Source organism: Schistocerca americana, chromosome 3, assembly GCF_021461395.2.
Source record: "Schistocerca americana isolate TAMUIC-IGC-003095 chromosome 3, iqSchAmer2.1, whole genome shotgun sequence".
Classification (NCBI taxonomy): Eukaryota; Metazoa; Arthropoda; class Insecta; order Orthoptera; family Acrididae; genus Schistocerca; species Schistocerca americana.
The window spans coordinates 433,214,839-433,359,017 of NC_060121.1; the positions used below are offsets into that span (position 1 = coordinate 433,214,839).

General features: G+C 42.5%; 1 protein-coding gene across 1 annotated transcript; it reads left to right on the forward strand.

The window, feature by feature from the left end:
* Window positions 1-19,569: 19,569 nt before the first annotated feature.
* Window positions 19,570-111,597, forward strand: LOC124606141 (phosphoglucomutase-like). Its single transcript, XM_047138106.1, has 7 exons — window positions 19,570-19,697; window positions 23,503-24,241; window positions 33,926-34,051; window positions 36,912-37,235; window positions 72,690-72,922; window positions 103,026-103,203; window positions 111,373-111,597. Exons 1-7 carry the CDS (start codon window positions 19,570-19,572, stop codon window positions 111,595-111,597), a joined length of 1,953 nt encoding a protein of 650 aa, XP_046994062.1.
* Window positions 111,598-144,179: the final 32,582 nt, after the last annotated feature.

Genomic DNA, 144,179 nt, shown 5'->3' on the forward strand with positions numbered 1-144,179 from the left:
AAAAGTCAGTTGTGGAGCAATATTTCTGAGTGCAGAAGTTACAGCCAGGTGCAGGCCAGTGGACAGTAAGTTACTTGACCTATGGCAGCGCCATCTCGCAGGCCAACCATAGCGCCATCTGGTTTCCCCCTTCAAGTTAGACAAGTTTCGTTCTTTATAGTTTTTTCGTTTGACGCTTATTTCGTGAGATATTTGGCCCAGTCACGATCAATGAACCACCCTGTATATGTTATCAACAGGCTGTAAGCATGCTGGAAAGTAATCCCATTTGACCCAAATGTCCAGTCTTTGAGGTCTTTGTCCATGGTTGGCAATTTAAGAGATGGCAGGCCTAATTCTTACAGCTCATGCATGTATGTGAATTATCTGAATCTACGCTCAACTTCATTTTGGCCTTAAGCTCTTCTTTACCTTATGTGCTTTGCTAGTAGCACGTGAGATGAGTTTCCAAAACTGTTGAGAATTATATTATGTTCATTATGAGTTAAGCTTGACTGTCCAGTTTGGCAGTTTCGTCAAATGGTTCAAATGGCTCTGATATACATTCCATGATTTTGCAGTGTGTATCGATTGCTTGTAGAAACTTGTCAATGTACTTTAACACTGACTTTCCCAACTCTTGGTGCACACACACGCACACACACACACACACACACACACACGCAAACACAACTTATGCCACAGCACCTAACAAGCTTTGCACCTCTATATATCTTGTACTTGGCGTGGATGGCATCCTGACACTTCTCAGGCTTTCTGCAAACTGATATTGAATTGACACATCTGTGTCTCGTGTGTGTGTGTGTGGAAAGAGAATGATTTGGCTTTTTGGAAGAGCTGTAGGGGCATTACTTCTTTCTGATTTATTGAGTATCCAGGTTACTGGAGACTTAGGCAATTGTATCATGGTTGTGTAGAAATCTAAATGAATGTGAATCGGGAATGGATTATCAGATTCTCCAGGAGAGATAATAAAGTTGCTATCAAAACTGTAAAAATGTTCTGGTTTGGACGCAAGATGTAGATTACAAATATGCACACAATACTTGCCATTTTCAGTTTCTCATTACTTTGCAAACATCGGCATGTTCATAGTTACTGAGTTCAAAGAATTGGTTGTTGGTAGCTCTTGGTGAATTTTGTGGATGAAGTGCCACAAACAGAGTTGCTTACCACATTGGGTGAACTTCATGAATGCCTGTAAGAGGCAATATTTCAAGCCACATCACTTTTCAGAGTTAAAAGTGTATTCAAGTGGTGTTTTAAACTTCGATGGTCTGTAATCATCAGTTCCAGTTAAAGATCAGAAGTGCTGAGCAAAGTCTGATAAGACTGAGTTACAGAAATAATGGTGTAGAATACTCATCAACAACGAAATTAAAATTCTTGATGATGGGATAAACTGATAGCTGTTAAGAATAGAATCTACCGTAGCGCCACCTTGAACTGTCGAGAAAATATGTCACATGGTGGAAGGTAAACTGTGCATTGAGAAAGGAATGACCTTGATAGTATATATCATGTTTTGAAGTCGGATAGTACCAATATGAGTTTTACCATGATATATCCCGAGGTAACATACCAGAAAAAGATACTCCTTCATGGCAGATGGGAAGTAGATGTCTTGAAGTAACTGGCCCAGGTTTTGTTCCATGATTTGGCCAGGATATGAGGCAACTTGAACTAGATTTTGTGATTTCAGCACGTGTCGTCTCATTCACACTGTAAATTGACCTGTTGGTTCCTGGTAAATTACCAGCAACTTTGGGAACACCCATCCATTTACTTATATAACAGGTTGTATAGTATAAGAATGAGCTATTGCATAGTGTAACACTTTACACTTGATATTGGTCAATTCACTTTGTAACTGGATTTGTTCTTGAGCACAAAATCACAAGTTAGTGGGAATTATAACTTTTGGTTGATATTTTTACGCTGTAGTTTATTGTGTATTTAAAATTAGTTGCGACTTTTGATAGTTTCGCATAGGGTGAGTAGGGGAAAGTGTAGTTGCCAGCGCGTCAGTGGCTGGCAATAAAGCCACGCCTGCCTTCCGTTGAGAACGTTAGCGGCTGCCATGCAAACATTCTGTGGCAGTAAAGAAACAACAATAATGAACAGAACAGTTAAATCAATGATCTTTTATACCTACTCACACTTATGGCGTAAATGGAGCGACCCCAAGGGAAGAATCGTCACTGTCCTCTTCTTCGGAACTGGTACTGACGCCGACTGCATTACCAGCTCTTTAATCTGTTCTTCCAGCAGTTCTTCATCGAATCCACGTCTCCTCAGCTACCTTCTTCGTGTGGCTGACAACTCGAAACCAATCATGAGGGGTAACACTTGCAATGGCTTCTTTTGTCAACGTTTCAACCTCGCTGAGCGTAAATTTCTTACTGTTTTTTGCCACACTACCTTTCACCAGCGCCCATATGTTCTCAATAGGATTTAAATGTGCGTGATACGGAGGAAGCCTGATTACTTTATGCCCTTTATTGGTCGCCAGTTCGTCGACCTGATAGCTTGGAGTTTTTGGCTTGTAAAGTGCTACAAGTTCCATTAACTCTGCCTTTTTCATGCCAGGTTCAACTTTATCCGATGAAACATGTCCTTGCACACAGAGCAAAATATCCGCTTTCCTCCACTGCATTGTCGGAGCTTTATCTATCACAACGGAGTGGTATGGCGCATTGTCCATTACTACTGCAGTATTTGGAGGAATATTCTGCAGCAGAACATCAGAAAACCACTCCATGAAAACTTCGGCATTCATTTCCTCGTGATAGTCGCCTTGCTTCCTGAAATGGAGCAGCAATAAACAGTTTGGACTGAAACCACGAGCAAAGCATGGAGGACGATTATCCTGTCACCCTTTCCTATCGGTGCTTTCGTCGTTCCTTGTGCTGTGCAATCCATCCACCCCTTTGTCAACCTGTGACACTCATTAACCCACGTCTCGTCCATCCACACAATGTCTTCGAATGAAACATTCCTCACTGCACGCAGACATCTACCTCTCCACGCCACTATGTCGCTTCTCTCCACGATAAATGTCTGAGACGAAAACTTTTCGTGTCGGAAACCAAGCTCGTGTAAACAGTTTCGAAGTGACGACCTACTCCCATTGAACAGCCCTGCTTCTTTGAGGCTGGAAAGAAGTTTATTTAAGATAGGATATTCTTTGTTCTGAGCGCCCATCTTTGTTAACAGTCTGTCATAACATCGTTTCTTGCCTGGAGTTTCTAATAAAGAATGATCTGGTGTTGCATCTTCACTCACGTCTTCCTTTCTTTCCTTTTCCTTGCCAATTCTCAGCGCCGTTGATCGATGAATGTTAAGTGCAGCAGCTGTTCTGTCCACCACTCTTGCAACATCTAAATTTGGACCACCGTTATTACACTCGAATTCAAAATAACTGTGCACAGAGCACACAAATTCACGACCTTGGTCACGGATCGGAATTCTCTTTCCACAGCTCTCTATCTTCGCAGCCGGTGAACGTATCCTTGGATGACCTCTCTTACTGCGAATCTCGCGTTCAGTCATGTTGTACTGTTATTAACAACGCAACGCCAACACAAAAACACTCGTTCACGACACCTGAGCACTGCAGAACACTTCAAGCACAAAAAATAACACTTTACAAAGAGAGCTAACGAACACAGAAGCAACTGAAGCGCAACACCACGTGGTACTCTTTACCCTCGGCATGGCAACAGGGGCACTTTACCAATCAAACTCCTGACAGCTAGGTAGGGACAGCCGGCTCGCCATTGGTGTTACCTGGGCAACGGCATCATGTCCCCCCTGGCGAGCCAAACATCAAAAGTCGCAACTAATTTTAAACACACTACAATGAACAACACTTGTGATTGGAATAACAGCCTTATACATCCCCATCCATGATATCTATTGATACTTTGGTTGATATATTGTTATTGATACTTTGATAGGTTCAAAATGGTTCAACTCTGAGCACTATGGGGCTTAACTTCGGAGGTCATCAGTCCTCTAGAACTTAGAACTACTTAAACCTAACTAACCTAAGGACATCACACACATCCATGCCCGAGGCAGGATTCGAACCAACGACTGTGGTGCTTTGATAGGTCTATTGATATATAGCTAGACCCTCAATTTACCAGATCATAGGCATTTGCATGCATGTCCAAGTGTAGTATTGGGCTGAGTGCTTTAGCTGACCCTCTCACTTCCGCCTCAGAAAACTGGGCCAGTATAGCACTTAAGGTCGATTTAGGAAACCACTTGGCAATTGACGTGCTGCTCATTATCACGCCATTCGCCTAAAGATAATGAAGACTTGTCTTTTCAGTGCCAGAGAGCACACATTGGGGGCACCGCAGCGCACCGCACTGCATTTAATGGCGGGATACCACGCATCATTGACTACTTTGGGGAGCTCCGTTTCCACAGCAGGAGGGCACGCCCTTAGAAATCCGACACTTTGCGGTACCCTCCTGCTGTATTCTCGATCCTTGTGAACAAGACTCGCTCTTCAAAGGCGTCTGCAATCACTGAGTATTGTAACTGGGGTATGGTGTCACTGACCTGTTGTCCTTCAGTAAAAGGACAGGAGAGGGAACTGACGCTAGACACAGGGTCATCTCTATTACTAATAATGCTACTACTACTACTACAACTACAGGGTGACGACGTCCATCCTGTCGATGATGAAGTCGGCGAGGTGTGCAGGGGTATGTGCAAAGGTACACATACCTTCCGTTGGCGGCGATGGTTCTGACGAGGCTGAGAGGGAGAAGAGGCAGCACTACGACATCAGTCCAGTGGGAACAGCCTGGCCGTGGCGACAGTTCCTGATGCTGCTGCTGTAGACCTGACCCAGTAGCCTGACGGATGGTAGTTCCTTGCTTGACACAAAGACGTGGTACAGGGGTGGCTAGGGCAGCGGCCCGGTGTTGGGGGGGGGGGGGGAGGTGGCGGGGGGGGGGGGGGGGAGCGGACGGCGGCAGCTACCCGCGCGGCGACTAGCGGCGCCCTTGCTGGCGCCCTTCTCAAAGTTATTTCGCTGCTCCCTGTTACCCGAGTCACTCCGTATTGTGTTAATTGTCCCCCTGACGCACCTGCTGTAGAATAAAAAAAAAAGTTAAGTACAGCGTTCTAGAGACATTACTTGCTGCTGCTGCTGATGCAAAGAAAGAAGGAACACTGATTATTTGTAAATGGAGTGAGTAATTACCTTTCACGCTCTGGGTGCATGGCGTGAACATTTCATTGACACTGCCAGGTATCTCTACCACCCCTTCAGGAAGCTCATCCTCTATAGGGCGAGGTCACGCTGCCTTTGCAGCTCTTCATCTATGGCCCATTCAGGAAGAAGAAAAACCTTCTATACTACGGACACAAACAAACAAACAAAGAAAGTTAGAATTATTTTTTTTCACTTACAGGACAGCTCTGCTGTATTGTAGTATTGTTGTTATACCAAGACGAAACAATTTCTTTCTTTTTTTTTATGATTGCGTGGAGTCTGTTTCTTCGAAAGAAGAGACACAAGCGAATCATGCAGCTGTGAAACACTGTGTGTAAATGGAAGGGGAATCACTGCCATTAGTTGCAATGGGACATTAAGCAAAATCAGTGGCTGGGCGATAGATCTTTCATCACTGTGGATGCGCAAAAGCCATCTGACCTCTGGGAATCTCTGAGTAGCGAATGGGAGTATAATGGACAGTGACTATGGGTAGGTGACGCTCGTTGGGAATGTGGATTAGCTGTGAGGCGTACTGACATAGTCTGTGCAGTTGCGATAATGCTGTGTCCCGGATAGTACGGTCATTACCACATTTGCTTAGCAAGCAAGAAATCCTCAGTTCGAATCCCAGCCCGCTACACATTTTCGCTCGTTGCCACTGATTCTGCCTAATTATACTGTTGCAGCTGATAGCAGTAATCCCTCTTCCATTTACATAATTTTTTTGAATTACTTATCTACTACTACATAGATATGTCTTTTTTTCTATTCTGTTGGAGCTGTGTATTCGCCGGTGGAGGCTGTTCCACAGCGTGTGGCTGCTGTATTTTTTCAGCCTCCAGCATTGCCTCCAGCTCGAGCTTAATTTTCACCATGTGAGCTATAACAAGTACAAGTATGAAATAAGAAATAAACCAACAATACAAAAAAATTACACTATTACTTCTACAAGATTATTTTTTAATAGTCACGTGGCAGCTCTAGTTTCACGCTTTCCACAGGAGACTGGGCCTCGACAGGGAGAGTTTTCTGTGGCCAAGCCTCCTGCTACTCCTCGAATTTCGCTGTAAAACAAGAAAAAGAAACTGAATTACCGACGAGAATTTTTTAAGATACTAATTTTTCCCCAATTTCAACAACATAACTACATATTTACAAAACCAAGTTAATTACTTACGTGGCAGTTCATATTCTTCTACTTGTACAAGTCTATGTCATTTGTGGCTAACGTTGTGGTTCAGGCGAACCCGGCCTACAGTGTATAAAGCAATGGACAATATTGTTATTGAGACCAAGAACTTTGTAAGTGCATAAGTTATCCTGCATGGTCCACCACTCCACCACATTGGAGTGCTTGATGGCAACGTTGATGCTGGGCAAGACACTTCATCTTAAACAACAAACGGATTCACACACAACTGAAAGAACGACCACACTGGCAAACTGACGCTGGCAGAATGAGACTGGGAGTAGAGGGGAGAGGGTTTATATAGACACACTAATTTGACAGGAACCAATGAGGAGGGGCGGTTGATGGGAAGTCGTGAACAGCATTTTCAGGAGCCAATAGGAGTGTAGCAATCCATCCCCACCTACCGATGAATGCTGTTATGAGCAAACAGGACAAGTTGGTGCTGTCTGCCTCGTGGATTTGGCAGGAGAACCCCGCTTTTGGTCGGCTCTTCACTCTGTGGCGAGTTGTGGCCACTGACAGATGCACCGTCCCTTTGCGGGTTCCGAGTTACGACTGTGTCTCATGTAGCAAACTACTGTGATAGTCGAATAAACAATATTTATTGCGTGATGTAGGATCGTCTTCAGAGTTTCGATGTAGTGTATTTGCGCTCATTTAGTTTAGTTTCAATTTATAAACAATATTCCCGCCCAATTTTTATTTGGAGTGTATTTTGTCGTAATATATTTCCATTCCACATGCGCGTGGGAAGACAGTGCAGAGTTTCGTGTGCGAGTATATTTGAAACAAATTTTTTAAAACAATATTTGCAAATGTATTCAGGCGTTAAACGCTTTACGTAATTTGTTTATGCACGCAATTATTCCAGGGTAAGGGAAAACGACTGAGAGGTTTCAAAACTGTACCATAATCTTTTTTTAGAATCGGTGTTCAAGCGTGGCAGTACACACTACAGAATTGAAGCAAACATTTGAATGTGTATTTACAGACATATTCAATACGATTTACTACCTCCTGAAGCAGCTCGTGCTCAAAGACAAGGTTATTTCTTACCAAAGCGCGCGAAGTGTGTCAGGGATGGTTTCACAAGTGTGCCACGATCCCTTTTTCAGAGTCTGTGTTCAAGTGTAGTGGTACATATCACAGAATTGAAGCAAAATACTGTGCAACGATCTTTTGAAAGTGTATTTAGAGACATATTCAGTTGGATTTAGTAATTCCTGAAGCAGCTTGTGCTCAAAGATAAGGGTATTTCCCACAAAAGCGCACGAAGTGTCTCAGGGACACTTTCGTAAGTGTGCCGCGATCTTTTTAGAGTCTATATTCAATTGTGGCGATGGTGGTATTCCTCAGAATAAAACGTGTAATTACATCACAAATTGAAACTTCCTGGCAGATTAAAACTGTGTGCCCGACCGAGACTCGAACTCGGGACCTTTGCCTTTCGCGGGCAAGTGCTCTACCAACTGAGCTACCGAAGCACGACTCACGCCCGGTACTCACAGCCTTACTTCTGCCAGTACCTCGTCTCCTACCTTCCAAACTTTACAGAAGCTCTCCTGCGAACCTTGCAGAACTAGCAGTCCTGAAAGAAAGGATATGGCGGAGACATGGCTTAGCCACAGCCTGGGGGATGTTTCCAGAATGAGATTTTCACTCTGCAGCGGAGTGTGCGCTGATATGAAACTTCCTGGCAGATTAAAACTGTGTGCCCGACCGAGACTCGAACTCGGGACCTTTGTCTTTCGTGGGCAAGGCAAAGGTCCCGAGTTCGAGTCTCGGTCGGGCACACAGTTTTAATCTGCCAGGAAGTTTCATATCAGCGCACACTCCGCTGCAGAGTGAAAATCTCATTCTGGAAACATCACAAATTGTTTACATATTTTAGCGTCATCTGCAAAGCTCTCTCTCTCTCTCTCCCTTTGTGCAGTGGTACACTTAGTTCCTGTGACATCTTCACGTTATATATGTGACAGCATTCCGTGCATTGCTTGAACACTAGATGTAAAAACTCCCGAAGCAGTTCGTGTTCAACGACGAGGGGTGTGCATGCGCTGGGGATGGGAACGAGCCTGCGGGTATTTTCAGTGCGACAGGAAGTATGTCACGACACCTGCAGCTACCGCATGGCGGTATCGTGAATCCATTGCATTGCCTCTCTTCCAGTGGGGCATGGAGACTCTGGGGTGAACGCCTTGCCACTTGTGCTTTGGAATACTGACTGGACTGTTATCGAATGACCTACAGTTACTTCACACACATTTATCAGCATGAGTTGCGATGTGTAACTTAGCCCCATCCTGCTGCATCTTCGTTATTTTATGAAGCGTATTCATCTTTACCAAATACCATTGCTTTCCAAACATAGTTCGGATGGCTATCGACATAATCCTCACCTGCATGATTACAGCTGATATATCCCTTAGCTCCTCATTCTCCAGAACGGACATCTCATCCATTGAACACAGTAAAAAATTACATCTGTCCTCCCAGTCCAGCAGCTAGACACAGACTAAGACCTTTACCCCGCCATTTTTTCCACAGACCTACATCTTGGATTACTTCACAGGACAGAGGAGGGGGAGGGCCAACAGCGCCTCTGGTGGTGGCGTTGTGAACTAGGTCAGTTGGACTCCTGACTTCATGGTGAACACACCGGATGGTGCTACTGTCTATGACAACTCAAATTGTTTAAATAAACAATGCACACACAATAAAGACTTACATCCATCCTATCCAGCAACACAGTACAGATTTAGTACTTTTCCCGCAATTTCCAGATGGGGGATGGGAGAGGAGGTTGGGGAGGGGAGGAGGAGGTGGGAGGGGAAGGGGTGGGGTTAGGTTAGTCGAGGTACCCAAATTGACCAACTTCCTCGCCAAAATTTGAACTTCCTGCGATGACATCACTGCAACACTGCCACATCTATGGCCAAAATCGTGGATCCGCCATCTTGAATAAATTTAGCAACAGCGCAGAGTGGGGCCATGCCCACTTTGCACTACTACTCAGAGCCCCCAAGCCTATTATGATTTCCATTCATCTCTATTATTTCTTTCTTTTTATTTCCACTACCTCCTGTGCATTTTGCTCCCACTGCCTCTATCTGCATCCATATCTGCATCTTTCTCTTTCACTGCTACTGTCGTATTTTAAAAATGTTATTGGAAATATTTTACTGAATTTGTAGTCTTACTTGCCTTATATACTTATGGGTATTCATTTTAAGTACTTTTCAGAATTAACATTAAGACATTTTTTAGCCCATACCTTGTCACTGGAGTACCACTCTGGGCATATTTGTATAGGCATGATGTGCCCATTACAAAGAGGCAGCACGTCATAAAGTTTTATTCGTGAAAAAATGTTGACTAAAAACATAGTTTGGTGATCTCAGAAGCTTTGCAGAGATCCTACAATCCTTGCCCTGTGTTCACTACCTCAGTTAAAGTTACATTTACGCCTCAGATCACCATTTAGGTGCTTATTTTACGTGCATCCATCTTTGAGCCTCTGGATCTCGGTAACGGATAATGGTATCGGAAAAAGTTTCGAGGTCCTCCGAGAACATCATTTTAAGAACATGTGGTAAACATTTCAGCGATTTGCCATGAATATAAACTATAGAAGTGGCCATCCTCACAAATGGTATTTTTGGTGCTCAAAAATCATGGTTTTTCATGTGTATCTTGATAAATGATACAGATTTTCGAAAACGGAAAAATGAAGTTTCTACGGGAATGTCTGACGAATATACAGTTAAAATTTGAGCTCTTTGCAATGACTGTTTATTTAGATAAATGCGGCCCACAGCGCAAACACGGCTAAAAACAGGTTTTTGTAGTTTCCTGCGTAAGTATAGTAACTTTGAACATCTGGATCTCAGTAACGGATAATGATATCGGGGAAAGTTTCGAAGTTCCCAGAGAATACCATCTTATGAACGTATGTTAAAAATTTAGACAATCTGCCATAAATAAAAATTGTAGAAGTGGCCATTCTCACACTAGGACTTCTGGTTTTTGGGGTTATCTTAGGAACTACCCACGAGCATAGTCACTCCATGTCTACCCTAGACCACACGTAATGCAAAAGATCCAATCGATTTGCTCAATTTGCGCGGGTTGGAGGAAGTGTGTAAATTTTGATCCTATAGTGTAGGATAGGTATACAAATGGTAGCTTGTACAAGGGCATCTGTAACTGTTGATTTGCTATATCTGTCAGCAATAGCACCAGAGATATGACCCCTCGAAAAATTTCTCGGACGCGGTTTCTGTGTTTTGTCGTGCACGGATCGATAGTTATCATTAATTTTCTAGATTATCTTTGGTTTGTGGAAATCAGTGCAGTTACTTGTACTACTTTCTTAAACTGCTATGCACTGTTCTCCAATGGTATACAGAGAGCAGCTTATAAATGCTAATTTTGTCTCTGTATGTGATGATTGTGTATTCAGAAAACACTCAAATTCTGAGAAGTAATTTTGCAACTTCGTTTGCACAATTCTAAGTAAAAATTCGGTGAAGAAATAAAATACCGCAAGTTTTGTCACTGAAAATGTAATTGAAACAAAACTGTTTAGGAATTTTCTTTGCAACTGCTTGAAAGCATTTTTCCAACTGCTTGACCATAGCCTGAAATGAGACAGTAAGATTATAGCAATTCCATAATAAATAAATTGTTTCTTTTTGTAATCTCTGATCAGAGATCCTACGAATTCTTCCAAGTTTCGGCTGACAGCAACAACAAAATTTGCTAGTGACAATTTCTTGCATACCAGGGACTCTGACAAAATGTCATGCAAATGTGCGCATTTCAGGTACTGTAAACAGATACTTATGGGTGTTCTTTCTTTGACTGTTCCTTTAACAACAGCTAGTAACACTGTATACCGCTCGCTAGAAATTTTCTTTGTTATACTTGTTTTTCAGTGTATTAAAAAACTGTTCCCTCTGAAATGCATAACAGTCACTTGCTAAATTTAAGTGCAGTGATAAACGTACACGGTATGTTGCATGGTTTATTAATGTCTTCGTGTCTTTTCTCAGGTGACTGAAGTTACTTGTTGTGTTGTGAAGGATTTTGTCGGTACTATAACAATCCAAAGAGATCCACTGTTTAAATTTCTCACTCGCATTGATGTCTCAGGGACGATGGAAATCAATTTCTCAGTGGTATGGATATCGTTATAGGGAACTGTAAGACATCTTCTGTAGTTTTGTGGCTCTAGACCGAAAGTATTATTATTCCCTCTATACTAGGCGGTGAAGTTTAGTTTCTGTTGTTTACTTGTTTAGTGGTCGTAACTGTGATTCTCGCTTTGATGTGGAACGAGTGCAACAGAAACAGAAGTAACATCAGATGCGTCATATGGAGCCAATAGAGGGACCAGAAATGTTTCCCATAATATTTATCAGATACGACCAGCAGTATTTTAAGACTGTTCGCTGCCGAACCTCTAATCTTCAGGAGAGGATTTCCACTAGACAATGAAAGCGTTTTATTCAGAATTTCAACTTGGTGTGCTTACTGGCAGCAGTCTTTAAACGCGAATGAAAGCAAGGCGATATCCATAAAAAAAGGAGAAACAAGCTGTTAGTATCTGACCAGGAAGCCACCGAGAGTCGAACTCCCATATGTAAAACAACTTCTAACTTCTGATCACTTCACAAATGAGATAATGTGTTAAAACATTTCACGTTGCCGCGCGGGATTAGCCGAGCGGTCTCAGATGCTGCAGTCATGGACTGTGCGGCTGGTCCCGGCGGATGTTCGAGTCCTCCCTCGGGCATGGGTGTGTGTGTTTGCCCTTAGGATAATTTAGGTTAAGTAGTGTGTAAGTTTAGGGACTGATGATCTTAGCAGTTAAGTCCCATAAGATTTCACACACATTTTGGACATTTGACGTTAACCATGTAAGGGATATAAGGTTTAGAAAAGGACTGAAACTATGTATAAAGTTTGTTGGCAGTCGCTAAGTGTTCTCATTCTTAAATACTGGATGATTATAGTGTGGGTAGTTTGCCATCTGTTTGAAGCAGAATCTAGTTTTTCCTGCATCTCAGTGTTTATGATGTAATGTCTTCCGATCGAAGTGTCGTACAATGATATAATTTCGCTGGAATATTCAGTTATACATGTGCGGATGTTGTCGGGAAAACGTGTTGCGAAAAGAGTTAGTAACAAAGAAGTAATAAATTAAAATGTTTTAAACTTTCATTCTTTCTTTATTTTATAGGGGGTGTCAGCGAGGAAACGTTTCGTAATGGCTTTAAATTATGTGTAAAGTTTGGTGGGAGTCACTAAGTGCTTTCATTTTCAAATACTGGATGAATAAAGCCCAGGTATTTGGGCGCCGTCAGCTACAACTGCGGCAAGACATACAAACAGTTTCTAACCGTAATACTTGCGTTACTATGTTAAGTCTTTAACATAATATTACACTTCTTGAAGAGTAGAATAGGACAGCAATTTAATTTTTTTAATTAGGTGAAAAATTTTATAAAATATTGAAAATCAAAATTTTGTTTGCCCTGAAAATCGTCAATCTGCAACGGGGACTGTGTGCCATGAAACAGGTTAGCCGTTTACTAATATAGATTGTAAGACGAATTATTGTTAACTTTAGGTGAAATCTTAAAAAGCGGTGTAAAGTGGAAGGAACATGTGAAATTAATAGTAGGAAACGCTGATGGAAGACAGATTTGTTGGAGGATTCTGCAAATATGCAGTGCAGATGCACCCCGTACGAGAAGCTACTGCGACCTATTCTAGTGTTCTGTTCCAGCAAATACAGTCCTTATCAAGTAGTCATAGCAGCAAACATCGAAGGAATTCAGAGTTGCGCTGCTGTTATTGCAACAGGTCCGTACAACGTATGAAAGTGTACAGTGGTGGCTACGGTCTACGAATATAAAAGAGAATTTTTGGAAGAAACACCGTTGAGTAAACTTAGAGAAGCGGTATTCACTGTAGAATGTGCCATGGTACGTGAAAATCTAATAGGCACGCCAGTCCTCGCTGACACGATGCCATTGGCCAGATTCCCAGGACGACACAGGAGTGACAAGTTTTTTGCTAACCAGTCGTGGCGAATGTCACTTCTAGGAATATTTATCGCATCTATCAGAAAAATTATGCTTTTTGGCTCTGGTGAATAAATATATGAGTGTCGTTTAAGTTGTGTTTCTTGAAATTTTCGCGGCTCAGTGAGTATTCCATTTCGGGCTTGCAGCCGAATGACTTCGACATCTTGCCACGATATTTCGTCTGATAACCACAGACTGCCTTAAGGCTGAATGGCTGCCAGCCGAAGTATCGTGGCAAGATGTTGACGTCATCCAGCTGCAAGCAAGAAACCTCATATAATATTGTTTTTTTTTTTTATCAATCTGATCGTGTTAATAGCAACAGAGTAGAGAAATAAAACGAGACTATCAAAATAGCGGAATGTAACACACTTTACGATGTTAGGCAGGAGAATTTAGTCTGAGATTACGCAGCTTCCCAGTTATCCTGTTTATACATCGACCCTTTGGAAAGATAAGGAGTCAACTGACACTTGATTCGTTTCGCGTAAATTGATGTCAAAGCTTCACTAGCTCATTATTCACTTGTCTCTCCACTGAGTGTATTGATTTTTAGGCTTCTGTGCCCCTACCGGGAAAAATAGAACCGTTATAAAATCGCTTTGCTTTTCGTTTGCCTGTCTGTCCGACTGCTAAGAACCATTTTTTTCAGGAACAGGCAGATTTATCAAGTTGAAATTTGTGTCAAATACTAAGGTCTACGATCCTTGACGTTGTGAAATATTTATGCCAGGAAGTCAATGCAATAAAAAGATACGACCATGAATGTCACAAATTTTGATACTCTCAAACTCACTCATCAAAATCTGTAGAATACTTCCCATTGACCTAGAATCATGAAATTTGGCAAGAAGCAAGGTTTCACAGTGAAAGTAAAGGAAGAAATCCGAGTATGGTTAATTTGTAACTATACCACACGATAAAAGTATTTCCTTCATCGATTGTTATCCGACTTTCTGTCTGTCCACCGGTTAAGGCCACTTTTGATCAGGAACGGGAAGACGTATCAAATTGGAGTTTATGTTACATATTGATGTCTATGGTTCCTTGGCGGTGTAAAAACTTTAAGCTTCGAAAAAAATGTAACTAAAAGACAAGGATATTTATGACACATATTTTGATACTCGCAAAGTCTCTTATCAAAACATATATGGTACGTTCCGTAGATCTAGAATCCTGAAATTTGGCAAGAAGCAAGGTTAATCAGTACAAGTAAGGTAAAGACATCCGAAAATTGTTAAATTATAACTGTGTTACATAATAATATATTTTTAACATGAGAACATACACTGCATTCATCATCCGTCAAGAGAATAACAGAAAAATATTCCTGCATGCAAACATAAAATGTAAGCTGTAGTCATGTTTCACTAAGCAAATAAAAACATTTTTAAAAGTCTTTTATATCTACATGTATAAACTGAGGTCCCCTGCTCGCTGTCCCGGTTAGTCTCAGGGACTACTGCAGAGATTGTGATAGGGCTTGGAATTACCGGGACCGATATGTTGCCAGTTTCGATATCGATAATAGGCTAAAATCGTCGAGATTCTCGATTCCCGGGACAGATGAACTGTCTATATTAGTAATTAAATTTTTACGATGCCCTCAGGGCTACTTGCACTTGGCCCATTATAGATTCGTGATAGTTAACGCATGTCACAATGAACTGTAAAGAACATTTTAAAAAACAACGTAATGGAAGTGCAACACAACTGTGTTACTTTTCCCCCTACCTCATTCTTTGTAAAACTGCTGCTTCAAACAACCTCAGAAAACTACAAGAAATTTGTGTCTGGTCACGGAATTCAAGCTCTCACACATTTTCACGTGTCACTTATCTCTATACTTGTTTCTTTAGTCAATTTATAAAGTAAATTTCCTTTTTCTTGTTTATTTTTCTCCAAAAATTAACTATTTACATGGTAGGTATCTCCCTCCGTTTAAATCCTAATGTTTGTTAGGACGATAAGATCTGATTAATGAAAACTTATAATTATAGAAATATTCAAGTTTATTTATTATTACTTACAAGAAAAATAATTCAGTAATAAAAGTATTACGGTCCATCTGTCAAACAGAACCGTGTTAGTCCAACGAATCGAACAAAGTGGTATCAATTGTAACTTTGGAGTTCTTTTAACTTGGCTATTTCTCCACAGTCTGCAGCATCAGTACGTTCTACTTGTAACAGAAGTAAAATAGAACCTTGTCACACTAACAAGTCATTTTCTTCGATTTTGTCAGTTGGAACCTTGTCTTTCTAAAGGGTTAATATGTTGTATGGATATCTATGTCCTCGCGTTCAAGAAAATTACACGTATTCCGTTCATTTTTTGTAACCTAGAATATTTATGATCAATATCCTCTTTCCCATTAACTTTTTGCACTTCGACATCCTTTCTCCTTGCAAAGTGCCAAGAATATTCTTAAATTCCACACTGCAGTCATCCACTTAGGTAATGGAGATGTCAGACTTCGTTCAGCAATCACAGTGATCGAATCGTCTCCAGAATGAATTTTCACTCTGCTGTGAAGTATGTGTTGAGTTGAAACTTACTGGGAGATTAAGACTTAGCGCCTGGCAGGGAATATATTTTTTTCGTGGCGGATTTTCTGTCGAGTAAGCTATTTAGGTGCGACTCACGATCCACCCTCACAACTTTACTGCATCCAGTATCTCTCTTCCATATTCAAAACTTCACACAAGTTCTCTTGTTATCGATTCAGCCATGATCTGCTATTTCTTTTGCATTCGGCTGTTTGATCTTTCAGATTGTTAATGTTTTTTATTTTATTTCATTGTAACTGAACACATTTTGTTGCAAGCGTAACATGAATGATTTCTTAATTGGTGCCTACTTTGTCACACAGCTGTCTGAAATTCGCCCATCCGTGACTGTGGTACAGTTCTGTTGCCTGCACCATGTATGCCCGTTAGGGACCATGTGAGCAAGAAAAAGAAATTCGGTCGCGTATGGAATCACACAAAGCCTTCCACGGCGGGATTACTGAAGAATGGGATACAAACAGCCGGCTTTGATTAGTGACGTCAGAAGTTACCACAGAAGATGTATTGCACAGATCTAACAACAAAGACGAATGTACAAAGGAACGCAGGACAGAGAAGGCAGATGATAGACATATATATTTCGAAGATAATGTTAAGTACAGGGTGATTATAATTAAAGTTAAACTTTTAAACCGCTGTAGAAATAACACCACTGGTCAGAATGACCTCAAATTGCAACGGAATATTATCGAAGAAGGGGGAAAACGTATTGCAGAAGAAAAATAAATAGTTACAAAAAGTAGCAATAGATGGCTCTTTAAGCATCGTAATTTAGTAGTGGTCGACTACAAATGACAAATGAAACATGCATCGATACCCAAGGTGCACGGTTGATGTTAAACAAACTGTACTATTCAGTGTGCATGGGCGAACAGGTGTGATACTGTTAGTTACGTAAGTCCATCCACCAAGGCAAGGTCACATCACATCAGATGGGGAAAATCGGTTTTTAACTGTCCCGAGGCCACAAACCGCATAAAAAAATCACATCGGTATTTAATTGTCCTGATGCCAAAAACCGCATAAAAGGCATCAATCACATCGGTTTTTAATTGTGCTGAGGCCAAAAACCGCATAAAAAGCATCAATCACATTGGTTTTTAATTGTCCTGAGGCCAAAAACAGCATAAAAAGCCTCAATCAAAATCAAATGGGATTATTAATTTCCGTGTGACAAAACATATTCAATATGCTGTCCACCGTTTTCTGCAATAAGTAGAAATCGAGAAACAGCATGTTCAACAACTGATAGAAGTGTCTTCGGGGTCATGTTCAGAATGTGTTGCGCAATGCGTGCCTTCAATGCAGCTAAGTTTGCAGTCAGAACACTGAACACAACATCTTTCAGATAGCCCCATAGCCAGAAGTCACACGGATTAAGATCTTCTGATCAGGACGGCCAGGCTGTAGGGAAATGGCTGCTGATAATTCTAGCATTTCCGAAATGGCGCTTCAGCAGCTGCTTAACTGGATTTGCAAGGTGCGGAGGTGCGCCATCTTGCATAAAAATGATCCCATCCACACATTCACGCTGTTGGTGAGCTGGAATGACGTGGTTGCGCAAAAGACACTCGTAGCGCTTGCCAGTGACGGTACAGGTAACAGGACTGGAAGCACCTGTCTCTTCCAAAAAATATGGCCCTATGATAAATGATGCCGTAAACCCGCACCACACAATGACCTTTTCAGGACGAAGTGGTACGGGTTGATTTGCGTGTGGATTTTCCGTTGCCCACATTCGACAATTCTGTGTATTGACGTATCCTGTCAGATGGAAATGGGCTTCCTGTGTCCACAAAATCTTCCACGGCCAATAACTGTCCATTACCATGCGAGCAAGAACTTCTAAATCAAAGGTCTCTCTTGCTGGCAGGTCAACAGGAAGCAACTCGTGCACATTGGTAATTTTGAATGGATGGCAAAGAAGGATGTTTCATAGGATTTTACTCACCGTGCTCACGGGTATGTCTAATGTTCGGGCAATTCTCCACGCACTACACGTTTGCACACCACCAATCGTCTCCTCCTGCATTGTTGTGGCCACTGCTTCCACTGACGTTGTATTATTTCGTTTTCTCCCTCTACCAGGTTGCACACCAAAAGAACCCGTCTTTTCGGATTTGTTGAATCATTTTCTCCAGACCCGCAGCAGTCATCGGACCATCCCTTTTTTTCAAGCCCTTCAGTGTCCGGAAATTCTGCAGAGCGAAGTGTGCACACTCATAATTCTTCTAATACAGCTTTACCAGCAGAGCGCGGTCCTGCATTGAGACAGTCATGCCGAACGTCGCAGACGCGAAAAGAGGAAAAGCCGTGTAACCGCCGTGTTTATACCAACTTCAGTAGGTCGTGCGCATGAGAGGTGTTTTCATTAACGTATTGTGACACATAAAGCCCCATCAGTTGATCAATTTTCACATTCCGATAATATTCTGTTGCAATTTGACGTCATTCTGACCAGTGGCGTTATTTCCATAGCGTTTTCAAAGTTTAACTGTAATCAACGAGGCTTATTCAGCAAACACTAACAAACACCCGATCACAAATTAAATTTTTAGCAGAACTGTCAGAGCCCTTTGAAATCAAAACAAGTTTGAGACAAGGAGACAGTCTCTCTCCTATCTTGTTCAACTGTGTTTTAGAAAAATTTATCAGGGAATGGCGAAAAGAAATGAGTTAGTTTAACTTTCCAAATGCAATCAGGTTAGGCCGCAAACAGTCTGGGCTTACATTTGAATGCCTCGCGTTTGCAAATGATATGGCGTATTTTGCAGAGCATCTTCAAATTGCAACTAAACAGATTGAAGTCCTCAAAAAAACAGCAGTGAAAGCAGTATTGCAAATATCTTTTGAGAAGACACAATATATGAACATAAATACCACTGATCCAGTCTGGACAATGAGGACCAAGTGTGGCGACATCAAAAGAGTTCAGAAGGCCAAGTACGTAGGAGAGATTTTGATTCCAAACAACAATGAAAAGACGGTAATTGAAGAACGGGCAAGAAAAATGGCAATAGCATTCAGATTGTGTCAGAACACATACAGATCTAAATAACTCTCATACCAGGTCAAATTCCAATACTACAGCACAGTCGTCAAACCTGAATGTTTAAATGCATCGGAGACAATAGCCAGGACGGCACTCTCAGACTTGGAAAAGAAATAAAGGAAATTCCTATGAAAGATTCTTGGGTCCAGAAAAATAGCTAATGAATTTACGTTCCGCCTAAGATCAGATCAAGAACTTTATCAACGATTTGAAAACATCACCACCACGATCAAGAAAAGAAGGCTGTCTTTCTATGGAATATTAAAAGAATCGAAGCAGAGAGGGTCGCCAACAAGATTCTTCTCTACCAGGAGAACAGGAAGACACAAGTTCCATGGGTGAAAAAAGTGCACTGGGATCTAGAGAAATCCGTGATCACAGCAGAGGAAATCGTGAACAGGCAGATCTTTAGGAAAAATGTTATGGAGGTGAAGGATTTCTTCGAGGAGGAAATGAGGAAGAACAGAGTATTCTCGGCAGAAGAACGTGTACGAGTGAGCCAACGGATGAAGGAGTACTGGCCAAAGAGGAAGGAAGAGAACTTTAGGAAGTGAGGGAAGTTGTGTAAACGTAGCCCATAGATGGCTGAACGAAAATAAATAAAGAAATAAATATAAACACCCTGTTCATCACTTCTTTGAGTCCTAGTATCCTATTCTTCAATTGATCTACACTCCTGCAAATTGAAATAAGAACACCGTGAATTCATTGTCCCAGGAAGGGGAAACTTTATTGACACATTCCTGGGGTCAGATATATCACATGATCACACTGACAGAACCACAGGCACATAGACACAGGCAACAGAGCATGCACAATGTCGGCACTAGTACAGTGTATATCCACCTTTCGCAGCAATGCAGGCTGCTATTCTCCCATGGAGACGATCGTAGAGATGCTGGATGTAGTCCTGTGGAACGGCTTGCCATGCCATTTCCACCTGGCACCTCAGTTGGACCAGCGTTCGTGCTGGACGTGCAGACCGCGTGAGACGACGCTTCATCCAGTCCCAAACATGCTCAATGGGGGACAGATCCGGAGATCTTGCTGGCCAGGGTAGTTGACTTACACCTTCTAGAGCACGTTGGGTGGCACGGGATACATGCGGACGTGCATTGTCCTGTTGGAACAGCAAGTTCCCTTGCCGGTCTAGGAATGGTAGAACGATGGGTTCGATGACGGTTTGGATGTACCGTGCACTATTCAGTGTCCCCTCGACGATCACCAGTGGTGTACGGCCAGTGTAGGAGATTGCTCCCCACACCATGATGCCGGGTGTTGGCCCTGTGTGCCTCGGTCGTATGCAGTCCTGATTGTGGCGCTCACCTGCACGGCGCCAAACACGCATACGACCATCATTGGCACCAAGGCAGAAGCGACTCTCATCGCTGAAGACGACATGTCTCCATTCGTCCCTCCATTCACGCCTGTCGCGACACCACTGGAGGCGGGCTGCACGATGTTGGGGCGTGAGCGGAAGACTGCCTAACGGTGTGCGGGACCGTAGCCCAGCTTCATGGAGACGGTTGCGAATGGTCCTCGCCGATACCCCAGGAGCAACAGTGTCCCTAATTTGCTGGGAAGTGGCGGTGCGGTCCCCTACGACACTGCGTAGGATCCTACGGTCTTGGCGTGCATCCGTGCGTCGCTGCGGTCCGGTCCCAGGTCGACGGGCACGTGCACCTTCCGCCGACCACTGGCGACAACATCGATGTACTGTGGAGACCTCACGCCCCACGTGTTGAGCAATTCGGCGGTACGTCCACCCGGCCTCCCGCATGCCCACTATACGCCCTCGCTCAAAGTCCGTCATCTGCACATACGGTTCACGTCCACGCTGTCGCGGCATGCTACCAGTGTTAAAGACTGCGATGGAGCTCCGTATGCCACAGCAAACTGGCTGACACTGACGGCGGCGGTGCACAAATGCTGCGCAGCTAGCGCCATTCGACGGCCAACACCGCGGTTCCTGGTGTGTCCGCTGTGCCGTGCGTGTGATCATTGCTTGTACAGCCCTCTCGCAGTGTCCGGAGCAAGTATGGTGGGTCTGACACACCGGTGTCAATGTGTTCTTTTTTCCATTTCCAGGAGTGTATATAGCTCAACTGAGGAATGGGGTACTAGTGCAAAATAGAAAAAAAAAGGGACAGAAGTAAAGTTACTGTGAGATACCTCAGTTGACATACGGTATATGAGTTGTATCCCGAAATTCAGCCGATCTGTATAGGTTAACTGCAGAGCGGGATACAAATTTAACGTATGTCTACATCTACGCCGGACCCAGAACTAAGCCGCCCCACGGATTAACATCGAGGACTGGTGTGCCGGTCAGCCTGCACGTGGTTTATGGACTGTTTCCCACATCCGATTAGGTGATTACGGGGTTGGTACCCACGTTCCGCCTCAGTTACACGATTCGAGGTGTATCCGGCCACCTTGTACTACTAACATTACTAAATCCAAAAATGAGCATGCAGATCGCATGAAGATGTGGGTAAATGTAGAGACTCGTTTTCTCCACATGCGACTGGAATTCAGTGGAAAAGTCTAATAGCAGTAAAATTCAGGTAACGATGATGGAGGTGGATAGCGGTCATGCACTCTTCTCTCCAAAAGCAGACCACAAAATCTTAGTAACAATGAGATCTGGTGACTGTGGTGGTCAGGGGAGGCTGATACTGAAAAATGCGAGCTGTATGAACAGGGCCCTGCGCTCTAGGAACCCAGCGTCACAATTGCGGGACAAACATTGTGCCACGAGACGGAACTCATCAATCAAAATGGTAACGTAATCCTTGACAGCAATGCGACTCTGTGTAGTAGCCATGGGGCCCGTGGAATACCACGAAGCTGCGCGGGATTAGCCGAGCGGTCTGAGGCGCTGCAGACATGTACTGTGCGGCTGGTCCCGGCGGAGGTTCGAGTCCTCCCTCGGGCATGGGTGTGTGTGTTTGTCCTTAGGATAATTTAGGTTAAGTAGTGTGTAAGCTTAGGGACTGATGACCTTAGCAGTTAAGTCCCATAAGATTTCACACATATTTGAACATTTTTGAATATCACGATACGGTTGCTCATATCATCACCGAATCCCCACCATGTTTCACTCTTGGTACATGAACTCGACCAGAAGTTGGAAACAGTGTGCAACAAGACTCATCCGACGAAATGATTTTCTTTCATTCCTCCATAGTCCAAGTTCAGCACCTCGTTTTTCTGTTACGGGCATTTCCATAATTCATGAGTAGTTTTGAAATTAGAGCTAGTCCTGCAGTTCCCTGTTTATAGTGCTCTCTTCGTGTTGTTTTGTTGCTGACAGGGTTCTAGAAAGCGACATTCAGTTCAACAGTGACTTTTGCAACTGTCGTCCTCTTACGTTTTGTTACAACACTCTTCGATGGCCGTCAGTCACGATCACTCAACACTCTTTCATCCGCGTTGTGACTTAGGGATTATGCTTTCCTGCTTTACCTGTATGCGCTATAAAGTTTCGATCCGATGCCTCTTGAAACACCAAACACTTCGGCTGCCTTGGTTACAGAAGAACTCACCATACGAATACCAACAATTGGCCCACATTCGAATTCACTTAGCTCCGACATAATGCATTCACAATTACACAGAACATTGTACTGACCACGACTAACTCTTGCAAGGTATAGAGAACTTTCCACAGGTGCCGTTCGTGGTCAAATACAACAGCGCAACCTGCTGGCTTAGCTAGCATCCGCATTTATGTTCGAGCACGCATTTGTAGCGGTGTTTCTACATTTTGCCCAATCCCAGTATCATCATGAAACTTCCTGGAAGATTAAAACTGTGTGCCGGACCAAGACTCGAACTCGGGACCTTTGCCTTTTGCGGGCAAGTGATCTACCAACTGAGCTACCCAAGCACGACGCACGCCCCGTCCTCACAGCTTTAATTCTGCCAGTATCTCGTCTCCTATCTTCCAAACTTTACAGAAGCTCTCCTGCGATCCTTGCAGAACTAACACACAGTTTTAATCTGCCAGGAAGTTTCATATCAGCGCACACTCCGCTACAGAGTGAAAATCTCATTCTAGTATCATCATGTCTGCGCTATACTTAGGTAAATGGAAATGTCGTGTGGCTAGGGCCTCCCGTCGGGTAGACCGTTCGCCTGGTGCAGGTCTTTCGATTTGACGCCACTTCGGCGACCTGCGCGTCGATGGGTATGAAATGATGATGATTAGGACAACACAACACCCAGTCCCTGAGCGGAGAAAATTTCCGACCCAGCCGGGAATCGAACCCGGGCCCTTAGGATTGACAGTCTGCCACGCTGACCACTCAGCTACCGGGGCGGACCTATACTTAGGTGAAATCGTTTTACAGGACTGTGCGGCATATCGTGTCGGTGGATACGACGCCGTACCTTGACCAGAACCCGGGCACCAGTGGACTCCGAAGACCGACGCTGATATATCGCCAGAAAAACTACGCCGAGAACTATATAGAATGCATCCTGAAGGTCCTCGGCGACACTGTGGTTGGGAGCACAATAGTCGTGGGAGGTGACGGTAGGTACCTCTGCGAAGAGGTGGCCCAGAAGGTGATCAGGCAGTGTGCGGCGAATGGAGTGTACAAGGTGATCGCGGCACACAACGCGCTGATGACGACGCCGGCGATATCTGCGGTGATCCGCAAATACGGCGCGCTGGGCGGCTTCGTACTCACAGCCAGTCACAATCCTGCCGGCCTGCTTGGCGACTTCGGCATCAAGTTCAACGGCTCCAACGGCGGTCCGGCGCCGCTTCCCTTCACGAAAACTGTTCACATCACCTCGCGGCACATCAAGAGCTACAAGACCCTGAGCAACCTGACTGTCGATCTCTCGGACATTGCGACCCACTGGTTCAACGTCGAGGGGCGAGAATTCCTAGTGCAGGTGATCGACTCGGTGGATGACTACGTGCAGCTGGTAAAGGACGTATTTGATTTTCCGCATCTGAGCCGGCTGCTAACGGAAGGTCTTGGAGGAGAGCCTTTCCGCCTGCTCGTGGATTGCATGCACGGATCTAGTGGACCGTACGCGCGCAGAATATTCTGCGATGAAATGGGCGCGCCACCTGAGGTAAGTTGTACCTTCCGTAATTTCTTGTAAATTAGTATAACTGACTTTCCTGACGCGAACAACCACTCAGTGATCAGTTAATAGTCGAAACCAAATTAAGAAATCCTGAATCTTTCTTCCGTATGTCGATCTGCTGCCACGACAGATTGTATGAAATGCGTACTCTTGTAATGATAGTCCACCACAGCTGCTTTTTAATCATCTTTTTATTTACTGCTATCGAGTTTGAGCATGGCTCATTTTCAAGCTGCACCTGGATATAATCAAGCTATTAGCAGTACACATACAGTAGCTATATAATTTGTTTACTTACACTGTAAGATCATAAATACTTTTCGATTACAGTGACGGAAAAATATCACAACACCCAAAAATAATTAATGTAGTGGAACGAACTTTCGGGTATACATTTGTCTAGGTTGTTGTTGTTGTTGTTGTGGTCTTCAGTCCTGAGACTGGTTGGATGCAGCTCTCCGTGCTACTCTATCCTGTGCAAGCTTCTTCATCTCCCAGTACCTACTGCAACCTACATCCTTCTGAATCTGCTTAGTGTATTCATCTCTTGGTCTCCCTCTACGATTTTTTCCCTCCACACTGCCCTCCAATGCTAAATTTGTGATCCCTTGATGCCTCAAAACATGTCCTACCAACCGATCCCTTCTTCTAGTCAAGTTGTGCCACAAACTTCTCTTCTCCCCAATCCTATTCAATACCTCCTCATTAGTTACGTGATCTACCCACCTTATCTTCAGCATTCTTCTGTAGCACCACATTTCGAAAGCTTCTATTCTCTTCTTGTCCACACTAGTTATCGTCCATGTTTCACTTCCATACATGGCTACACTCCATACAAATACTTTCAGAAACGACTTCCTGACACTTAAATCTATACTCGATGTTAACAAATTTCTCTTCTTGAGAAACGCTTTACTTGCCATTGCCAGTCTACTTTTTATATCCTCTCTACTTCGACCATCATCGGTTATTTTACTCCCTAAATAGCAAAACTCCTTTACTACTTTAAGTGTCTCATGTCCTAATCTAATTCCCTCAGCATCACCCGACTTAATTGGACTACATTCCATTATCCTCGTTTTGCTTTTGTTGATGTTCATCTTATATCCTCCTTTCAAGACACTGTCCATTCCGTTCAACTGCTCTTCCAAGTCCTTTGCTGTCTCTGACAGAATTGCAATGTCATCGGTGAACCTCAAAGCTTTTACTTCTTCTCCATGAATTTTAATATCTACTCCGAATTTTTCTTTTGTTTCCTTTACTGCTTGCTCAATATACAGATTGAATAACATCGGGGAGAGGCTACAACCCTGTCTCACTCCTTTCCCAACCACTGCTTCCCTTTCATGCCCCTCGACTCTTATAACTGCCATCTGGTTTCTGTACAAATTGTAAATAGGTCTAGGTGAGATATTTAAATGATTTACATTGCAAGGTCACAGGTTAGTGTAAGCGCGAGATAAACAATTGAAAATCTGAAATGCTGGTACATTAATAACCGGTGTAATTACCAGAAAGTTGACTGAAAGCGTGCAAATGTGCGTGCATTGTGTTGTACAGTTATAGGATGTCAGTTTGTGGGATGGAGTTCCACACCTGTTTCAATAAGTTGGTCAATACAGGGACGGTTAATGCTGGTTGTGGACGACGATGAAGGTGACGTCTGATGATGTCTCAAATGAGCTCTATTGGCAACAGATCTTGTGATCCAGCAGGTCAAGGCAACATGGTGACACTCTGTAGAGCATGTTGAGTTACAGCAAATGTAAGTGAGCGAACGTTATCCTGTTGAAAAATACAATTCTCTTCATGAACGGCAGCATAACATATCGAATAACTAGACTGGCGTACAAATTTGCGGTCAGGGTGTGTGGGATGACCACGAGAGTTCTGCTGTCATACGAAGCTGCACCCCAGATCATAACATCAAGTATATGTCCAGAGCGTCTAGCACGCACACAAGTTGGTCGCAGGCCGTCCATTGGCCTCCTTCTGACCAACACACGGCCATCACTGACACCGAGGCAGAATCAACTTTCACCAGAAAACACGATAGACCTCCACCCTGCGCTCCAATGAGCTCTCGCTCGACACCACTGAAGTCTCAAACAGCGGTGGTTCGAGGTCAATGGAAAGCACGCTGCAGGACGTCTCGCTCGGAGCTGTCCTTGTACTAACCGATTTGTAACAGTTCGTTGAGTCACTGTGATGCCAACTGCTGCTCACATTGCTGCTGCAGATGCAGTACGGTGCGCCAGAACCATACACCGAACACAACAGTCTGACCTCTCGGTAGTGCCACGTGGTCGTCCGGAGCCCAACCTTCTTGCAACCGTACAGTCTCGTGACCATCGCTGTCAGTAAACATGTACAATGGCTACATTCCTGCCACGTATTCCTGCAGTATCGCAAAAGGAACATCTAGCTTCTCTTAGCGCTGTTACACGAACTCGTTCAAACGCATTGAGGTGTTGATAATGGCGGTTTTGTCGCCTTAAAGGTAATCCACTCACCACGCTCAACCTCAAAGGTAATTAACGCTCATGACCATTACAACATGTTTTTAATGCAAACTTGATTTGCTTCCTCATAGAGACGCTACTAGCGCCACTCTTCTGCGACTGGCGCGAAATTTGACTAGACAGCATATTTCAGGTGTAGAAATACGTCTAGCAACTTTCGCTTATGTCGCACATCTTCTTCTTAGTGCTGCGATTTTTTTTATCAGTGTATTTATGTGTAACAGGTATTGTTTGCTATGAGTTTGCTCATGGAGGTAAAAATAAGGGGAGATGGCGCTGCAGACTTACGGTGTACGTTGTTTTCAAGCCGGTGCCATCCTGTTAGATGCCCCAAAACTTTAGCAGACTATTGTTTACAAGTAGACTACGACTGCTTTTTGTTCGTAGTTTCTGTCGTGTACACGCGACGGTTGTTTTAAATAGTAAATATTACAATGCTTACGTTAATAATGTAGTGTCAGGACAGCATTTCAAAACTATTTTTAGTCTTAAATGTGTATTAGATCAACTAATACGACGCATTTGCCATAGTAAATGTAATTTTTTTTCATTATACTGTTCAGATAACTAAGAAGAGAAGTATGTGATCTGAAAAGTATGCCTTCGTAATCCCTTTAAATACTCTTTTACTGTATTTGCTACTGAAGCTCCTCCGAAAGCAATGCTTGTTAGCTTACTGGTACTGATCCTTATTCATTACATTTTCAACTTTCAAATCATACGCACAACATTTTTATATGCATTTACATCCCATTACTTCACGGTAAGATGTCACATACCAGTAACACATAGGTGGAGGGAGAGAACTGCTTAGGGAAGAAGCTGCATTTAGCCAGGTGGACAAAAAGACCAAGGAAATGACTGCACTGTCGAAGTGCTAATCTGACACAATTTAAACTCACTTGTGTTTTTTGACTTTCTTTTCACTAGAACATGGTCTGCAAATAAAAATTTCTGCATATGTATGTGAAACTCATATCAGAGAATCATAGAATTTTCTGAAATCTTCCAAAAATAAATGCGTAGTATATAATCAAATATCAGCTCTTCAGTATGTTATTCAGCACCAGAAATAATGCCTGTTACCTTGACAGAAATATTTTATATCGCAATTTTAAAGGAGCTGAATTAAAAATTAATATTCAATATGTTACGTACCTTTTCTATGTGATATGCAGAAAAAATGAATGGCGCAGCACTTCCCCTAATACGGACTAAGGAAACTGATGTTTGGTCTGTACCCACTTCTCTAAAATGAGGAGGACATAATTTACTTTGTTTTCTCGGTTTCCAATCTTCTCTTCTCACAGAGAGCTTCGCGAGTTGCACTGACAGGAAAGTTGCACAGGTCACACAAGAAAGGAAATCGCAGTAATCCGCAGAATTAAGGACCCATATCACCGACGACGTTTAGCAGTAAGATTTTGAAATACAAATTGTGTTCTAGAATATTGACACACTGATGCAGAAAATATCGTGCTTGTGAAACACAACTAGCTCTTCATTCACACTAAGTAATTAGTGATATCGACAGGGGATCTGAAATTGATGCACATTTATAGATTCACGAAAGGCTTTTGATACCGTTCCTCTCAAGTGACAATTGCGCGCTTATGGAGCATTTTCTCAGTTGTGCGACTGCTTCGTGATTTCCTGTCTGAAAGGTGGCATTTCGTAGTAATTGACGGAAAATCATCATGTGACATCGTGAGTTCCCCAAGGAAGTTTTATGTGCTCTTTGTTGTTCCTAATCTATATAAACTATTTAGGATGCAGTCTGAGCGGTCCTCTGATTGTGTGAGGGTGATGCTTTTGTTTACAGTCTAGTAAAGTCATCAGAAGACCAAACCCAATTGCAAAATGGTTTAGACAAGATGTCTCTATGGTGTGAAAAAAGAAAATTGGTTCCAAGCAATAAAAAGTGTGAGGTCATCTTCATGAGAGCTAAAACGAATCCGTTAAATAACGTTTACACCATAGATCACACAAATCTGCAGGTTTTCAATTTTTAGCACCTCAGGGTTACTATTACGAATAACTTCAACTGTAACAGTCACACAGAAAACGTTTTGGGAGATGCGATGGGCGGCGCTCCAGAGCCAGGTCTTGAAATTAAATCGATGATACATCAGTGAAAGCATCTTCGGATTCGCCATCAGAAACAATAGAATAGTCACAGATGGAAGCCACTGAGTCCTCTGGTAGAGAAAAGCTGAGTCAAGTTTCGACCTAAAAGCTTAGGAGGAAAATTTCTGCAAGTAATAACGATGGGGGGCGAGAAGATGCAGACAAAGAGTCCACAACGCCTTTCGTTAGTAACCAGCGGAAAGCGAGATTGAAGATATAGCAATATCTGACTCAGAAGCGATCTCCTATGCCGAACATCAATTGCGTACGGACAACAGTAAGAGAGGCAAGAAAGTACAGGAACTGCGGATTATGGAGTCAAGTAGAACAAAGCGGGAATATAGGGAAAGAGAGGCGAATCTTAATCTCAGTCCAAAATTACATCAATTACAAAATCAGGAACAACAAATGAGACACTGGAACCGAGAAAAAGTAATATACAGCAACAAAAGACATTTATTTTTCTATTCCGCCTGGATAGGCGGCGCATGGGTCTGCTCCAGTGAACTGCTTCTGTAATATAGGCCGAAAGTGAAGGAAACGAGTAGGAGCAGGAGAGGTGAAGCTCTTCGGTACTGCATATAACTTTAACACTTTTAATAGAGTCAAAAACACAAGCAAATATGAAATGCATACATAACTTTGGCTAGGATGAGCACGTAGATGTGAAGCCATAGTCCATGTCTAATCCTGTGAAGCTAGGATGACTGTTCTGTAAAATCTCAAAACTAACAATTACTCGTTGCTGTCCAAACTTTAACTGAACGCACCTAATACAAAGTCTCAATAGCAAGCTAGCCCACTCGGTAGTAGAAGCGATATTTCCAGGCCGTCTGCTCTTGATGAAATGGGCCGAAATCAAGACGGCACTCTCTGAGCTCCACAGCATTGGCCAGAGGGCGCTGTCGTCGGCGTAGTTCGTCTTCTCTCGTAGTGCCAACTAACGAGAGTGTGCACCTACGTTGTGGCATCGTAACTATCGACGCCACATTTATGACCTATCAAAACTGTAAAATTTTTAATTTAAATATCAACAGAGTTTCACCCGAGTTCAAAGTGACCTGTATCCAACGGTTCTCACACGCGGCTGAAGTCGATATAGCAGTATTGCAGGAAGTAGAAACCAACAATCCAGATGAAATTGCAAGGCACAACGTAATTCCCGACAGTTCTGAAAGTGCAAGAACGGGGATATTAACAAAAGACGGAAATCAATTGCTGGATACCATGAGGCTGTCAAGTGATAGAGGAATATCAGCACAAATACAATAGAGACTGTGGTGATAAAGGTCAAGAGATACCACTTAATACTGTCTCGGACCTCCTTTCGCAGGGCTTTGTGCAGCAGCTCGACTTGGGTTGGACTCAACAAGTCGTTGGAAGTTCCCTGCAGAAATAATGAGCCATGCAGACTCAGTAGTCAACCATAAATGCGAAAGTGTTACCGGTCCAGGATTTTGTGCCTGTACTGAGCTGTCAGTTATGTCCCATAAATATTCGACGAGACTCATGTATGGCGATCTGGGTGGCAAAATCGTTCGTTCGAATTGTGCAGAATGTTCTTCAAACCAATCGCGAACAACTGTGGGACGGTGACATGGCACACTGTCATCCGTAAAAATCCCGACGTTATTTGGGAACATTAAGTCCATGAAGTAGCCGATCATAATCATTTCCAGTCAATGATCGGTTCAGTTGGACCAGAGGATCCAGTCCACTCCATGTAAATACTGTTCATACCGTTATGGTGCCACCACCAGCTTGCAGAATCCCTTGTTGACAAGATGGGTCTTTGGCTTCGGGGAGGGGGGGGCGGCATCACACTCGAACCCTACCATCAGCTCTTACGAAATGAAATCGGGACTCATCTGACCAGACCACGATTTTCCAGTCATATAGGGTCCAACTGACCAACTGATATGGTCATAAGCCCAGGAGAGGGGCTGCAGGCGATGTCGTGCTGTTAGCAAAGGCACTCGCGTCGGTCGTCTGTTGCAGTAACCCATTTACTCCAAATACCGCCGAACTGTCCTAACGGATACTTTCGTCGTACGTCCCACATTGATTTCACGCAGTGTTGCTTGTCTGTTAGCAGTGACGACTTTTCGCAAATGACGCTGCTCTCGATCGTCAAGTGAAGGCCGTCGGCCACTGCGTTGTCTGTGGTGAGAGATAATACATGGAATTTGGTATTCCCAGCACACTGTTGATCTCGGAATATTGAAGTCTCTAACGATTTCCGAAATGGAACGTCCAGGGCGTCTAGCACCAACTATCATGCCGCGTGCAAAGACTGTTAATTCCGGTCGTGCGGCCATAATCACGTCGGAAACCTTTTCACATGAATCACCTGAATACAAATGACAGCTCCGCCAATGCAGTGTCTTCTATAGCTTGTGTACGCGATACTGCCGCTGTCTTTATATATGGAGATCACTTCATCCCATCACTTTTGTCACCACAGTTTACAATCTTTGTAAACGTGCGTATTCTGTCTGGAAGCAGTTGTGAAGAGGTGACGGCCGAGTTTTGCAAACAGGTAATTACATCTGTTTTATCAGCAACATGAAGCAGAGCAATATTTTGTGGTGGTTTTAACTCTGTTGTTAAGAAAAAAGACCAAAAGCCAAACTGCAACAGATGCGTGGAATTTGACTACATGGTTAGAAATTTAAATATGGTTGACACGTGGGAGGCAAAAAAAGCAGAATGACCGGATAGCATGTAACGTCAGTACGTCAGAAATCTTCTTATTTCTTCTTCAGAAATCTGGCTTATAAATTTCTCCGGTCATTGTGCTTATATTACCAGAATCAATTTATAGAGGCAAATGGAGAAGAATACTGGAAATTAAATACTACCTGACTGAGACACGTGGAATTAAGAATTATGGCTCTGGAAACATGGAACGTCTGCGTCACTAACACAAGGAAATACCCCAACAGATTAAATTGCTACACAGAGTACGCGAAAGAATTTGCCCCCCTTCTAACAGCCGTGTACCGCAAGTCTCTAGAGGAACGGAGGGTTCTAAATGATTGGAAAAGAGCACAGGTAGTCCCAGTCTTCAAGACGGGTCGTCGAGCAGATGCGCAAAACTATAGACCTATATCTCTAACGTCGATCTGTTGTAGAATTTTAGAGCATGTTTTTTGCTCGAGTATCATGTCGTTTTTGGAAACCCAGAATCTACTATGTAGGAATCAAAATGGATTCCGGAAACAGCGATCGTGTGAGACCCAACTCGCTTTATTTGTTCATGAGACCCAGAAAATATTAGATACAGGCTCCCAGGTAGATGCTATTTTTCTTGACTTCCGGAAGGCGTTCGATACAGTTCCGCACTGTCGCCTGATAAACAAAGTAAGAGCCTACGGAATATCAGACCAGCTGTGTGGCTGGATTGAAGAGTTTTTAGCAAACAGAACACAGCATGTTGTTATCAATGGAGAGACGTCTACAGACGTTAAAGTAACCTCTGGCGTGCCACAGGGGAGTGTTATGGGACCATTGCTTTTCACAATATATATAAATGACCTAGTAGATAGTGTCGGAAGTTCCATGCGGCTTTTCGCGGATGATGCTGTAGTATACAGAGAAGTTGCAGCATTAGAAAATTGTAGCGAAATGCAGGAAGATCTGCAGCGGATAGGCACTTGGTGCAGGGAGTGGCAACTGTCCCTTAACATAGACAAATGTAATGTATTGCGAATACATAGAAAGAAGGATCCTTTATTGTATGATTATATGATAGCGGAACAAACACTGGTAGCAGTTACTTCTGTAAAATATCTGGGAGTATGCGTGCGGAACGATTTGAAGTGGAATGATCATATAAAATTAATTGTTGGTAAGGCGGGTACCAGGTTGAGATTCATTGGGAGAGTGCTTAGAAAATGTAGTCCATCAACAAAGGAGGGGGCTTACAAAACACTCGTTCGACCTATACTTGAGTATTGCTCATCAGTGTGGGATCCGTACCAGATCGGTTTGACGGAGATTTTATGTCATGTGTCCCCGTCAATTGTTCCAAAGTATAAGAAGCATAACCGCATATAGGACAAAAGTCAAATTAATCGAGAAATTCAAGGTAGGAAACGAGACAATACAACAGCAGGCTCTTATGAAAGGCGGAGTGCTATGCTGCATGCGGCAGTAGACGTAGACGAGAACCTCGAATCTGTTTCCGTGGATCATATCGACATTGTGCTGACAGAAGCAGACAACAGTTCCCCCAGAAAAATTTACAGAACAGGAAATACATGAATCTCTATTGTGAAGCATGAAAGTCACCAGGAATAGACGGCATGCCAACCGGATTTTACCGCACTTGTTGGGATGTATTGAAAGAAGAGTTAACTAACGTATTCAGTGACGCATGGAATGTCCAACAGCTCCCTACAAGCTTCCACGAGGGGCTCATCGTATTGGTACCCACGAATTACCCGCCAACAAACATCGGCTCCCTTAGGCCGATAACCTTGGTTAACGCCGACTGCAAGGTAATAGCTCGAGGAGTAATCGCAAGATTACGGAACGTAATGAAAAACGTGATAGATAACCAAAGGTACGCTGACCATGGACGTAATATAACAGGCATCTTCAATGACTACCGTGACATAATATTCATCAAGGAGCTCTGTAATATCTACCAATTTTTCGAAAGCTTTCAACCGGATCTCCAGAGTTTTCTACTAAAAGCTATAGGAAATTTGGTACCTGCAACAAATCTCCCAACTTGTCAGTCATTTTGCAAGGAACCCATTCCAAAGTCATGATCAGTGGACAACTAACTGGATCATTCGATACAAAACGATCAGTCCTCAGAGTAGCCTGCTTTTGATGGCCCTAAACGCGGTTGCGGTCGAACCTCTCCTAAGTAAACTTAACAACTCGGTCCAACGGTTGATCTTAGCACCATAGAAAATAGCATGCCGATTTGCAGATGATCTGAGAATGTTTGCGTCGGCACAATACCCGATACCACATGCATAACATTTACTGAACATATATTGTGCAGCGACAGGACCCATGGTCAACTGTATCATCCAAGATAATGAACTCTGCGAAAGGTTTACTGCTGGAGGAACATGTTGTAAGATCTACAAAGGATGCAGACTACCAACTGGCGCTCAATGTCGCCAGCGTACATCTAAATTCCCAGTGAAGTCTCGATATAATTCGAAAGTAAAACTAGTGAACGAGTACATCTTATCAAAAGTGTATTACATAGCGTCCATTTTGCCAGTACCAGCGCCAATACCCAAATTCTTTCTATTAGCAATTTCGTATACCGTGGAAACATTTAGAGATAATGTAATCCATACTAACATTACTCTTTGAAGAAGATGGGATCGGATAAATATATAATGCAAAGCATTACTAGTACACAGAGACCTCAGAAGATCAAAATTCGGCCCTACCAGTCACGCAAGCATACTTTTTCAAGCTGTTCAAGGACAGAGCTAAGTAGTACCTGTTAGTATTGGCAAAAATATTCAAAGCTTGGCTTCCTCAGGACAGCTACGTAACCCAGGAAGACAAAATGAGCAATGCAATGAAATGGTACCACGATACTAAGAAACGTTCAGGTCCTAACAGAATGGACGCTAAATAACCTCATGTCACTTGTCTTAGCTGTGGAAGAACATTCATAACAAACAGCTTACGTCTGGCTTTAGGACAGAATGGAATAAAGTCGTCATTGAAATAATTTCAGTGCGCACAAAGCCATACTCTATTCATCCTGCGGATTCACGGAACTGTGAAAAGTGTAATGAAGCAGATACACTTATACACCGGGTCACATGCCACCACGCACACGGAATCTGGGAATGGAGTCAGGATAAATTTGCATCACTACTGCGTGCTTCACTGCGTTATGTCAGGAATCAAGAATCACATAAGATACAGAAGGTTGCGTGTGACACCAGACCAAAAGCGATAACTCGGTCTGAAAAACAATATGGTAATCTGGCTGTTGGGTCGATTCGTACACTACGTGATAACACCAGAAATGCCGATTTGAATGAAATTTAAGTTTAAACTGACAACATTAGTCCATAACTGCGGAACAAACTAAATTATCGAAACAGTTTTGCAAACTACACAAGAGCATGGTATCCCCGCATCTGAGATATTAAGACCAGTGTATAGATCGCCGAATCGGAGATTTCGCGCATAAGTTTACCGTCACAATGGGCTCTATTCATTTTGTCCGCTTTTTACCGTAGATCACGTACGGGATTGTGAGGCCCTGGAATATTCCACTATGTTCTACAACAAATTCCGCATTTTCCAGTCGAAGTTGCCCAAGAAATAATATGTTGCATTACTTATTGAACGGCCGTCGTAGTTGCCTTACTGTGCTAAACCTGTAACGGAATAGTATATCTCTTAATGAGCAGATTATGACAGCATTTCAAATTTTTAAGTTGTTTTCATGATGATAATATAATATTTGAAAATAAAATTGCCTTTGGTCCTCGAAGCCGTTAGACATCCAACCTGTAACTGGGACCGGGTTACCGTACCCTCTGCCAGTCGCTTAGCAATATCGACGTTGTGACTCTTCAAGCTTTCCCGGCGGACGTGTTGTAAGTAGTCTTCACGGATTTGCCGCCGGATCAAGTTGTGCAAATTCCACAATATTTCATCGGAACAACTGTCCAACATCTTCAGGTGGTTCAACCTTGCTGATGGCTTCGTACGACTGACAGTATCCGCACGTCGACGCCCCGCGAGAGCTGCTCTGCGTTTTTCGGCAGAGGGAGTTTAAATATGGCAAATCACTGCGCATGCGCGATTTTCGTTGCTGCGCAATCTTCGCGTGCGTGTTCTATAAACGGGGCGTCGACGTGTGGATACCGATCCTCTATGACCTCATTTCTTTCCCCCATCTGCTCCTGTTCCTCGAACATATCCGCATACTCTACACCTCCCGCCGCCTTGATCCCCCTCAACCTCTGGTTGCTCCTCTCCTCTCCTGTCCCCGCCCCCTGCCACGCCTTCACTGTTGTGTTCCCTCTACCCTCCACCTCTACACCCTTCATCTCCTTTCCCAAGGTGGCTTCCATCAACTCCCCTTCCCGGATGATGCCCTCTCTCCCTCCATCTATCCCTCCTATCAACTCTGATCCCCAGCCCCCTCCTTTCCTCCGTCCTTTCCCTGGGCTCCCTCTTCCCCCCCTTCCAACCTGTTTATTCCCCACCAAAGCACTCCCTACCTCCCTTCTCTCTCCCCCCCCCCCAAGTCCTTTTGTATTCCCCTCCTCTGCCTTCCCCACTCCCTGTCGCATCTGCCCAGCACCCCCCACCCCTCTTATGGGTCCTCATCCTCCATCAGCTCCTTTCCTGCCTCCCCCCCCCCCCCTGCGCTTTTCCTCTCCTTCCCCCCTTTTTTATTTTCCCATCATCTGTCCAGTTTCCCCCCACCTGCTCTCGACTGTGGTATGTCACATTTGCCAACTTTTTAGTGCAGTGTTCCAGTGACTGTTCAGTGTTGTTCGTCTTTCTTGTGTTCTGAATTTCATGTCTTTTGCGAACAGAAACCAGACTGTCGCCGTGTTTTTTAATTGTCTGTCTGTTGTTTTAGCTGTCTGCTTCGTACGTATTTTATTAGCATCATCATCCGTCTGTTCTATGTTTTAAGTTTCACGATTTTTTTTTCGCCGTGTTACTCTTTAAGTCTCCGATTTTATCGCTTGTTTTTTTATTATTTATTCTCTTCATCTCTTTAACAAAGTCTGTAGGCTGAAGAGCGGCATACTAAGCTGCTGCCAGCCCGCCCCCTTCGGGGGGAGTCGAAATTCAATAAAGGAAAAAAAAAAGCGGATACCTTGAGTCGTATCTAGCCACCAGCAGGGTTGAACCACCTGAAGATGTCGAGGAAATATTGTGGAATTTGCACAACGTGATCCGGCGGCAAACCCGTGAAGACTATATACGACATCGACGTTATTCAGCGCTAGTGCTCGAGGCTGTCGTTTGTTGCGGGGCCGCTGCAGACGGTGATGAACGCGAAGCCGGTGGAGGACTTCGGAAACCACCCGGCGGACCCGAACATGACGCGCGCCAGCCAGCTGCTGCAGCGCGCGCGGGCCGGCGCCTGCGACCTGGGCGCCGCGCTGGACGGCGACGGCGACCGCTGCCTGCTCGTGGGCCGCGGCGGGCTCTTCGTGCCGCCCGCCGACTCGCTGGCCGTGCTGGCCGCGCACCTCTGCTGCATCCCCTACTTCTACAGCCGCACCACGCCGGGCTTCGCCAGGAGCATGCCCACCGCCGCCGCCGTCGACCGCGTCGCCAAGGAGCTCGGCCTCGAGTGCTACGAGGTGCGTCTCTCATCTGAAATGTCATTTTAACGCTAGTACCGCAGGAAGCGGTCAAATGTTTTGAAATTTCGCCTGTCCATAACGTCTATATTTTAACACGTTTTTATCAGATCGCTCTCTTCTCTGTTTTCTCGGTGCAAATTTTGCAATTGATTTTCACACTAATGGCCATTGAAATTGCAACACCAAGAAGAAATGCAGATGATAAACGGGTATTCACTGGACAAATATATTATACTAGCACTGACATGCGATTGCATTTTCACGCAATTTGGGTGCATATATCCTGAAAAATCAGTACCCAGAACAACCTCCTCTGGCCGTAATAACGGCCTTGATACGCCTGGGCATTTAGTCAAACAGAGCTTGGACGGCGTGTGCAGATACAGCTGCCCATGCAGCTTCAACACGATACCGCAGTTCATCAAGAGTAGTGACTGGCGTATTGTGACGAGACAGTTGCTCGGCCGCCATTGACCAGACGTTTTCAATTGGTGAAAGATCTGGAGAATGTGCTGGCCAGGGCAGCAGTCGAACATTTTGTGTATCCAGGAAGGTCCGTACAGGACCTGCAACATGCCGTCGTGCGTTATCCTGCTGAAATGTAGGGTTTCGCTGGGATAGAATGAAGGCTAGAGCCACGGGTCGTAACACATCTGAAATGTAACATCCACTGCTCAAAGTGCCGTCAATGTGAACAAGAGGTGACCGAGACGTGTAACCAATGGCACCCATACCATCACGCCGGGTGATACGCCAGTATGGCGGTGACGAATACACACTTCCAATGTGCGTTCACCGCGATGTCGCCAAACACGGATGCGACCATCATGATGCTGTGAACAGAACCTGGATTCATCCGAAAAAATGACGTTTTGCCATTCGTGCACCCAGGTTAGTCGTCGAGTACACCATCGCAGGAGCTCCTGTCTGTGATGCAGCGTCAAGGGTAACCGCAGCCATGGTCTCCGAGCTGATAGTCGATGCTGCTGCAAACGTCTTCGAACTGTTCGTGCAGATGGTTGTTGTCTTGCAAACGTCCCCATCTGTTGACTCAGGGATCGAGACGTGGCTGCACGATCCGTTACAGCCATGCGGATAAGATGCCTGTCATCTCAACTGATAGTGATACGAGGCCGTTGGGATCCAGCACGGCGTTTCGTATTACGCTCCTGAACCCACCGATTCCATACTCTGCTAACAGTCATTGGATCTCGGCCAACGCGAGCAGCAATGTCGCGACACGATAAACCGCAATCGCGATAGGCTACAATCCGACCTTTATCAAAGTCGGAAACATGGTGGTACGCATTTCTCCTCCTTACAGGAGGCATCACAACAACGTTTCACCAGGCAACACTGGTCAACTGCTGTTTGTGTATGAGAAATCGTTTGGAAACTTTTCTCATGTAAGCACGTTGTAGGTGTCACCACTGGCGCCAACCTTGTGTGAATCCTCTGAAAAGCTAATCATTTGCATATCACAGCATCTTCTTCCTGTCGGTTACATTTCGCGTCTGTAGCGCGTCATCTTCGTGGTGCAGCAATTTTAATGACCAGTAGTGTAACTAACTTCCTGATGAGCTAGAGAACATAGCTCAGAATGGGATGACAATGCAGTATTACATGAATGCTTGGTGTCTGTATCTTAGGTCATATCCGAAAGAACGGACACCACGCATTCATATCACTGAGTCACCTCGATGGGCTCTGAAACCACAACCTTCAGTGCAAATGCACGATCACGTTCGACCTCTTGTGGGAATCTCAAACTATCGAGCAAAAGGTACGTGGCTGGGGACTGCGGATATATGGCGCTAGGGGGAATGTGGGTCAGCCGAGGAGGTAGCGAGATGGTGCATGTAACTGCGATAAGCACTATGTCCGGCTGGCGCTGTGGTTAGGGCAACTACCTAGTAAGCAGGAGCCCCAGGCTCGAATCCCGAGCCGACCGGTGTGGCCGAGCGGTTCTAGGCGCTTGTCTGGAACCGACCGACCGCTACGGTCGCAGGTTCGAATCCTGCCTCGGGCATGGATGTGTGTGATGTCCTTAGGTTAGTTAGGTTTAAGTAGTTCTAAGTTCTAGGGGACTGATGACCTCAGATGTTAAGTCCCATAGTGCTCAGACCCATTTGAAGCAATTTTCGAATTCCGATCCGGCACACAATTTCACTCACTCCAACTGACTGTGCCGAAAGTCCCAACGCAGCTGACGTGCTGAATACCTTCGGTTTCCTTTTCTTTCTCCTCCCCTCCACCTTCAATTTGCATAAAATGCGGTAAACTCAGTTTCTTGTGCCGTGTGTGTACCAATGCCGTTACCTCCTTTTCCTGTTCCAATCACGAATGTTTCGTGGCAATAACGTTTGCTGGTATGCCTCTGCATAATTCTGTCTAATATTTGGATTCATCACCTTTTTGAGAGATGACACAGGAGGAAGGAATAGGATTCACCTGCCCCTCTCGCCCACTGCGTGCGAACTATTATGCTGTAAAAATGTAGAAAATTTAACATACTTAAATTTTGTACTGGGATAAGTTATTGATAGAGGTCACGGTTTTCGAGTTACTCAAGATAGATGCATTAAAGGTCACCTTTGTATGTTTTCTTCCATAATTCGAAAACTATGGCCTCTAGCAGAGAAGCATCCTGGTACAAAGTTTAGCTACATTAAACACCCGGTTCATTTTTTTTTTTTTTTTTTTTTTTTGTAGGTCTGATGATACACACATAGCAAGCGAGAGAATATGAAAATCTTGTGCATAGTGTTTGAAAGTGTTGCAGGTTGCATAAAACCCAGCCGTAGCAGCATGTGAATCACACTGTATTGGTTGTCTCAGGTGAAGAGAAGCTGAAATAAACCAGAAACTTACCATATGCATCTGTTCTAATCTCGTCAAAATGTTTGAAATCGATTGAAAAATTTCACACACAGAAAACTAAAAAGCAGAACGTAGTTATTTCAATAAAAAATTTTAATAAAACACTTTCTCTAACGGGATGAAAGGTATAAAATAATTTCTCCTAGTCGCTTACTGATCCCCAACCTCATATCAATAATCATGAAAATGTATGCCTGTGAATTTTTAATTGCTATGACAATACTAGTAAAATTTAAAAAAAAATGCATTTCAATAGATAATAGTAAGGAGTGTAGACAGTAGCGATCGTTGAGAACAAATCACACATGAGTTCCTCTCATTTACAGTGAAATTAAACTGTTAGTGACTTACGTGGGCCACTCATGCATCAGTTAGTTATCTATTGACTGCGACCCACGTTTCTTGTGTTAAATTTTCATGTTTTGTGATAGTAACTAAAACTTCACAAGTGCAAATTTTCAGGTCTATCTGTGTGGGGTTAGGAATCAGTATGAGGCATTTTATACTCTTTAGTCCGTTTTAGAAACGTCTAACATTAAAAAGGTTATCTTTTAAATAATGATTTTTTCGTAAACCTTGGAAGTTTTATGCCTTTGATTTCTTTCCAAACAAGATTGCGCTGCAGAAAGTATCTAGATGTTGCTATGATCACAGCGTTTTGGTCACTTCTTATATACCTAGAACTGTCCACACCAGTAGCTCAGAGGTGAGCGTCTCTGGCTGCTAAGCGCTAAGTGGAGCACTCTGGTTCGATTTCCGGTACTGCCAGCGATTTTTTCTTGCTAGGACTGGCACATGTGCACTCACCCTCATGATGACAATTGAAGCACTACTCGACCGATTAGTGGCGGCTCCAAGGTCAAGAAAGCCGACACTGTAGGGACAGCGGTGTGCTGACTCCATGATCCTCCATACTGCATCCATTGGCAGAGGAGGCAGGGAGGACGGTCGGTACCGATTGGCCCATCAGGGATAGGACACGGAGCTTAGGCATTGATTGGACATAATTAGAGTCACAGCAGCAGTCATTTTGACCAATTACGAGGGCTGTTTGGAAAGCAAGTTCTGATTGGTTGTAAAATGCAAACCACAGTGCAAATAAAAAATGTTTTATTTGACACAGTTACAACTTCCAGCTGCTTCTGTACATAGTCACCGCTCCGACTTAAACGTTTGTTGTAGCGCAGTAGCAACTTCCCAATACCCTCGTCATAGAAGGCAGTCGCGTGCTCTTTCTACCACTTCTCTACGTTGGTCTGCAGTTCGTCTTCTGTGGCAGAATGGTGTCTTGATAGCTGTCGGTTCATGTGTGCAGAGATGAGCATCAGAGACAGCCAAGTTCGGGCTGCATAGTGGGTAATCAAACACATTCCATCAGAAACGCTGCAGGGGCGTCCGCATTGCCCCTGCAATGTGCGGCTGAAAATTATCGTGCATCTTTATGTGCTCACTGCGTTCTCAGAGCTGAAAAGAGCGACGTAAGAAGATCGACAGGCATACTATAGACACTGCCCAACCACCTCCGTGCCGCACTTCATCGGTATTTCACTGTTTCCATTTAGTGACTTATCTGACCTTACCTTGCCAATAGCCCTCTATAGCCACCTATGTTGCCTGAGAGCACAAAAATGCTACGTTGCGTAGCCACTCAGTACAGTGGATGCTAAAGCTTGTAATGTTTATTGCTTCGCGATATACTTAAAGTGTCAAGTTTTGTGTCAAGTCGTGATACAAACAGGGTGCTTCAGTTGAGCTGTTCATCTCAAATATTTCCGGAATCAGTTAACATATTATAATTATGTTTCACTCAAATAAATTATTAAAAAGTCCTCAGTAAACGACGTATACCCTCTCTTCATATCTACATTAATTACAGAAACAGAAGAAAGTGGGATAATGTGACAAGACTGGAAAAAGTGGTCACTGCATATTTTTGGTCTGAACGGTGCTAGTGTCTGCATAGAATTGGTCAGACTAATTCTAATTTACACTATCAGTGTTGTCAGTGAGTCTGAAAAAGAAGGCTTCTTCCGTTAACTGTTCTGATTTTCAGTCTTCTGATGCTAAGTAAGCCATTAATTTTGTATCTAACGTATAGTTGTAATATTTTCTTTAACAATATCAATCTTTAAACAACTCCTTTTGACTTACAAGTGTAGTTAGTTGTTGTTTCTTTCGGGTGATAGTTGCACTTGCGAACCACTAACGCCGACATGGATTTTGAAAGGGAGAAGTGAGCAACCTATTAGTCGAGAAAAGTGGCCAACGTATTTACCACAATAAGACTTATTAACTTCCACCTATCACGCATAATACTACACACTAGATTGACTTCTAAGCCATTTCATAGACGAAGCTATCATCCGTCATTCTATCCCTTTGTGACGATTTTGAATTGATAGATTTAATTTATTTAAAGAAGTCTCTGTACTGTTATGTTCGGCCTAAGATTTATTTTATTTAAAACCGTCTCTGTACTGTTATGTACGGTCTAATACAAAAATCCGTTTGAAAACGTTCTGCTCAAGCCGTTAGGCATTGTTTCAAATACTGGAGCATCTAGATGCCTAGAAAATATATCTGTGAATCAGAACGGCAAACATGGGATCCTGTCGCGATGCCTCTGGCCATATCACCCTCTATAAGTAGGGAACCCCCCTCCCCCCCCCCCCCCCCCCCCCCCATGAACCATAGACCTTGCCGTTGGTGGGGAGGCTTGCGTGCCTCGGCAACACAGATAGCCGTACCGTAGGTGCAACCTCAACGGAGGGGTATTTGTTGAGAGGCCAGACAAACGTGTGGTTCCTGAAGAGCGGCAGCAACCTTTCCAGTAGTTGCAGGGGCAACAGTCTGGATGATTGACTGATCTGGCCTTGTAACACTAACCAAAACGGCCTTGCTGTGCTGGTACTGCGAACAGCTGAAAGCAAGGGGAAACTACGGCCGTAATTTTTCCCGAGGGCATGCAGCTTTACTGTATGGATAAATGATGACGGCGTCCTCTTGGGTAAAATATTCCGGGGGTAAAATAGTCCCCCATTCGGATCTCCGGGCGGGGACTACTCAGGAGGACGTCGTTATCAGGAGAAAGAAAACTGGCGTTCTACGGATCGGAGCGTGGAATGTCAGATCCCTTAATCGGGCAGGTAGGTTAGAAAATTTAAAAAGGGAAATGGATAGGTTAAAGTTGGATATAGTGGGAATTAGTGATGTTCGGTGGCAGGAAGAACAAGACTTTTGGTCAGGTGAATACAGGGTTATAAATACAAAATCAAATAGGGGTAATGCAGGAGTAGGTTTAATAAGGAATAAAACAATAGGATTGCGGGTAAGCTACTACAAACAGCACAGCGAACGCATTGTTGTGGCCAAGATAGACACGAAGCCCACGCCTACCACAGTAGTACAAGTCTATATGCCAACTAGCTCTGCAGATGACGAAGAAATTGAAGAAATGTATGATGAAATAAAAGAAATTATTCAGATAGTAAAGGGAGACGAAAATTTAATAGTCATGGGTGACTGTAATTCAGTAGTAGGAAAAGGGAGAGAAGGAAACGTAGTAGGTGAATATGGATTGGGGATAAGAAATGAAAGAGGAAGCCACCTGGTGGAATCTTGCACAGAGCACAACTTAATCATAGCCAACACTTGGTTCAAGAATCATAAAAGAAGGTTGTATACATGGAAGAAGCCTGGAGATACTGACAGGTTTCAGATAGATTATATAATGGTAGGACAGAGATTTAGGAACCAGGTTTTAAATTGTAAGACATTTCCAGGGGCAGATGCAGACTCTGACCACAATCTATTGGTAATGAACCGTAGATTAAAACTGAAGAAACCGCAAAAAGGTGGGAATTTACGGAGATGGGACCTGGATAAACTGTCTAGAGCAGAGGTTGTACAGAGTTTCAGGGAGAGCATATTGGAACTATTGACAAGAATGGGAGAAAGAAATACAGTAGAAGAAGAATGGGTAGCTTTGAGGGATGAAGTAGTGAAGGCAGCGGAGGATCAAGTAGGTAAAAAGACGAAGGCTAGTAGAACTCCTTGGGTAAAAGAAGAAATATTGAATTTAATTGATGAAAGGAGAAAATATAAAAATGCAGTAAATTAAGCAGGCAAAAAGGAATACAAATGTCTCAAAAATGAGATCGACAGGAAGTGCAAAATGGCTAAGCAGGCATGGCTAGAGGACAAATGTAAGGATGTAGAGGCTTATCTCACTAGGGGTAAGATAGATACTGCCTACAGGAAAATTAAAGAGACCTTTGGAGAAAAGAGAACCACTTGCATAAATTTCAAGAGCTCAGATGGAAACCCAGTTCTGAGCAAAGAAGGGAAAGCAGAAAGGTGGAAGGAGTATATAGAGGGTCTCTACAAGGGAGATGTACTTGAGGGCAATAGAAATGGAAGAGGATGTAGATGAAGATGAAATGGGAGATATGATACTGCGTGAAGAGTTTGATAGAACACTGAAAGACCTAAGTCGAAACAAGGCCCCGGGAGTAGACAACATTCCATTAGAACTACTGACGGCCTTGGGAGAGCCAGTCCAGACAAAACTCTACCATCTGATGAGCAAAATGTATGAGACAGGCGAAATACCCTCAGACTACAAGAAGAATATAATAATTCCAATCCCAAAGAAAGCAGGCGTTGACAGATGTAAAAATTACCGAACTATCAGTTTAATAAGTCACGGCTGCAAAATACTAACGCGAATTCTTTACAGACGAGTGGAAAAACTGGTAGAAGCTGACCTTGGGGAAGATCAGTTTGGATTCCGTAGAAATATGGGAACACGTGAGGCAATACTGACCCTGCGACTTATTTTAGACGCTAGATTAAGAAAAGGCAAACCTACGTTTCTAGCATTTGTAGACTTAGAGACAGCTTTTGACAATGTTGACTGGAATACTCTCTTTCAAATTCTGAAGGCGGCAGGGGTAAAATACATGGAGCGAAAGGCTATTTACAATTTGTACAGAAACCAGATGGCAGTTATGAGAGTCGAGGAACATGAAAGGGAAGAAGTGGTTGGGAAGGGTGTGAGACAGGGTTGTAGACTCTCCCCAATGTTGTTCAATCTGTATATTGAGCAAGCAGTAAAGGAAACAAAAGAAAAATTCGGAGTAGGTATTAAAATCCATGGAGAAGAAATAAAAACTTTAAGGTTCACCGATGACATTGTAATTCTCTCAGAGACAGCAAAGGACTTGGAAGAGCAGCTGAACGGCATGGACATTCTCTTGAAAGGAGGATATAAGATGAACATCAACAAAAGCAAAACGAGGATAATGGAATGTAGTCAAATTACGTCCGGTGATGCTGCGGGAATTAGATTAGGAAATGAGACATTTAAAGTAGTAAAGGAGTTTTGCTATTTGGGGAGCAAAATAACTGATGATGGTCGAAGTAAAGAGGATATAAAATGTAGACTGGCAATGGCAAGGAAAGCGTTTCTGAAGAAGAGAAATTTGTTAACATCGAGTATAGATTTAAGTGTCAGGAAGTCGTTTCTGAAAGTATTTGTATGGAGTGTAGCCATGTATGGAAGTGAAACATGGACGATAACTAGTTTGGACAAGAAGAGAATAGAAGCTTTCGAAATGTGGTGCTACAGAAGACTGTTGAAGATTAGATGGGTAGATCACATAACTAATGAGGAGGTACTGAATAGGGTTGGGTAGAAGAGGAGTTTGTGGCACAACTTGACTAGAAGAAGGGATCGGTTGGTAGCACATGTTTTGTGGCGTCAAGGGATCATCAGTTTAGTATTGGAGGGCAGCGTGGAGGGTAAAAATCGTAGAGGGAGACCAAGAGATGAATACACTAAGCAAATTCAGAGGGATGTAGGCTGCAGTAGGTACTGGGAGATGAAGAAGCTTGCACAGGATAGAGTAGCGTGGAGAGCTGCATCAAACCAGTCTCAGGACTGAAGACCACAACAACAACAAGTGGGGAAAAGAAGTCACTATGTAAGCCTTCAGGATAGTGCATACAGGTTATGTATCATATTTTTATTTTCCACTAGAAAATATTTGGTGTGATATTTTATAATACATAGATACAAAACGTGTTAGTGGAAAGCCTCTACCAATTTCCATGGTTTCATGAAATTTTCCCTTATGGAGTACACTTCATCCAACCCCCCCCCCCCCCCTAGCTGTCTCAACTTCGGTTTTTCAAATGGAATTCTAGTAATTTCTGTTGTTTGTGTCGTGGTTCTAAAACAAACAAAACCCGACTAGTAGTTTCGAAATTATTACAATATTCAGCACTTAGGTGACACTTAAGTTAGAATGAACAGCCAAAATCGCAATAAATTTGTTTATTAGCCGGTTTCGGCTTATGTAAAAGCCATCTTCAGAATTTTTGGCCCCCTGTGACTGGAGCTGGCAGCTCCTCGGTTGTGTCGTGGTACCACGATCGTACACTGAGTCAGTGTATGATCGTTGTATCACGAGACGACCGAGGACTCGCCACCACCGGCCATAGGGAGCCAAAAATTTTGAAGATGGCTTTTACATATGCCAGACCCGGTTAACAAACGAATGTTGTTACGATTTTGGCTGTTCGTAGTAGCTTAAATATAGCATCAGGTCGCTGTTTCTCCATTGACTTTGTTGTCTAAATTTATTAGGTGTCATCTGTTTTGAACATGCAGCCACTTACTGTCTTATTGGGAAGTTCATGCTGTTATATGGGACTGTTACGTCAGGTGCTTGGAGTGTGCCAGCCTGACAAATCTGAGAGTATCTGCTTACGAAAGCAGAATGGTGGAGAAATGTTTAATTTACAATTGATATTTAGCGCACTTGACTGCGTGTAGTTGGATCGACAAACCAAGGCATTTTCTTGATTACTACTACAGTTTAGAATATTTGTTTTTATCACGCTTCCACTTCCCACTTCCCGTTGACCCTTAACTCGCGTTTATAATCTCAATATTCAATTCAGAGCTATTCATAACTACCACCAGGGTTTCAAAACACACTGCACAAAAACTGCATTAGGTAAGAAAGATACACATCCATATACCATCTCACTAAGCTTATCGATCCATAATACGCGCTGTGATATAATAATACTAAGGGGAAGGTGTTACCACAAGTAGACGAATAAACCGCTCCATATTGTCACATCGAATTGTGCTGAAGTGGCAAAACTGATGAGATACCTCCTAATATCGTATCGGACATCCTTTTTCCCGGCGTAGCGCAGCAACTCGACATGACATCGTCCCAACAATGCGTTGGTGGTCACTGCAGACATATTATGCCATGCTATCTCTATAGCCGTCCACAACTGCTTAGGTATTGCCAATGCAGCAGTTTGTGCACGAACTGACTGTTCGAGTATTCCCCATAACCTTTCAGGGGGATTCATGTCGGGCGTCCTAGGTGGCCAAATCATTCGCTCAAATTGTCCAGAATGTTCTTCAAACCAATAGCGGACGATTGTGGCCCAGTGGCATGGCGCATTGTCATCTATAAAAATTCCATCATTGTTGGGATGTGAAAATCCATGAATGGCTGCAAAAGGGTTCCAAGTTGTGGAGCATAACCATTTCCAGTCAACGATCGTTTCAGCTCGACCAGTGGACCCAGTTCACTCCATATAAGCACTTCCCTCACTATTATGGAGCCGCCACCAGCTTGCACAGTGTCTTGTTGACAACTATGGTCTATGACTTATTGGCGCCAGCGCCGCACTCAAACCCTATCAGCTCTTACGAACTGAAATCGGGACTCATCTCACCAGGCCACGATTTTCCAGTCGTCTAGGGCCAACCAATATGGTCGCGAGGTCACGTGAGGCACTGCAGGCGATGTCGCGCTGTTTGTAAACACTATCGCGTCAGTCGTCTGCTGCCATAGCCCATAAACGCCAAAGTTCGCCGCACTTTCCAATCGGATACGTTCGTCGTACGTTCCACACTGATTTCTGCGGTTTTTTCACGTAGTGTTGCATGTCTGTTAGCACTGACAACTCTACGCAAACGCCGCTGTTCTCGGTCGTTTAGTGAAAGCCGTCGGCCATTGCGTTGTCTGTGGTGAGAGGTAATGTATCAGTTTTGGTATTCTCAGCACTCTCTCGACACTGTGGGTCTCGGAATATTGAATTCCCCAAAGGTTTCCGAAGCAAAATGTCCCATGCGTATAGCTCCAACTAGCATTCCGCGTTCAAAGTCTGTTTATTCCCATCGTGCAGCCATAATAACGTCGACACGTTTTCACAAGAATCACCTGAGTTCAAATGACAGCTCCGCCGATGCATTGTCGTTTATACCTTGTGTACGCGAAACTACCATCATCTCTATATGTGCATTTCGCTATTCCATGACTATAATCCCCTTTGTGTATGACAGTGCCCCCCCTTACGGATGATTGCAGAAAACGTAAGGGGGGGCACTGTCACAAGTGGTAAAATACCAAGGTCACAGGTGTCAGAGGAGTGCCTTTTTTAGGATGGGGAAGGGGGAAAGAAAACGAGTTTTAAGAGAGATTGGCAGACACACTCAGTTTGAGAAAACAGATGAACAGGAGTCAGATTTTAGCATACAGATTCCATTTAAACAATGTTTAACAGATAGTAATCAGAAACTGCCAGTTCATCTTCGGCAAAGCAGTTATAATCCCATTAGTATGCAGTATCAGTTACCTTTATTACACCAGAACATTCCAGGACTCAGAAATAAAATTGATGAACTACTCATTTGTATTAATGAAATGAATTCATCTAACCAAATTGACATAATCTGCCTCTCTGAACATCAAGTGACCACTGGCATAGATATGTTAGACATTTCAGGATTTAAGCAAGCTTCTTACTTCTGCAGAGTAGATATGGATGGAGGAGGAGTTGCCACATTTATTAAAAACTGCCATAAATTCAAAAACATTGACATTAATAAATTCTGTTTAGACCAGCATCTAGAAGCATGTGGAACAGAAGTAGAGTTGCATAACAGATCCTATATAATAGTAACTATTTACCTAGCACCTGCAGGAAATTATAATCTATTCATATACCATCTAGAAGCTCTTTTGGGTTATTTAACAGGAAGAAACAAAGAAATTTTGATTGCTGGTGACTTTAATACAGATTTTCTAATGCAATCTTCTAGTAAACATTTACTGCAGTTAGTAATGTTGTCTTTCAATCTAACTCACACTGTAAACTTTCCAACTAGGATTACTAAATCCTCAAGGACAGCCATTGATAACATTTTTATAGACAAATCAAAGGAACAAAATCATATCATAAAACCTGTAATAAATGGACTATCGGATCATGACATGCAGCTACTTGTTTTAGATGTAAATTCTGAGCAGATTATCAAGACTGCTAAGTCTGAGTACAGGAGAGTAGTCAGTTAACCAAAAATTGAGTGTTTTAGAAAACTGCTCAACAATATGAACTGGAAAGATGTTTATAGTGCCCATGACATGAATGAAAAATATAATACGTTCATGAACAATGTCAGTACCATGTTTGAAAACTGTTTTCCTCTAAAAGTTACTCAAATTAAACAGAAGTCTATAATAAAACCATGGATTACACAAGGAATAGAGATTTTCTGTAAGACAAAAAGGAAAATTTATCTGTCGACCAAGAATAGCTCCAATACTGATGATTTAGCTAAATACAAGGAATACTGTAAAATATTAAAAAAAGTAATTCAGGCATCTAAACAAATGCTCTACGAGAAGAAGATAGCAATGTCAGGGAACAAAATAAAAACAGTATGGGATATAGTGAAAGAGGAGACTGGTAGAACCAGAAAGGAACAGGAGCAAATAGCATTAAGGGTAGATGACACATTAGTAACCGATGGGCATAGTGTGGCAAATCTATTTAACAAGTACTTTATATCCGTTACTGATAGAATGGGATTGTCAGGATCAGTAAATAATGCCCTTGAATATCTGAAACTAGCCTTTACAAATAGCTTCAGCTACATGAATATGTCACTCACTTCACCAAAAGAAATAACTTCCATAATAAAATCTTTGAAAACAAAGCATTCTAATGGTTATGATGAAATATCAACAAAGTTAATTAAGGCATGTTCTTGTGAGTTTAGTACAATTTTAAGTTACTTGTGTAACCAGTCAATTATAACTGGGACATTTCCTGACTGGCTAAAATATGCAGATGTTAAGCCTGTATTTAAGAAAGGGGATAAAGAGATACCATCAAACTACAGACCGATTTCACTTTTGCCAGCATTCTCAAAAATTTTAGAAAAAGTAATGTACAGGCAGCTTCTCAACCATCTGACCACAAATAACATATTATCAAGAACACAGTTTGGATTTCTGAAGGGTTCTGATATCGAGAAGGCTATTTACACCTACAGTGAAAATGTACTTAATTCATTAAAAAGCAAATTACAAGCAGCAGGTATTTTTTGTGATTTGTCAAGGGCATTTGATTGTGTGAACCACAACATCCTTTTAAATAAATTAGAATTCTATGGTGTCACGGTCAGTGCTGCAAAATGGTTCAAGTCATACCTAGCTTACAGGAAAGAAAGGGTATCAGTACAAGGGACTAGTGAATTAAGTCATCAGTCATCATCAGAATGGGAAGAAATTACATGTGGTGTCCCACAAGGATCCATCTTAGGGCCATTGCTTTTTCTAGTGTACATTAATGATCTCTCATCAGTTACACTCCAGAAGCAGAGTTCGTTTTGTTTGCAGATGACACAAGTATTGCAATAAATAGTATGTCGAGTGTAGTTCTAGAAAGATCTGCCAATGATATTTTCATGGATATTAATAAATGGTTTGAAGCTAACTCATTGACATTAAACTTTGTAAAGACTCACTACATGCAATTCAGAACCTGTAAGAGGTTTCCACCTAGCATATGCATAAAGTATGAAGAAGAGCAGACAGAAGAGGTTGACAGTCTTAAATTCCTGGGATTACAACTTGATAATAAATTCAGTTGGACGGAGCACACCACAGAACTGCAGAAACGCCTTAACAAATCTGTATTTGCAATTCGAGTGTTAGCAGACATAGGCGACATAAAAATGAAAAAGCTTGCATACTTTGCCTACTTTCATTGCATAATGTCATATGATATAATATTTTGGGGTAACTCTTCAAGTCAAACAAAAGTTTTCAGAGTCAAAAAGCGTGTAATACGTATTATTTGTGGAGTAAATTCACGGACGTCATGTAGAAACCTCTTCAAAGAACTTGGTATACTAACCACTGCCTCTCAGTATATTTACTCCTTAATGAAATTTGTCCTAAATAATATATCTCTTTTTCCAAAAAACAGCTCAGTTCATACATACAATACCAGGAACAAAAATGATCTGCTTAAAAGCACTTACTTTAGTTCAAAAAGGGGTCCACTACTCAGGAACACTCATCTTCAATAATTTGCCAGCAGACATAAAAAATTTAGTTAAAAATAAAGATCAATTTAAAAGGAGCCTGAAAGACTTACTAGTGGCCAACTCCTTCTACTCCATTGACGAATTTTTTAATAGAAACATATGATGTATTGTATATATTCATACTATTAGTATTGTTATTTCAGCTAAAAAAAAAGGGTTGACATGTGCCACATCCACGAGGATCTCCTCAGCATGGATCTATGGAACGAAAAACTAATCTAATTTCAGTATTCAATACAGGGTTATTCAGAAGTACCTCAGGGGTTTGAAAAGACACTGCACGAAAACTGCAAGTGAACAGAAACATGACATACATCAGTGGATACAGCTTGTCTCCAAATTTCAATTCATAATACGCGTCGTGGATTAGTTGCACCAAGGGGCAGGTGTGTCAGAACATGTGCCGAATCAACCGCTCCATATTCTGTTATCAAATTAATTTATGCCCACAGATAGGCAACCGAGAAAATAGATTTCCAAAGTAGTCTGCTACTGCTCCTTCCCAGACATTCGTATTAGCCACTTCTACATCTACATAGATACCCTGCAATCCATCTTACGACGCACGGTGGAGTGTACCCCGTACCACTGCTAGTCATTTCCTTTCCTTTTCCACTCACAAAAAGAACGAGAGAAAGACGCCGGTCTGTATACCTCCGTATGAGCCCTAATTTGTCGTATCTTATCTTCGTAGTTCTTACACGCAGTGTATGTTGGAGGCAACAGAATAGTTCTGCAGTCAGCTTCAAATGCCAACTGTGCTCCTCGGAAAGAATGTTGCCTTCCCTCCACGTGTTGCCATTTAAGTTCTTGAAGCATCTCCGTAGCTCTTCCGATCTGTTCGAACCTACCAGTAACGAATCTAGCGGCCACCCCTCTGAATTGCTTTAATCCGACCTGGTACGGATTCCAAACACTGAGCAGTACTCAAAAATAGGTGTCCTTCATGCGGTCTCCTTTATAGATAAAGCATACATTTTTGGAATTCTCCCAATGTACTGATGTCCACCATTCGCCTTTCCCAACACAATCCTCAAAATCTCGTTCGGTTTCATATAGCTTTGCAACGTTAAGCCCAGATATTTAAACGACGTGACTATGTAAAACAAGACACTACCAAATTTATATCCGAACGTTATAGGTTTGTTTCTCCTACTCATCCGCATTAATTTACATTTTTCTACATTTAGCTACCATTCATCACATCAAGTAGAAATTTTGGCCACTCACATATCTGTGAACCTATACCATATGCTCGTACCTTTTTTAACAGCCTGCAATGGGGCACCGTGCCAAACACTATCCGGAAATCTAGAAATACGGAATCTACCTGTTGTCCTTCATCCGCAGTTCGCAGTACATCATGTGAGAAAAGGGCGATCTGAGTTTCCTAAGTGATGCTTTCTAAAACCATGCTGATTCGTGGACATAAGCTTCTCAGTCTCAAGAAAATTTATTATATTCGAACTGAGAACATGTTCAAGAATTCCGTAGGTAAGCAATGTTAGCGATATTGGGCTGTAATTTTGCGGTCAGTGCTTTTTCCCATCTAATACGTACACTTTCTTCCGGTCGCTTGGGGCTTTGCGCTGGGCGAGAGATTCGCGATAAAGCTATGCAATGGGCTAATGCCGCAGAGCAATCTTGGAAAAACCGAATTGGGGTTCCATCAGGACCTGCTGACTTATTTGTTTTCATCTCCTTCAGTTGTTTCTCTATGACAGGGACTTCAATGAATTGTGTGCACATACTGATGTTTTTCAGGTCGGAAACGGTGCCCATATTCAGCACCTGTAATGTGAGTTGAAATTTGGAGAAATGGTCTATTCATTGATAAGCGTCTATTTTCTGTAAGTCTTGCAGTTTTTGCATAGTAGCCTTCTGAAACCCTGGAACTACGGTACTTGTGAATAACCTATGTAACTTTGTGTCCCTCGAGGTTATCTCTACCTGCTCACAGGCCACGCTTCCGTTCTCGACTCTCGGCTGCTATACTCTGTTCATCGTTAAGTTTAATAAGGAGCTAAGCATTGTGCTAAGTATTACTCCGCGTTTGTTTTTATCTCGTTGGAGTCTCCTTCCTATGTGTTTAGCACAGGTGCGTACGCTTGTCAGTGGACGTTTGAGCTTGAAAATAAAGAAGATGATTAATGTTTGACGTCCTGTTGGCGTTGAAGTCACTAGAGACGGAGCACAAGCTCAGGTTACGGAAGAACTTGGAAGGATATCGATCGCATCCATTGAAAGGAACCATCCCGGGATTTGCCTTAAGTGTTTCGTGAAAGAACTAAATGAAGATGGCTAGATGCTGATATGGGCCGTCGTCCTTCCGAATGCGTGTGCAGTGTGCGTATCACTGCGCCATCGGGCTAAACGTTACTGCTGCAGCGTCACACACCGTCGTATTGGCTGATGTGTAAAAAACAATTTTAAAAAAAAACCCAAATAGTCATTTGCGCATTTAGCTTTACTGACGTGAAGAAGTCAACACAAAATGTTCATTGGTTGAAGAGTTATAGTGGAATATGTCCACGTGTGACATCTGAACATTCCACTCCTGCTTTATTCAACGTTCCTAATCGTTAGTATTCTGATTGCCGGTTTTACTTTCACATGTATTTCTCATAATTCTGTCTCACAGAATGACACTGCAAATTTCTCATACTTGTTAGGCATTGTTCAGTTCTTCAGCGGTACGCCTTAGAACTGTTAGTTGCTTGAATTGTGTTTTATTACTGCCCATTCAGACTACTTTCTGTAGCTGTTTTAGTGCGATTTTTGAGGTTATTGTTTCTGATTTAGAAAGGGGAAAGCTCAAAGAAAACTTACAAATTGAAAAAGGCTTGCTTTCGTGGATAAAGACACAGTAATTTTCAGGGGAATACTAATAATCGTAACCACGCAAAGAGTTCTTCGATTAAAATGGCGAAAAATCTGTTTCGGTCCTGTGGAATCAACAGCAAATGGTGCAAATATTATTTGCAATATACACTTAATATTTGAGGAAATAAAAATATGTGTGGATGGATTCGCACAAAAAGCTAATGACATTCCATTCCAAAATTTGGAAAACATATCCAAAGATAGGTTTTTTTGGAATAAGAATAGTTCAGAGTAGTGGGGCTAGGAGAGAACGAGTCCATTTTGTTAGTGCAGGTTGCCTACATCAGGGGCCGGTATGCACTCAGGGGCAAGCCTATTGTTCTCCTTTGATTGACAGGTACTTAACCTATTGTTCTGTTAAGTGCTTTTCCATGTCACCTCCATTTCCTTTTGATTGACAGGCACATAACCTACTGTCCCTCCTGCCCTCTCTCCCTCCCCCAACCTCCTCCCCCATCGCTGCTACAGGTACACTTTCAGGTCTAAGTTATTGGAATAGGCCCCCTTCTCACTCTTACCAAGTTGATTGACTACTTAATTAAATTGATCAATTAGTTAAATTCTCTGCTAGGAAAGTGCCACACCCCTCTGCCACACTCCCCAGTGGGAAGTTCAAATTCCATCAGGACAATGCAACCTAAGAAAATGGTGGGAAGATAATTTAGGTCACATTGACTACTAAATTAAATTGATAAATTAATTAACCTCTCTGGTGGGAAAGTGCCACGCCCTCCTGCCACACCCCCCTGGTGGGAAGTTCAAATTCCATCAGGACAATGCAACCTCTACCAACCTAAGAAAATAGTGGGAAAATAGGGCACCTCCTCTAACCTTAGTCATCCGACCACCACCTCTTCCTAGGAATTGGCGGGAAAAAGACTCAGTTGATCGATCGTTTGGAGGGTATTCGATTGTAGTGTATGCAATATTGTTTAAACAATTTAAAAATTGTGAGGAATATTGCTTATTTAAGCAATTTAAGGGATTCAAAGCATTGTATGGAAGATATGGAAATTGGTGGAGAGGAAGTATCTCATAACAGGGAATTCAAGGGTATATTGTGTATTTATAAAAAAAATTAGTTTGTGAGGGTTGGATTTCTCTTGCTCATCATTCCCTGCTTTCTGGAAACTCGATCGTCTTGTAAGAAATAATAACATGGAGCAAATATGATGCATAACATTATGTTCAGCACTGTACTCTGGGTGTCTTAACCTAATGTTTGGGCCTTTGTTGGCACTTAATCTATTGTTCTGTTAAGTGGTTTTCCATGTCACCCCCATTTCCTTAAAATATTCTACCGCCATTGATACCAAATTAAGCAATTAGTTATGCCCTCCCACCATTTTCTTGTACACTTTTCGAATTTCACATGCTTTTGAACGCCATTTCTGGTGCATTCATCTTTGCCACGCACCCCCTTAAACTTCTGTACTGCGTTTTACATAAAAATTATGAAAATTAACCTAGTGTTCTGCACTTAACTTGCTGTTCTGCTCCATGTCACCCACCCATGCACTCCCTCCCATAAACTACCTTACCGCTAACACCACATTGATATAAAAAAATTTTGCAAATAAATTAAATCGGTGTTCTTCACATGTATGGAGTAGTTTTCTTAATTCACAGCATCCCATTGGTCTGTGAAATCTATGGAATATGGCTTAAACAAAAGATTGCTAATAGAAAACACATCCCGCCACTTGATGTCCAATGCCACAGCTGCCTACGCTGCAGCCACCACTGCCGCAAGCCATCACCGGATCCAAGCCAGCCCAAGCCATCGCTCTCACACTGTTGCAGGTGAAAGTTGGGTTTATTTTCGTGTATACAGTTAGAATCCTTCGAGTGTTATACTGACATCAGAAAACTCCAAGGCGCGCTCATGCTGGCCCCATATGCAATGATGCATAGCTGTGGTACAGTCCAGCGCTGGGAGGGATGTTACAATGCTTCCCAGAATAGCACAGGGTGCATTGTTCCTCGCACAATCTGAGAGATGTGCCTAACTGTGCTTAACTGCCCATTGTGACTGATGCAATTCCGTGAAGTGCGCGCGTGTAGCTACAAACCCTCGCAAGCACATCTAACAAGGTTCTCAATCTTATACTGATGTCACATGACTATGTAAAAATAAGAATCGAGTCCACCTCGGGGAAATTGTATAGTGTCCCAGAAATAGTTTAAAGCTCGCTTTCTTGATGTCTCAGTTTATATGGACGGAAATTATTGCCCTAACAGAAACTGTTTATGAAAATAGCGCAGAATGACGTTGAATGCAGTCTTCCTCGCGAACCTAATGTGGTACCCTGTCCATCATGTGTTACCCTTCCTGCTTTCAACACACAAACGCCCCCTCCGCTATGTAGAGGCTCCTATGTCCCAGTACAAAGGATCTGAATGAATCGAGCATTATGATTGGCTCTTATCGAAATTTACCTGCCGAACTACTGATGCTGCCAGTATCAAAGCACCATCCAACTTTTATTTCTTTCTGCAGAGGAGACTGTCAGCGGTTATTTTTCACAGATCGCCATACTGCACTGGCAATTAAATCTTACAGACTACCATACCTATCGTCGAATATGGAAAGACTCCTACCCAATTACACTGCTCTCCCACTGAGGACAGGAGCTTGAATATTAGTGCACAAAACCGATCTCCAACCCAGCAATATATCCCCGTGTACCATGTCGATGTAGTAAAGATACAATTCATATCCTGTGCCAAACAAAATCATCCCTTTTACATCATTCATTCATATATCACGAAGACGGGCAGTACCATATATATATTCCTCTCAGCACTAGATATTTTCCTGCAGCCGATGATCACAAGTCATCCACCCCCAACACGTGACCAGAGCACCCACAGTAGACCGAAGTCACTCTCAGAACTGTTCTACAAATTCAGGATCCATTCCCCTTGGCACAAACACGTTACTGTTTCTGCTCCAAACCTGCTTTCTTGCTTGCTCACTTTTCTACAGACATCTTCAGACTTTGGGATTACAAGGACACTTGTATTTTTTTTGCATGGTTCGCCATAATACTATACCATTTTTGCTGTACTTCTCTTATCAAGCACTAGGCAGCATCCAACCGATCGCTAGCACAACATAATTCCCAAGATATAGACTGGAAATTAGTTCTCAACAAACCCGAAACTTTAGTTAGGTGGGGTGTGCTGTAAACCACAGACAAACTAGAAACTTATCATGTCCACAAAGAAATTTACTCGGCAACTCGAAACAAATAGAGGAAATTGATATTTCCACTCTTGAATACCGATGTCGGTGATGTAGTAGATTCCAAATCACCCACATAATTTACAAGGTCAACTAAAGTGTTTCTCATATCTAGAGAACTGGCAAACACGTCTTCCACAAGCTAGGTGCACACGTCACAATTGGTATTGTGTCAACTAAATAAAGGCACGAAATGTGCAGAAGCAGTCAACTGAGCAAATTACATGGGCGGTAATAACGATCCAGCACAATTGCACCTCCATGTTCAATTTTCTCAGATTTCCATGCAATCACGAAAGCTAACCAACACGTACTAAGTATTTGTTCGCTATTTGGTCGTCTAGAGGGCAACATGGTTAATTCATCTAAATTCCTACACTCCAACAGGCATCTCCAATCTGACGGCTCCTACCATTAATGGGAAACGTGAATCACCCCCACACACGTCACGTACAGATAGAATCAGTCATTCTAAGAAATCAGTCACTGTATATTTTATCCCTGTATTTACAACTAAATGTTACGATCGTGGTCTCAGTTGAATGACATTCAACAATGAGCAAAGTATCGGAAATACACTCTGTTGATGGCTGTGGCTCTGGAAATAGAAATATCAGTACCATTCTTATGACTCGACATACTCTTCCCATACTTTCACAAGTACTCCACGTCAGATGCATACCTTCCTTACGATTGGACATGGCCACTTCCTTTTCACATGTCAGAACACAAACGCATAAATTATAAGCCTGATGCTCAAATGCGGACACATCACACACCCCCTACTACTAAGTATAATACTTCGTCAATAACTGGTCACTGGCGATACGAAATAATACTGAGAGAAAATCAACCATGGGTGGACATGTCTCATAAGTTTTTCTTGCGAGTGCTACCACTGTGTCCTAGAAAGAGAGATGTAATGGGCCAGATGTTAAAAGAACTCGACCCCAACAACTACTGCAAGTTACTGTCACAAGCGGTCATGGCTCTACAGGTGCACACAAGTATCCATGTTAAAAGCTATACAGGCTTTATAAATCGAGGTATGACATTACCTCTGAATGAGCTGGTTTTTCTTACTGGACAAATAATGAGATGGTGATCGCTGGAGTGTATATTATCAGACCAGCATTCCAGTTACACGTAGCCCATGATGCAACCTCGTTATAAAATCGCTGAATTTTGAAAGTGATTCAGCCAAGGGACGCAGTATGTAAGCAGTATTTGCGACTCCCTCACACCGCCCCAGATAGATATTTCTATAGTACTTGTAACGTATTCTGACTCGATACGATATCAAAGGTTCTGCGATATATCCACTGAGTTATAGGCGATGACTGATTGACAAGGAACACAAACAGCAGTAGTAAATGAGGTGCTGATTGAGTTCATAAGAAAATGTGCACAAGTTTTTCAGATCTCTAGTGTTACACTATGTGCTAGAAATGATGTCCAGTATTTGGAATCAAGTCTTTCCATTCAACCCCATACCTGCATCAGATCACACGCTATCATATTTCTGGCACTCTCATATCTCGAATCGAGACACCTTTCTCGAATATGTTTGCTACAGTAAAATTCCAACATGGTTTTTGTCACATATTTCAACTGCGCCCATTTCTACAGATTAGCGCATGTGATCGTTCGAATTTAAGTCGGAACTGAGCAGAAGTCGGAGAAAGACATATCCACCAGCTTCTGCAACCCATGTAGAATCAGAACGACCTGAGTTAGTGCAACAGGGCCGTGTTTTAACCATTCAGTGGAAATGCGCACAATGTGGTATGTCTCCGAACTAGATACAGATACTACAGACCGAACCTGATTCGCATCCATTCAAATCTATCAGCCGAACATGCTATCATCGTTATTCTACACCATCCAAGAGAGAAAAATTACGAACTATAAAAGCTCCACTAATGTCACCCGATATAGAACTCACCTAGGCACCATTGCTCACGAGATGATGCATAGATGGGATGTGGATCTGGTGCAGAGAGAGAGTTGTCACAATGCTTCCCAGAATAGCATTCCTCCTAGCATTCCTAACGGGACAGCCAGTCACTCATTGAATTTACCTGTCAAACTGCTACTGCTGTCTATGCGGGACAATCCTATTAAATATACAGCTTTTGATCCATTGCAAAGATCAGTTTAAGGTTCCATCGTCCGTAATGTAGGATGATGACCGTATCCCACAGACTATACTGTAACTCGCAAGAGGCACACCCTGTGACCCTGAGGCATTGTTTGAAACATTGTTTTCTAACATGCTTTGTAAACTGCCACACATTTGTTTTTCTGCCGCGACTTTGAGGTATGTCTCAGGTCCTAAGCTGATATTAAGACGCTCTGATCCACGGCCTCTCACACAAAACTAGACATCGCTCAGTGTAAATCATTTTTTTACTGCAACTACCATAACACGCGACGCACGGTGGATGATTTTAAATAAAAGACAGTTACAACATAAGGAAAGTAGAAGAGCGCTGCGTTCTGGAGAGTTTCCAAACTGATGTCCGAAAATAATTGATGAACTCTGCATTTTAACTCATCTGTCACAGTGACGGAATAGCTGATCGATCTGTGTTCCCTTTCGACTGATTCCTCATATTGCATTCATGTACGCGATCACTGTTTCGCTGCTAGCAACCCCCAGAAGGTGTCACCACACCACAAAACTCATTCCCCAACTCAAACAAGCGTTGTCAGTCAATCATTATGTGGTAACCAACAGCGTACCAGTGCACGGATGGGGTGGAAAAGACGCCGCCAATGTACTGTAATAATAAGCAACACAGTTGATAGCGCGAACAATTTTAGCAATTTTACAGTAACTTCAACACTGGTCAATGATGTGACAGCATGTTTCCCCAGTTTCAGTGTCATAGCTAAACCGCCCCTTTTCTACTTTGCGAGTATCATTGCGAATGTAGATGAATGACTGCTCAGTACATCTATTCAGTGTTAATTCTCGAACACATAAATCGTCAAAGTATACCAGACAGTGCTCTGCATATTTCTAATACCTTGGGCATAGTGCTTAATTTACGATCTATCTCTCTGTGTATGAGAGTCACAGAGCATTCTCGCTGTCTTAGGGTGAAATTAGAGTGAAAGACCCTCCTCACACTGTCATTGACCAACCTACCATGCAGCACCGTTACCGAATTAATCTGCAACCGATGAGAAGAAGACTGCTACGCTCCACGTCTCGTGAATGAATGGAGCTTTCTGAGTCCTAACCCATCCAAGTGCACGAGATTTGTCGAGATGCGCCCATGTCGAGGAGCTTAGCACTCCTTATCGATGTATAGTAACAGATTTCAAAGTGTCGTGATGTAATAGCAGACGGTTAAGAAGAACAAGAAACGAATGATTTTTATGCGCAATGGGACTCCAGACGGATGGAGTTCGACGCATTTTTACGCAAATCAACCAAGCTATCAACTCTAAAGTATTGTTCTAGAGTCTAGGATCGGTACTTGGAAGGTACTGGTAAGAGAGAACATAAACACAAGCACTCCTAAGGCTACAACGTTCTGCACTTAAAATGGGTTATAATGTTAGATCGCCTGCGTTACCAACCTATCAGTCATATGGAATGCAGTGCTGTTAATATTCCAATGTGAGTAATATATTTCAAGTACATGACATACATCCTTCTTCCAGGTTTGTCTACGATAAACTATGTTATCGAACTGTAAAACGAAAAAACTACTTCCGTAAAACATTTGCTCTGTATAATACGAGCACAATATAGCTTTCCAGAGACGTATAGTGTCCAACGTTCTCATCCGATCACTGTTCAGAAATTATACGATGCCTGCATCAGGTCTATATAAAAATGATCGTTAGTAGTGGGGGATACCTCCTACAAGGAAACAGATAATCACATAGCAGCAGCATCCGACATGTAAAAATTACAAGTCATTCTGTCACTAACTCTATAACAGCACATCTGTCAGGCAAATGTGTACACAGGGATTGCAGCGCCTCACAAGCACCTATCGCTAACTTAGTTATGACGCCGAAGTCTCGATTTTACACCCAAGATGCGACAGAGGGGATGGATTACATCGCATAAATCAAAGTTCGTTTGGAGGAATGTGTCAAGTTTCATCACACTCGAGATGGAAGTCTTCTGATGACCGATAGGTTTACGGTTAACAGTCGCAAGTAGACAGTGCTTTAAACCACATACAGAACACACGGCTGTATACAGGTAGAATGCAGGCTATACCACGCGACTGTTGCATCCGGGCAGAACAGTGAAAAAATTGACCTGCAGCAACTTCTCCTTCTCTATAATCCATCACTCAACCATTAAATCGTACCTCATTACAGCTCCATCTCAATCGATCGCCCCGTACACTCTCTGTTATCCTTTAACGGAGATGCAAGTAAGTTTAGAGGTGAATGGGCCTCTGTCATCCTGAAAAGCATCAAATACGGTAGTCAACTCGCGTCTATCACTGGTACCTCAATAGACATATAATATAATGCTGCCTCGACGGAAAAAAATTGACTGCCTCCCTGATTCCCTTCGTTTCGATGTCGACGATTTCTCGGATTCCTCTTGTTGCTGCATACTTGTTCCTATGTACAAATTGTTCGGCACGAACCAGAAGATACTCAAGTACTTCCGCAGTTCCCCCTCATTTCGGTGTATATTCGGTCAATTTATACCTATTCCCTCGTCATTTTTCGCAATTCTATCGATTTTATGTCAGATCTATCCATGCGATCATGACATAACCTCTCGTTCCGTGTTCTAAAATTGACTGTAATTGTAGCACAGCTGCCAACACCTAGCCCAAATGCACTCATCGGGAAGCCTAATATTGCACTGTACTCGACTGTATCCAGTCACCTCTACATTTGGAGAGCGATTGCTCTTTTTTCTGTATGTCTGTGTATCTATTCTGATAAAACTTCGTTCAAGTAATACTGCAGAGATATTATATTTGCTCGCTGTTTAATGCCTTCAATCAAAGATTCTGAACGGCAAAAGCGAGAAGAGTCTGTTATTTGTTACAGAATTACAGGGCCTCTACAACCCACACCTATGGATTTTTTGGGAAGTCTTAAGAATCATCGTTTTACGGAGGTTTTGGTACAGTTCTTAGCCGATTATTGTGAGAATGACAATTTGGCAACAATAATGCAAACTAAGGAAGTCTTTATGTCTGTTGGAGGTCAGTGATACTGTTATCAGATAAGTGAAAATCATGTCGTAAAGACTGAAGAGATTGATTATGAATATCAGCTTGAAGAATCAGATATGCGGATTATGTTTCACGTTAGCGAAGTGCCACCATTTCAAAAAGTTTAGTGAAACCCTGTGATACTGATGTATTAATAATTTTGCTGGCCAATAGGCATAAAGTTTTTGTATCTGAAATCTGGTTGGCAGGTTCAGCAACTAAGACTGTATCAACTGCACAGAATTAGCATCGAAGTTGGGATACTCATTATGTCTAAGTCTCCCAGTATTCCACGCACTTACAGGCTGCGATTTCACGGCTGCTTTCTACAATAAGGGGAAAAGTTAGAGAGTTTCAAATTTTCGCAAATTCTAAATCTACAAAAAAACTTTTGCATCGTTAATAAATGACGCTGACGTTTTCATTGACGAAAAATCTGAAGTGGTTCAATATCTACTGCTCTTATGTGTGGCATAAAGCAGTGCAAAAGTATTTATGAGGTGAAATTTTGTGTTTTCCAAACGAACTATTCAGCCGAAAAGATAATGAAAAGTTTATTGAAAAAACTAAAAGCTTCAACGCAAATATGATTCCACCATTCTGGAAAAAAATTATGCGGCTTAATGCTACCGACCCTTATTGTGTAAAACTTCAGCCTGAATCTTGTGGGTGGTACATGAATGGCTGTTCAAAGCCACCCCTTGGGGACCCAACACCTTTACAAGTTGACGAAATCTTACGGGTTACAGACAGAGATAATAATAATGACATTGCCTTAGAATTTCGCTTCGGTATTTCAACTTTCGGTGCATCGGATTCTGAACTGTTAGTATTTGAAGACTTTGTGTTTTAAGTTGTACAATAAATTGCATTGTTTGTGTTGCAACAAATGCGTTAATCGTTTTTTAAAATGTTGATTTATTTTCCTCGCTTATTAACCCTATTTTATAAGTAAAGGAATGTGTAATTTGAGAGGTAAGTGAATATCCCTTACTATTACTACACTTCTATGTCTGCATCTATACTCTGCAAACGACGGTGAGGTGTATGGCAGAGGGTACGTGCCATTGTACCAGTTATTATGGTTTCTTCCAGTTCTGTTCACGTGGCAACGGGAAGAATGTATTTTGAATGCCTCTTTGCGTGCAGTAATATTTCTGGTCTTATTCTCATGATCTCTATGTAAGCAATACGTAGGTGATTATAGTGTATTCCTAGAGTCATCATTCAAAGCCGGTTCTTCAAACCTTGTTAATAGACTTCCTCGTTATAGTTTATATCTATCTTCAAGAGTCTTCCAGTTCAGTTCCTTCAGTATCTCTTGCGACACTCTTCCACGGATTGGACGAACCAGTGACCATTCGTGCTGCCTTCTCTGTATTTGCGCAATTATACAGTGGAAATTATTACATGCTTAAAAACGCGAAATACAGGTTGTAGACTTGCCCTTTGAGAGTGCTTCTACACTCCATATAATCGCATACAATACACGATCATGTCGCATTGCTTTTATGCCAGTCGCTTGGCAGCGCTGCAGCAGAAAACTTTGCGAGTTTCGCGACTTATTATCTTGGAGTCTGGTTGCATGGAGAAATGAGCATGCTTAGTCTCAATTACACGACGACTGTCTCACAAGCAGCCGTTGTTCTGTGTCTTTCTATATCCCACAGGTTTGTACAGAGTGGGGCAAATAAAAGTGGCCCGCACGAGAGGATACGATTGGACGTGAATGTATGCATATACCACACATCGTGACGCACACACCATGTGTACGGCCGTCCCGTGATCCACATCGGTTCTTAGCGTAGTGCGGTCAAAAAATGGTTAAAATGGCTCTGAGCACTATGGGACTTAACATCTGAGGTCATCAGTCCCCTAGAACTTAGAACTACGTACACCTAACTAACCTAAGGACATCACACGCATCCATGCCCGAGGCAGGATTCGAACCTGCGATTGTAGTGGTCGCGCGGTTCCAGACTGAAGCGCCTAGAACCGCTCGGCCACTCTGGCCGGCGTAGTGCGGTCAGTTTCAGTGTGAGTGGAGTAGTGCAGAGGGGACGATGGTACTCACAGTGGAGCAGCGGCTGTTCGTTATGCAGAGTTACGTGGAAACTGTGTGGTCAGTTGTTTGCTGAGAAACTTAATGGTGTCAAAGTGTCAGGAAAGGATGCCATGCAACGCTTAGCCCGAAAATGGTGTCGGACAGGATTTGATTTGAACAAATAATAATAAAAAAAAAAAACATTCCGAAACGTGCCCGCACACCAGAAAATGTGCCTGTAGTTCACGTGAAAATGCTTCAGAGTCTTACCAAATCAATCCGACGCCTGTCGCAAGAGACCAGCATATCATGTCGATAATGCGGACGAATATTTCAAAAGGACCCGCACATGCATTCCTACCGAGAGTCTGTTATTCATGCGTTAAAATAGCAGACACTCCTCAGCGCGTCCAATTTTATGAGTGGCTGCTCACTGAGATAACAATGAATAACTTGACCCCGGATCTGTTCTTTATGTATGATGAGCCTGGTTTCTTCTGGGTAGTTAAATCAGCTTACAGAATCACAGGTTCTGGGCAGCGGAGAATCCGTATAACTTCCACGAAACACCATTACATGATCAGAAGGTTGGGGTTTGATGCACAGTGCCTGCAAGTCGCATTATTTGTCCCATCTTCTTTCATCAGGTGCTGACTTAGGTGTGTTACGTTGTCAACATTTTGAAAACATTTGTATCAGCATTAACGGAGGAGGAAAAGACTTACAGTTACTTCCAACAGGATGGAACAAGTGCCCATACAGCCGGCCGAACCTTGGAACATTTACACAATCTTCACGCCCGACAGAGTCGTTAGCAGAGGTCAATCTGTTCGTCACGTCACTCGATTTGTCAGCGTGCGATTACTTTGTGTGGGGAGCCCTCGAGTCTCAGGTGTACCGCAGCAACCCCCATAGTCTTCAAGAACTGCAGCAGAACATTTCGGATGAGACGAGACTGCAGCAATCCTAGCAGTCCAACTTCGACCCGCCTTCAGCAACTTACTGACAAGTGCCCAAAAGTGCCAAGAGGTGAATCGTGCTCACTTTCAGCATCTACTGTAGTCAGGTTAGTAGGTTAGTGCTGGATCTCCATTCCTTTGTTCTGTTTTTTTGTTTCTTGGAACCCTGTCCTCCGGGCCACTTTTATTTGCCCCACCCTATACATTCAGTGTTTCTTCGTTGCGTCACGGTCTCGTACTAAGTTATTGAATCTTAAAGCCGCGACAACCTTAAGATTGGCCCACTTCTGCTAAGGCAATCCTATACCATCGTCTCTGCAATAAAATTATGTACACTTTATGTATGATTGCATAAGGAAACCCGATGAGGGTACTTTATTCCTACACGCTTATCTATCTACACCAGGCAAACTTACATTATTGCCTGGAAAAAGATAGGCAACCTTACTTTGACGTTTTACTGTCATCTTTTACACTTAATTGCTGCTATTTTTTTAGAAACTGCATGAGGGTTATCAACTAAAAAAAATTAACTAAACAATTTTTAATTAGAAATAGCTGTGCAGGGATTTGGGGCGGCAACCCTAGCACATTTTGTTTATTCATACAGTATAATGTATGAAGTATAAATTTTATTGGGAAACTCGATGTGGGAATGTCGATCTAAGTCGGGATCTTAGACTAGTAGATTTAGATTGCCTGTGTTGGCAGCCTGATATCGACTTACTTCCAACGGCTAACTTAAAAGTCCTTGCTCAGGACGTTGTGAGCTAACTATATGTATAGTCTCTGACTCTTGACAACTTATGTGCAGTCAGCTCAAAAATCTCGTATTGTCCAGAGGACAATGTCCAACGACTGTCTGTCTCCACAAGAATTTGTCACCACGGTATATATGGTACCCTTACACCATACACTTTCTAAGCCTAACTTCTTCTTCGTCAAAGAGAATGTTTGAGTACCTCACCTATGCAGAAGACCTGTAAGACATCATGAAGGCTTTTGGTTTTGCAGCCATGTGAATTCGCGGAAATGGCAGGACGTTTCCATGACTGTCACTCTAATTACCTTCTGACGAAGAGAGAAGACAGAGGATGATGAGGGTGACAGTCGTCGAAACGTCTCTCTGCTCAGACGAATCCATTCGGCTATTTTTTTTATTGCTATTTCATCCCTCTTGCCCCATATGGGCGTGGAGTGGGCTGTCAGAGGCACCATCAACCGCCAATCAGACATAGGCAACAGTAAGTTGAAAGGTGAAATAATTAGAAAAATTTAGACATTTGTAAAAAGATTAATTTAATAAAGGTTTTTTTATGTAAAAGAAGCCCCCCATGAACCATGGACCTTGCCGTTGGTGGGGAGGCTTGCGTGCCTCTGCGATATAGATGGCCGTACGGTAGGTGCAACTACAACGGAGGGGTATCTGTTGAGAGGCCAGATAAACATGTGGTTCCTGAAAAGGGGCATCAGCCTTTTCAGTTGGTGCAGGGGCAAAGCCGGCCGCGGTGGTCTAGCGGTTCTAGGCGCTCAGTCCGGAACCGCGGGACTGCTACGGTCGCAGGTTCGAATCCTGCCTCGGGCATGGATGTGTGTGCTGTCCTTAGGTTAGTTAGGTTTAATTAGTTCTAAGTTCTAGGCGACTGATGACCTCAGAAGTTAAGTCGCATAGTGCTCAGAGCCATTTGAACCATTTTTGCAGGGGCAACAGTCTGGATGATTGACTGAGCTGGCCTTGTAACACTAACCAAAACGGCCTTGCTATGCTGGTACTCCGAACGGCTGAAAGCAAGGGTAAACTACAGCCGTAATTTTTCCCGAGGGCATGCAACTTTACTGTATGGTTAAATGATGATGGCGTCCTCTTGGGTAAAATATCCAAGGGGTAAAATAGTCCCCCATTCGGATCTCCGGGCGGGGACTACTCAAGAGGACGTCGTTATCAGGAGAAAGAAAACTGGCGTTCTACGGATCGAAGCGTGGAACGTCAGATCTCTTAATCGGGCAGGTAGGTTAGAAAATTTAAAAAGGGAAATGGATAGGTTAAAGTTAGATATAGTGGGAATTAGTGAAGTTCGGTGGCAGGAGGAACAAGACTTTTGACCAGGTAAATACAGGGTTATAAATACAAAATCAAATGAGGGTAATGCAGGAGTAGGTTTAATAATGAATAAAAAAATAGGAGTGCGGGTAAGCTACTACAAACAGCATAGTGAATGCATTATTGCGGCCAAGATAGACACGAAGCCCACGCCTACCACAGTAGTACAAGTTTATGTGCCAACTAGCTCTGTAAATGACGAAGAAATTCATGAAATGTATGATGAGATAAAAGAAATTATTCTGGTAGCGAACAGAGACGAAAATTTAATAGTCATGGGCGACTGGAATTCGAGAGTAGGAAAAGGGAGGGAATTAAACATAGTAGGTGAATATGGATTGGGGGTAAGAAATGAAAGAGGAAGCCGTATGGTAGAATTTTGCACAGAGCATAACTTAATCATAGCTAACACTTGGTTCAAGAATCATAAAAGAATGTTGTACACATGGAAGAATCCTGGAAATACTAGAAGGTATCAGATAGATTATATAATGGTAAGACAGAGATTTAGGAACCAGGTATTAAATTGTAAGACATTTCCAGGGGCAGATGAGGACTCTGACCACAATCTATTGGTTATGAACTGCAGATTAAAACTGAAGAAACTGCAAAAAGGCGGTAATTTAAGGAGATCGGACCTGGATTAATTCAAGAACCAAAGGTTGTAGAGAGTTTCAGGGAGAGAATAAGGGAACAATTGTCACGAATGGGGGAAAGAAATACAGTAGAAGAAGAATGGGTAGCTCTGAGGGATGAAGTAGTGAAGGCAGCAGAGGATCAAGTAGGTAAAAAGACGAGGGCTAGTAGAAATCCTTGGATAACAAAAGGAATACTGAATTTAATTGATGAAAGGAGAAAATATAAAAATGCAGTAAATGAAGGAGGCAAAAAGGAATACAAACGTCTCAAAAATGAGATCGACAGGAAGTGCAAAATGGCTAAGCAGGGTTGGCTAGAGGGCAAATGTAAGGATGTAGAGGCTTATCTCATCAGGGGTAAGATAGATACTGCCTACAGGAAAATTAAAGAGACCTTTGGAGAAAAGAGAACCACTTGCATGAATATCAAGAGCTCAGATGGAAACCCAGTTCTAAGCAAAGAACGGAAAGCAGAAAGGTGGAAGGAGTATATAGAGGGTCTATACAGGGGCGATGTTCTTGAGGACAGTATTATGGAAATGGAAGAGGAGGTAGAAGAAGATGAAATGGGAGATACGATACTGCGTGAAGAGTCTGACAGAGCATTGAAAGACCTGGGTCGAAACAAGGCCCCGGGAGTGGACAACTGACAGCCTTAGGAGAGCCAGTCCTGACAAAACTCTACCATCTGGTGAGCAAAATGTATGAGACAGGCGAAATACCCTCAGACGTCAAGAAGAAATTAATAATTCCAATCCCAAAGAAAGCAAGCGTTGACAGATGTAAAAATTACCGAACTATCAGTTTAATAAGTCACGGCTGCAAAATACTAACGCGAATTCTTTACAGACGAATGGAAAAACTGGTAGAAGCTGACATTGGGGAAGATCAGTTTGGATTCCGTAGAAATATGGGAACACGTGAGCCAATACTGACCCTACGACTTATTTTAGAAGCTAGATTCAGAAAAGGCAAACCTACGTTTCTAGCATTTGTAGACTTAGAGAAAGCTTTTGACAATGTTGACTGGAATACTCTCTTTCAAATTCTGAAGGTGGCAGAGGTAAAATACAGGGAGGGAAGGGCTATTTACAATTTGTGCAGAAACCAGATGGCAGGTATAAGAGTCGAGGGGCATGAAAGGGAAGCAGTGGTTGGGAAGGGAGTGAGACAGGGTTGTAGCCTCTCCCCGATGTTATTCAATCTGTATATTGAGCAAGCAGTGAAGGAAACAAAAGAAAAATTCGGAGTATGTATTAAAATCCATGGAGAAGAAATAAAAACCTTAAGGTTCGCCGATGACATTGTAATTCTGTCAGAGGCAGCAAAGGACTTGGAAAAGCAGTCGAAGGGAATGGACAGTGTCTTGAAAGGAGGATATAAGATGAACATCAACAAAAGCAAAACGAGGATAATGGAATGTAGTCAAATCACGTCCGGTTATGCTGCGGGAATTAGATTAGGAAATGAGACATTTAAAGTAGTAAAGGAGTTTTGCTATTTGGGGAGCAAAATAACTGATGATGGTCTAAGTAGAGAGGATATAAAATGTAGACTGGCAATGGCAAGGAAAGTGTTTCTGAAGAAGAGAAATTTGTTAACATCGAGTATAGATTTAAGTGTCAGGAAGACGTTTCTGAAAGTATTTGTATGGAGTGTAGCCATGTATGGAAGTGAAACATGGACGACAAATAATTTGGACAAGAAGAGAATAGAAGCTTTCGAAATGTGGTGCTACAGAAGAATGCTGAAGAGTAAATGGGTAGATGACATAACTAATGAGGAGGTATTGAATAGAATTGGGGAGGAGTTTATGGCACAACTCGACAAGAATAAGGGACCGGTTGGTAGGACATGTTCTGAGGCATCAAGGCATCACAAATTTAGCGTTGGAGGGCAGCGTGTAGGGTAAAAATCGTAGAGGGAGACCAAGAGATGAATACACTAAGCAGATTCAGAAGGATGTAGATTGCAGTAGGTACTGGGAGATGAAGAAGCTTGCACAGGATAGAGTAGCATGGAGAGCTGCCCCAAACCAGTCTCAGGACTGAAGAGCACAACAACAACATGTGGAAGAAACGAGTTCCTTCACTTAAAGAAATTAAAATAGGAAGAAGTAAAATGTAAAAATAAAAGCAAAATACACATGTTTCAAACATGTAGTAGAAATGGTATTCTTAAAAAAAAGGGTAGCACAGCACTTTCAGTAAAGTTGAAAGACCTCCACTGTGAAAAATGTCTGTTTTTGCAGGGAAAAAACGTTAGGTGTTTAGTAGGGTAGTAGAGGGTGGGTATAAGTGCAGAGAGCTGATGAGTAGTATCTATGGAGAGGATGTTGGAGTGGTGTTTGGGAAGACAGGAAGGGAGTAGTAGTTTGGGGTGTGGGTAGGACCATAATATGAAAGAGAAAAGTGGTGGGGAGAGATGGTGATGGACGAGGAAAAGGGATAGGGAAAAATGGGGAGGAAAGGAGAAACAGTGGAGCCATGATGAGGTGGGGTAGGTGTGAAGGAGCTGCAGTTGATGGAATGAATAAATAGCAGGTGGTATTTCATTGTCTAGGAGAGGGAGACAGGTCAGTAGTGTCGCAGGGAAGTGTGATAGGACCACTGTTGTTTTCTGTGTACATAATTGATTTAGCTGACAGGATGGGTAGCAATCTGCAATTGTTGCAGATTGGTGCCGTGGTGTACGGTAAGGTATCGAAGTCGAGTGACTGTAGGAAGATACAAGAAGACTTAGACAAAATTTCCAGTTGGTGTGATGAATGGCAGCTAGCCCTAAATGCGGAAAAACGTAAGTTAACGCGGATGAATAGGAAGATCAAACCTGTAATGTTCGGGTACAGTTTTACTAGTGTCCTGCTTGACACAGTCCAGTCCTTTAAATATCTAGGCGTAGCGTTGCAAAGCGATATGACGTGGAACGAGAATGTGAAAACTGTGGTAAGAAAGGCGAATCGTCTACTTCGGTTTATTGGGAGAATTCACTTGTAAAGGAGACCGCATATAGGACGCTGATAAGACCTATTCTTGAGTGCTGGTCGAGTGCTTGTGATCTGTACCAGGTCGAATTGTAGGAAGACATCTTCAGCTCGAAGTCGGGTTCAATGTTGCTCTCCACGCTAGTCTTGAAAGGGTTCTAACAACACGGAAGTGTTATTGAGATGCTTCGGGAACTCACGTGGGAATCCGTGAAGGGAAGGAAACATTCTTTTCGAAAAACCTATTGAGAAAACTTAGAGAGCCGACATTTGAAGCTCACTGCCGAACTATTCTACTGCCGCCAACATACAAGGAGCGTAAGGACCACGAAGATAATATACGACAAATTAGGGCTCATACAGAGGATACAGACAGTCGTTTTTTTTCTCGCTGTAATTGCGAGTGGAACAGGAAAGGCAATGTCAAGTAGTGGTACAGGGTACCCTCTGCCACACACCGTACGGTGGCTTGCGGAGTATCTATGTAGATGTAGATGTAGATGTAAATGTAGAACTTTTGTTAGAGACAAAATGTTCACTGAGGCTTCTGGCGGCAGTAGTTGTCCTTTTGTATCGGTTATGCCCCTGAGAGGCTGCAGGGGATAGGCACCTGGCTGCGTGCTTATGAAATGCGCGTTGCGTATAATGCAGACATCGGCTCCACGAAAGATGCTGGGCTGAGAGAAATTAAAGTTATTCATTAGATTTTGAAACATCTTTCTTCGCGTGGAGATACTCATTCTTAAAATTTTCTTGTTGAAAATCTCTCTATCAGTTTTCTGGAGTAAGTGGTATGCAGCACACCTGCTTAGTAGACCTGACTCACAGGACCGGCGAACAGTAAAGGAGTCCTTGCGTCTCCGGAAAGTGTCAGTGAATATTTTGTCTCTAACAAACGGTATTCCTCATGGCGTGATCTGTCAGCTCTAGACGTTTGATGGAAAGACTTTGAAATACCCCCTATATTAGTTGAACTCGTGGAGAAAAACAACGAAATAATATCCGTAATAGATGTCCCTCTAACCTTAAGGTTCTACTTGCTCATGGCGGCATCTGTGGCTCGTCCGTGTGACAGAGAGGTGGTGCACAGGTGCCGACGGGCTGGAAGTACTTCGGGAACCTGATGGACGCGGGCCTGGTGTGCCTGTGCGGCGAGGAGAGCTTCGGCACGGGCTCGGACCACATCCGCGAGAAGGACGCGCTCTGGGCCGTGCTGGCGTGGCTGTCCGTGGTGGCCGACCTGCGCCTGCACGTCCACCAGATACTCGCCGACCACTGGAAGCACTTCGGCCGCCACTACTTCCAGAGGTGCGCTCGCCTGCAAGCGTCGAGGAACCCCTACACACTGCTGTGTTGCTGCCGCATTCAGTCCGAAGACGGTTTCGATGTAGCTCTCCAAGCATGTCTTGAAAGGCGTCAACCAATCCGCCTCTCGTTTTATTTTGTGGTTTTGCTTTATCAAGTTTGGGAAAGTGTCGTTTTCTCTGACTGCGTTTGCTCATATGTTACATGTTCACACTGTTCGTGCCACGGAGGTAGATCACGCTGGGAAACTAAATTTAATGTAAGTGATAACTAATTGAAACCCTCAGCTGCCGACAATTGTTGTTGATATACCTCGATGGGAACAGCTGAAAACGTGTGCCCCGACCGGGACTCGAACCCGGGATCTCCTGCTTACATGCCAGACGCTCTATCCATCTGAGCCACCGAGGACACAGATGAATAGCGCGACTGCAGGGACTTATCCCTTGCACGCTTCCCGTGAGACCCACATTCCCAACTGTCCACAATCTACATACGTAATGCACCTAATAGATATTTGCCCATCCACTGATTACTTATGCACACTAACGTGACGATTCCCGTAAGAGTTCAGGCAACCTGTGCCCATTCGCACAGACGAAGGTCAATGGCTGGATAGCCTTTAACTATATATGAAGATAGTAACTGCTCTCGAAAGAACAGATACCATTGATGACCGTGCAGCTTCTCTAGAATAAACGATAATTTGAAGCCCTCAGCTGCCGACAGGTTCGAGTCCCGGCCAGGGCACACATTTTCAGCTGTCCCCATCGAGGTATATCAACAACACCTGTTGGCAGCTGAGAGTTTCAATTAATTATCATTTATTCTAGAGAAGCTGCACGGTCATCAATGGTACCTGTTCTTTCGAGAGCAGTTACTATCTTAATATGTAAATTTAATGTGTTTATTCTCATCTTAATTACAATTGATAGCACAATATGTACCTATAACCACCAGGCACAAACAATGATTATCACTAATTTGAATGAATGTGGGCGTAATTACAAACGCATGAAACTAGGCAAATTCAGGTGAGGGTTCTTGGTTTAGCTTTGCAGTAGCAACCTGGTAAGCCAGTTAATCTCCGATGCCAGCTTCGGTGGCGACTGTCTACTACGACACTGTGTCATCAGACTCGGCTGTGCGTCCCTGGATGTGAACCCAATCGATTGGGCCTTCAGAATCCAAGAGTAGGTATGCCGTCTTCAAAATTTCAGCAGCTCAATGCAGTTTAAAATTGTATAAAACCTTTTCCAACTCGTAGCGAGGTTTGTACAGCAACTAGTAATATACGACGAAGAAACAATCAGTCTTGGTTGCAGGGTTGTAATTATTATTTATTTATCAATGGTGTGTATGGATTGACTCGGTCATATTCAGGTAGGCTGATATTAGATTGTGTTAGGCGAACAGTATACTAAGCATACAAAACATCCCATCAAATAATTGCCCTCGTCAATTATTTGGAAACATTGGGCGGTATCCTTGGCGAGACACGCGCTGTAGTCCAACGAATGTCGGATCAGGCCTATATGGATCTGTCACCACGCCTGATCCTTTATTCGTTGGACTACGGTGCATGTCTCACCAAGGATGGGGGCAGTTATCTGTTCGGACATTTTGTGTGCTCGGTATCTCATGTGCCTGACACCATCTGATACCAGCCAGTCTGAAGATGTCTGAATCAGGCGAAACGCGTCATAGGTAAATAAGTAATAATTACAGCCCTGCAACCAAGACTGTTTGTTTCTTTATGGAAAATTTTACGCTGAAAGAACAAGGTGTTGCTTCTCCCGCCTTCTGATTGCATGAGACACCTGCTCTTACTGGCAAACTCATCTTGTTAATTGGTCAGTGCGCCCTCACCTGTACACGGAGGCGAGGCAGTTTACATTTTTGCACAGGGAAATTACTGGGGAACGGAAGAGTCGAGTCGCGGAGCTTGAGTCGCTATTCAGTGGTCACGTGAGTACGACATTTGTTTCTGTACACTTGTAAACAGTGGTTTTTGAGTGGGAGTTCAGTTCTGAGCTAGGATTCATAAGGATTAAACTTCATTGTTGGGAGCAGTGCGGTATTCTCGCAAGTGATCGTTCCAGTATCATCATCGTCATCATCATAAACCTGAACAGTTTCCAGCCCCAGGGTGGGTCTATTCGGAGCATAAACCTCGCCGTCTAGTCTTGTTTTCCCACCATCTTACTGTATTCACTCTGGTCCAGTCTTCACCTCTTTTTTCAGCACACTCTTCCACACCTCTCAGCTTTCTGTCCTTTGGTCTTCCTTTTGTTCGTTTCCTTCGCATCTCCATTTCGTGTATCTTCTTGGGAATCCTCTTGTTTTCCACTTTCCATAATGCCCATATCATCTTAGCCTTGATGTTTCTATCCTTCTCTGCAAGGATTCCGCTTTCACTATTTTCCTTGCCGTTTCATTCCTCATCCACTCTCTTCTTATTATTACTCCTGTCCTATTTCTGAGGAACTTCATCTCGCATGCCTGTAATCTGCTTACATCTCTTTTCATCATTACCCATGTTACAGATGCAAAGGTCCATATGCAGCATCGTTTTACGTAAATTCAAATGGAACTGAACTCGGTACTTAATTGCTCACGATTCACTTCAAGTACTGTGTGCTCAATTAACTTTCATGGTTCTACTCGTTGTGAGTCACGAGCCACCTTTTACAGTTCATTTATTATTGGGAAGTGGTGACTTTCGTTTACTCGGTGAGTTTGAATCTTTGTGTGCGACCAGTCGGGTGCTCATCTTGCGTTCCCTTAGTCCACAAATCATTGGTGACTAGTTATGATTGGTGCGTTTTTCTCGTTTGCTCGCATGGAACCATAGGATTAGTATTTTAATGTGTGTTCCACGTAAATGTAATTTCAGAAGTACACTACATATTTAAATAATTGCTCATTGTGCAATTCTGTAGTTCGTTAAACTTCGTCGCAACGTGCATACAGGCATGCCTTTCCTCCTCCTGTAATCCATAACCTCATATACTCTGTGACAGAAAATTACTTGAAGTGTTTAGTTAAGAGCAAACCCTGATCGGTCGTTCTGGACTTCACTAATTAAATTTCCGTTGCACATCGTTCTTCTTAGCACAGAGGATATGACTAATAATCAATATTCGTGGAACTTCAGACGATTCGGCACTCAGGGCCAAGTAGATTTTTTGGAACACAACCTACGACCAGCTTACAGACAGAAGTGATGATACTTTCTGCAGGGCATGGCCATCATTTTGCAGGACAGTGCTCAAGCACGTACAGTGCAAGCTGTAACTGATTTGTTTGACTGATGGGGCTGCTAAGTGCTATACCACCTACTGCACTACCCTGACTTAAGCCCTCGTGAGTTCAACTCTATTTCTAAACTGAAGGAAACACTTCAAGCATTCGCTTCAGAACTGCTACAAATTCGTCGGGCAATAGACCGCGTCGCTCGAACTGTCAACACAACTGGCACTGCTAAGAGTATCCTACGACTTCCACATCGCTGGCAACGGGTTATACACAATACTGGTGGCTGCTTTGAACGTCAGTCAGACTTTGAAACACGTATCTATTTTGTTCGAGCTGTATATGAATAGTTGCCACTATTAAAGTTCCATCCCTCGTAGATTTAAGTAGTAGGAAGTCTTTCCTGACTTTCCTGAATATATTTCTCTGGAGTGTAACCATGTACGGAAGTGAAACACGGACGATAAACAGTTTGGAAAGAAAGAGAATAGAACCTTTTGAAGTGTGGTGCTACAGAAGATTGCTGAAGATTAGATGGGTAGATCACATACGTAATGAGAAGGGACTTAACAGAATTGGGGAGACAAGAAATTTGTGGCTTAGCTTGACTAAAAAAAGGGATCGGTTGATAGGACACATTCTGAGACAACAGGGGATCACCACTTTAGTACTGGAGGGAAGCATGGATTGTAAAAATCGTAGAGGGAGACCAAGAGATGAATATGCTAAGCAGATTCGGGAGGATGAATGTTGCAGTAGTTATTTGTTGATGAAGAGTCTTGCACAGAATAGAGTAGCATGGAGAGCTGCATCAAACTAGTCTGCGGACTGAAGACCATAACAACAACCACCTCCCCATTACATATCCGATCTACCATAATCTGATCCTTAGTGCACCACTGTAGCACCACATTTCAAAAGCTACTTTTCTCGTCTTGTCGGAATTGTTTATCGACCACGTTTCACTTCCGTATAAGGTTACAGTCCGGACAAACTACTTCAAAGAAGACTTCCTAACAACTAAATGTATATTTAACGTCAACAAATTTCTGTCTTCCCGAAACGTTTCTCTTTGTATTGCTTGTCTGCATTAATATCTTCACTTCTTAGGCCATCTCCTGTTATTTTGCGCCCTAACAAAACTCGTCTACTTTTAGTGTCTCATTTCGTAATCTGATCCCTTCAACGTCCCCTGATTTAACTCGACTGCATTCATTTAGTCTTATTTTATTTTTGTAGATCATTTATAACTTCTTTTCAAGACACTGTCCATTCCTCAACAGCTCTTCCAAGTCCTTTGCCCTGTCTGATAAAATTACAATGTCCTCATCAAATCGCAAAGTTATTATTTCTTCTCCTGAAGATTAAACCCCTTCCATAATTTCTCCTTGTTTTTCTTAATAGATTTCTCAGTCTAAAGACTGAATACAATTGTGGATAGGCAACATACTTGTCACACTCTTTTCGTAACTACTGCTTTACATTCGTGTCCTTCGACGCGTATGACTGCAGTCTTATTTCTGCACAAGTTGTAGATAACTTTTCAATTAGATTAGATCAGATTCAGTTTTCGTTCCTTAGACCTAAAAAAGTAGACGATTCTCGTGGTTGTGGAACATGTCATAAGGTATAACATAAAAAAAACATAAAGCATTTGAAAACAATACTTACCATCCTCATCATTTGTCAGGAGATTGTCAAAATAGACGAATACGTTGCAGTAAGCTGGAAATGCTAATATTTACAGAATTAATACACTGTCAGAATGAAAAAGAGTTATGCACTTTTAATAAATTTATCATACACAAAATACCTAATCTTGGCTGTTATGACCAAGTGCTGTCGAAACTGAAATCTAACAGACATTTTTGCTTAATCTGGCCTAACAGTCACTGTTAAGATATCCGTCTACAGAGTAGAAGGAGTTGCCTATCAAAAAGTCTTTCAAACTATGTTCATACCACGCTTTATCTGAAACCAAGTTTTTAATGGTTCTGGCAATTTATTGAAAATGTGTGTTCCTGAATATTGGACCGTTTTTGGACCAAGGTAAGTGATTTTAGGTCTTTATGTGGATTGTTCTTATTCCTAATACTGATACTATGTATTGAGCTATTGGTTGGAAATAGAGATATATTACTTGCAACAAATTTCATTAAGGATTACATATACTGCGGAGCAGTGGTTAGAATCTGAAGTTCCTTGAACAGGTTTCTACATGATGTTCTTGAATTTACACCACAAATGATTCTTATTACACACTTTTGCTCTGTTTGATGAGTTACCCCAGAATATGATCCCGTGTGATATAATAGAATGAAAGTAAGTTATGGCACAGACAAGACTTGGCCAAAAGTGTGCAAGTTTTTTATATTTACATCTCCTACATCTTACATCATTCTAAGTGCAAATACAGACTTGTTTAGGCGCCTAAGCAATTCTGTGGTATGCTCTTCCCAACTGTGTTTCACCCGTGCTACCCTAAAACTTTCAAAGAGTATTCCAATTAACGCTATCAAAGGCTTCTCTAAATCTACAAATGCTGTAAACGTAGGTTTCCATTTCCTGAGTGTATCTTCTAACAAGGGGACCGCACCTACTCGTCATCACCAATTTCGTCCAGCATTATGGCATAGACAAGACTTGGCCAGAAACGAAAGTGACGGAAGTTGGAGCTCCAGATGGCCAAGCATTTAAAGAAAGTAGAATTTTTGCGCGGGTCGGGCGAGGCATGGACCATTTATGTTCGCGTAGTTTCCATGCAGGGGTTGGCACTGCGTAAAGAATACAGAACGGTAATCCGAGGGTTGTGGGGTCGAGTCCCTCTGCGGAAACGTTTTTCAATTTTTATCTTACTTATGCTGCAAAAAAACCGAAATAATGTTCAGTATTTTGTATTTATTAATGTTTTCGTGAAAACATGAAAAGAAAAGTCTAAGGAAAAATTTTGAGTTGCAAATAAAACTAAAGGGCGAGATTATAAGCCGTACAGGAGAACTTGGTACATAAAATTAGATATCTGTATTATTTTACAGTTGTTGTTTTTCATTTGCTGAGGTAATATTCGTCCTATGGATAGTAACTTTCTCGACATATTGCACACTTTATAACTGCTGAATTTTTACAATTACATGGTTGTTTTAAAGTTTCTGTAGAAAAACAAATTTGGTGTACGTTCATAAAAGCTTCCCTCTCATTGCGTTGTTCGACAGCAAACCACGCGTCACGCATCATTTCGCCAAATTTTGGCGACGTTAGCTGGAATGCATTTTGATCCAGTCTTCTCGGGGCGTGATTTCTTTTTCTTTCTCGATGAGATAAGAGCGGTTTCTAAACTTTTTTGTTCAAATTATTTACCTGAGGATAAAAACATACATCTCAGGGTTGCACTGGAGGAGCGCTTTTGAAGAAAATCACTTTAATACTGCACGATGGCAGTCCATCTTGGTCTTGAAAAAATCTGGTCCTATAATTGTAGATTTGTTCATCTTCCTCGCGAGTAAATTAGGAGGAAGTCGGGATTCTTCACATCACTCACAAATTATTTGTGTAAGTCTGTTTTCAGTCCTCCAGACTAGATTTTGACAAGTATTGACGACATTCCTATATTTTGATGCATACTCATCCACCGTTATTTCATTCCTCGGTAAAAAAGAACTAGTGCTCTCTTGTAGTCATACGTAGACTGTTGGCATGAATTTTCCAGGAAGGGTTATAGCATATTGAGCCGCATAAGAGTGAATTTCTGTGTTCACATTTCGGATTATTTGCACTGTAAGTTACGTAAAAGTTACAAATAAAAAAAGTTTCTGGAAGGGGAATCAACCCCACAACGCCCGGATAACCGCTCTGTACTCTTTCCGCAGCGCCTACCGCTGCTTGGAAACTACGCTAACATACAGAGTGACAATTATTGAACTATTTGAAAAAAAAGTAAGTTAGTTACAAACTACGGCGTGCACACACTTTATTCGGCATGTAAATGTCATTACAGATATCTCGATTTACGTTACGACATGTTCGATATGCCTGCCATCATTGACAGACGAATAGCGAAATTCTGCATGACCCGCTGAAGTGTCGGAACACCGATGCTGTGGATGACCTCCTGAATGGCTGTTTTCAGCTCAGCAGTGGTTTTTGGTTATTGTTGTACTCCTTGTCTTTAATATAGCCCCACAAAAAGGAGTCGCATGTGTTGAGATCTGGAGAGTATGGCGGCCAATCGAGGCCCATGTCAGTGGCCTCTGGGTAGCCCAGAGCCAGAATGCGGTCCCCAAAGAGCTCTCCTACTTCGATGGGGTCGAGCTCCGTCGTGCATGAACCACATCTTGTCGAAATCAGAATCACTTTGGATAATGGGGATGAAATCATCTACCAAAACCTTCACGTACCGTTCGGTAGTTACCGTACCATCGCGGAATATCGCACCGATTATTCCGTGATTGTACATCGCACACCACACTGTCACCCGTTGAGGGCGAAGAGACTTTTCGATCGCGGAATGCGGATTCTCAGTCCCCCAAGTGCGCCAATTTTGCTTATTGACGAACACATCCAAATGAAAGTGGGCTTCGTCGTTAAACCAAACCGTACTAATTCCCATCATGCACCGCGGCCAACCGTGTAGTTTGAACGTCTTAGCGCAAACAGTTCAGAAGATATGACGATTTTAATTCTTACAGTTCAATAATTGTAACCCTGTTACAGGTCGCACCAGACATACGCAAAAACTTTTTTGTTTTGTTTTTGTTTTCTAAACGCTTGGTCATCTGGTGCTCCCACTTCTGCCATTTTCATTTCTGGCCAAGCCCTGCGTGTAAGTTACCATAAACCTGGACGATATTGGTAATGATGAGTAGACGCGGTGCCATTTAAAGAAAATTATTGCCTCAACTCCTAGTAATAAAATTACATGTTGCACATTGACCAACTATCAGTTTAAGCTACGGTTGTAACACATTGACACGAATTATTTGCAGAAGAATAGAAAAATTGGTTGAAGTCGAGCTGGTGGAAGGTCAGTTTGGCTTACAGAGAAATGTGGGGTCACGCGAGGCAATACTGACTCTACGAATTGCCGCTGGAGATAGATTGAAAACATCCAAACACATTCATAGTATTTGTCAATTTAAAACTTTTGACAATAAGAAATAAAATACAGGGAGCGAAAATTTATCTCCAGTTTTTATAGGAAACAGACTGTAGACCGAAGAGCGAAGTATGTACATCAAAGCTAGGTGATAGTTCAGTGAGAGAGATGGGTTGGCTAAGGAAATTAGGTTAGGAAACGAAACAATAAAAATAGTAGATTAACTGACTGTGGGGGAATCAAAGAGAATATAAAATGCAGATTGACAACAACAAGAAAAATGTTTCTGGAAAAGAAGATTATTTTAATATATAATATGAATTTAAATGTTTGAACGTCTTGTCTGAAATGTCCGGAGTGTAGCATTGTATATATGTGAAACGTGAACAATGAACATTATCGACAGGAAGATAACTTTTGAAACATGGTGCTTCAGAAAGATATTATAGGTTATTTGGGTAAAGCAGATACCTAACGAAAAGGTACTTATTTGAATCAGGGAGAAAAAATGGGACAACTTGACTAAAAGAAAGTATTGGCTGAAAGAACGCATCCAGGGACATCAAGGAATAGTTAATTTGGTAATCAAGGGAAGTGTACGCAAAGGCTTAACTGTAGCAAGCAGAAGATATACAGATATGAAGAGACTTCCTCAGGTTTGACTTACTTGAACAACTGTACCAAACTATTTTCGGACTGAACACTACAGCAGCAACAACAACTGCATTACATTTTCGCAGAATGTATCCTTCACTCTGCAGTGGAGTTCGCGCAGTTTTGGGACGTCCTGGCACGTTAAAACTGTGCTGCGGACTGGGACGCGAACCCAAAACCTTGTCATTTGGCGGCAATGCGAGGGAGGTACTAGTGGAAGGAAAGCTGCCAGGCTGAGTCGTGAGTCGTGGCGGATAGCTCAGTTGGTAAGAGTATCTGCAACTGAAAGCAAGGTTGCACGTTTGAATTCCAGTATCCATACAGTTTTAATCTGCCAGGAAATTTGAACATATTTTCAGTTTCCATTTTCTTTCACTTAACTAAATGTAAGTTTTGTTCTCTACGCTACACAGTAATTTGTAACAACGGCTAGAAAAAATCGTAGGACGATATTGGGAAGTGTTTTAAGGGGAAAATGACCGAGCGTCTCCAACTCCTAGAATAAAAATTATACCGAAGATAAGCGAAAAAATGGTTGAAAATCAATATTTAAAGGGGCACGAAGTCTTAAATGGCCAATGAACTTGAGACAAGTGTTTGTAAATTACACTTCCTGAAATAAGAAAAGTAAAGCTTCCGGAAGAGGAGGATGAGACGAAGAGAAATTTTGCGGCTTGGGAGGGAATGTGACGCTTCCGTGATTACAACATCGAGCCAGATTTACAAAGAAATTGTTAATACGAGTTTACTTATGAGTATGACCTTGCACCTCCTCTGGGCTGGATGTTTCGCATAAAATTATTGTATACTATCTTGATACAACCTGGTCGACGATGTTGTAAAAGGTCCTTGATTTCCTGGACACTGGCTCTGGAATAGATTTGACGTCCGGACTTGTCCCACACATGTTCTATCGGGGACAGACCTGGGGACTTTGCTGACCACAGGTGTAACTCGGTGCCATGCAGACGGTTAACCGAGACACCTGTTATGTGTGGATGAGCATTGCCTTGTTGAGAAATGGCATCACGATACTATCACATGGTAGGTAACAATTGAGGACCCAGGATGTACGTGACGTACCGTTGTGTCGTACGAGATTCTTCAATCACTACCAACCACGATCTGAAGTCATATCCAATCACTTCCCACGTCAAAAAACCAGGAGTAACATGGCCGTGCCTCTCCAATACATGGGAAGGATGAGACTTCTCCTCAGTTCACCACCGTAATCGCTGATGATGGGTGTCAAGGGTATTTCAGAACCGCGATTCACCGGTGAACACAATGCGGCGCCATTCATCGGCAAAAAATGGTTAAAATGACTCTGGTCACTATGTGACTTAAGATCTGAGGTCATCAGTCCCCTAGACTTAGAACTACTTAAACCTAACTAACGTAAGGACATCACACACATCCATGCCCGAGGCAGGATTCGAACCTGCGACCGTAGCAGCAGCGCGGTTCGGGACTGAAGCGCCTACAACCGCTCGGTCACAACGGCCGGCCATTCATCAGCATTCCACGCTTCTCGGACACGGCACCATTCCAAAATCGGCCTTTTATGTTTTGGTGTTAACGGCAGCCTACGCATGAGACGGTAATTCCCCAGTCCAGCTGCTGCTAGCTTCCGACCATTGGTGCAGGATGTCAGAGAAACGTGCAGGAAATCCATTACTTGTTTCCAGCTGGTAGATGCTTAAGTGGAGGGGTTATGGTGTGCTAGGTCCGCAATAACGCGGTCATCGCTTATGGTGATCAGACGTGTTCGACCAGAATCTTGACGACGAGTATACCTGCCTTCATTTTCCCAAGCAGTCCAAAATCAAACCACTATCACATTTGAATGCCCACAGATCTGGGTATTGCACGGGTCAGTTAGCTGGCTAAATGGAGACTCACAAAGTGGCCCCTTCAAAACTCCGTCAGGTGCTGATAACGCCGTCTCACGTCTCCATGGCTACCGCAGTCACCACGCAATATCTGGCTCTGTTCATGCTCAATATATATCCTGGCAAGTCTGGTAACAACACTAACTAGGAACAGTACTATTGTACTCAGGCAGCCGTTCCACCTGGCACAGAGAATTACAGCTCCAATCACTTATACACACGCCGACTCTGGCAGCCGTTCCACTTGGCACAGAGAATTACAGCTCCAATCACTTATATACACGCCGATGGTGTGTACGCGTACTAAGTGACATTGATATCCGATACAGTCTTCTGCATGCTTAATTATTTTGTCAGGCTGTGATACAAACGAGTGGATGCCACTTCGAGATTGTTGAAACTACTTTGATAAATAATACCAATCGTCTTGATGTCTCCACGACGGAGTTAAGAACTATGTAAGCCTGCAGGGTTTCGTGGCCGTTGTCATTGAAGTTAAAATCTTCTGGGTTATTAGGCTGCGTCATGCTTCTTCTAAAATGATCGACGTTTCGACCCCTCTGCTGGGATCTTCCTCAGGATCTTCTGGTGTCCACTACTGATAGAACAGCAGTAGTGGACACCAGAAGATCCTGAGGAAGATCCCAGCAGAGGGGTCGAAACGTCCATCATTTTAGAAGAAACATGACGCGGTATAATAACCCAGAAGATTTTAACTTCAGAGTTACAAACTGTTCGTATTTCGTGACCTGTTGTCGAAAATGGAGCGTTACTCATCATAGGAACATGCAGGGATGAATTTTATGGTGAGGCGTGATGTACTGGCCGGATGCCGAACGAATATGTAGAGAAACGTTTCCAAAACAGTGTGATTGCAACGAGAAGGAATTCATTGCCGTGGGCACAAACTTATGAGAAACTGAGTCGTTCCAGCGGTAAGGAGATGGACGAGATTCTCGACAAATAACTGTTCACACACTCGAATTAAAGAAGATGATGTTGAATCGTGTGGGGCAAGATTCAACAAGCGTGCGTCAACATCTCTGTGAAATGCCCACATCGTATAATTTACTATTGGAATAGCAGTTACGCTCTTACCATAAGCAAAGCGTGTGAGGGACGTCGGAAATGTTTTTGAAGCCAGAGTTCACGTCTGTCAATGTATTACGTACCGCATGACTGCAGGGTAGAGATTCGCACAGTTTGTTTTGCTCGTGGATGAAACCTTGTTCAGCCATGGTGTTGTTTTCAACTCTGCATTAGCAATGTGTGGAGCATTGAAAATCCATAGGCCACGCTCAAATCACCAGCAACGTTTCTCTATACACTTAGAAATATAGAAGATAAGTTACCTGGACGCTGTTTACTGCCATCCCGCTTGAAAGGTGAACAACGGCAGAAGACTGTGCTTCTTATTCTCCACAAGAGGCTATGGTTTCATGCCGACGGTGCATCATCCCACTTGAGAATCACTACCCGTGAGTGTCTCAACAACAAGTGTACCCATCGGTAGATTGGAAGGAGAGGTTCTTTCCTAAGGCTACGACAATCGCCGGTTCTCACTCATAAAGATTTTTTTTGCTATGGCCTTAGTTGAAATCGTTAGTGTGTGCTGCCTCAGCAGAAACTGAAGATGACGTGATTGGTAGGTCGTAGCTGGCTAAATCGTTGTTCAACAGAGTACAGAAATATTTGAGAGAGTGTGTCCGGACTGTTGTTATGCATACACTGACACTGATGGTCTAAACTTTGGACAGTTGCTACGATCTTTAAATGCCGCTATAAACGGTATATTCTTACGTTATTAAAAATCTAGATGTTAGTTTCCAACATCAGTTACTTATAGTATTCAGTTTATGGGTTTCTACAATTTTTGTAGTTTTGACCCTAAGGTTTGGGACACTATTTGTATACCTCCTCCATATGGAAATGTTATCATACAAGGAGTATCCACAAATTATCTTCCGATAACAAATGAAAAGAACACAAAATGTATTGTAACGAAAAGCACAAGCTCTGCAAACGTAAAATGGGATGAAAATTAGACGGGGAGCAGTCAGAGCTGTAGCGGAGAAGGTAAAATGTTTCACAACTAGAGTCTTTAGCTAGTCATTTGTTTAATTATTTATTTGTCTTTTCTGCTGCCAGTCAGTTTTATTTATTTTATGTTTGATCTAACATATTGCAATGCGTTTCAAACATGTTATGACCATTTTCAGGCATTTGTGCATACGGAAATTTGTTACTTGAAAACAGTCTTAATCTAAATTAATATAGAGCTTCCTGTTCACTGTTCGCTCTTGGATTAACTGTTGGGGCGGAGAAGGAAGGGGAGGGTTCGCTCTTGGATTGGCTGTTGGGGCGGAGAAGGAAGGGGAGGGAGGGGGGGGGGGTAGTGATTGGCCAGAAATTGATGTCCGCTGCTCCCGCCTTCCAAATACCCCAACTGTTACTCCAAAAGCGAACAGTTAACAGAAAGTTCTACGTTAATTTAGTTTTAAGACAAGTCAGTTTTAACTAACAATTTTCTGTACACATGAACGCCTGAAGACTGGCATAATATTCTGGAAACACGTTGCAATGTGTTAACTTAAACATAAAACAAATAAAGGCGTTTGGTGGCAGAAAATAAAAATAAATAATATCTTTAGACTGTCACAGTTCCTAAACGTAACCAGTATGGCCACATCAATAGTCATTTGGTAGCTGTCAACGTATGGCGACGAGCTTTATAATTGGAAGATTCCTTAGGAAACGTAGTCCATCAACAAGAGAAGTAGCTTACAAAGCACTCCTTCTGCCAATACTTGAATATTGCTCGTCAGCCTGGGTTCCGTACCAGATGCGATAGAGGAAATAGAGAAGATCCAGAGAATAGCAATCGTTTCGTTACATGTTTCTTTAGTAAGGGCGACAGCGTCACTTAGATAACTAGTCAACACCAATGGCAGATGCTGCAAGAGAGGCTTGTTGCATCAAGGTGTGGTCTACTGCTCACATTCCGAGAGCGCACGTTCCTGGAAGAGTCAACCAATATATTGCTTCTCCCAAGTACATCTCGTGGGTAGGTCATTCCATGTTCCTTCAGATCGATGCCAGAGGTAATCAATCGTTGTGGCTGGCGAATGATGGCGTCCCAGTCTCCCAGCAACCCTTGATCAGACGACTTCAGCAGGTGAGAGATCAGCAGAACGTTCTGGCCAAGACAATAGTTGAGCAAGAAAATATTACTCAGGCTCATGTGATTCTTTTAGTATAACTTGGAAACATTTCACTATATCAATAAATATGAAAAATATATCTATTCGACCCCAAAAATGAGAATATGAAAAGAGAACAATTTAAAATAAGGACATAGCTTCCCAGGCCCTACATATGCATTCATGTGTGTTTTCAACACAATGCAGCCTACGATTAAAATATGACAGTATGAGAGCGACACTTGCGAAAAGGGAAGAAGAGGCAATGGGTTCTCCCCGAACATAAAGGACAGATTAGGAATAAAACACTCTCCCCCAAGCCGGGAAATGCGCATATCCCAAGCGGACATGATGTATACGCAACACATTTACGTCGGATGAACATTCGTTCGGGCCACGAACGAGATAGGTCAGGAAATCACGGGCAGCATGCAGTCTTATGTTATCTTGTTGAAAGACTTTCATTTCATTTCATTTATTGATTATTTAAAGACCTGTTGTGTTGTATTTTAAAGCTGGCGACCATGTTACAGCATTAATGTTTTCCCTATTACAAGGAAATATTGTTTTCGGCGAAAGAATATGAAAGTGATAGTAATGATTTACAAAGACAATTCAGCAAGAGAAACTGCAAATTAGTAAAAGGAAACAGAGAGTATTAAGTATAAATATTAGTAGATTGTAAGAGGGTAAAAGAAGGTTAGGAAAGGACATAAGTTGGTTGTCTGGCTGGTTCAAATGGCTCTGAGCGGTATGGGATTTAACATCTAAGGTCGTCAGTCCCCTCGAACTTAGAACTACTTAAACCTAACCAACCTAAGGACAGCACACACATCCATGCCCGAGGCAGGATTCGAACCTGCGACCGTAGCAGTCGCGCGGTTCCGGACTGAAGCGCCTAGAACCGCTCTGCCACCGCGGCCGGCTTGTTGGTTGTCTGCCACTATCAATGATCGGGAGCGAAAGCCTCGTAATTGCATCGAATCTTTTGCTTTCGATTTGAGGTTACGAGTTTTATGATCTAAATCTACTCAGTACTCCGCCAGCCACTTGACGGTGTGTGGCAGAGAGTACTTCTGATACAACCAACCGATCCCCCATCTCCCTTCCACTCACGACTAGCACGAGCGAAGAATCATTGTTGGGAAGCATTTATATTAGCTCTAATTTCTCGTCTTTTCCCGCTGTGGTCATTTTGCGAGATGTATGTGGAAGAAAGTAATATGTTGTCTGACTCTTCGCGGAAAGTACTTTGTCGAAATTTCGATAGAAAGTCTCTCCGTGATGCACAATGCCTCTCTTGTAGCATCTACCAATGCAGTTTATTGAATATTTCGGTAACGCTTTCGCGCTGACTGTACATTAATGGTTAGTTTCATAAATTAGTTACACTTGTTAAACGACCCTACAGTAACTGGTCGCTGTTTACCGTCTTTTACGAAATACACCTAAAAAAGAATTATTGTACTAGTTATTACTGTCAGTACTTTGTCAGGAAGGCAGATATCGCAATGGGATTACTAAGTTATGCATCTCTGGGCAGTATTTTTTTTTCTTTCGTAACTTTCTACGTAGCTATGTTTGTATGTATTTCTGTTTCTAATATTGTTCTATGAACTTACGTAGTTTTCTAGCTACGGTTGTGTTACGTGTTATCTTTCCTTTGTGTGCGTCTGCTTTATCTCCTGATGTTGTAGTACTATGTGATGTTTCATTTTCTCTACCATCACTACAGTCGTTTAATGTTATGGTTATGTCTGATTTGAATACGGGTCTATACTGCCTGTCTCTTTAGAACTCTTCTTTCAACATTCATGAAATAGCATCCGCTGTTCTTTCTAGGCCTGCCCTTTGGTGTTGATTCTTGAGGGAGTTGTATATGCTATCGCGTGTCTTCCTTTGCCGGCTGGCCTGTGTGTGCGAGGTGTAGTGTAGTATTACATGTTCGGGGAAGCCAGTTTCCACACATGCGCATTCGTGGCCCGAACGAATGTTCATCAGACGTAAATGTGTTGCGTATACATCATGTCCGCTTGGGATATGCACATTTCCCGGCTTGGGGGAGAGTGTTTTATTCCTAATCTGTCCTTTATGTTCGGGGAGAACCCATTGCCTCTTCTGCCCTTTTCGCAAGTGTCGCTCTCATACTGTCATCTTTTTATCGTAGGCTGCATGGTGTTGAAAACACACATAAATGCATATGTAGGGCCTGGGAAGCTATGTCCTTATTTTAAATTGTTCTCTTTTCATATTCTCATTTTTGGGGTCGAATATATATATTTTTCATATTTATTGATATAGTGAAATGTTTCTAAGTTATACTAAAAGAATCACATGAGCCTGAGCAATATTTTCTTCTCCTTCTTCTTTCGATTGGGCCAGCTAAGGAACACGATATTCAACTTTTGAGCCTGGAGAGGGACTTGATGTTTGCTCAGTAATGCTGCATTCTCTGGCTATTTTTCTCCTTTCTCTCCTTTGTCCAGAGGGCGCCGGTCTTTTTACGGGGCGATCTGTCCTGAAACCTCTTTTCTGTTAGTGTCTTTCTGAGAAGTTTCTAATGTCACTTTCAGTTATATTCAGTTCCTAGATGTCTTTCTTGACTTCTGTCAGCCATGGTGTCACTGTCTTCCTGCTCTTCCAGTAGTTGAGAAGTCGGTTGGTCAGTCTTGATTGGTCCATACTTGTATTATGTTCGTAGAAAGCGAGAAGTCTCTTCCTGGCTACATCTGTGATTTTCTCAGTATGATTGTATAGCTTCTGGTTTGATTGTCTTCTGTACTCACCATGAGTTTTGATCGGTCCCAGAATTTTTCTCAGGATCTTCCTCTCCTGAATCTCTAGTTCATCTGTCAATCCTTTCCTGTTCAGATTCAAGCATTCTGAGGCACATAGTGTTTCAGAGCGGATAACTGTTTGGTAGTGTTTTAGTTTGGAATTGCGAGATAGGCATTTCTTATTATAGTTGTTCTTGGTTAATCGATATGCTAATTGTAACTTATTAATCTGAGTTGTCAGTGCTGTTCCAACTGATTATGTTCCAGCCATTCTTCTAGATACTAGAATCTGTCAACTTTCTCAATCTGACCTTGTTCCAACTGCAGTTCACTGGGAGTATCACTGATGTTGGTGAGGTATTTTGTCTGGTCTAGTGACAGTTGAAGTCCTACCTTGGTAGCCTGGAGTTTGAGCATACTGAGCTGCTTTACTGCTACTTCCACTGAGCCTGCTATAAGTGTCAGATCATCTGTGAAAGCTAAACAGTATACTACGAGTCTCTTCCGTTTGTGTTCCAGGTAAATACCGCTCTGTATATTTTGTACTTCTATTTCTTTTCGCCATTCACTGATCACCTTGTCCAGTGCACAGTTGAAGACAAGAGGTGAAAGTCTATCTCCCTGTCTAACTCTTGTCTTTATCTCAAAGCTTTCTGAAAGTGTTCCCCTGAACTTTACTTGGGTTCTAGTGTTACTCAAGATCTTTTGGATAAGGCTGTGGGTTTTCTGGTCCAGGCAAATTTCCTGCAAAATTCTCTTAAGAGTATGTCTGTCGATTGAATGGCATGCTTTCTTTAAGTCAACAAAAGTAACTACGTACTGTTTATTCGCTAGTTTAATTTGACTTAATACTGACTTCAAGTTAAGGATCTGTTCAGCACATGAACGTCCTTTTCTAAAGCTACCCTGATAATCTCCAAGTTTGGGTCCAGTTGAGGTATGGATCTGTTCAATAATGCCTTATATAATTTCTTATAGGTGACTGGTATGAATGAGATTCCTCTATAATTGTTGATGTCAGTTAAATCACCCTTCTTGTGTAAGGGGTGGATCAGAGCAGATGTCCAGTCATCTGGTAACTTCTCAGTATCCCAAATGTTCCGTAGGATCGCAGATACTTGTCCACCACTGATGTTTCTTCTGTTTCTTTAGTGGGGCAACTTCTGTTGCAACTTTTACTAATTTGTCCCTTAGTTGTTCTCAGGTGTTGCATTCATGATCTGGTGTTTGCATTCTCTTTGTAAGCATATTGCAGGTTTTCAGTTTTTCCAAGTCATACTTGGTAAGTTTGGGAGATTGAGGCTTTCTTGTATTCCTAGGTGGAAATAGGAACTTTATTTTTGAGAGGTAGTGGTCTGAACCCAAATTCGCCCCTCTTAACACTCTCACATTCCGGACTTCTCTACAGGACTTTCTTCATATGGCCACATGATCTATTTGAAACTCTGCTAGGAGTTTATTGAGTGAAGTCCATGTCTTTTGTTTTCTTGGTAGATGCTTAAAGGCCGTTGATTTTATCACTAGGTTAAATGCTTTGCAGAGTCCCATTCTCCACTTCTGTTAGTGCGCATCTGAGCTGGGTATTGCCCCACTATATATTTATATTTCCGCTCTTTCCCTAACTAGGCGTTAAAATCACCCAATAATATGACTGTACTCCGCTCTGAGATCTTGCCGATAGTGTCCTCGAGTTCTTCCCAAAATTGGTCTGTGCCTTCAGGGTTTTTCTTGTTATCCTGGTTAATAGGTGCATGTACATTCACAGTGGTGTGGATCTTATTGGGGCATCGAAATATTAATAGTGACATTCGACTATTAGGTGAATGGAAGTCGAGATAACTGAATCAAGTATTTTATTACTGACAATGAATCCAGTTACCAGGTGAGGGACGTTCTTCATCTTCCTACGTCCCACTTTGCCCTTGAAGATTCGATAACTCTGAGATTCAAAGGCTTGTTCATCTGTACACCTGGTCTCCAGTACCGCTGTGATAAGAATCTTGTGTTGTGTCGGAGTGTCTGCGAGATGCTTCGACTTGCCCATCTTGAGCAAGGAGTTAACATTCAGCGTGGCGAAGTAGTTGCATTGTTTATGCCGTATCTTGTTTCTAGAGGTTTCAGGATGCTCCGACTTCTCCTTGTAGCATTTTATTAATTTTTTAAAAAACTCTATGAGTTTATTTTTATCATTTATAACCCTTATATACAACATATGCAAGTAATTATATTAATCAATTATAAGTATCAATTCTATATGTTATAAGAGTTATTAAGATCAGTTCCTTGAATTGCAATATCCTTATGATTCACAATAGTAGGAATTATAAGCTATATTTCGACAAACAATTGTTATGCATTTTTCAGAGTGTATTGCATTTTTGCTTAGTTCTAACAACATTTGACAAATAAGAAGCGCAAAGAATGGCACTTTGTTCTTTACAGATGTTGTTTTTTACACTTTGTACATATCACGGCACATTTCCTCTTTGTTGTATGAACAGTATTTGCACCTTTTTCTTTTTCCTGATACAGCTAATTGGTTCAGCAATGAGACATCTTTATGCGCATATATATGCGTGGCATCAGCTGTTTTCTTTGGTAGATTAGGGATCTGTATTCGAAGCTTCTTTAGTGGTCTTACCATTTTCTGTTCTAAATCTCTTACGAACAAACACCTTCTATCGGTTTCTCCACTATGGTATATCAAGTGTGTGATAGACAATAAAATTTCACTGTTCATTGCTGCAACGCCCAGCATATTCATACATAATGCAAATGGCCATCTCCTGATTTGTCTCTTGCAGGTGTAATATCGAATGTTCTGGTCCATTTGATCTACTCCACCCTTCGTGGAGCTATAGAACTTTATTATATCTGGTTTCTTTTTTGCGTTAGTTTGATAGATGACTTTGACGTGACGCGTTATCCTAATGAGAACTACTGATTTCTTCTTTTTTAAGATCATAACTCACCATCGCAACTTCACCTCAAAAGGCAAATAACGAGGAATGTATTGCTCTTGAGGCGGACTTTTCATCTCATTGGGGATTACTGTTTTTTTTTGTTTGATCGCCCCAGCAGTGTGATTACCTCTGAAGCTTCTCCCAGCTGAATACTAGTGAAGAAGTTGTCAACAGTAATATTTCTGGATTATTCTTCAGTACTTTCAGCAAGATCTTTCACCACATTGAATCCAAAATTTTTCTGAATAGGTTGATACGACATCGTTCCCGTGCACACAATTCCTTCTAAAGCATATGCACATACAGCATCACATTAAAAAAATCTTTATGCTATACTCGGTGGGTGTAGTGGTCATGTACTGGATAAAGCCGCATCTTCAGGGAATGGGAGTAAGTGTTCGCTAACTAACATGAATCACTTGGACTCATTCTGTTTCCGCTCTTGTCAAGAAACAGTTCCAACAAATAGCAAGCAGCTGCAAGTTTGTTATCTACAGATCGAGCTTCAAATGTGTGCTTCCCATCGAATATTATTATTTTCCTTATATTCTCGAATCTGTTTATTGAAATTGCGGCCTTAAATGTGGGATTTGCCTTTCCGTTCAAGGACAATTCTCTTACAGGATATCCCAACTCTTCTCAACACCAGCAAGCAGAAACATTCCAGGGAGACCTTCTGTATTTGTGCAGTTGATGACTTCATCTAGTATTTTTTTGGAAATGAAATATCCCAGGCATCCTTAGGCTTACACGTTTATAGTCCACAAGCCGGACTGGGTGATGTCTTTGTGATATTGTGAACAGGCATATCAGAAGTTGCAAGAAGAGCTAAGTTTCGAATTGTTCTTTTACGACTAATGTATGCGCTGACATTTCTTAGTTGTTGATGTAGAACTCTCTGATGAAATAAAACTATTTGAAGTACTGTTATCTTTCAGAATATAGGTGTCAGCAGGTTCAAAGTTTGATTATTCACTACTTCAATCTTAAAAAATACGTCCATATTCGTATGAATTAGCTTCTTCAAACCAATGAGTGACAACGCTTTCAAAATTAGCTGCGGTTGCACGTACTGACTCTCTCGTTTCTCTTGATGGAACCATAACAAAATACATGTCACTCGAACAACAGTTGAGGCAAAACAAACAAGTCACAATGGTATCAATACCGGGAATGAGACAACAAAAATCTAGACTAACTATGGTGGTGGCAACAGCAGCGCAGAACAACAGTACTGTCCAACAATAAAGCATGTGATTGGAATATGCTCAAAGATATACAGTCATCTATAATATAGAAAGGTGATTTCTATATTTTTTCTCTTATACTAGTGTTACATTTGCTGCTACTATTTCTACTAGTAGTAGTACAGTGGTTAGCACACCGGACTCGCATTCTGGAGGAGGACGGTTCATACCGTCGTCCGGCCATCCTGGTTTAAGTAGTAGTAGTACTGCAGCTACTAATATCACGACTGATTCTACAACAGTTATTGCTGAATTAATAACTACTCCTAAACAAATGTAGAAGTCAATATAGAATGGAGAACAAGTACAGGATGTCCCACATGAAACCACTATGCATCATGCCCTAGACTCAAGTAACAATGGACTAACTAAAAAAGAATAGATAACGGCCACGTTAAAAAGCATGTAACTACCTGTTTATAAGATATGCTGGAAGTGGTGGCCATGGGCATCGAGGCATCGCTTACTGCGTGTGATGATGTTACCAACAACATGAAGAAATCCGTGATGTTGTTATTTTCCCTAGTAACGTTCCGTTTAAGATCGTCTATTCCTGCGAGGATTGTCAGTATACTCTTTACTTTTTAATGTGACCTTAAATAAAAATCACACGATGTTAAGTCGAGGGACCTTGGCAGTCAGACCTCTACCGCCAAGTGTGTCTTCAGGGAACACGTTGGTGATGTGGGCCACACTTTGGTTGGATGTGTGCCTGGTTGATCCATTTTTTAGAATACTACATACAGTTTGTCTGCATCCGTTAACTGCCCATAAAAAGAGTCAAAAATTTCTAGATATCTGACGCTGTTTAAGATGTAACTGAAAAATATGGGTCCAATAATGTGCATGCCGGACCATGTAACCAAACAGTTATCTTCTCTGAAGAGAGGTTCTTCTTCCGGAATATGTGGGCTGTCCTGCGACCAATGTCTGCAATTCTGGAGGTTTACATAACCTTGCAAATGAAACCAGCCTTTATCTACTGATTCTCCAATTTCAGCTTTTGCACCACCCGCAAACGGTATGCGTTTAATTTCATATCTTTTAGCACATGTTGATGCGATGTACGGGATACGCCAACCTGCTGTGATAACCTCCTTACCGACTTGCGGGGAATTCTCGTAATGTCCATGCAAATTCTGTCTACAGTTTCAGGCGTTCTCACCGTCGGTCGCCTATTCCTCTGCACATTCTGAACGGATCCTATAGCCCTCCACATCTCGTATAGATCTTCAATAGTGCTGGTCGTCGGACAAGGATAACTCGCTTGAAACATTTATTTACATTCCTTGATGGAGCCTGTCATTACGTAACTCTCCAAAATATCAATTCACTGTTCTAATGCAAACTACTCCAACTCAACGATATGAGCTTCTCACAACAGTTGACACACGAACATACGGCTACACTCAACCTTCCGATAAGATACAGTGTACCCAACTTTCGAGAGAGTGTTGCCACATCATAAGCAATTCGAGATGATCAACCAGTTGGTGAGGCGTTCCGGTTTTATGTGGGTCACCCTGTATAACTGTAAGGGAGCATCTGAAGTCCTGCATATGCATTAATGGTGTTTCGACTAATATTTTGAATTATGTAAAAAAAGCTGAAAATCAGTTTAGCTCAGACATTATAAGAGGGATAAGAAGGGTAAGCGGAAACATACTGGAAAGGAGTTGGAAGTCAAATAAAGAATACCATAAAAATTTAAAAAGTAAGACCTTCAAGGGCCTCTGAGGCCCTGTATTTGCATTATAGTGTTAAGGTGGCATTTATCAGTGACATTTTCTATTGTGATTGTTCTTTTTTGTTCCTGGAGCCCATCTTAACCCATATGTCAAAACGACGGCGTGGTGCCCGCCCCCCCCCCCCCCCCCCCCACCCCTCCCCTGCGTTCTTGGTTGTGCTGAGTGCACGAGAGTCAGCTTGACTCTTTTCTGCTACCGTTTTCATGGAAGTTGCAACAATGAACGCAGTGCTAACAATCTGTGGTCCCCAAGATTCATTTCCACTGTCCGTGTGGGCAGTTGCCTTGGTGCCAACAAGCCCATTTCCTGACTCTGAGTATGTGGCATGGTTGTACAATTCTGTACGGCTGGGCGAAAAAAGTGGTTGTCCTCTCAGCCGCTGATCGCTTGGATATGGTGAGATCATGTATGGCAGGGCTTCCCAACTTTTTTTGCTGGCGGACCCCTTCTTCAGTCGAAAATCCATGGCGGACCCCTAGTCAAACGGTTCAAATGAGTCTGAGCACTATGGGACTCAACTGCTGAGGTCATCAGTCCCCTAGAACTTAGAATTGCTTAAACCTAACTAGCCTAAGGACATCACACACATCCATACCCGAAGCAGGATTCGAACCTGCGACCGTAGCGATCGCGCGGTTCCGGACTGTAGAACCGGACTAGAACCGCTAGGCCAGGACCCCTTGTCAGTCAAGAGCACAGTAACATTAAATTTCAGAGCGAAACCCATGGGAACTGAAAGCTTCTTAATGTAAGTGCCATGTTCCCAAACCGGCCCCCCTCCCCCTCCAAAGTATCAATAGTCTTTGGTTTAGAGATGAATGAAAACAACTTGAAATTAACGATCCATTTTGAATTCCCACTTACTAGTGGATTTACTCCCTTTGTTCAACACACTATAGCCTGATTAAAATTACTTGGTAATTGACATTTCACAAGCTGGAGCTGCCTTCCTCCAAGAGCAATCAACGTCACGTCCAAACTGTTCGCTGTTGACAAACTGTTCACTTCCACTGTTTGGCTACTGTTGTGTAAGGAGCATGCATATTTCGTGACAGTCGTGTGTGTGTGTGTGTGGGGCGAGCTTTTCGTGAAATCCGAAGAAAAATGTTCAAATGTATGTAAAGTCTATGGGACTTAACTGCTGAGGTCATCAGTCCCTAGTCTTACACACTATTAACCTAAGTTTAACTTCCGCTAAGGACAACACACACACACACACACATGCCCGATGGAGGACTCGAACCTCTGGCAGGAGCGGCCGCGCAATCCACGGCGACATGGCGCCGTAGACTGTGCGGCCATTCCACGCAGCTGTGAAGAAAAGAGGCAGGCCCATGATTCTGGATACAAACACATCACGAAAGAAAAGAGGCCAAGGAATTACCTTTAAAGGATTATTGTGACATCTGTTGTGCAATGTGTGGGAATACATTCACCCAGTTTACATGCGTTTCCAAAACCGGATTTCGTAAGCCGATGTCCCAGTTCCGCTTTTGGTTGGTCAGGTAAACACTTCAAAATCGATTCTGGAAATCTGCTTTTATAAAGCCGTTTTCCAGTTCCACACTCGATTTTCGTGCCCATGTAAACAGCTAGAAAAGTCTGGTTACTTTTACATCTTTGTGTATCTACTGAACGTGAGCAGTCAGTCTATAGCCAGCAGCTTGCAGGCGGTGTTGCAACAGTGTAGTGTCAGTTGGTAGCTGGCAATTGGCAGGCGGCGTGGCAACAGTTTAGCCACAGCTGACAACTTCAACTACTACTTGGACACTATATCGTGGCATTCAGCCTCAACTGTAAACAAATTAGCAAAACAAACAGACTCTCTTATTTCTATATAAGAAGACAAAGCATTTCAGAGAACGTAAGACTTTTTTTCTCAAAGGAAACAATTCTCCAAAGGAGGTTCCTTTTACAAGGTAGCACGTGAAAAGTCCTCATTTGTTTACGCTCGCAGCCAGTTGCCACAATATAGTGTCAGAGTAGTAGCAAGTAATTGTAATTGATGTATAGGCAGGCCATATTTTTAACTGAGAGGACGGAATATATTATAAAGAAAAGAAATTAGCTTTAGAGGTCATTTTAATTTTTGTAACAAAAATATCAGTGCCAACAGAATTCAATTAATAATTGTTTTGTAAATGATAGAAGACAGAAACGAAATTCCTACAGAGCTACAGTTCAGGTACGTTCACTGAGCATCCACGAAGAAAAATGCTTTCATGTTTACTATAGATGAGTATGTAGGAATAATAATGGAGTCCTACCTAATGTGATGGTTGAGGGTGCTTCTGCTGACACAATTTTGAAAAGTTGGGTTCAGTTGTTGACAACTGGAGACGGATGTCTGGTTCCACGTCTAGACAGCTTCAGTACATAGTTTTGTGGGCAGCATAGATCGAGAATCCAGATTTACACATGTATGTTGTGGCAAACGGAAGAAGTACACGTTTTGCCTTTTCAACAAGGGGGTAGTATTTCTTGTTATCCAAACGGATCCAAAAGTGTGAGTAACCGTCAATGTCAAAACTTGATTTCAAGGTAGGGTCTGTGGCATTTTCTATCAACAACTCATATTCATTTGATGATAGAATGTTCGGCTTTTTGGATACAGTGAATGGGTTGACCACCCATTCGTACTTCTGCAGTTTCTCATCTTCAGATGTTGGGAAATAATGCTCCAACAATGACATCAAGCTTCGGAGATGTTCCAGGATTTGATGAAACAAATTCTTCCCAAGCGCCAATGTTTTGTTTTTCAAAAACCCCTTGAGAAGAGGAAAACAGTCGATCTCCCCCTTCTCGACACTCTCTGCCCAAAAATTGATTTTTCCTCTTGAATGCTCGAACTTTGTCGATTGCAGCGACCTTTCTTTCACTTTGCCCTTGGAGTGAAATATTCATTTCGTTCATTTTGGAGAAAATACCTGACAAGTAGGCAAGTATACACTGCCAATTTTCGTCATTAATAAGGTCTGCTAGTTTGGTGTTATGCTTCAAAAGGAAAGCTAAGACTTCCAATCTTAATTTTTACAACCGAGAGAGTGCATTCCCATGTGAGAGCTACCTCACTTCTGTGTGGAGAAACAGGGAACGACGAAGGCTTCCCATATCTTCACACAGTATTGTGAAAAGTCTTGACTTCAACGGCCTTGATTTTACGTAGTTAATGATCTGAATGGATTCGTCTAAAACTTTCTTGAACGAAACAGGCATTTGTTTCGTAGCTAAAGCGTATCTGTGGAGAGCACAATGACTACTGCTGCAATTCTTGGCGTTTTCTTTTATTTTCGTTACTGCTCCGACTGTAGGACCCGTCATAGCTTTAGCACCATCTGTGCTCACATCTATGCAATTAGACCATGAAACTTCGTTAGTCCTTAAAAAAATCATCAAATAGAAAAATATTTCAGCACCTTTTGTGTTGGCAGGTAGTGGTCTGCACAATAAGAGGTCCTCCTCAAAACATCCAGAATATTCATAACGGATAAAAGCCAATAAAATCGCTAATCCTGCAACATCAGTGGATTCATCTATCTGCAGAGCAAATGAATTGTGTTGGATGCGAGAAACAAGAGTGTCTTTCACATCACTTGACATGTCAACAATGCGTCTCTTGACAGTATTATTTGATAATGGCACCGAAGATACAAGCTTTACTGCCTTTTCATCTAGCATGCAAAAAACAATATCATTAACACACGGCTTTATGAGATTTTCTGCAATGTTATGAGCTTTGCCTGTTTTTGACACTCGGTAACTAACCAAGAAAGAAACTTTTAATGAATTTTCATTAATTGTTTTTGCATGAGTTTTCATGCAATGCTGAGAAACAGCTAGTTCAGCACTTTCCCATTTGAAAAAATCGATGTCTTTAGCCTGGAAATGCGGGTGAGTACCTTCAAAATGACGGCGCAATTTAACTGGAACCATTGAACTGTTCAGAAGGACCCGCGCACAAAGTACACACTGAGCTTTACCCTCCTTTGTCTCCATAAAGCCCATTTCTAAATAGCTTTCGTTGTACTTACGCTTTTTGGTTATTCCATTTCCACAGGATATTGCAACCAGTGGAGTACTTGCAGCGTTTTCACATAATAAATCCGGCTGTGGAGCTTCTTGTGATTGTTCTTCCTTTGGTCGTCCTCCCTCCTCATTCATTTCAGCTGGAAACATCCCTTGTTGTGAAGGCGATGGAGAAACTGCACCCTTCTTCAATGATCCTGACTTCAGCCACCTATCCATGTTAGAAGTAATAAACTGATCAAAAATCGACTTATGAAATAGGTAGTGCACTGATGCCTGGGGCCGCATACGTGCCAGCGAACGCTGTGATTGGTCGACAAAGCTCGCTCCGCGCATGCGTAAAAGATTTCAGCGCATCTAGCGCCGTGAGCCGGCGCACATACGACCCCCGTATTGCTGCGAAACAGTCGATCAGAGAAGCCGCATTTTCCAGCACTAAACTGTGTATGTGTTCTCACTTAGGAACCGCAAAGGCTGCTTGGGAATACGACCTGATGTAAAAGTACACATGTTTTTCACACGAAAAAAAGTGATGAATTTGAGTTTCACATTTTTATTCAATAATTTTACTCATAATTTTTGGTGAAAGGTGGGCGCGGAACCCCTAGAAAGAGCCGGCGGACGTTGGGAAGCCCTGCTGTGAAGTAATGATACACAATCTCGCTAAAAGTGTCAATGATTCTCTAAGCAGTAACAAATGTAGTAGGCACTTAAAGAAACTGAGGACAACATAGAATATTTTTCTGTACAATCTTTTTAATTTGTTAACTCACTGCAACTGTTGAGAAGTGTCTGCTGTTAATCAATTAGTGGCAAAATAAATACAATTTTCTAACACAGTCACTATACTTTCCACAATAAAATTAATTTTGTAGCTAGCAAGATAATACTGAACATACAAAGTGAAAAAATGTCAATGACAGGTGTAAATAATGTATTACACTACTTCAAATATTGTGAGGTGTAAATGTATTATACTAATTTACAAATAACGGAACGTGTAGTTTTTCAATAAATTACCGTGTAAATACTAAATAGATTTATCTTAAAAAAGTAATTCATTTCCTCTTGTCCCTTGCGATAAGTTTTTAACTCAAATTTTGATCAAGTGTCTGATAAGGAAAGACAGAAGATTCCACTTTAAGTGTTGTATGTTTGACTTGTATAGTTTTTGGGGGTAGGTCGTTTAATATTTGGAGCTGAACACTGCAGTTCCTCAGTGTATAAGTGAAATTTAGTGATGAGACAGAATGTGAAGTAAAATGTTTCACATTAAATATGCTATAGTGAGATATAAAACAAACATGTACATATAAGACATTACTTTTTGTACTGTTATCTAACACGTGTGTGTGTGTTTGTGTTTGTGTTTGTGTTTGTGTGTGTGTGTGTGTGTGTGTGAGAGAGAGAGAGAGAGAGAGAGAGAGAGAGAGAGAGAGAGAGAGAGAGAGAGGAGAAGACTTACTGGAAACGAATAGGGCCTATTGTATGTAAATACTAGATACATTTTTCTCAATCTTTCGGCGCCCACCCCTTCCATTTGCTACAATCATTTAACTGTGGATTTTGAAGAATCTGCTAAAGAAAGAAAATAGGTTTCAATTTAAGGTCGTGTGTGTATATGTGTTTGATCTGCAGAGTTTTTGGGTATTCTTCATTTAATATTTTGACATGAACTCTTCAAGATCTCTGTGTATGTGATTTAGTGATGAAACAGAAAAATATATTCCGTAGTGTGTGTGTGTGTGTGTGTGTGTGTGTGTGTGTGTTTGTGTGTGTGTGGGAGAGAGAGAGAGGGGGGGGGGGGGGAGACTGAATTTGAAGTATGATGATTGACTTAAAACAGGCTTTACTAAAGTAGACAACGTTGTTTACAAATAGCTGCGTGTGATGCTACTTGATAAACAAAATGCAGTAGCGAAGTGTAATTAAAACAATTATTTATGAGTATCATTGTCAGTGTCACACCTTTTCTTTTTATAAAAAGTCGAAACAACATAGTGTGTTGCTAAACTGTATTAATCAAGCTGTTTGGAGCCCAAGGGTTTGAAGTAATTTAAAGACAATAGTATTACTAAGAGTAGAATTCTTTTAGTATCAAGAGTAAACAATAATCAACGATGAGTAACATGATTTGTAATTATGCGAAGCACAAACGGAAAATACGCGAGAGTCGGTGCACGCTGAGCTGGGTAACAAGAGGGCTGTGTTCCGGTCATATCACTAACAAAGCTGACTTCATCAAAGCGCCAGTATATTTCGTCAGCCGTGGAGTGAAGGGTATGACGTATGCCTGGCTATAGAAAATATCTCCGAGTGTTGGCTGCGGAAAAAATAAGTAAAATCGCTTCCCCGGGGAAGTGTGACCATGTCGCAGTCTGGAGGAGAACATTTCTCGCCGTCCAGCGCTGGGGGCAAACTACATCTCATTGGGAGTCGGGGATTAGTAGTGGGAAATGTGCAGAGTGCTTCTTAACTGGGCTGTCCTTCGCCATTTTCAAAGGTTTTTGCCTGGCTGTAATACAAAAACCAGACTCTTTCCCAAAAATCCGCTTCAAACACATTTCCAATTGAGAGACTTAGGAATCCCTTTCCGCTTGTGTCATTCATGAACACTAAAAAAGGAAAGACTTAAACTACAATAGTATTCTTGAACCACATGGCCGTGAAGGGCATCCTCGACAAATTCTCCTACAGCCCGCCCTCCTCTCTAAAAAAAAAAAAAAAAAAAAAAAAAAAAAAAAACTGCCCTGAAACACAGCCAGGGATGGATCGAGCGATAGATTCTGGGGTGGTCACAGTTCCTCAATGTCTATCCCACTCCCCTCCCTCCCCAACACCAAATATAATTTGTTATTACCGCTACAATCAACGTGCCACACATGATAGGATTTTAATAATAATAGCAATAAAACTGTAAAATGTTTTGGTATATTCGTAATAACTTGTTTACATTACTGGTTAGTACAGTGCTTTTGTTTTTGGAGGGGGATGACTCCTAAGCCCCTCTCCACACCCGCTCCCCCCTCCCCTCCCTTCTGCCTTCGATCCACACCTGAGCGCAGCACAGTAGTTAGAGCATCAGTGGAGTGTCGAAGTGCCAAGGCAGCAGGAGCCGCGATCACCAGCATAGGCCGGCACTATGATCCCTGGAAAATACTCTCCAGACAACAATAACGAAACGCCTCCTGAAGAACAACCTTTCCTTGTGCATATAATGTTGACGGAGTGCTGTCTGCTTTCTTTACGCAGATACGACTTCGAGAAGTGCAACCGGGATAGCTGCAAGCGAATGATGTTCGCTCTGGAGCAGTTGGTGGCCAGTGGGACCATGGTTGGCGAATGCTTCGGGGACGCCGACTTGATAGTCGAGGCCGCTGAGAAGTACCGCTACGTCGACCCTATCGATGGAACTGTAACCAAAGACCAGGTGAGCAGACATTCAAAATTTCAGTAGTAATTTGTACTCTCAGGCCGTTAACATGCGAATCGTTCATTCTTTTCATCTGAATGAGAAAAGCATGTACTTAATGAAGTAACGAAATTTCTGAGTAATAAATACGAGGAAGTGTACCAGAAAGGGGCAACTATAAGGGCGTACTCAGAGCTCGCCCCCCTCCTCGCTCCCCCCCCCCCCCCTCCCCTTCGCTTCCGTCACCCCCGAATAAAATCGAACTCGCACGCAGTCGGTCCCGCCATGCAGACGTGCCAATTCAGTATCAGTCTGAAGAAAGCCAGAACATGAAATGGGTACGGACTAGTGGCAAGTGTACCAAGAATCATTTGTCGTGAACTCCCAAAACTAATTCGTCATTCGCGTGAAATTAACTTGAGTCTATCTCTATGAATGCTGTTTATGCTTTGTTTCAGCCGGGTCGGAGATATTTTTCGCTCGGGAAGTGGGTGTTTGTGTTGTTCTAATCATTTCATCTCGTCTTAATCGACGCGCGAGTCGCCAAAGTAGCGTCAGATAGAAAAACTTGACCAGGCTTCCAAACGATGCTGTACGTGGTCTTCCGACCAAAAATACTATATACGATCATTTCGTTTCACTTTTCCGGGACGTCTTGGCGTTTATGGGAGGACCGAGAAACAAAAGTCTTTCAGCCCGTTGCATCCATAACAATCACACGCCTAAATACCTATCAATATATTACGAGATGTTATGCTAACGTCAGGCTAGACTCAGACAACGCCTTACTTACAATGGAGGACATATGCCTGTCGTACTCCGTCTTCAGGCCACGAGTGGCCTACCGGGACTATCCGACCGCCGTGTCATCCTCAGAGGAGGATGCGGATAGGAGGGGCGTGGCGTCAGCACACCGCTCTCCCGGTCGTTATGATGGTATTCTTGACCGAAACCGCTACTATTTGCTCGAGTAGCTCCTCATTTGGCATCAAGAGGCTGAGTGCACCCCGAAAAATGGCTACAGCGCATGGCGGCTGGATGGTCACCCATCCAAGTGCCGGCCACGCCCAACAGCGCTTAGCTTCAGTGATCGGACGGGAACCGGTGTATCCACTGCATTTGCCAGATGTAGTGTTCAGAATATAGTTTTCGGAGTACTGTAATGCTAAGGGTATTTGTGTACTCTCAATTTACAGCGTATCTATTAAAACATTTAAAATTTAATTCTTCAACAAGCAATTACTTCTCATTTCACTGTGTAAAATGTGTAATATTCTTTTTTTATATAGTAGGCCCGCTTGGACGTGGCATTTATCCGGTTTCCCACATCCCAGTAGGTTGTGCACTTAGCAATGCATGGAAACGTGCACTTGATAGAGAAAAAGCACAGATGAAGTCTTCTCACAGTTTACCAGCTTATGCGAGGGATGACACTGCAAGTAGCCATAGATAGAGCGCGCAAACTAAATCTATGGAAGCAGTGGGCGCCACCTCTGTACGCACCATTTCCGTGTAGTCGTGACGTAATACAGCCAAGATGCTCTCCTATGGGCATAAAAGTGGGAGCCTCACCAGTTCACGAGAGCTTGTTTTAGCACTGACGATGTTAATGGAGGCAGTCATCAAAAACTTGGAATTTTATCAGAATTTGAAGCGACAAGTAAACTGAGACCTTTCAATGCAAGAATGTTACTGCAGTGGATCCTTAACCCATTATTAACCCATGTCCCTTTTTGGGTTGCCAATATTTTATTTATTTCTACATAAGCAACGAAACTTCTAGCTTCGATTGTTGTACTAAAGGTTGAACTGACTTCTGTAATGTCTACAAATTGAAAAGAAACAATTTTTCTCTAATTGGTTTATTTTAGGAAATGAATTAATTTGCTAATTTTCTGTTTACGTACTTGGCTGTACTATATGCCTGATGGTAGTTCCTGTACAATAATGAATTGTGATTTAGTTGTCTGAGTGTGTTTGTTATAAAAATATATTTGTTATGAATGTACGTTCAGTATATTTAAGATTTCCTGTAGTAAGTGCAATACTTCCCAATTAAGGGGCAATTGCATGTTACATTACAACTCCTTTGGAGATGTGCATATTTGTACAAATATCATATACAAAAATTATTATTTAAATTACTGAGACCTGCTTTACATTATATGAGTTTTTCTCCAGGGTTTGTTAGTAGAATGAAATATTCCTTTTCACATATTACTATTCCAATTGGGTAAAAGCATGCCACGTGAACTTAAAACTGAAGAAGTTTTATCAGAACTGGAGAGCTATGAAGTGAGTGAAGACGATGCTGATGGCTTAAGATTGGTGATAATTCCACCTGATGTTGATCAAATGACAGATGAAGAAGACATTGAACAAAATTCACTGAACAATGGCTATATTGTACAAGATGTAGCCGGCACTATAGAACGTATAACCACAAGGGATGAAGCTAATGTTACTGATTTACCGCCAGAAGCTAAGCGAAGAAAAGCGTTAGGATGTGGACTGGAAAACGCAAAAGAAAAAACGCAGAACGTAAGTGTAAGTGGTACAAATGTGAACCTACGTACAGAAACACTAGTTAACCTGGTAAGAGCAATGAAAATTATGTTGCAGAATGTCTAGTAAATGAGACAGAGCACAAGGTGTTTGAGGAACTAGTGAATAATATTATAGAACAAAGTAAAATCTATGCTTGTCCACAGAACAACATAAATTTGCTTCTAGCCAAAGAAGGGCTATGGTCCTTTATAGGAACACTACTTGGGAATGGGTATCATAAGCTTCCTCGTGACAGCATGTATTGGTAGCAGGCATAGATCTCCTGAGCAAGCAGATATCACATTATAGATCAATGAATTGATAGTGGCCATTATTCACCCATGTGATTGATACCTACATAGTAAACACTTGGAGCGTGCATCGAATTGCTAACCTAAATGAGAAGCGCTCACTTTTGGATGTCCAAAGGAGAATAATAACGCACCTTTCAAAGAAAACTAGATCAACACTGAAATACAGAGGACCACTTGTTAGCAAAGTGATGGGAGGACGGATGAGCGAAGGTGTATGACTAGCTCCACGAAACCACTTTATTGTGTCAAGTAAAACACAGTTGACTGCAAAAGGGGGGGGGGGGGGAGAAACGAGAAAAATGTGTGACAGGGCAATACTGGTATACATGACAACTGTTTTGTTTCATTTCATACTGAATGGACACTCAATAATTCATGTCGAACTTTGACTCAATAAATAAGTATTCTTAAACACACACCTGCTTCGCATTTGCAAACATAATTGTCCTATAACTGATCCTCATCATGCGCCACTGTGAAAGTTGTAAGATTTTACAGAACATGTGGACTTGGGTAAATTTCATTTCAGAGAAAATTAGTATTCTGGTATTACAAACAGTGTTTTTATTTTATTCACCACGTTTCTTATAGTTTTCTGCATTGACATTAATACTGTGCGTTTTGACAGCTAATTTGGCCAATATTCTAAAATGGGACGGTCTTTAGTTATTGTACTAATGTACTGAAGTTTTTTAAAACAGCTTTTTCTTTCATTTATCAATCAGGGTATCACATTAATGTCTAAAAAATGCTTAGAAAGTAAAAGAATAAGGTTCTGGCACGTGGGGGAAAGAAGGGTAAAGTGCGCAGGTTGAGAAAGGTGGCCACTGTTTATTTGACGACGTTAAAAGTGTTGCTTCCTATCAAGAAGTGGCCATATTAGCTGTAATCGACACCATTAGTGTTGTCAGTGACGCTGAAAAAAGAAGCTTTCTCCTTTACCTTTCTGTGAAAACATTTAGGTTTTTCGATCGTTTCATGTTAGTTGTTTTTATGTAGATCAATAGGTTTTTGCGATATCACGGGTTACGCAATGCCTTTTGATTTATAAATATAAGTCACTGTTGTTTCCCTCGGTTGTATTGTTTTCGCGTGTGAGCCACTGATACTGACATGGCGTTCGGTCGGGAAAACAGGCCACGCTACACGTCGGGAAAAGTGGCCAAGGTGGCAACGTTTCCCGACAGATGGCCATTATTCTCAACAATTCATTTTCAGTCTGTTTGCCCCAATGAGAATTAGCTATTTCCATATTTTATGCATAGTATAACAGTTGAAATTAAAACATTAGAAATCGTTTTATACGCAAAACTAATATCTGTTATGCTGCTCTTCTGCAAGGGTTTGCAAGAGCTTCAAAATGCCAAGAAAATACATCCAGAAAACAGAGCAACAGACGTGGGATCCTGTTACGAGGCAAAAGGTAACTGAAGCAATAGAGAAAGATAACATGTCTTTTTCAGCAGCAGCAAAACAATTCCATATTCCAGGTAATATACGCTAAAACGAAGAGTTCTCTGGAAATATAGAGGTGTCGTTGGCAGTAAAAAGGTTATGGGCAACTTAAGGGCAGTGTTTATTGAAGAACAAGAGCTATAAATCCTTAATTACGTTTAGATGAGTAATTTTATGCAATTACGTTGAATGACCTGCGGTGATCAGCATTCCCATTGGCAGAGCACAACAAAATACCACATCGTTTCAACAAAGAGCCTGAAATGGCAGGGTAAGACTGGGTGGAGATAAGATTTCGGAACTGTAAACGCTGGTCTCATGAAATGTGCGCTGGATATGGTGAAGACGATGACAGCTTCACAAGCTAATTTTGTACATATCTTAATATTGTTTCTGAGTGGATAAATTGTGAATAAATTAGACTGAAATGGTAACCCATAATTAATCCTTTATTTCTCTATATCATTAGGAATTGTTGACTTTTGTGCCAACAATGAATTGCAACACGTTCCTTTCTCATTTGTATTATTGTTCTTCTAATAATAATCAAAGGTGAAATAAAAACTATAAGCCTATCGATTTATGAAAACTGAACAATCTTTTTGGGAATGGTGGGAAACGTCTCGCCACTTTATCCCATTAGTTACGGAAAAGTGGCCACTAAGTAAGCATTTAGAAAAACATTTATATATCCTATAAAATAACTCTTACATTAGCTATAAATATTTGGTGTGATACTTTAAAGTATGTAGATTCGAGGTGAATACACCACAAGCTTCAGTTAATAGCCATTGTTTCATGAAAATTCAATTTCACTTTGAGTGGCTACTTTACCGCACCTTCCCCTAATGGGGCGATGCTAGATGCAGTCTATTTAGAGTCGGTGGGGCGATTGCTTGGCAGAGTACAATTTTCTTTCTATCTGTCTTTCTTTGTGCAAGTCATTGGATTTGGAGTTAACGGTATAAACACTTGCTGTCTACCGTTTCGACCCAGTAAAGTCATCGTTAGAGCATTGCCTTCGTGTAAGCATATTGTATTTTATGGACTATAAAACCCTATGGACTGTAAGACGCTCCTTAATGTTTAGGTATTAAAAAAAACATTTTTACCATTTTTATTATTAGACTGCAAAGTTAGACTAAAAAAAATTCTTATTTTATAAAACAGAACTGACCTTTAAAATCCCTGAAAATCATCATCTGAAGTTTCTTCGCCTTCTTCTGCTTCTTCTTCCTCTTCGTCTTCATTTTCATCGTTGTCCTCTTCGTATATGGTCTTCACTGTCATCGAGAGCGTTACTTATGCCGCACTGTTTAAAAGGTGTAACAATAATGTCTTCTCTCACTCTAGACCACGATTGTTTTATCCACTGACACACATATCTGATTGTAGGTTTTTTTAAGCTCCCTTCAGGGTGAATTCGTGATGCATTTCATACTCCATCGATTTGTTTCATTCCCCTCTCATATAAATTCAAAATGGTTTATTTGTTAAGGTTGCAGTTGCGAAGTAAGTCCTCCGGAATAACAGCAAGCTCTGTATTTCCCTGACACAATTTCTCTTTCACAGAATTTTTCGAATGGCTACTAAACTGATCTAGCACAAAAAGAGAACTCTTCTTCAATGAAGCACCTTTCCTTCTCTCCCACACTCTGTTAATCCATGATTTCATACCAGCCTCGTCCGTACAAGCCCTGTCATGTACGTGAACGACAACACCTGGCGGTATTTCAGAAGGTTTTGGCATAATTTTGCGCTTGAAAATGATCGTTGGATTAAGTTTAGTACAGTTAGCGCAACATGAAAGGACAACAGTGTAGTGAATTTTTTCATGTCCACTTTTTATAGTTACAGTTCTAGCATCTCTCATGGCTACAGTTCTGTTATACGGTATATCAGATGTCAGAAATTTCGTCCTAACTCGCTATTTGGCATAGTAACACACTGGTTTTCGTTCGATGTTGAAAAATAATGCGCTGGGAAGATAATGTTTTCTCTTCATGATGTTTCGTATTTTCTAATATATTTTGGTCTGGTTCGCATGTTAAGTCGATGACGCATCACGAACCTGTAGAACCTACCAACTCCATTCTTGAAGTCTGCGGTCTAAGGCGTCTTGCCACGGTTCGCGCGGAACCCCCGTCGGAGGTTCGAGTCCTCCCTCGGTCATGGGTGTGTGTGTTGTCCTTAGCGTAAGTTAGATTAAGTAGTAGGGACAGATGACCTTAGCAGTTTGGTCCCATGGGAACTTGCCACAAATTCCCAAATATTTGCTAAGTTCCACTGTAGCGCTAGATTAAGAGGGCGTAATTGAATCATTTTTGTACTAATTACAGTGGTATTTTGACGGTGTTCTCGAATCCATTTCGATACGTCATCTCCTAGTATCCATCATTTTGATTTGCAGCTACTTGTATTGGCCGTGTTCCCAGTTAAAATTGTTGGGTACTGAGAAAAACGGTGTTTTGCATAACTCGCGGACCTCACATCTGACAACGTCATTGTTGTGTCTGGACAAGACAGCCTAGACACAATGAGAGGAAGCCGAAAGGCACGCACTAAGCCAAAGCAGGGTGCGTGAGGTCTGAAACAGGATACGTAATGACTGCTATAAAGAAAAGTACGTAGCTGCTGGAATACTTAACTTTAATCCATCCTTGTGGTACATCTGGAGATTGTGGCGATACAAGTGAGACTCTTTAGATACATGCAATGTTACTAATGGCGCCTTGCTAGGCCGCAGCCATTGACTTAGCTGAAGGCTATTCTAACTATCTGCTCTGCAAATGAGCGAGGCTTCGTCAGTATAGTCGCTAGCTACGTCGTCCGTACAACTGGGGCGAGTGCTATTCCGTATCTCGAGACCTGCCTTGTGGTGGCGCTCGGTCTGCGATCACACAGTGGCGACACGCGGGTCCGACATGTACTAATGGACCGCGGCCGATTTAAAACTACCACCTAGCAAATGTGGTGTCTGGCGGTGACACCACAGTCATCTCCTAGTTTTGGCCATTTTGTACTGTCCTCTATTTGCACATTTAGTCTTCCTCTTTTTTTCAGTTTTGCTTTACTAGCCCGCCAGTTGCGAATGTTTTTTTTCTGTTGATGGAGGGACGAAACACCGCTCAGCTGCTGTTTCCATGTTCTTCTGCATATATGATTACTTCCAATTTATGGCCCACATCATGTAACACCTTTTTTCCATTACGAAACTAACTATTAATAGAAATTTTGTACTGTTACCGATAATTCAAATCACTTTCAGTTCAAGCTCACTGGCGATGTAGACTGCAATGACGCATCATAGGCTAAGACTGTGTTTCGGGTTTGTTGGCGGAGCGGCAGGGAGACAGTGTTAGAAAGCTTGAGAATCCTCGCAACTGAAGTTCGTCGCACCGGTGAACTGCTGCTACCAGTTGAATCCATTATTGCCGGAAATAAATGGGTTTCCCGTTGCATAGAATATACGGTGTTTTTAAGACTGACGGGAATTTTGAATCAAACATGGGAATTTTTATATTAATTTCGAGTATAAGACGCACCTGTATTTTGGAGGCAATTTTTGGAAGAATGGCTCTGAGCACTATGCGACTTAACTGCTGAGTTCATCATTCACCTAGAACTTAGAACTAATAAAACCTAACTAACCTAAGGACATCACACACATCCATGCCCAAGGCAGGATTCGAACCTGCGACCGTAGCGGTCACGCGGTTCCAGACTGGAGCGCCTAGAACCGCTCGGCCACAACGGCCGGCATTTTTGGAAGAAAAAAAAAGTCTTGTAGTTCGCAACATACGGATGTGACAGTGATGCGTCTACTGCGGGCAGGAAGCTAGCGAGTAGCGAGGGGGGCGCCTTGTTGCAGGGCATCTGGGTGCGCTTCGAGGGCGACAGCCGGCTGGTGTTCCGCCTGGGCGGCACCGACAGCTCGGGCAGCACGGTGCGCATCTACTGCGAGCGCTACGAGCCCGACCCCGAGCGCACCGACCTGGACCCGGCGGAGGTGGTGCAGCCGCTCTACAGGGCCGCCCTCGACGTACTCCGCCTGGAGGAGTTCACCGGCAGGACCAAGCCCGACGTCGTCACCTAACTCTCTCTACTTCTCTTTTCTCTGTCCGGCAAAGACATTTGTTTTTCCATTAATAAAATCTTTCTCTTGAATCTACGGCAGTAATTTGCTTCTGAGCCCGGAGTCGCGTACCATCCGTCATTGTGATAAACCAGAAATTTACATCGTTTATCTGTTTTCGACTAATACACTGAAAAGTCAAAGAAACTGGTACACCTGCCTAATATCGTGTAGCACGCAGAAGTGCCGCAACACGACGTGGCATGGACTCGGCTAACGTCTGAAGCAGTTCTCGAGGGAACTAACACCAAGAATCCTGCAGGGCTGTCCATAAATCCGTAAGAGTACGAGGGGGTGGAGATCTCTTCTGAACAGCACATTGCAAGGCATCCCTGATATGCTCAATAATGTTCACGTCTAGGCAGTTTGGTGGCCAGCGGAAGTGTTTAAACTCAGAAGAGTGTTCCTGGAGCCACTCTGTAGCAATTCTGGACGTATGAGGTGTCGCACTGTCCTGCAGGAGTTGACCAAGTCCGTCGTAATGCACAATGGGTATGAATGGATGTAGGTGATCAGACAGGATGCTTACAGGTCCCACACCCATTACAAAGCTTCCACCAGCTTGAATAGTCCCCTGCTGACATGCAGTGTCCATGTATTCATGAGGTTGTCTCCACATCCCTAAACGTCCATCCGCTCGGTACAATTTGAAACGAGATTCGTCCGACCAGGCAACATGTTTCCAGTGATCAACAGTACAACGTCGGTGTTGACGGGCCCAGGCGAGACGTAAAGCTTTGCGTCGTGCAGTCATCAAGGGTACACGAGTGGACCTTCGGTTCCGAAAGCCCATATCGAAGATGTTCGTTCAATGGTTCGCACGCTGACACTTCTTGATGGCCTAGCACTGAAATCTGCAGCAATTTGCGTAAGGGTTGCACTTCTGTCACGTTGAACGATTTTCTTCAGTCGTCGTTGGTCCCGTTCTTGTAGGATCTTTCTCCGATTGCAGATATGTCGGAGATTTGATGTTTTACCAGATTCCTGATATTCACGGTACACTCGTGAAATGGTCATACGGGAAAATCCCACTTCGTCGCTGCCTCGAAGACGCTGTGTCCCGTCGCCCGTGCGCCGACTGCAACACCACGTTGAAACTCACTTATATATTGATAACATGCCATTGTAGCAGCAGTAACCGATCCAACAACTGCGCCTAACACTTGTTGTCTTATATAGGCGTTGCCGAATGCAACGCCGTATTCTGCCTGTTTACCTGTCTCTGTATTTGGATACGCATGTTTACACTAGTTTCTTTGGCACTTCAGTGTATTATACTTGGAAATCGACTCGAACGGTATAGAGCTGCAGTTCCGATTCTTATTCTTGGGACGAGAATTTAAAATCCCCGTCAGCCCATCTGTGGTCTCCGCAAGTCGCTTCAGTTGACTTTCAGAAAGATTCCTCTGACCAGCACACTGGTAAAATCCTTCCTTCCGTCCAGCAATCTACACTTCGTCGAAGTAATGTCATTTCGGTCGCGATGGAGACATGAACCGTTGCTCAGTTATTGTTAAAAAATACACTTCTCAGAAGAATTACAGGAGCATGACTCTGGGCATCTGCCATACTCCATTCAGCAATAATTGAGGAAATGTCTGACAGGTGAGGAAGAAAAAGTGGAAACAATCATTTATCTCGTCATCTTGGGTGCTTTCATTGGACTTTAAGAGCTTCAGTAACGCATACGTCCTTTGCGATCGTTTATCATATACGTGGCATCCTCTTTATAAGTCTGCGGAGGAGGTCCTGTGGTATCTACTCCCATTCATCAGTGAGAGCTCTTGAGAATTGTCGGAGAGCCTGTGATACAACGCTCGATGGGTTTTACATGAGGACTCAGGCTTCACAAGATATCCTCGATGAAGCCCGCCACATGGACCCTGTGAGAATGATGCATGAGGAGGAATTCAGAACCACCACCATATGCAGCAGACACGACATGGTCCAACTGGTTCTGTCAAATGTACTGCCTAGCAATAAGGCGACGACGGACAGAGACAAGCTGCGAACGGCTGTCAACAGTGATGCCTCCCCACACCGTCAGGGAACCCTGGCCAAGTCTGACGATTTTCTGGACTACAATTGGCATCTGCCGCTCACCATGGCGTCTCCACACACCAACACGACCATCGTCTTGCGTCCATGGATATCTGGACTCGCCTGGGAGTAACACGTTTCGCCAGAGACGAAGCTGCAAGTTAACATGGGAATGCAGAACTGAACGCGAGCTGTGAGATGTTACCGTGTCAAGCGAAGCACTTGAACAGAACGTCTGGGACATAAGGTCCTTTCTTGTAACGTGTTCCTTACAGTCTGACCGGATTCAGGGGCTCCAGTGGGCCCTCTGAGATAATCTTGCATTGTTCTGGCGTTACCCATACTAGGCTGCAAAGCAGAAACAACCAGATATCGGTCTTCACCTGGGGCTGTAACGCGTCGGCAACGTTGTGCAGCTCGTCTTATGTACTGACCCGTCTCCCTCTGGCGTGCCGACAATCTGTGGATGACAGATAGGGAGACATTGGCATCTGCGGAAACACAATGGGAAGTCCATCCTTCTTGGATCAAACAGACTGCAACTTGCACTGCATTAATATGTCGCATTGCATGTGCTTGGTTGAATACAACGTCCATAATCGACGACTGCCATCTGTGTACCTCACTATAGAACGCTAGGACATCGGTACTGCCTTCATTTTGAGGGGGTACGCAATAATGGAATCCATAACACAACCGACAGATGGCGAATGACTTTAGTTGCTCCATACATTGAAAGTGAAGATTCAAGTTGTGCAACAAGACCACATTTACTCCCTGTATCAAAACATATATAACATACCAGACGTTGATAACGAGTTCCACTAATTTTTTGAACAGTCAAGTTTATTTAGCCAGTCCGGTTAGCCGAGCGTCAGCGAGTGCGGGCTGGCTACACTATGTCGGCGATTGCTGCGCAAACAAGTTCTCCACGTAGGCGCACACCACCATTACTCTACCACACAAACATAGGGATTACACTCGTTTGGTGTGAGACGTTCTCTGGGGGGGGGGGGGGGGGGGGGGGAGGCGGGGCGGGGGGTCCACCGGGGCCAAACCACACAATATCCCTGGGTTCAGTGTGGGGCGTGGGAGGGGTGAAGTGGACTGCGGTGGTCATCGTGGGGTTGTGGACCACTGGGGCTGCGGCGGGGTCGGAGCCTCTCCGTCGTTTCTAGGTCCCCGGTTAACATACAATACAATACAAGTTTATTTTCCTACACGAAATTGCCAGTATCAGCCGTCACAGTTATCTGTAGACCAACGTGAACAAAGTTTAAAAGCTAAAACTGGAGCTATACGGTTTACGATAGAATTAAACTGCGTAAAATACAGTGCTGTCATACCATAAGAAGGAAGCAGTAGCGCACTCCCCAACACTGAGAAAATCACATTGTCGATGGATATAATTGAGGAGCGTTATGTACCCTGTCCCGTCATATTAATGTGACCACTTGTCAGAAACCTGATTAACAACTTTTAGCGGGGTGGACCACTGCGAGAAGTGCAAGAAGAGAGTCGAGAGATTCTGGAAGGTTTCGATAGGGATGTGGAGCCATACCGACTCTAGTGCCTCGGCCATCTCGTTTGAGGCTCTATTGCGCGAACAGCCCAGTGGAGTTGGTGCCACAGGTTCTCGATTGGGTTTAAATTCTGGCAGTTTGGTGGCCAGGGGAGTACGATAAACTCATGTTGGCGTTCTTCCAACCACGCACGAACTGCGAGCTGTATGATACGTCGTATTACCCTGCTGGTAGATGCCATCGTGCCGAGGAAAAAGAAACTGCATGTTAGAGTTGTCATGGTCTCAAAGAACAGATGCATACGTGTGTTGATCGATTGTGCCTACCAGAATGACGAAATCACCCAGGGAATGTCACGAAAACATATCCCAGGCCATAACTCTCCAACGATTGTGCCAGGGTGTTTGCTTTCAGACGTTTCATGATGTACACGCCAACGACCGTCTGTCCGATGGAGCATAAAACGTAATTCACCTCAAAAGGCTACCTGTCGCCACTCACTGGACGTCGAGTGGCGGTACTGGCGTGAAACTTCCAGACTTCGTTGCTGGTGAACAGCAGTCGGCACGGGTGCACGAACCAGGCGCCTGCTGCGGATGATCGTATGCAACAATGCTCGCTGAGTAGACATTGTTGGGAACGCCTTAGTTCATCTGCACATTTAGTTGCTCAACACTTGCTCGTCTATTCACCCGTACACATCTCTGCAGTCGTCGTTCACCTGTGTCATCTGTGGCCAATGATGCACCACAATGGCCTCGGCACCAGTTTTGGAAAGCATCATTTCGTCATGCATGGTATACTTTAACCATGGCGACACGCGAACGGTTTACAAACTTAGTCGTTTCGGAAATGCTTCCCTTGTCCCGAAAGCCAGTGATCATGCCCTTCTGGACTTCAGGTAATAGCTCCGACAACAATTACACGTTTTTCGGGCCATCGCCCCCCCCCCCCCCCCAAACACCATTTATATTCTCTACACTGATAGCGCTGCCATCTGTGTGAGTTATTGCACATTGACTTCGAAGACAGGCGTTGGTCACATTAATGTTTCCTCTGTCTATCCCATCTGATGTGGATCCCACACTGTACAGCAGTTCTCCAGAAGAGGACGGACATGCTTAATGTAAGCAGTCTCTTTAGTAGACCTCTTACATTTTCTAAGTGCTCTGCCAATAAATCGCAGTCTTTTGGTTGCTTTCCCGACAATACTTTCTGTGTGATCGTTCCAATTTAAGTTACTCTTAACTGTAATCCATAGGTATTGAGTTGAGTTTGCAGCTTTTAGATTTTTGTGATTCATCTCGTAACCTAAATTTAGCGGATTCCTTTTACTACTCATGTGGACGACTTCACACTTTTTATTATTTGGAATCAATTGCCATTTTTGCACCACACATATTTTGTCTAAATCATTTGGCAATTCGTTTAGATCATCAGATTGTCTCCTAAATCATTTATATAGATAGGGAACAACAGAGGGCTTGTAACACTTCCTTGGGGAACGCCGGATATTACTTCTGTTGTACTCGATGGCTTTCCTTCAGTTATTACGAATTGTGACCTTTCTGACAGAAAATTACAAATTCTGAAAAACAACTGAGACGATACTCTATAGCCACGCAATTTAATTATAAGTCGCTTGTGAGAAACAGTATCAAAAGCCTTCTGGAAATGTAAAAGTATGGAATCAATTTGGCGTCCCCTATCGATTGCACTCATTACTTCGTGAGAATAAAGAACTAGTTGGTTTACGTAAGAACGATGTTTTCTGAGTACGTGTTGCTATTTATCAACAAATCGTTTTCTTCGAGGTAATTCATAATGTTCGGTCACAGTATATGATTCCAAAACCCACTGCAAATCGACGTTAGTGATATGGATCTTTAATCCAGCAGATTACTCCTATTTCTTTTCTTAGGTACTGATGTGACTTATGCAGCTTTGCAGTCTTTGATACGGGTCTCGCTACGAGCGAGCAGTTGTATATGATTGCTGAGTATGGACCTATTGTATTAGCATGCTCTGAAAGGAACCTGACTGGTATACATTCTCGACCGGAGGCCTTTCCTTTCTTGTGTTTTATGCTGCTCCACCATATCGAGGATATCTGCTTCTAAGTTACTCATGTTGACAGTTGTTCTTGACTCAAATTCTGTAATATTTATTTACTTCTTATTTTTTTGTGAAGGAATTTCGGAAAACCGTGTTTAGTTACTCTGCTTTAAAGGCACTGTCATCAAAAAATCACACTTGTTATGGCGCAGTGAGGAAATTGATTGCATTTTTTTACTGGTGTATTTTACATACGACCAGAATTTCTTTGCACATTAAATAAATTCATAATTGGGAACGAGGACTACCATCAACTGTAGAATGGAATAACGACAATGAAAATTTGTGTCGGACTGGGACTCGAACCCGGATTTCCCGCGTATCACGAGTTTTCGCCTTACCATTTTTTTAATCTCATTTTGTTCGTGATTGTTTGCTCTGTTTGTTCGGTACGGACGTCCTATGACAATTGTTCAAGTTCATCGTCGTTCCGTTAATAATTCAGTTTTTTTATTACAGAGGGCGGCTAACCCTCTGACCCAACATGCTGAGCTACCGTGCCGGGGTACCATTTCGCTATCCGTGCACAACTCACGGCCAGACCCAAACTTCCATACGTCGTCAACCATGCGTATACGACCTGTACCCGCAACTAACCTAAGGACATCACACACATCCATGCCTGAGGCAGAATTCGAACCTGCGACCGTAGCGGTCGCTCGGTTCCAGACTGTAGCACCTAGAACCACTCGGCCACCCCAGCCAGCTGTACTCGTACATCAATTATGTATTTACGCGTACAAGTCAGACGTTGTACTTGAAGATTAACACGTTATTGCAGTGCCTATGTTATTCGGATACAGTATGTGCTGCGGCGACCACAGCCGTTACGAAACACATTAAATGAATTCGCACTTGCAAATAAGGACTACCATCAGCGATAAGCGGGAAATCTGGTTTCGAGTACTGGTGCGCCATAAATTTCCATTGTCGTGAGTCCATTCTACAGTTAATGGTAGTCCTCATTCGCAATTGTGAATTCATTTGATGTGCATATGCGACACTCATCGGTGAAAAGAACGTGATGCCAATCCTGAGCGGTCCATTCGCCATGTTGTTGGGCCCATCTGTACCGCGCTGCATTGTGCCGTGGTTGTAAAAGATGGACCTCACCATGGACGTCGGGAGTGAAGTTGCGCATCATGCAGCCTACTGCGCACAGTTTGAGTCATAGCAAGACATACTGTGGCTGCACGAAAAGCATTACTCAACATGGTGGCGTTGCTGTCAGGGTTCCTCCGGGCCATAATCCATAGGTAGCGGTCATCCACTGCAGCAGTAGCCCTATGGCGGCCTGAGTGAGGCATGTCGTCGACAGTTCCTGTCTCTCTGTATCTCCTCCATGTCCAAACAACATCGCTTTGGTTCACTCCGAGACGCCTGGACACTTCCCTTGTTGAGAGCCCATCCTGGCACAAAGTAACAATGCGGACGCGATCGAACCGCGGTATTGACCGTCTAGGCATGGTTGAATTACAGACAACACGAGTCATGTACCTCCTTCCTGGTGGAATGACTGGAACTGATCGCCTGTCGGACCTCCTCCGTCTAATAGGGGCTGCTCATGTGTGTTTGTTTACATCTTTGGGCTGGTTTAGTGACATCTCTGAACAGGCAAAGGGACTGTGTCTGTGGTACAATATCCACTGTCAACGTCTATCTTCAAGAATTCTGGAAAGCAGGGTGATGCAAAACTTTTTTTGATGTGTGTGATAATACTTACATTCGTATATGACAGTCTTCATATGATATTTATTATGCCTGGAGCTGGTGGCTGATCTCTGATGACACTTCATGATATTGATGGACCAACATATAGAGCATGAAAGCTAAGCCCATCTCATGATGATGACTGCCATTCCCAGATAAGTAGTGGACGTTGTTGTTGTTGTTGTGGTCTTCAGTCCTGAGACTGGTTTGATGCAGCTCTCCATGCTACTCTATCCTGTGCAAGCTGCATGGGGGCTTAATTATTAAATTTGAAAATCATTTTTATTTTTCGTAGCTGTAAGTCCGATTACGCTGTGTCTCGTAAACGGTTGGCCCTGACTAGTTTTTGTACGCAATCTGACTGCATAGAACAACAACAAAGAATGAAATGAAAATTTTCGTTAACGCAATTAATTAATTAAGTCCCCAGCAACTATAAAACCTACGAAACCAAAACACAAGTGTAATTGTTCTGTGTGTGGAAGTGTGATTCAACGTACACGTCTGGCACGGTTCTTCTTCAATAAGACAAGAAATTTCAAATACCATTTATACTGAAGTGATAAAAAAAAGTAGAAATACTATAATTGCGCAAGAAAACCAGAATTACACTCTAATACAAGAACACAAGCCAGATGCTTTGTTGACTGAACCTGTAATGACGCATTATTTAAGACATTGAGATAATAAAAAGAAAAGGAAAAAAGTTTTTTCTTTTACCTTCATATATTGACGAAAATCATTACAATATCTCCACACCGACTCGCTACTACCACATCTCAACAAGAACTCCGTACTACGACCTCTCGACAAGACTCTTCACTACGACATTTCAGCAAGCACTCACTTCTACGAGTTCTCAACAAGCACTGCCCTCCGCTACTTCTCAATAATCACTGCCAGTGGAGGCGATGAAACAAAACTCTCTGGCGCTGTGGCTCAGTGTAGCCACCTTTCAAAGCTTCTTCATCTCCTGTACCTACTGCAGCCTACATCCTTCTGAATGTGCTTAGTGTACTCATCTCTTGGTCTCCCTCTACGATTTTTACCCTCCACGCTGCCCTCCAGTACTAAATTGGTGATCCCTTGATGCCTCAGAACACGTCCTACCAACCGATCCCTTCTTCTAGTCAAGTTGTGCCACAGAGGTAAGCCACAACTTATACTGGTAGTGGTGGTGGTTACACCAATTGGGTAACTTCCAGCCATTTATACCTCATCCAAATAATTAAGCTTATCCATTACGGATATTTTAGAAACCATGACTGTTAATGGAATGTAAGTACATAAAACTGCAACCAGTCACTTTTTTGAATAGTTGTTTATTATTCTATGAACTGCTTTTCGAACCTTTCCCGGTTCATCTTCAGATGGTTTTCCGGAAGTTACATCACTATTTCTGGCATTACCAGCAACCAGCATCGATAATTATTCAAAAAAGTGACTGATTGCAATTTTATGTATTTACGTCATCCAACTGACTGAGAAGAGTGGGAGGAAACTTGAAGGTAGCCGTTTTGAATCATAAATTATGGTACCTAATAAAACTACAAAAGCTACTGACAACCATATTTAGCGGTCATCATTTGGACTTTCGTAAACACAACTTAACAGCACAAGTAGGTTACTCTGAGAAAGGGAAACTGGCGACTGGGGTGGAGTCCTAAATGCGGCCTTAAATAAATATCCGATAAGATCACAATTGAGTGGTTTGTTTATTTAAGGAGACTAGGCTAAGTGACCAATCTGTTTATGTAACAGAACAAGGAGAGGAAGAGGGGGAGACGTTGAAAGTTACAAGTGAAGGTTTGTTTCTCAAGGGTCATATGCTGTTCCACATACAGTGACATATTTCAACAAAATTTAAAATTTCACATATACATATTTCAGCGACGATAGTCTATGTAGTTTCATTAAAAATTCTGAAATTAGCAAATTTTATGAAACAAATGTTATGCGTTTGTGACGAGATACCTTACATTAAAATGGTATGGCTGTATGCCAATAGTTTTACAAAATTTAAATACTGTTTTCTAAATTATTTTGATTAAGACCAGCACGTTTTATTGGTAGCTAAAGAACATGACTCTCACTGGGTTGTGAACCCATCTATCCTCTACAAGCAACTTCTGTAGTTCCTGTGTGCTGGTCACTTGGACATTACACAAGCGAAAGTTTTAGTGAACTGGCAAGCCTGTAGGCCATCCATTAATAAAGACACTGAACTCCTCATGAGAACCAGCCCAGAATGTGTATCACAATAACCAGCTCCATCAAATGTTTATTCTCCAAGGCCATAAACCTCAGAGCCATTGTACTGGCTGCATATAGATTACGCTGGATCATTCTTGAATTCTATTTGGTTGGCCATAGCTGCATCACAAAGTTTCGATGCAGTCCACATCATCTGGTTCTACCATCACGGCATTGTTTAGCAGTTTCTCATTGAGGGCATTCCTGTAGCAGTAGTGATGGAAAATGGTCTCCAGTTATACCAGCCCTATTTGCGGATTTACGTGCATGCCAGGTCATCCAGCACCTGTTCACCAATCTGTTCCCTCCTCAATCAAATGCGGATGCAGGATGAGTGGGACAGACATTCAAGACCCAAATGAACAAGACAGACAAGCCCCTTCAATGTGAGGAGCTTTCAGACTGTTTCCTAGCATCTTTAGTCCAGAGCCAGTAGCTGGAAAGAGCCCAGCCAGACTGCTACATGGAGCATTGGAGCCTGATTCTTTTCCTGACATAGCGGCCGTATTCAGCGCCATATTTCAGACACCTCTAGCTGCCAGAAGCAATGATATGTGCACAGTTCTTCAGCATTCGCCCGGCATCATCACCAAACCTCAGGGGATGTCGTACATATTTATGAGCCAAAACATTATGGCCACCTGCTTAATAGCATGTTGGCCCACTTTAGGAATCCAGTACACTAGTGATTCAGCGTGGAGTGGATTTGACATATCCTTGACAGGTGTCTGGAGGTATGTGGCATCAGATGTGTATGCAGAGGTCAAGCAATTTCTGTAAATTACGGGCAGGTAGGTTTTGGGGCCAGAGCTGGCGCCCAATAACGTCAGGCGAATTTAGTGGACAAGACATCAACGTGAATTCACAATACTGCTCCTCATCTTACATCTGTGACACAGATCATGTTTCGAGCAGTCGTTTGCCTGCATGACACTGTACGCAGACATTACCATTGACTTGGCGTAAGGAGAAAGATGATTTATACGACCAGGCCCCACGTTTCCATCTGATACACGGCCTAACCTCGAGTACATCGCGCACACAGGACATTTAATAGCGATGTAATTGGGTAAACATGGGAACACGTAGCGGTCATCTGCTTTGGAGCCCCATATTCAACAAAGTACGCCGAACAGTGTGCTCCACTACCATGTTCCGAACGACGCAATGGCAGGGACCTGGCTGGTCTTATCTCCTAGCTAGCTTTGACGATGGAGAACTGTTCAGTGCTAAACGTCAGTTCTGTGTGCAACTGCCACGAAGAGATACACCACAATGTGCGTTGCATGTAAAGCTATTAGTTCCTGAACTGAGTTCGAAATAATTTTCGAGGAAGTTAAATAATTGCAGATTTGCAAATAAGAAGAGATGTCGTTTATGGAACAGTCTAACTTGGGCAAAAATTGTAACACCACTTACTATAAAAATGTGTTTCTGAAATCAATTTCATACCTTAGATTAGTACATGACGCTATACAAATGGCAAGATACAGAACTATACATGACCTGTAATTTTGAGAATTCAGTACTGTGCTGTGTACCACGTGCTACAATCAGGACCTCTAAACATCGAGAAAGGAATCAAACGTCTCGTTCTGGTTCTAGGAAATATCCTTCTATGCGTGTGGTTTACGACTCCATAAAGCATCAGCGGGGGTTGCTGGACAGTGATGAATAATTACCCACCGTCCATATCTAAAAAATGATAAGAGGGTGACTTGTCATACGAACGTGCATTTTTTAGATTTGGCAGTAAAGGAGGGAGACGGGCGTTCCCGTCAAAGTAGACTTTATGCATTACATGTTGCTTTGCAAAAATGGGGATTTAAGACATAAAAATCGTCGCAGTGGTTACAATCAAATTACGACATAAATGTTGAGCTAATGGATTTTTTTGTTATTTTTTGGTAGCTATCCAAGAATCTGAAAACAATTATTGCACTGAAGAAGTCTTTGTAATGTTACTTCCGATATCAAACGTGCGAAATGCTGAAAGATAGTGACTAATTTCTACATTAGTCTTCTACATTAATCTCATCTCGCTAGAACTCATTCCGTACGTCTGTACATCTCGTGTCAAGGACAAGCATTCGAATGCGATTGTTCCGAACATCTTATATGACAATTATCTTGAACATAAATTTAGAGAAAAAACTCATGAGGGCAACATTTTAGTTCTAATGGCAACTAACATCGTCGAACTTTGCGATACTGTTAGCGCAATTCTCATAGCAGTATTAACATGAATTATCTAAAGAAGAATGGAACGTCTGGTAGAAGTCGACCTGTGGGAAAAGGTGCGAGGCTGCAGTGACCCCATGACTTGTGTTACAATTGGAAGATAGGTTGAAAAAAGACAAACCCACGTTTATAGCATTTGTAGTTTAAGGAAAACCTTTTGACAATGTTACTAGACTGCACATTTTGAAGTTATGTAATTATCAGCAATCAATTAATATTAATAGTAATAATAATGATAATAATAATAATTGTTTAGTTACAATGAAGTATATAAAATATTTTAATATAAGAATACTAATAATTTATTCATATAAGAGGCAAGTAGTTCAAGAGACAGCATTTAAAAGAAACACAGCAATTGATAAGAAGTCGTTCAAAAATTTGAGAAGCACGTGCTTCATGCAATTGATTGAAGGGCTATCTCAGTAACAACTCTCACAACTTTGAGACCTTCATAATTTAAACAAAACATAAATTACAGTGTGCTAGCTCATTACTCGTATTTCACTTAACACTACGATTTCAACACATATATGCAGTCTATGCCTATGAGAGCACGTAATTTTTTTTCTCTTTACTGGAGGGCTCAAGCACTTCAGTATTGCTTACTCGGCTTGTTGTGCTTTGTCAGTTTTACCTATAGTGCTATGAACCGTGTCGGTGTTATTCTCTGCTAGCAGTCAAGCTGTAAACTCATTCGAGCAAGCAAATGAACACTATGATTTGTCGAGTATAGTTTGTAGTTTCTATAATTCCTTTCCACTCTACAGGATCGTTTTAATTTCCTGCCCCATCTGGGCGAGCTGGCAACAGCATATGCGCTGCTATTCAGCCGAGAGACATTAATTATACAATAGAAGACATTTAAAATAACATAAAGGAGAAAATATAGCGTACATAGATATAAAAAGGGCGAACATTATGGAAGAGAACAGACAAAAAGGGGGCGACTGTAAAATGGAGATAAAAACCGTAAAAAAGTAGTGCACACAAAGAAAACTACATACTAGGACACTTAAAAGAACACAAGGCGAAGTATGGCCAGAGCATGAAAGTATCGATGGATGGCGTAACACATAACAATCACTGACAGTAACACTATGTTCAAGTCCAGCACACAATTAAAATCACAGCTCTTGATGTCATGGGAGAACACCATCAAACACAACACTGACATAGCACACTGATGACGATGAGCGAACTGAGAGGATCTGCCAGGGACATGGAGACGAGGGAGAAGGGAAGAAGGGACGGGGGGGGGGGGGGAGAAAAGGGGGGACATGGGCTGGGGGCGCGCCGAAGAGGGCCAGGGAGGGAAGGACATGGGAGGGAAATAGTCAAGGAGGGTGTGCAGGGACTCAGGGGTGGAAGGAGGAAAATCCACTCTGGGAGAAGGAAGGGTGAGGGAAAGGGGGGCCCTGCGGAGGAGGGGAGGGGGTGAACAAGGCCAAATTACAGTTGGAAGGAAGGGTAGATGTTACGGCAAACTTCAACATCCGGGAGGGGGAGGTGCTGGAAATTGCCCTGATGAAGGAGTTGGGGGGTGTGGAGGTGGAGAGAGAGAGGGATACAGTGATAGAGGTGCAGCAATGGGTGGGGGTAGAGAGGAAGGAGAAAACCAGGGGTTGGGGGGGATCAAGCCTGCAGACAGTGTAAAGAATGCGTAGATGTTGAAGGAAAAGGAGGAGGTGGGGGTAAGGGGATGAGGTCATACAGGAGTCATGTGGGTGAAGGAAGGCAAATATGGAAGGCAACAAGGCAGAGTGCGTCGCATTCTAGGATTTGGAGGGCCTTATAAAAGCGGAAAAGCGGGGAGGGGGGGGGCAGAGGGGCAGAGATCCAGACAGCACTAGCATAACAGAGGATAGGACAGACGAGGGATTTGTAGGTGTGGAGGATGGTGGAAGGATGCAATCCCCATGTCCGGCCAGGCAGGAGTTTCAGGAGGTGGAGGCAGGAATGGGCTTTCTGCTGGATGGTCAGGAGATGAGGGGTCCAGGTGAGGTGATGGTCGAGGGTGAGGTCAAGGTATCTCAGGGTGGGGGGTGTGCTGGATGGGATGACCATTAATGGGGAGGTAGAAATCGTGGAGATGGAAGGAGCAGGTGGTGCGGCCTATGATGATTGCCTGGGTTTTGGAGGGGTTGATATGAAGGAACCACTGGTTACACCAAATGGTGAACTGCTCAAGGTGGGTTTGGATGGTGTGCTGGGACTGTTGAAGGGTAGGATACAGAGCCAGGAAGGCAGTGTCATCAGCTTATTGAAGGAGGTGGACAGGTGGGGTGGTTTGGGGATATCAGTGTCGTACAGGAGATAGAGGAGAGGGGAGAGGACGGAGCCCTGGGGGACACCAGCAGTGGGATAAAAGATATGGGAGTTGGTGTCATGGAGGGTTACATAGGAAGGACGGCGTGAGAGGAAGGATGTGTCCAGACAGACGAAATTGATTGGCAGGGCGTATGTTAGGAATTTGAAGAGGAGACCAGGATGCCACATGCAGTCGTAGGCATTTTGGAGGTCGAGGGAAACAAAAATGGTGAAGCAATGGGAGTTAAGTTGGAGGGAAACAAGGTGGACGAGGTTAAGGAGTTGGTCTTGGCGGAGAAGGAAGGTCGGAAGCCACACTGGGTAAGGGGGAGGAGGTGGTGTTGATGGAGGTGTTGCTGGATATGATGGGACAGGATGGATTTGAAGACCTTACTGAAGATGGAGGTGAGGTAGATGGGACGATAGGAAGTGGCAATGGAAGGGGGTGTGTTGGGTTTGAGGAATAAGAGGATGCGGGAAGTCTTCCACAGGTCAGTATAGAAGCTGGTAGCGAGGATGACGTTGCATAAATTGGCAAGGGCAGTCAGGAAGGAGAAGAGGCACTCTCTAAGGTGGCGGTAGGTGACACAGTCGTGACCAGGGGCCGTGTTGCGTTTTGACTGGAGGATAAATTTAATGTCTTGTGCTGTGATTGGAGTGTTCATGTCGGAGGGGGGTAACTGCACCAAGTACTGGAGACTGGGAGCAAGTGGAGAGACCGAGTTATTGGCACGTTCCATGATGGTGGGGAAAAGAGAATGATCAAAGTGGGGATTCAAAGTGGGGATCATCAGGGAGAGAGAAGACCTTGTAAATGTGGGATGCGAAGTGGTTGGCCTTACTGAGGTTGTCGGGAATGGGGTGGTCGTTATGGAGAAGGGGGTAATGCGGTTCAGAATGGGAATCAGTAAGGCGATGAAAGGCTGACCAGTACTTGGAGGAGTTGATAGGAAGGGTGGCGTTGAGTCATGTACAGGTATGGAGCCAGTCCAGGCGTTTCTTTGCTGTTACAGAATCTTAGTTTTCATGCTAATTTATTCTCTTAAAGTTAGTTGAGAACATTTGGAGAGTGATGTACGAAAAAAGATAGTTGCTGTTACCAAAATGGTTTTTTGGGGAATATAGGGGGTGGTCTCACTGCCTTGTGTGCCCCACTTGGCTCCACAGCTGCCGAGAGATAGTTTGCTAGTATATCCTGTAATAAACGGAGAATATCGGAGACTGTGACTGCAGTGTGATGTTGGAGCAACAGATGGTGTTGCTGTACTGTGTGAGTGCATAGAATGGGAAGAAGAGAAACTCTCCGCTCAGGGGATCTGGGCTGTTTCTTCTTCTTCTTTTTTTTCCAACAGAAGTATGGACCAGCATATGCAATGTAAATCAGCGAAACTGTACTGAAATATCAATATGACAAAAAGAGAAGATTCGTTTTGTTTCTGATAGACTGATAGCAGTTACAAAAATTCTCAATTTTGCAAGCATATAGCACTACGGTGACTTATCAAATAAAATAACTAAAAGCTATCAGTTTATTTTTGAAGTTTCAGCTGATGTGCCGGCCGCAGTGGCCGAGCAGTTCTAGACGCTTCAGTCTGGAACTGGGCGACCGCTACGGTCGCAGGTTCGAATCCTGCCTCGGACATGGATGTGTGTGATGTTCTTAGGTTAGTCAGGTTTAAGTAGTTCTAAGTTCTAGGGGACTGATGACCTCAGATGTTAAGTCCCATAGTGCTCAGAGCCATTTGAACCATTTTTTCAGCTGATGCGTACGTTTCGATAACGTTGGTTCTACGAAGATTAAATCTATGAGTACCTTGGAGGCCTGTACAATGGGAGAGAACTGGCTTAATGTTATTGAATAAGGAATGGTTGTTGGTTAGGTGGATACAGGTGACCCATTATTACTGTAGTGTCGGAATTTGACAGAGCTTTGGAAGACCTGCGATTAAACAAAGCAGAAGTACCAGATAGCATTTCTTCGGAATGGTTTAAATCTCTGGGGGAAGTGGTATCGAAACGGTTACATCAAATTCATGAGTACAATCTGTGAGACTGGAAACATACTACAACACCCCTTTACCCTATCACTATAACACCGAGTTAGGGTTGATCTTTTACAGCATTTATTACCGTGATCGTGTTGCCAATGGACTGTAAACTACTGAAATATTGATTTCGTCTCCAAAACACATTATTTTATACAAAGGCGTATAGATTCGAAAGCAGCATTTGCACAAGAATTCGTTTAGCAGTTGTAATTATTTGTAGCCGGAGAAAATACAGTCACCAGTTCAAATCGGATACATCGTTTTGTAATAAGAGTTAATAATTTTAAACTCCAGAGATTCAGCAGATAAAATGGAACCGTCAGACATTTATCTCACATGTGGCTACAGTTGCAAAATCAGTCAATATCGACATGTTCTATGTAACTCTATACAATGAGGTACCAACAGGCCAGCAGATCTCCCCGACACAACAAAGAATTCCATCTGAACTGTCGAACTTTGAAAGAATTTCTTTCTTACTATATCTATTCAAGCAATGGACAAAAGTACTTCTAGAAATTGATTCCATATTTTTAGATTTCCGGAACGCCTTTGGCACATAGTTCCTCACAAGTGACTTCCAATCAAATTGCGTGCCTGCGGAATAACGCAAGTTGATTCGTGATTATTGTCAGAAAGCTCACAGTTCGTAGAAATTGATGGGAAGTCATCGAATATAACAAGTTATATCTAGTGTACCACACTATGTTTGTCCGTCCTCTTCTGGAGTACTGCTATGCAGTGTTGGACCGCATCAGATAGGATTGACAGTGGACGTCGAAAACGTTGAGATAAGGGCAGCTCATTGTATATTATCACGAAATAGGAGAGAGAGTGTCACAGATGTGATAAACGAGTTGGGGCGGCAATCGTTAAAACAAAGGAGTTTTGCGTTGCATCGAGATCCTTTCACAGAATTTCAATCACCAACTTTCTCCTCCAAAAGCGAAAATATTTTGTTGGCGCCAACCTACATATGGGGAAAAGCAATAAAAAACGAGAAATCAGAACTCGCGTGGAAAGCCTTAAGTGTTCATTTTTTCCCTGGCGCTATTCCAGAGTATAACGGTACAGAAATAGCTTGAAGCTGGTTCGATGAACCCTCTGCCATGCACTTAAATATGAATTGGTGAGTAGTCATATAGATGTAGATATAGAAAATGGGGGCCCTGTCAGTACATTAACTCACTGCAATACCTGTTTCGAACTCTCTTAATGCAGAAATGCATCACACAGTACTCAACCCCATATATTAGTTACTTATTAACTAAGGATGGCTTCAGGACAGAATAGAACAGTAAGCTACTTGTTTTCTTCAACAGGAAAATTCCCAGTTCAGATTACGCAGTCTAAAAAGGGCATTCTTACTTAATTTTTCTAGTGTTTTTACTAATATTTTTACCACTACAGTTATTATGATTAACAAAGCCAAGCAGTTTTTTATAGGTATATTCAGCATTACCGACACTCAGACAACTTTTGGGGTTAGGAAAAGAATTCTAGGGCACGTTACGTGACTAAGGCCAAATTCCAAAAACGTATTAAATCACAGTTAAGGAGCTACAGATTCACGCACTTTTTACGTATCTAGTGAAGCAGTACACTGCCTGGGTGTGACGATGCATTGCATTGCGGTGATGATAACGTTGCGCAAGCGTGGTTCAGCGTACAGATTGTTCTAATATAATTCTTCCTCCCATATCCAAAAACAACAGATTATTACAGATACACTATGTGAACAAAAGTATCCGGACACCTGGATGAAAATGACTTACAAGTTCATGGCGCCCTCCATCGGTAATACTGAAATTCAGTATCGTCTCGGCCCACCCTTAGCCTTGATGACAGCTTCCACTGTCGCAGGCATACGTTCAATCAGGTGCTGGACGGTTTTTTGGGGAATTGCAGCCCATTCTTCAAAAAATGGTTCAAATGGCTCTGAGCACTATGGGACTTAACATCTGAGGTCATCAGTCCCCTAAAACTTACAACTACTTAAACCTAACTAACCTAAGGACATCACACACATCCATGCCCGAGGCAGGATTCGAACCTGCGACCATAGCGGTCTCGCGGTTCCAGACTGAAGCGCCTAGAACCGCTCGGGCCCATTCTTCACGGAGTGCTACACTGAGGAGAGGTATCGATGTCGGTCGGCGAGGCCTGGCACGAAGTCGGCGTTCCAAAACATCCCAAAGGTGTTCTATAAGATTGAGGCCAGGAATCTGTGCAGGCCAGACCATTACACGGATGTTATTGTCATGTAACCACTCCGCCACAGGTCGTGCATTATGAACAGGTGCTCGATCGAATTGAATTTTGCAATCGCCATCTCTGAATAGCTCTTCAACAGTGGGAAGCAAGAAGGTGCTTAAAACATCAATGTAGGCCTGTGCTGTGATAGTACCACACAAAACAACAAGGGGTGCAAGCCCCTTCCATGAAAAACTCGACAACACCATAACACAACCGCCTTCGAATTTTACTGTTGGGACTACACACGCTGGCAGATGATGTTCACCGGGCATTCGCCATACCCACACCCTGCCATCGGATCGCCACATTGTGTACCGTAATTCTTCACTCCACACAACGTTTTTCCACTGTTCAATATTCCAATATTTACGCTCCTTACACCAAGCCAGGCGTCGTTTGACATTTACCGGCATGATGTTTGGCTTATGAGCAGTTGCTCGACCACGAAATCCAAGTATTCTCAGCCCCCGCCTAACTGTCATAGTACTTGCAGTGGATCCTGATGCAGTTTGGAGTTCCTGTGCGATGATCTGGAGAGATGTCTGCTAATTAAACATTACGACCCTCTTCAACTGTCGGCGGTCTCTGTCAGTCAACAGACGTGATCAGCCTGTGCATTTTTCTGCTGTACGTGTCCCTTCACGTTTCCACTTCACTATCACATCGGAAACAGTGGACCTAGGGATGTTTAGGAGTGTGGAAATCTCGCGTAAAGACGTATGACACAAGTGATACCCTATCACCTGACTACGTTGGAAGTCCATGAGTTTCGCGAAGCCCCCCATTCTGCTCCCTCACGACGTCTAATGATTAGCGAGGTCGCTGATATGAAGTACCTGGCGGTAGGTGGCAGCACAGTGCATCTAATATGAAAAACGTTTTTTTGGAGGGTGTTGTGATGTTACAAAATAGAAGTGACGTTGCTATTCAATGGAAAGTTGGAAATTGAGATTTAACTAACTGTTTTATCAATCACAATTGGCGTAAGAATCATGGATTGACCATTGTCATAAAATATTGCATTATGAGATGTGAATAGTTTTTACTTGCGGTTTCGCGTGGCTTGAGGCAGTCACAACTAGCGTGCTATTGATTAAGAAGTTGCGTTATCGTCTTTCTAATTACTTCATGATCGTAGATACGATCATACCCGGTTGTGAAGTTATTGTTATGACAAAAAAATTTCCTAAGGGACCAGAAAGTTCTTAAGGGCGCAAAAACAACTGTAACATCACACAAAAGAGAAATTCAATATTAAAGCTGATGCAAGAAGACGATAAAACAGTTTTCTTTTTATCAATGTAACACGCACATTGGACTGCTGATCTTGGAGTCTGTAATATTAGCAAAATGCATAATTAAAATGAAAATAATACTGAGGAGATAATAGAAATGAGCACTGCTAAATGATTCAGTATTCCCAGAACAAATATTTATTATAACTAAAACATATATCGTACCTTAAGCTTAATACTACAATGACGGTAGATTTTTATGTCCATATCATGTCCATTGAGCGCTCTTTTATATAGCCATTGTCCTCTTGAGTCGCTCGTGCTTCGTCACGGTAAGTTACAACAGTTCTTCTTCCTACACTTCACTCAAAACTTAGACGGAACACGTTTTTATTTATTTAGTAAAAATAATTAGATCAGACCGCCACAAATCTGCGTCCGTCTTACTCGAGAAAAACAGTAAAAGTCTTTTTAGCGCTCAAGGCTTCATTTGTTCTCCAGCGAACAAAATAGTGAAGGATCGCATATCCATCCGTACTTTTCTGTTTATATTGCCGCCCAAAGACGACGAATTACATTATCTAGAAAATTCCACCGTCGCCATGCGACGCCTTATTATATATTAATCATTCTTTATAAACAAGTATTTGCCTTCTGGCTGAATTTGCTGTTTTAATTAAGCCAAAAATAGCGAATATCACATTGCCTCCCATGAGGAGAGAGGGAATGCCGAAGGATTACCTCGATCCTCATGTCCTCATGAGATATTCGTGATTTTTGGTGTGACATTTACATAACGTTACTGGCGTACAAAGTACATAAATTGAAATCACATTTATAAACATATCAGATATTTATCATGTTTCAAAATAAAGTTTTTCATTCTTTGTTCATCAGTCACTTCATTCCATAATACCAAGATTAACATTTATGTGCATATTTAAGTTTGGTCCATATTTGCTTATAACAATAAGTGAACGTTCATTTCGCACTTCAGGGGATAGAATTCAGGAATTACTTTCTCTTGAGCTTAACAACTAATACATAAGTACAGTGAGTGCTTATTTTCACTAAACTAGAGTGGACAATGTTCGAGCATCTGTTGACTCCTTGTGGTTCAATTACAGTTTAATAACGTAGCACTACACTGTGTCCGGACACTTTTGATCACATAGCGTTCATTCCACTCTTCACTGATCTGGTGACGCGTCTATCTGAGTCTTATTTCCAGTAAAATTGCTTATAACGTAGTCTCGTGTCTACTAAAACGTGCTGACATTGTAAATGCAAGTGGCTCATATTCTACTTTGGCGCGCATTTTCTTCCCTAATAACACTTCAATATCTATAAATCCCTATGTATGAATCAGTAACAGCCCCCTGAGATCTGATGTCCATTATAATGAACACTGATTTTTCTGAACTGTTATCTGCATTTTTCGTCGTAATACCTGTGGTACATTTGAAAGGAGAACATGGTGTAGCCATATGGAGGGAGAAACGGTCACCAAGCTCATATGGCACGAAGTAGCAGCTTTGCTTACGACGTGTTACCATGGCAAATGAGTACTCCTTCATTCTTGTGTATTTTTCGAAACTTATTTAATGAAAATATTTACCTTTCGTAGACAATTTATATATTGTTGTTGTTATGGTCTTCAGTCCTGAGACTGGTTTGATGCAGCTCTCCATGCTACTCTATCCTGTGCAAGCTTCTTCATCTCCCAATACGTACTGCAGCCTACATCCTTCTGAATCTGTTTAGTGTATTCATCTCTTGGTCTCCCTCTACGACTTTAACCCTCCACGCTGCCCTCCAATACTAAATTGGTGATCCCTTGATGCCTCAGAACATGTCCTACCAACCGATCCCTTCTTCTTATCAAGTTGTGCCACAGAATCCTCTTCTCCTCAATCCTATTCAATATTTCCTCATTAGTTACGTGATCTTCCCATCTAATCTTCAGCATTCTTCTGTAGCACCACATTTCAAAGGCTTCTATTCTCTTCTTGTCCAAACTATTTATCGTCCACGTTCCACTCCATGTTTCACTTCCATGTTTCACTTGTTTCACTCCCATACACGACAATTTGAAACGGGTTGTTTAAATGGCTTTGCTGTGTAATAAGTTTTGGTAGTGCTGCATGCTTCTTTAATTATGAATGAATTGACACAGCTAGACTGTACTGGTCTCATACTTGTACAAGGGGGAATTTGAAGTAGGCTGGGGCGACAGTGAGGCTTTGGATCGAGGAGGGATGCGTGCCAGAGTAATCCGTGTAGTTGTCTGAACCACTGCGCCGAGGTAGCATAGTGGCTATTGGCTAGTGGCTAGTGACTAGTGCCGGGTTCGATGCCCGGCCTTGGTACAAATTTTCACTCGCTGCTTCAGTCCTTAAACATAAAATCTTTTTAGTTATCATTACAATATCGTAATGTCCACAGTAAGGGACGCTGGGACTTTGTGCCACATTTTCGAGCACTGGTTCCTAGGCATCAGCGGTGATTATCTTCGTTAATTTCCAACACATTTCTTCATGTGATTGTTGGTAAATGACATTATTTGACACATTATTATTATTTTTTGTAAACACAGTATGTAATATGTTAACCCAATCATTTTCTTAAAGGATACAGATCAAAGCTCAATTCCGAAGAAATTTTATATTCTATTTTCAATTGAGCCGTTTCAGATATTGAGGTCAGTGAAGAGGAGGAGGAGGAGGAGGGGGAGGAGGAGGAGGATGACGATCTGTATTCATTCCCCAAGTGAACAGAGTAAAGTGGAACTGCAAAAACTATTTTTTACTTCCTAGATATTGGAGCTGCAAATGAGAGTGACCAAATTAAGAATTACGAGCCATAGAGGAGTATCCTGCAGTATCTTGATTTCAAAGTAAGAATTGCAGAGGATTTATTAAGTTTACAAGGGGAACGACATTCTGAAGAAGAGGATGAGGACTCAACTCCAAAAAAACGTGAAGACTATTGCCCTCAGAAACGACTGAGTTGAAAAATATCGTGAGATGTAAGAGCACTGGCTGCTCGAAGAAAACCAAAATAAGGGGCTAAGGCTGTTCAGCTCCCCCTGTCTAACATTACAGAACAACTATTTCTCTGAGCACCAACAGAAGTAAACTCGCCGTAATTTATGTCTTTCCTGAGTTCATAATCAGTGTATGATACAAATGATATCTGCCCAATAATATTGTAATTTATTACGTAAACACCGATAAAGTGCTTTTTTACATTTTCACTTTCTTCATAATCTTATGTGCCACCAAGACCCAATGTCCATTGTAACGGACATACTGAGAAACATGATTTTTTCATTCAAATTTTTTTGTGATTTCCATTTCATTATCTTCTGTTTAATAGCCACATAAAGCGTTTCGGAGAAATTTATGGCAGTTGCCACCACGTCTTAGGAGGTTAGAACCTACATTTTTTCATAGTAATGTTGCACAAAAAATGTACGTCTTTACAGTCATGAGCAGACAATAATAACACAGCAATATTTATATTAATAGCACAAAGTACCATATACACAAAGTATCATCCGCACAAACCAGAAGATAGCAAGAACAGAAAAATGCAGGAACTGCAGAAATGTCAGCTTGACACTTTATCCATCCAAGTTAATGACCAGAATAAAAGAAAAAAAGCTGAGATGAAAATTAGCGGTCTGTTAGACGACAGTTTGGAAACAGAGATGCGGTTGTGACATTACGCTTTGTACTGAAAGCAAGACTACAGAGAAACCAAGACAGCTCCATATTATTTGTTGATCTAGGAAAGCGTTTAAAGCAACCAAAGTTGTTTCCAGCTTACCACAAATAATTTGCTATCACAGCCTTAATTTTTCTGGCCTGTTAGGAGATGTAGGGCTTACTGGTGATAGGTGGATCCGTTCTGGTTTCTTCAAATGCTATGTAAGGCCTACAGTTTGAGTTGATTTGTAGTTCGAGAACTGCACTAAAACACTATTAAGCTTATCATAACTTTTTTGGTATCTATAGCTTCTGTATTTACCACTTTTCGAAACTTTTATGGATACCATTTTTTCTTCTTTATCTACATGCTAAAAATGGACGTAATACCTAAGCGCCATCGTTGTCAAATTTATTACGTGCCGCCTGCTAAAACCAGAACAAAATGACGCAAATTATACTCAGTTAATGAAGACCTCTCAACTAATAAAACGCTGTCAATCAATTGGAAATTACTGCCATATTTTTGTGTAAAACGTCAGAAGAAAAAGGTACTGATTTTTTATGTTTTAGTCACAACTGAATTACAGATTTATTTCAGTATTATGAAAGCTGGTCCCCAGGTCTGGATCAAAGTCGAAAAGCATAAGTGCAATGCCCGTTACAAAATAAATCATTGATCATGTGACACGAGCGAGTACAATGCTGGTTCCTTCCTTTGAGTTCTTAATACAACTAATCGTTGAGTTTGGCCTCTGTGCACAATGATGACGCTGTCACAGTGAGGGCTAGAATCTTAGGTGTGCATCAGGTTATATTTATCTATTATTAGTGGGTCGCTTGGATACGGAAATTTGTAGGACAATGTAAAGGAGCTCGGGAGCTAAGTCCAGACTGATATCAACAGACATATAAACTGACTAACAACGAAGTTCCCTAAAACTGAAATCACATGACAAAATGACTCTAATACTGTGGGGGAGGGCGGTGTACCAAAAAGTGTTGAAGACTGCATGGAGTAAGTGGGACAAAATCTGCTCATCTCCTAGTATCGAAGTTAACGATACAACAAGATGCCACCGATTATAACTAAATAAAGCAACACTAGTTACGTGGCAAAGTAAGCAAGTAGCGAGCAGCTCATCATATGGATCGCACTTCTGTAACTGTGCCTCTTACAGTTCCCCCAAAATCAGCAAACTGTGCGCCCTTCAGTATAAAAAAAATGGCTCTGAGCATTATGGGAGTTAACATCTATGGTCATCAGTCCCCTAGAACTCAGAACTACTTAAACCTAACTAACCTAAGGACAGCACACAACACCCAGTCATCACGAGGCAGAGAAAATCCCTGACCCCGCCGGGAATCGAACCCGGGCGCGGGAAGCGAGGACGCTACCGCTCCTTCAGTATCAAACGGCGACCAGGAGACGAGTGATCCTCAGAGGGGGCGGCGGTCGAAAGACCACGAAACGTAGATCTTCCTCCACAGCTCTATATGGAGGGGTTACCTCAATTCTGTTGGTTCAAAAATGGCTCTGAGCACTATGGGACTCAACTGCTGAGGTCATTAGTCCCCTAGAACTTAGAACTAGTTAAACCTAACTTAACCTAAGGACATCACAAACATCCATTCCCGAGGCAGGATTCGAACCTGCGACCGTAGCGGTCTTGCGGTTCCAGACCGCAGCGCCTTTAACCGCACGGCCAATTCTGTTGCGAATGTGACAGTAGAGAATATAGTTTATTTCATGAGAAAAGGGAAACACTGCAAAACTTCCCACTCTTGGCATACAAAACGCAACTTAAAAAATGATTGGTTGGTACTTGGATGGAACAGTGCCCCATTGATTGTTTGTGTTCTTCGGAAAGCTCGACGGCAGGGCTTTCAATTTGATTGGGTACACCAACTTTTGGAGCGAAATCAACGGAGCTTCCACTATGCAGATCGGATCCTCAGTACCTCACCCTTTGATGACCGAATAGAACAGGCTTCTAGGCAACTTTCACACTACCTAATGAGATTTAATGAGCGCATCCTGATGAGAAAAAGCATTCAGAAACCACACCAGGAGATCATCTTCCCGGAGAGAAAAACACAAAGCTTCCCTCCTAGAAAATGTGTCAGTACACTGTAAATAACATTGCCCACGAAATGGTCGAACAATGCATCAATATTGCGTAGCAGTAAGTGACATCACCCCGTCATCTCTACTGAAAAGAAAAGAAACTCCCTGGATAGTAATTCTTGTTCATCACCTTATTAAAGCATACATAAATTAAGTAACTGAAATAACAACCGGAATCAGAAAAGATCCCTAACAGTTCTCCATCAGGATTACTGAAAAAAATGCTAAATGTGATACCGCCTGTTTGATTTATAACAGCGCCGTTACCCGAGAATAAATACGATCCTCAAGTTTGAACGTAAGTACAATGAGTTATCAAAATAGTATCAGGAACTTCCGTTTCACATAATCTGATATTTGTAAAATTATCTTTTGGCCTGGGCATACATTGAAGGCTTCATGCTTAATCAACTTAGTTAATCAAAATTGTCTTATGTTACAAAGTGAAAAATCTGAGTATAACATGATGTTTTGTGGAGTTGTGCCCACGAATTTCTGCTTACGACACATCGTTACTACACAAAATGAATCATTAGATGGCACGCAAACATGCTCTCCCTTATCAGGATGTTAAAATTACAGTAATAAAATTATTTATTTGTATGATTGTGTCACAAGGAAGACTGATATCTAACAAATTTTTTGTCAAAATTGTGTGTTATGGACATGATGGCTCGTAGGAATCCAACAACTAACACTTTTAACATAACATCTAACATCCCCTATGGTAGGAAAGTAAACTTATTTGTCGTTGCTGTTTACAAGTTACATAATACGAGGGTTATTCGGAAAGTAAGTAACGATCGGTCGCGAAATGGAAACCACAGTGGAAATCAAAACTGTTTTCTTTGCACATTTAGCTACACTTTCCAGGTACTCCTCTACATAGTCGCCGCTCCGACTTACACATTTGTCAGGGCGTTATACCAAATTTCCAACACCATCGTCATAGAAGGCAGCCGCCTGTGCTTTCCGATAACTCTCTATGCGAGTAGCCTGCGCCCAAATGTTGTCTTCGTATCCAGCGTTTCATGTGGACAGAGATGATACTCAGGAATGGCCAGTTAGGGCTGTGTTATGGGTGATCAAACACTTCCCATCGAAAAGGCTGCGGGAGCGTCTTCACTGCCCCTGCAGAGTGCGGCTGAGAATTGACATGAAGAAGGAAGTGCGTGGCAGTTGTGTTAGGTGGGCTGCATTCATTAAGACGAAGCCTCTCAGCGAGCCCTCCTTCTTGGCGGGAGACATTGTTGTTCTAGGCACCTTTGCTCGCTCACAGTGCGCTCACACAACCTCGTCGGATATTCACAGTCGTTTCCATTTCGCGACCGATCGTTCCTCACTTTCCGAATAGCCCACGTATACTTAACTGTGAGAAAAAGATACAAAATAAACGAAGTAATTCGGTAATTACTAAATATTATCTAGTGGTGCCTCAGTGTGCCGAATGGATTGCACCATCGCAACTGCAACCCTTCCATTTCCGCAATATCAGCAAACAGCAGCGTACAGCAGCCAGCAGACGAGTGAATCTCACAGCGGGCAGTGTTCAAAAGTTCACATAACTTAGATCTCCCTATGCAACTCCCTGCTTTCTAAAAAACTATATGGAGGTGACAACTCAGTGCTGTTGGCAATGTGATGGACGAGAATAACACTTATTTCATGTAAAATGGGGGTACGTTGAAGAAACTTCTCGTTCTTGGCGTGCAAAAGGTATCTTAACAAATGAGGATAGAAAAGTGCTCCGTCGATTGATCGGCTTCTTCACGCCATTTGCAGTGGTGGGGCGACTCAGTTAGATGGGGTACACCAAATTTTGGAGCAAAAGCAATGGAGCTGCCTACACTGGCTGGGCGGCGTCTTGATGTCTCCTTCTTTGATGTCTGAACGCACAGTTATTTTCTGGGGATGGCACCTTCCTCACAAGGCTGGGAGAGGCGCCGACTCTGCTTACAAAAGCAAGAAGCAGCCACAGTCTTTCTCCCGAAAAAGCTGCCCAGCTGTCAATGGACCTTCGCCATTCCTAATGAGATCCACTAACCACATCCTGCCGACAAAGAGGATCCAGAGGCAGTCCATGAAGAACGCCTTTCCAGTGAGAAAAAAGCAAAGCTTTCCTCCTAGCAAATGTTCCCGTTGTATTCCAAATAAAATTAACAACGAAATGGCGGCAAAAATAAATCATTGTCATATAGCAATATGTGACAAAGATGTTACAATTATTTTCTCAACAGTCATTACGATGCCTTTTCACTTAACTATATGTACCGATTCCTTCACTGTATAGATCCATAATTGTAGAAACGTTAAAATATTTCCCTGATCAACTCAGGATTATTTCTGGACGCTGCAGCTACATGCAGATTATGAAACGTAAAACCAGGTGGAATTAGTAAAAATTTTGTACTTCTTTTTTGAGTTACAGGTGTTTAGAAAGAGTTTGTGATAAAACCGGCTGAATCCTAAAATAGTCTGCTAATGGCAAGGCGATCATCTAAGAGGTGGGTTGACAGTTTTCCACTTCTGCCCATGGTCCCAGTATCTCGAAATACGTATCAAATCAGTAAATAAAATTCCATTTAAAATATTGAGTCTAACGAAACAAAATTATAACAGTAAATACATATTCGCCAAGTATGTTACATAAATATGGCTGTCGTCACAACACAAGCTGAGCGTACCAGCACGACAACAGAAAATGTTAGTGTCATTAGTGAATATCATTCGCTAAGCACATCATTAACATAAACACATAACTGTCTATTGGCCACTAAATTCTACACACAGGATATTTCACAACTCTTGCACTGAAAATTGAAATATTTCAAGTTTCCATAAATGGATCGTATGTTGGTGTGTGTACATGTACCGCCACAGTGTATTCAGTGCACACTTCCTGCAATTAGTGGGTCGCTGAGGAGCGTCGCTTAGGAGCAGCGTTTGGCATAATGGAGATCGGAAAGTCATTCGGGAAGGAATGAAAACTACGTCTTGCGGTATCGTCGTTCGATCAAGTACCAACGGAAATATGGCGTTATGATAGCTTCGCTCAAGTTTCGCAACCGTTACGTCTTAGCCACGCAAAAAAAAGAGCATAACAGCGCTGGTATCCGCCACTGCGCTCCATGTCATCCGCTCCAAGTAGCCCTGCAGCACTAGAATTGTGACGATTTAGAAGATTCTTTATATCTTCTCTGCTCCCTCTAGTCCTGAAAAATTTTCATTCTGGTTCTACTCGATTGCTGCGTCCCTTTTTTCTTGCTGTCTTACATGGTGGGGCTTTCTTACAAGTACCCACCATGCTTGACAATTGAGAAAAATTTCACCAGCCTCCGATTCATCCTCTGATTCTGGTGAAGCTGTGTCTGTTCTTCTTTCATAAAGTGTGCCCATAAACGCGATAGTCTATCCAATGCTTGTGTAGATAATACATTGTCATTTCGCTGGTTATCTTGCAGAAGTTTATGACGTTCTTGAACATAAACGTTTTCATCAACTAATGTTGAGTGTACTTGTTCGTTTTATCATCGAAAGAGATCTCATTTCTGACAGGCACTTAACTATCAGTGATCTGTGCACCCTATTGGTGCAGAGATCAACTGTCTCCCACAAATAGAATGTACCCGAATTCTCATAATAATGAAACCCTGCTTTTCATACTCGGAACTGACAATCAAACAACACAGAATGAGGCACCGTACAAGATAATACAGAGAACGTAAGAAGGTGACGGAACGATACATATCATTTTATTATCTCTCTTAACTGAAGCCTCTGAAACGAAGTGCATGTGACATCTCTCAGCAAAAAATGCCAACGGTTCCCAAAGCTCACCACTGCATTACTTCATGTATATAAAAATCGTGTATTAGCTTTCAGACAATGGAAGGATCTTCACCAAACGGTTGTAGGATTTAAAACAACAATGCGTGTGTACACAGCCATACACAACCTCTGTCAAACCACAAGCGAAGCGCACAAAATATTCCCCAAGCAAAGCAATTAAATGTGTACCTTAACCCAGCAAAGACAACAAAAACGCTACATACAGGGCATACTGAAATAATACCTTATTTCTGTGACTGGACACACCGGTCTTTCGACATTGTCCATCTCGACCAGCGAGTCAGCTCTGACTTAAGCATTTTTAATACCGACATTCCGTGATTTCTGCGGCGTCTCTTCCTCAAACTATCGTGGCTTTTGGTCACGCCATTTCTGTTTTGAAGCGTCGCTTCTATTGCCTTTTCTACGCCCCTCTACATTCGTGTTCGCCCAATTGTTATTCCAACCATTTCCGTATTGGCGCTTGTCGTACGCAACACCTTTCCTTTGTTAGTCACGCTGTAAACCACCGAGGTCAAACAGAATTAATCGTTTTTATGCACACCAATGATCTTTCGTGTATATACTGTTGCCATCGAGTTAAATGATTCATACGTCGATTTCTTTTAAGAATTTCGTCGAAATACTGTACACGTTGCACGACTGGAAACGATTTACTGCAAGGGGACGGAGCTTTAATAATGCTCAAGCGTACCCTCTTCTGTTCCGCCCTCGACCAACAAGACTTAATTATTTCGGGCTCATAGCCCACGATCGTTGCGCAGTTTTATATTACTGGCAACATCCTAGCAATAAATTCGCCACTCAAGTGGCTACTAATAAATTTTAGTTGTACTCGGATAGACCAGTAGCTTTTTAGGCTATTTTTAAATTAGACCATCCAAGTTTCGAAACGTAAATGTGTGTGTGTGTGTGTGTGTTTGTGTGTGTGTGTGTGTGTGTGTGTGTGTGTGTGTGTGCGTGTGTGTGTGTGTGTGTGTGTGAAATCTTATGGGACTTAACTGCTAAGGTCATCAGTCCCTAAGCTTACACAATACTTAACCTAAATTATCCTAAGGAGAAACACACACACCCATACCCGAGGGAGGATTCAAACCTCCACCGGGACCAGCAGCACAGTCCATGACTGCAGCCCCTAGACGGCTCGGCTAATTCCGCGCGGCGAAGCGTAAGTCCCCTTCCTTAACGAGACGAAGTGTCTTTTATCAAATGATGTATCCAGACACGGATCCCGAAGCCATATTCACTTCTCTAATAGAGCCTCTCCGTAACGGCTAGTGCTGCGCTATTAAAATGGGAATTCTAGTACACAATATTTACACTCTCAGATCCTTTTAAAACCGGTTTCCGTCGAGTATGGTCACTCAGTTCCTCTTTTTAAATTTTCAAAATCGCGTGTCACTAGGACTAGCTCTTCGGTTTCCACAATTTGCGTAATTTCGGTCACTTCCGAAACTGGCCTTTCTTCAAGATATTGCACTCCTTGTGCCAGATATTCATTCGTGCCCTCTGCCATTTGCACCTCTTTCGTTTCAGCCTGGTGTAGCCTATCCATATCGTTTTTATTTCTTTCCAGCATGCCTCACTGCACTCCTCGGCAATCTTGAGACGAGAAACCATTTTTCTTTCTAGCTCGGCAATATTCTCCCACAATTGCTTTCTTTCTTTCTCACTTCCTTCCTATTTGCATCAGCCATACATCTATCTGCTTCAGCTACAATACTTTCGTCTCTTTTCTTTGCGCTACTTCTATTTGCTTCAGCTGCTGTTTTTGCCCATAGTGGCATGTTGCCCATAGCTCCAAAACTCAACCTACTTGGAGCAACGTGCATTTCGCTTTCGCCAACCTGATCACTTCCACTCTGCTCATAAACTTGTTCGCTTCCCGCGGTTTCAGGCATGGCAGCTGTTGCTACTGCCTCCCCCTCAGGAAATGCAGCACTAATTTGTTCTCTCTCAACTGGATTTTCGTCTTGCGTAATTTTCCTAGTCTGTGTCGAAGTAGCGCTATTTGCCCTTTCCATACTCAATAGTCTGGAAGGACGCAAACCTAAATTATTGTTCGATGAACAGACACTACAAAAAATACAGCAAACTAATATCATCACACACACATTTATTTGCTTCACGCGCAAAATCATTACGAAAACAAAAAAGAAACCAAAACACAAGTATAACCGCCTTTATCTGCTTCACATGCAAAATCATCAAGAAAAGAAAAAAAAATCCAAAATACAAGTGAAACATATTGTCGCTGCTGAAAGAGACTGTAAGCGAGCGAATCGGTGACCGAAAAATGGTTGCTGCAACAGTATTCTGCACACTAATGTGGGTTTCACTGTGTGGTTTCTGATTACGATTGTCAGACCATTCAAGAGGTGGGAATCCTGGATGAGGATCGACATGAAATGTTCCTCATAGAGGAATTGTTGCTGTGAGCGTGACGTGCTGGGGCTAGGCAGTAGAGAGCGCTTTTTGCTTGCCACACTTAAGAACTGCACATTCAAACGATATGCAGATTGGTGTGAGCCTTATGTTGTATTAACCCAGAAAATTGCTAATCACCCTAATTGAAAATCTTCTGTTATTTCAAATGTTAAATATAAATGAGAGCAATTGTCATTAATCTTTTGTTATGTAAAATCAATTAAATCTCCTACCGCGTATACGTTGGTTCGTGTAGGGCAACTGTTTTACAACGAAACGCCGCCACAGTGAGAGCACATCTTAATTATGTAGAAGAAATCGGTCGTATTTATTATTTATAGGTTGCTTGATCTAATTTGTTGTAGGACTAAATAAAATGGTAAAAACAAAACGGTTCTTTTAAACACTGGATTTATTTTCTCTAAATTGCTTCACAATTAAAATCAATCTTTTTTGTTCTCGAGACAAATATGACTGCTTACTTGAAGCTCAATGAAAGAACAGTAACCTCCGAAAAACCTTACAAATTATATTCCACAATGTAATGAACGCTGAAATACTTACAAGTACAGTAAATGATTGATCGAGCGAAGCTCACTTCGGACAGACTGTTCTGCTAAGAAAAGATGGAAACCTCTAATTGAACAGAAGATTGCTACAAAACCGCCACTGGCTTTCCAAAACCTGTGCAGCTCGCA

Coding starts and splice junctions, on each gene's coding strand:
- LOC124606141 (XM_047138106.1), top strand. CDS start 19,570: ATGGAGGTGAAGGATTTCTTCGAGGAGGAAATGAGGAAGAACAGAGTA. Junction 19,698..23,502: donor AAGGAAGAGAACTTTAGGAA/GTGAGGGAAGTT, acceptor ATCGTTTTACAG/GACTGTGCGGCATATCGTGT. Junction 37,236..72,689: donor TCGGCCTCGAGTGCTACGAG/GTGCGTCTCTCA, acceptor TCCGTGTGACAG/AGAGGTGGTGCACAGGTGCC.